This window comes from Aythya fuligula, chromosome 7 (genome assembly GCF_009819795.1).
Source record: "Aythya fuligula isolate bAytFul2 chromosome 7, bAytFul2.pri, whole genome shotgun sequence".
NCBI classification, from domain to species: Eukaryota; Metazoa; Chordata; class Aves; order Anseriformes; family Anatidae; genus Aythya; species Aythya fuligula.
In genome coordinates this window covers 30,711,878-30,856,056 of record NC_045565.1, presented here as the reverse complement: position 1 = coordinate 30,856,056, position 144,179 = coordinate 30,711,878, and the positions used below count along the sequence as shown (strand labels likewise).

General features: G+C 41.9%; 2 protein-coding genes across 2 annotated transcripts; one reads left to right on the top strand and one right to left on the bottom strand.

Moving 5' to 3' along the window:
- Positions 1–56,453: 56,453 nt before the first annotated feature.
- PDZD8 (PDZ domain containing 8) lies at positions 56,454–113,494 on the top strand. Its single transcript, XM_032190962.1, has 5 exons — positions 56,454–57,425; positions 75,751–75,873; positions 81,900–82,002; positions 106,887–107,049; positions 108,890–113,494. The coding sequence occupies exons 1-5, from the start codon at positions 56,518–56,520 to the stop codon at positions 111,088–111,090; spliced, it is 3,498 nt and encodes a 1,165-aa protein (XP_032046853.1). The 5' UTR covers positions 56,454–56,517; the 3' UTR covers positions 111,091–113,494.
- A 1,849-nt stretch (positions 113,495–115,343) lies between these two features.
- Positions 115,344–140,378, bottom strand: SLC18A2 (solute carrier family 18 member A2). The gene is made up of 15 exons (XM_032191790.1): positions 140,258–140,378; positions 138,251–138,602; positions 131,964–132,022; positions 130,775–130,858; positions 128,145–128,237; positions 127,563–127,652; positions 127,412–127,455; positions 127,272–127,332; positions 123,576–123,671; positions 121,189–121,267; positions 120,892–120,943; positions 120,383–120,446; positions 119,848–119,967; positions 119,056–119,189; positions 115,344–116,904 (listed from the first exon to the last, which is right to left on the bottom strand). Exons 1-15 carry the CDS (start codon positions 140,376–140,378, stop codon positions 116,794–116,796), a joined length of 1,560 nt encoding a protein of 519 aa, XP_032047681.1. The 3' UTR covers positions 115,344–116,793.
- Positions 140,379–144,179: the final 3,801 nt, after the last annotated feature.

Below are 144,179 nucleotides of genomic sequence, written 5' to 3'. Positions count from 1 at the left end.
GTTAACTTAAGGCCATTGATTCTTGGCCTAAGTTTCTGAAAAACATTTTGGAGTGCAGTAGATATGGTAATGCAGAGAGAAAAAGTAGGTTTATAAGAGCATCGGTCATTTTACCAACCGTGCCTAGAATTTCCTGGACGTTAAAAATGTTCAGCAGAATTCCCGGTGTCAGACTGTATTAAAATACTGTCCTCAAAAAGGAACATTCCGAATTTCCATGATCCTTGCCAGTTTCCAATGATTTGACGTTTATTTGAGCTATTGTGCAAAGTTTTCTGTTGAGTCAGATCATTCAGGGCTAGCTGCTGGGACCACAGAGTGTCAGCAGGACATAATTCATCTGCAGCTAATGGCAGCACAGTTTATTGGATAGGTAATGCTTCTACTTGCAGAGAGATGCCACTGGGAAACTCTTTTTATTATTATTATTATTCATTTTTGTTGTCAGAAAAGGCATTAAGCATTCTGTTTCCCCTTTGGTCACCTGTTGGATTTCTTTAGGAGGAGAAATGACTCTGGTATCTTTGTAGGGTGAGAAGAGGGAGGGAGAAGAAATATATTGATTTACATTATGCCCATGGCATCCAGTTCTCTGTATCATCTTTGTTGCTTTGTGTCTTTGTTGGATGATTTGATTTTATCTTTCTGATTCCTACGAGTACACATACACCTGCTCAACCTCTGCATTTTCAGTCTACTCTTGGGGGAATTTCCTCAAGTGCTTGTACCAAGCTCTTTTATAAGTGAATAAATACCCACAAAGATTATGCCTCACTGTTGCAGCATGAGCTACAGTTGAACAAAACTTCCCTGGCTGCACAGTGAGCCCAGGTCTTTGAGCCTACATATGCTTTTTGTGAAAAAGCTTGCCTGTAAAGGTAAGCAAGATTTTTTTAATATATATATTTTTAAACTGTTCTCAAAAGTAAGTCTGCATGGAGCTCTAATTAGCTTTTACCTCCATAGATGGAACATCTTGGCTTGAAGATAGAATTTGGGTTGACTTAATTGCTTAGATCTTAAGCCATGCAAGGCAAAGACCCTGTGCGCTGCGTGCCTGTGTAGTACCTCGCAGTGCTGGAACCAGCCTGACGTTCCTCAGCAAGACCTCAATGCAAATAATGAATGCAGCTACATAAGAGGACATTGAGTGACTCATTCTAAACCACAAGATGTTTGGACTGCAAATAAAGAAAGATATGTGGGATATAATCTGCTGCTGAGTTTTAACACAATTCCTGTTAACTTTGAGCCACGCACGGACAGAACAATAGCAGGCTATAGATTTTGTTTCCGTCCTCAACATTTTACTGAGTGCTGCGAGACTAAAACGTTTTGAAGGTTATATCCAATGTCCTGCAGAACGAATGACAAATGTCAACTCTTACACTCCTGCAAGATCTGAGCAGGAATAAGACAACTCTATAGACTGAGGCAAGTTTATTATTACAAATACCTTATTAAATCTAAATGGTAATGGCATTCCAATTAGCTCATTGTTAGGAATCTTTCATGTTTGACTTTCATTTAGACTGATTACGGGAATAATGCAGACCCTGTATAAGTAATTGGCACAAAATAAAAGCATTTGAGCTGCAAAAACCCTCCTAGAGGCTGCGCTCTTTTAAAAAAATATATAAATAAAAGCTTCCTATCTTTCCCAGCTCATGAGCTCTCTCTGTTCACCATAATAATGAGACAACCCATTGAGTCTCCTGTGGGCCTGGTGGTATCGCAGTCCCCTTTTTACCTTCCCCTCTCTTCTCAGCAGCTGTAGGGGGGCTCCTTCCCTTTTCCTCTCCACCCTCCCATTCCCTCTCCCGTCGCCGCAAGCCTCGGCACTGTTCCATTGATCCTGCCCAGACGTGGGTTCTTTCACACCCAGATCACAGGCTGGCCTCATCGCCCACACCATCCTCCTCCTTCTTCTCCTCCTCCTCCTCTTCCTTCTCCCAGCAGCCATGCCAGCCTCTCCAGCGATCAGAGAGCAGCAGGGAATGTGCCTTTCGGTGTACTGGCTGCCTGCTGCTTGCAGAGAGAGGTGTTTTGTTGTGCAGCAGGGCCTCCATCAGTCTGAGGGAGGCTGGTGGGTGACTCTTTGCAGTGGGTCCTGCTTACTTCCCTCAGAGACAAGGGTGTCAGGATGCTGCTATGCCAAGATTTTGCTTTACAAGACAACCCAGGCCCTGGAGGTTCTTCTTCCTTCCCCAGCAGGGATGAGACCCAGAGCAGGGCACCCACCCAGCCATGGAGAGCTCAGGGCACATAGCGCCTGCAGGACCCAGCTCTCGACGGGGCACAGGCTGAGAAGGAAACATCATGTTGTGAAAGAAGCTGGTTTCGGGGAAAGGCATCCCAAACCACCGCCTGGAGCCCCAGCTCATTAGGCTAAGGGAAAGAGCAGCACGAGATATTTGGTGAGAAGGGAGAAGGCCGCAAGCATTCATCTCTGCCAGACTTCCCTTCCTCCGTCTCTGACTAATCTGGTGCCAGCTCCGTCCCGTTCTGGGCACAGAGGCTGCAGTAAAATGTGCACTGTAGGAACATTTTCCTGCTCTGGATGCCTGCCTTGGTCGCACCCTGCTCTGCACCGGGGCCAGACACAAGCCTACACACACCTCGTGGCCCGTCCCACACCGTGGTGGGGGCAGGAGACCCAGCAGGTGGGCTGGGGGTCTGGCCGCGCTCCAGCCCCTTCCCCACGATGGGATCGAGCCGGGAGCAGGGCTCTGGATCCCAGCTTGCTGGCAGGGCCGACACAGCATGTGTTAACCGTATGACGGCGCGCCAGGAAAGGTCTCTCTGGTGTGGGAAGGGGAAGGGCCAGCAGTTCCTATTTGGGAACTATTTGGCTTCTGCAGGGCTCTGGCTCTGTAGGGTGAGCTAGAAGCTGTGTGTAAGCAGCAGCAGGGTTTTGGGAAAAGCTGGGGAAGTAGATAGCAACAGCAGGCAACTGTTGAATAACACAGAGAGGCTGTGAAATCCTCATCCTTGGAGGATCTCAAGGCTCAGACAAACAAAGCCCTGAGCAGCCCAGGCTGAATTCAGTGCTGACCCTGCTTGGAGCGGGAGCTCAGAGTAGAGATCTCTGGAGGTCCCTTTCAAACCGAATGGTTCTGTGATTGTGTGACGGAACGTGGGCTGGGAACGCCTATTTTGCTGTTTCAATTTGGTGAAAGCATCTTCTATTTCTGACAGCATTGGGCACAGAATCTCTCCCATCACCAGAGGAGCAGTGTTCAGAGAAACCCATCTGTGCTGGGGGCCTTGTCTTTGGGGTGCCAGTGCTCCCCACACTCCCTGGACAGCCAGACTGCGACCCTGTAGATGAGCATGGTAATCCTTTGCAACAGATCTTCTTCAGTGCTTCTGCAGGGTGAGGGACTACCAGCCTGCAGGCAGTGTGTCTTCCTTCCTTCATCTTCCCTCTTGAGAACCGGTGATGCTCCTGATGACATCAGGGGAAAGATTTCCATGGATTTCCATAGGTGGGTCAGGACTTCCAAGTTTTTCTGGGCAGTGATGCTTAGTGGACCATCTCTACAAATATCGGTAGTGTTTTATTCAGTAACATTTGATGTATCATAACCTGGCATCACAGTCTTGTTAGGAATTAGGTGCCTGGGTTTTTTGTGTGTGTGTGCAAATAATGAAATAACTGGCTCAAAAAGCTGCAACAGGTGAAATGACAAGTTATGGGCACATGCCTAACTAAGGCACATAGTGAAGCATGTGCTTAATTACTTTTCTGGACTGAATATGAGTACTTTCCTGAACTGAAATGGAAAATTGCTCCGGAGTTGAAATATATAAACAGACCTGCACAAGAGAAGTCTGTATTGTGTGAATGAGAAATATTCCCATGGTTGGCTAAGTTTTAAATTAACTCTGATTTTTTATGGGACTCTTTGAACCAGAAACCACTACAGAACTTTTAATACTAAGCTGGCAGTAATTTAGGCACGGCCGTATTGTCAGGCGTATTTATCCTGCCTTTGTATTTGTAACTGGTTTGTATTTACTTGTCACATTAAAATAACCAAGAATTCACTTTTGTATGTTTGAGCCATTCCGATGAGGTATGTGCAGATAAGAGCCTTGCTATCTGTCTGCAGTAATAAAGATGAAAAATCTGCTGACATCCCAAACAAGCTGTAAACTAGGGCATTTAGCAATGTTCATTTTAATGCTTAAAACCTCTATATTGTCATTGTAAATTAGGAACCTCAGGTGAAATCTTGGATGTGTTGAAGTCATCTGCAACAGTGGATCCAAGGTAACTAGCTTAATAGCTACAAAAGTCTTATGAATAACCCTATTTCCACTTCTGCCTGTAAGGTTAACCAGAAAGGAAATTATGCAGAGTAAATTTTCTCTGTTTAAAACCCATAAGCCTTACAAATTATATTTACATTTAATTAAAAAGTAGACACATTTGCTTTTTTTTCTGCACTGTTTTTTTTTTTTTTTTTTTTTTTTTTTTTTCCAGATTCTGCACTTGTTCAGAATTTCTCTATGAGATGTTTAATGATAATCTTTTTATAAATGTTAAGATGTTTAGATAGGGTTGCCTTTAACCCAGAGTCTTGAATTGTAAGTTTAATAAGTTTTCAAACATATTATTAAGAAGTGTGGACAAGGAAAAAAAAAAAAAAAAAAAAAAAAAGGAGCAAGAACAAAGAATCAAGGTGCATTGCTAGTATTCAGGAGTGATATGTTCAGGGAGAGATGAATTCCGTCTGTAGCCCTTGAAATGTAGCTTTCTTGTCTGCTTCAGAATTAAATCATCTCCTTATCTCAGCTGTATATCCATACTGTAGTCTTTATCTCAGCATATAGGCTCTGTCAACATCCTAAAAGTTATAGCCAGAAGGATTAGTGATTTTGGTATCTGGATTTTGATGTGTCTGTTCAGAGAGAGCCTAATTTGGGTTATGATTTTTTTGTTTATTCTGTGCTTTTTGTTAAGAAGTGTATTTAATTGTGAGAAAAATAGCTGGAGACTGCAGAACATTAAATTTCCAAAGCCAACATGAATCCTAAGCACCGGTCGGCTACCAAGAAAACTCTGTCCTCTGCTTATACCAGTATTGACCCACAGCCTCTGAGGAAGCTGGATACATGAAACAAGTATGGAGATGAGGGACAGAATCTTGTTCAACGGTGAAAGCAGACCACAAGGACACTGCTGTCCCTAAGATCTGCATTGCTAAATTATCACCATCTGAACCTAATTAAGCACTTGGGGGATCGAGGTAATAAAGCATTGAAGCCATAAATGTATTGCTCATAGCAAGCAAGTTCAAATGAGAAGGATGAGATAATCAGGCCAGGGGGAGGTGAAAGAGGGAATTCTGATGATTATAGTTATTTGGAAATCCATGGAGGGAGGATCCCTATGGCTGAGAAACATTTCCACACCTAGAATTTGTGGAGGATGAGGTTTTGGTGGTGACTAGCACTTTGATGTCTTTTCCTTTCCCCGCCTTTATCTAAGCTTCTCTTTAGCCTCAACCAGCAGCTTGCTCCTAGGTGAGGTTAATTCCTAGATGCTGTGGGGAGCTATCAGCCAACTTATTAAAACCCTGTTTAATTAGTAATGATATTGCATTTTCACAAAGGAGGCATGTACACAAAGGGCTGAATTTACGAATTACAGTAACAGAGGATAATCTACAGAGAGACAACAACAAGAGATATTAATGCAGTGCCCAGACTTGCCCATGGATTGTGCTTAAAGCCGTCCAAGTGATGAGTGTGTATGTGGGATATTTGACTAAAGGCTCACATAGCACAAAACAAAATAAAGCAAATAGAAAAAGGGAGAGAGAAGAGAAGAGGACGGAAAAAGGAAGAGTTTCCCGAGGCACTGTGTCACTATGTCAGTTCAGAAATCAATAATCTTCCACTGGAGAGGCACTGGCTCTGGGCAAAATGAGCCAGGAGGCTTCCCCGTGCATGGTGTGCTGCAATAGCAACTCTGATGGTGCTTTGGAAAACCCTAATTAGCTGAGCACTAAGAAAAGTGTTTTCTCTTGCTCCAGTGGCCCTCTTTGTCTTTATATTTGGTGTAGAGAACACAAGCAGTACCAATCTTTCCTTGCAGGAATCACAGCAAGGTCAGAAATTTGGGGAGAAGATTTGACCTTAGCAGGGTAAGTTAGGGTGGCTCTAATTGCTTGTAAACTAGGCACAGCTACTGCTTAACCAGGAAAAACAACATATTTTATGAGAAGTATCTTAACAAAATAGGTCTTCAACAATAAAATATCCCTATGAGTATTTCTCAGGTTTCTGCCATTTTCTCAGTAAATGTCCTACCAAAATTTACACTTTTTCTGCTCTTCTTTAGAGTGTGAAGGTCCGTCTGTGTTTTCCACTGCAAGTTATGAAACAAGCACTTTCCTTCTCCTGGAGATGGTGATTTTGTCTAAGCTCTCCTAAAGGGAGTGAGCCACAAGGCTATCTGTAGGCATGCAGCTCTACCAGCTCACGAGGAATTCAGCAGGGCACGTGCTGAAGACGAGGCACATGCTCGATGGTGTGTCAGTCCCAGCGTGATGGAGAGCTTCCCGTGGGATCACACCAGAGCTAATGTTAGTGGTGAGTAAGTGCAACTGGATGAATCACAGCTTGTAAGGAAGATGTAGATCCTCAAAAGTACCTGACTCCATCGGTCCTAGGTCCTTGAAGCAGTATAGGCATGTAACGGCCATCAATTGCAGGGGGTCTGCAATAATTGCAGGGGGTCACTGTAACATGCCCCCCTGTGGATCTGAGAGCTGAGCAGAGGCCTTGGACTCCAACCTCTACAACAACAACAACAAAAATAATAAAATGGGTGACTTTAGGATAGCCCAGAAGAGAGGAACGAGGGTCAGTATGGGATCACCACGTGCAAATAACACTGCTGAGCACCAGGCTTGCCAAGGTATATGGCTCACTGAAGTCAGTGAAAGGATCCTTCACGATTCCAGTAGATCAGCCCCGGAGCTTTACTTTCCAGCTGAGCAGGCTGGAGCTCTGCCTGCCTCCTGCCTCCTCCCCAGGGCGAGCAGCCCAGAGACAGCAAGGCAAGTTCGGCTTTTGATTTAAACAAGGTTTGGCCAGGGCCCAGGCTGGCCCGGTGCGAGCCTCTGATGGGATCAATAGTCATAAGTGACTTAGCCTGTGTCAGAGTGCAAATGACATCTCCGGCTGCCACGTGCAAATCCTGCAACAGTAAAGACGTCATTAGATACTCCACATCTGAGGCAGACCACTCCTGCCAAGCCCCGGCCCCACAGAACTTGGCATGACTTATAAAGATTAATCTATTAGTATATATTATAGTTACCATTTAATATTATTCTCCAAATTGTCAGCAGGGGAGTTGAGACTGTGGGTAACCTGCAGGCCAATGAAATTTCAGGAGGAGCAAACTTCTGAACTTCTGGAGCTGTTTCTCTTCCCTTGCTTTCCACGGAGTATTCCTGGCTGGCTGAGCGATGCGTGGAGCTAGGGTGACAGCCTGTGGCAAAACAGAAGAATTTCAATATCTGAAGCTGTTTGATTTCCACTCTCTTTTGATCTTTTCTCTGTTTCCTGCTTGTCAGGCCAGACAAAGGTGGTGAAGTTTGGGTTGCTACCATCAATTCGGGTTTGGAGGATGGCAAGTTGCCATCCTTTATTCCAATTGTTTCTGTCCACTCCTCTTTATCACAGGTCTTTTCAGATGCTGCAGTAAATAACAGCCCGTTTGACAAAAGGGTGCAGTTCCTGGCTGCATAACATGAAGGACATAATCTCGTGCACATCTTTACAAGTGTCTGTCTGGTGGGTTTGCTGCTTGGCTCCAAAGGAGAAGGGCAAGGAAGCAGCCCAAACCTCGGTTCTGCATTTTTCCATATTTCTGTCCTATTCCTCCTTCCATGACATGGGCACTATTACAACCACCTCATGCTGGGGTCTCCTTTGACAGAGCAAAAATCCTCTAACTCAGGGGCAAGGCAGCAGCCTCTGCATTCCCAATAACACATTAAGCATTTTTTCACTCCCAGAAATGTTTATTTTGGGTCAGGGTTTTCTTCTGCTGCTGTTTTTTCCTCTTGAGCAAGAGAGTTTTTTTAAAAAAAATCGATATTCTTTCTATGCTCTGCCTGAATTAATCAAATAAATTTTCTTTAAAGTGACACTAAATGAGTTACAGATGGTTTTGGCCTTTTACAGGTTGCAGAAATCACCCATTACAGTTCTTTTAATTTATCAGTGAGGGAAAATAAAATGGCCTCTTGCTCCCTTTGCAATAATAATCAGAAACAGTCTATTTGGAGTTTAATTTACCCCAAATACGTATTGATAGTTGCAAAGAGGAATATGTGACCTCTTTGGGAGTCACCAGCGGATGGAAGGTGGATAGCTTTTATAAAACCACCTTTAATAAAAAAGAGTGTTATATTGAGTATGTTTGGTGGTGTATTTAAGCATATGGTTTCCATATCAGGAGCTAAGATGGCAAACACATGCTTTACCTTCTGACTAACCTTTCTTACGCTCGTCATTTCTTGCAAAAAGAAAGTTGCGAGGGATTTTTATTTTTTTATTTATTATTTATTTTACAACGCTGACAATATGGAAGAGCTGAAGAAACTTCTCAAGGAATGCAAAGCTCGTGACATGTCTGCTTTTTTTTTTTTTTTTTTTTTTTTTTTTTTTTTTTTTTTTTCCCCGCTTGCACAGAGAGGAGGAGATGAAATTTGTCTGTGGGCTTCGCCCGACTCCTCCACACTCCCGGTGGGACCCAAGGGAAGGGGACGAGGCACAGCGGAGATGGGATCCCGGGGGATCCCAGCGCAGATCCCCATGACTGGATCCACTCCTGCGGCTCCCAGCGCTGTGACCCCCGCCCGTGGGGCAGGGGCAGGGGCTGCCTCGCTCCACCAGTGATAAATCTAGCGGTCCCCTCGCTTTTTCGTCACTTGCCTAATCCTGTGCCCTTCTTTTCATGTGCGGTAATTGCTACCAGCTGCTCCCGCAGCCCGAGCCGTGCGGAGTTTGCAAACGCAGAACAATGGCAACAGCTGTTTCATTTCGCCTAGGGCCAGCGCTTCCTGTTCAGTCTACATCTGCCCTGCTGTGTCCAATTTATGTTCCGGGTGTTTTCCCCCTGACCCCGCTCCGGGCCGAGGAGGGGCGTGGGGGGCCCGCTGCCCCGGCCCCAGCACAGCCCTGCCGGCTGCCCCGCACGCCCAGCTGGGGAGATGGCCTGCCTCCGCTAACCCAAGTCATAACGAGTGGCAAGGGACAGAAAGAGGCATAATAAATATATAAATAAAGGAAAAAACTCATGGGAAGGTGAGCGAGTGCATCCCTTGCAGAAAGGAGAGCTGCTCCATGGTGGGATCCCACAAGGGCCTGGAGCCAGGAGCCATCCTGGATAGGCTCATTTCGGGCTCTGGAGTTGACCAGGATGAGAGCCAGAGTATGCAGGATCCTTGTGCTTCACCTTTTGGCACGAATTCTTCCTCTCCCTCCCCAGTTTTATTTCTTTATTTATTTTCCCTGAGAAAGCTGCTGCATTCTTTCCCGAGTTAATTGTATCTCACTGGGTTGGATAAGGCGTATCTCATTAGAGGGGGAGAGATTTACCGTGAACTTTAAGCTGCCTTCTCCATGCTACAGAAAAGAGATCCCTAATCAGCACAGTATATATTTTTCTATAATTGCTCTCTGGCATTCCCCCTCTTTCCTTGCTAATTAAAGTGAAAGAAAACTGTGGTGAAATGTTCCAGTGTGTTTTTATAGGAGAAGAAATGCTAAAACCCCATTTTGTTTATAAATACAGAGTATTTAATGGTGCAGAGAATCAGCTGTTTTCACAGGCACGCTGCTGAAATTTATCACTATTTTTCTTTCTAGAGCACGGCTGCACTCGGGGACCAGCTTCGTGGGGGAGCAGAGGAAAGGTTGCTCCCTCCTGCACTGCACAGCAGCCCCGACCCGAGGTATTTCAGATTGAAATACTCGGCACCACGTAGTGAAATATTGCTATTTTTTCTTTCAGGACTACCCTCTACTGAGAACTAACTAAATAAAAAGTGAGCAAAGTGCAAACAGTAGTGGGGGTCTGCAGCTACTGTTATTATTCTGTGTTTTCTGGAGCTCGTATGATGATTCCTCCTTGTTGGAAGGGTTCATCTCCCCCTCCCTTCACGTTTGTGTTTTGGAGCCTGAATATGTGATGCACACATATGGCAGTGGCCCTGGCCACGCTTCTCCCCATCACCTGCAGCCTGTGTCCCCTACACGAGCTCCTGCAGATGGAGCCCAGAGTAGGGGAGAAAAGAAGAAACCTGCAATGTTGCAGGGTCAAGATTTCATCCCAGGTCTCCTGGGACGAGTACTGGATTTTTTTATAAAGCTGGGAGTTGGGGGGTGTAAAGGAGCAACAGTATTATCCTCTGTTTGGTACTTAGGAAACTCTGAGTTTTTAGAAACTGCACTAATTGTCAGAGGCAAGAAAAATACTGAAAATACTTGCAGATGTGAATGAGTCTAAAAACAGAACAAAAATAAAGTCTTGGATATACGATTTATTTTTAACTTTTAAGATTATTTAAGGTAGACTCTGGCTTTTAAGTAGCCAGTTCAAGGTTTCTAGAGCTAACACCACGGCAGCTGTTACAGCAGTGGGATTTACCATTCTCCCCTACACTCTGTAGCAACATTTTACAAAGGTATAAAGGCATCTGAAGGACTTTAAGAGCAATCACTCCATTAGAAGGGGCTGAATGTATTCACAGAGTGCCACACACCTCCAGAAAGGCAGCGTGTGCTTGTTCCTAGCAGTTGAGGATAGCTTGCTGAGAGGCTGCCAGCATTTTCTTCTTATGGGAGATGACATTATATACCCTTAGTGAGTGCCTGTGTGTATCCATATGTATTGTGAATGTGTACATTATGCTGTTCTTCCTATTTATCTGAGGAAGGCTAGGTGGCACTAAACAGTTCCTGCTGCATCAGCTCTCTTTTTCCATCTTCTCTTTATGTGAATTTATTTGGGACAAGGGCATGCCCTCTGCTACTGGGGACAAGAAACCTCCCAAGTCCTAACAGAGCCACATGGAGAGGGAACAGGACAAGGAAGGCACAGATCTGTCTCACGGCTGCTGGGCCTCTGGCCTTGGTATTTTGGGCATCAAGAGGGTGACACTGGGTGATATTGGTCGCCATTCACCCATTTCCCAACCCCACCAGTAATTCCCAGCTCCAGGTGGTGATGATACTGGTCTTGTGCTCCCTGTAACCCCCAGCCATTGCAGTAGAAGACTGGGCAGATGTGTTAATTAAAGAACATTGCCATCATGATGAACAAAGGTGTCCCACGCAATGAGACGCAGTCACAGACACTCTGCAGGTCTTCTGAGACTGGGAATTATTCCTACAGTTTTGGGAACTCTGCCCATACAATGTGCATGTCCCTCTCACCGGGGAAACACACCCTGTTCTTGCAGTGTGAGCATGTTGTGTTTTTTACTTAATAATACCTCTCTGCAAGCTTTCATGATTTGTTCTCAAGGTGGTGCTAAAAAGTTCCAGGTCCTGGCCTTTGCCACAAGGCTGCCACCCTTCTTTCCCTTCCAAGACGGCTGGTGAATCTGAAATAGCAGCTGCTGTATTTATTTTCCTATGAGCAGGTTATTTTTAGGGGAGACGTGGCCATAGCATCGGTACCTGTTCGCTGGATGGAATCTCCTGCATCACGATGATAATACTTGAAATTTTTCAAGTCAAGTGGGATTTACTTTAAAACACTGGCCACACAAAAAAATATAGATGAAAATGTGCTGGTTTCGCTAAGCAAAATGAATTTTAATGCACATTTCATGAGGCGCTGATCTGAGAGTTACCTGCAGGGTGTAACCTACTGTTTCATGGCACTGTACTCACGGGACACACAGAGCTGGCTGCCTGCAGCACGAACAGCTCCCTCCCACCCCGAGGGTGATGGCACCCAGCCGGGGAGCACCCCTGTCCCACACCACGCCACCCGGGCCCATCACACTGCGCCTCTGCTGACTCCAGATCCCAGCGCTGCGCGCGGTGCAAGGCGCAGGAGGGGATTCAAAGGCGCTGGTCACACAATGGAGGCAGAGTAACTAGCTGCTGACAGATTTATGGGTTTTAGCCCAATTAAAGTGCTGTTTATTGCTTTTAGAAGGGGCCTGTTTGTTTCTAATTTTAGAAGTAGGTTTGGGAAGCGAGTAGCTCGGCTGTGAGTTGTGAGTGTGGGACCTGAGATTTTCCACTTGGGCTGATGTTGTTATCGATTAGTAAGCATCACTAATAAGTATTTAGCCCAGTATTTAGCTCATTCCACCATGGCAGGGCAGAAATGCAGAGCACCACCTGAGTAGCAGCAACACTTTTGCTGTGAATGGTCTGGGCTTTGCTTCTTTCACTCTGAATGGCATCCTGCCAGTGCTCCCCTCACTGCCAGGGCTCGGCAGCAGCATCCCCCTGTGCCGGGACATGGATGCCTCAGGGAAGCCCTGGAGATGTTTGCAGAGGGGATACACCAGGCCGGGAGCAGCATCTGTGGATTTACTGCTCGCAGTGGGTGTAGCACCTGCATCTGCTGATTTCGGTGTGTGCTTGAACCTGTTGCTCCTTAAAGAGCTCTCCTCATTCCCCCCGCACAGCATCTCTTCTGATCTCTCAAGTTTGGGGATTTCATGCATTCATGTTGAAGAGAATAATAAGCGGTGTGAATGAACATTCACATCTCTGGCCAGATGTGATGGGAACCTTGGGCGAATTGCCAGAAAGAAGTGGAGAAATACCAAATTCTGCTTTTGAAAATAGAGCTGGAATTCAGAATCCCTATGGCCTGTCCCTAAATTTGTGCACTTTTTCTGTGCAGCAACGGGGAAGTCACTTCGATGTCAGCTCCCAACCATCCAGAAAAGCTGGATTATAAAGCTGTTGTAAAACTCGGGTACTTGTTTGTGCAGTGCTCTGGGAGCCTGCAGTGAAAGGCAGCGGAGAGCTGCGCGGCTCCCTGTGGTTTGTAAAACATGCACCAAGCACCATTTACCAAAGGCAATGACAGTGGATTTTAAACAGGGCTCGACCCAAACACAGGATCCTCATGTTTCCAGGTCCCGGAGAGATTTAAGTTCTGAACTTGCATCCAAGCCCGGCGTCTCTGCAGAAGGCAGAAGGAAAACCACACACCAGCATGCCAGCCTTGGGAGCAGGAGGACTCGGGTGCTCGGCGCCATCCCCTGCCTGCTTGGGTTTGATCTCCTGCTGCAACTGGGGCATCCCATAAAAGCTCTTCTTGAATGGAGGCAACTGCCAGAGCCCAGTAAGCCTTACCTTTCCTTCCTCCGCCCTGAGTCATCTGCAATAATCCTCCAGCTTCTGGCTGAAGGCACAAAAAATAAAATACAATAAAAAAGATAAAAGGGAGCATGAATCAACTTCTGTGGTAGCTGAGGCTTCAAATATGCCCGAAGATCACTTAGATTGCATACTGCTTGGGCCGTATGCCATCCTTTTATTGCTTATCCATGTACAGGAGAGTTTGCTGACATTCTGTTAAAATATATATATTTCTTTTGGCCAAATTCAGAAATCGTTTAGAAGAAAGCAAAAAGATTTGAGCTAAAACTGATTTCCCCCCCAAACTGTTTTTTTTTTTTTTTTTTTTTTTTTTTTCTAAAAGACATAGAAGAAAGCAGGTATTTTTTGAGTTCAATAAAAACAATATACTTCTGCTGAAAAACACTTTCAAGGCTGTTTGTTTTGTTTTGTTTTGTTTTTTTCCTGTAGCTAATTTTTTGGCTATGTCTAACATACGGAAGCTCCTTAGTAATGTATCTGCTGTAAATGGGATTATTTCTGAAAAACAGAAGAATGTTAGGATGCCAAGAGGGGAAAACATAATCTCACCTTTTTCTTTTATCCTAGCAAATAGCTTCAGCGAGCTAACAGTCAAGGAGGTTAAAATATTAATGGATCCTGCACAGACCACACCAGATGGAAAAGATCTGAGCTGGGCAAAAAGCTCCTTGTTGAAAGTTTTTGTGCTGTTAAGCAAAACCTTTTCGGAAGGGTAGAGCACCAGGCACAGGAGCATCTTGCCATTTGGACACATTTTTGCCATACTTCAAAGGGAAAGTTGTGAATTATTACTTGCGGCGTCAGTGATGCTTGTTCCTTCTAGCGCTCTGAAAACCTTCCTTCTCTGATGAGGTTTGGTCCCGCGGGCCACTCTTAGGAAAAAGTCTCAAATTGTGCTGTTCTGCTGAGCTTGGAGGGGGGCAGTGCTGCAGCAAGGGGAGGACTGGGAATGTGTGGGAAGGGAAACGCCCCAGTGGTTTTGGTTTGGCAGCTGTATCCCACTGCTGCCCCATGCTTCCCAAGGAACTTGGAAAGGCCTAACAGCATGGAGCTGCAGAGCATCAGCTGGGCTTTTGGTAGAGACAAAGGCAGCAGGGGCTTTGCCCTGGCTGCCACAATGGGCAGGAGGCAGGAGAGGCACCTACAGGGGTTTCACAGGTTTGTAGGTGCTGACTGTCAGACTTAGGAATCCTTCAGCATCATCAAGCCAACTGCACTACTTGAGGGAATGTTTGTTCTCATATAACTGGATGCATATTAACACTCAAATTTCTTCCTAAGTAACCATCTATACTATACATGTATGATGGAAATAAATATGTGGAAGGAGCTTTCAAGCCAGCATGTGGGCTTTCTACTGACATACTCTGCAGCCCTGGGTGGATTTCCGACTTCCAAGTACCTCTTGCTCCCTCTCTGATGAGTTGCTGCTTGTATGGCCCTGCAAAAAGACTGGGGAGAAAGACACTGGGAGACAGCAGTGACATTTGGTAGGTAAAGGGAGAATATTTTCAGATCATTGGATGCCAACAGCCCACTGGCAATAGGGCATTTGGGAGAATCCACTCTTCTGGGCATGTCACAAATATGTTAAAAAAGGAAGAAAAAAAAAAAAAAAAAAGTGCTATGTTCACAATCTAATGACAGGGTGTGTTGTGTTTCCCAGACACATCCCTGACATGGGCTAAGATTTCAAAACTGATTCCCGCTGTAATGCCCAGGGGGCAGAAGTGAACCCAGAGGATGCTAACACACCAAACTGTTGGGGTAAAGGTGTTTTATGTAAAACCTGGGCTCCTTTGGATGCTTATAAATGGTGAGACTGGCAACATGAGTTCCAGCTCACAGAAGTCATCTGGATTCATGGCTGATAGACTGAGCTTTGCTGGACCTACTCTCAGTATGGCACAAATCCTACTAATAGGTATTTGTGGGTATGACTGTGGGTACAGAGTTGTCCCTGTAAAAAGAAAAATCTGGATTAAAATCTAGTTCTCTTTCCTCAAACACTTGGGAATGTTGCTCGTAAGTGGTGCAGGGCTCCAAGGGCTCACAGCAGCGCCACGCCGAGCTGGAGCCGCGGTCAGCCTTCCGAGCGGTGTGGAAACCGAAGGCTTTTGTGCATGTGGAAAAAGCCTGTTGTTTGTGGGCAAGGCCAAGGCCTGGCAAAATGGGAGGTATGCTGTCTGTAGCCAGGCTCGGCGGAGATTAATGAAATCTGATTAAAAAGGCTCACAAAAACAAAATGATTCCATCCCTTTCCTTTGTGCCCAGCTGCTCTCCACCTTCCCCAGCACGTTTAATTGCCCCTTTCCTAGGCAGGAAAGAAGCACGGCTCTGTGCATCATGGCCTGGTGGATGTTCCCGGCACTGCCACATGAAATGAAAGCTCTATTTTTTGGGGCTTTTTTCTTTCTTTCTTCCTTTTTTTTTTTTTTTCTATCTGTTTGAATATTAAATGCCAGGAAGATTGGTAAAGATTTCAGAAAAACAAATCGACATTTGGCCTAGTAAAATATTGCACACAGTTTTTCCTTTCTGCTTTGACTTGGCAGAAGGTTGTGTGAAAGCTCAGAGGAGAAATATTCAATTTTTTCCTTGAGGGAGACAGGAAACTATTAACAAACAGTGCCGGAGCACAATATCCTGATATGCCCTTTAAAATTAGCTCATAAAAGCACAAAAATGCGAGATGTGTACATTAAGATTAAATTCAGAAATCACGAATGTTCTGGTAGGAACTGCTCTGTTTTAAATGAGGTATCTTGTCAGCTCTCACAATTTCTTCATGATGCACACAATGTTTTTCTTAACACTCCAGCTGCTGAAAGCATGTGTAAGAACGTCTCAGATTTTTGTAATTAAAGCAAAATCTTTTTTTGAGTAAAATATCCTTAAAATATGACAGAAATGGTCATAGCTCCCCAGCAAGTTCCCAGATCCCAGAAAAGTGAGAGGAGCAGCTCCTGATGCCTTATGGGGCAATCAGATTGATCTGCCCAAGCTCCCAGTGCCCCCACTCAATTTTGGGACCCGCTGCAGCTCCCCACCTGGTGTGTGATGGCTGCTGTGTGTGTCAGGGTGCTGTGGGCAGCTCCCAAAACAGGAGGGATGGGTCTCGCTACGAGTGGTCCCTGCCTGTTTTAAAGCCAGGCTCGTGCAGGAGCTGCAAGCTGCATTTTATCAGTCCAGTAGCGGGGAGGGTCAAAACCTCCCGTGCTGCAACTCCGTCACGACGGCTCTCGGCACAATCCTGCGGCAAAGTGGGGGAAAGATAATAAAATTCAATTTACTATCGAAATAAAAGACAGAAGGCGCAGCGGTTTGGTTCGCTGAAACCAGCCGCTTCTCAGCTTACTGGAAGTCATTGTTGTGCTGCCAGTTTGCCATGGAGCAGATGGACCAGATGCCATTTGGGGGCTTTGGCTGGGGGAGCTGGCAGCTCCTTCCCTACAGGCTCCAGAGACGACATTAACTGGTGCAGCAGCCTGGGAGATGGTGGAGTGCTTGAAGACAAAAATGTCGATAATTTTAATCTGTAGGACTGGAAAGGGTGGACAGATTTGGGGAGGTTCAGGGCTCTTTGACTTGGGTCTGTGGGAGGCAGGTTTAGAGGAGTCAGAAAGGAACAGGGGTAGAAATGATGGAAACAATGAGTTAAAAGCCCTGTGGCTGTAGAGGAACCGAGCTTCTCTGCCCAGAAAAAGCACAGGGAATTACTGTGTGATGGGTAGGATGAGGAAGGTCCCTCTCCTCTGCCCCGTTAGGAACGAGCAAGGAGAAGGGACCTGCTGTGAGGTGAGATCTGACTCAATCAGAGCCCAAGAAGAAGCCAGGACTGAGGAGGAAACATCCTGAATGGGGTCCTAAGACAACCTCCGGGGCCCACTCCAGGGCTGGGGCTGTCAGAGCGAGTCCTGGCGCCCACCAGGCTCCATGCGGAATCATCCACCGCGCCGCGCTGCTCCGACATTAAAAATAGGGCAGAGGCAGGGGTGTCGGGAGAAAAACATCTCTAAGTGCTGTCTGCAGCGAGTGCGTGCACAAACCGCTACTGGGAGGCAGCGGCTGTCGGCCTGGCAGAGGCTGGGCCGGATTTTCAGCTGGTGTAAATCAGGAGGGCTCCGTTATTAGCGCTGCACTGGCTCACAGCAGCTGAGGCTCTAGCCGAGTCACTGAAGTGGTAAATAGTGCTGACAGCAAGTTGTGGCTTCGACAACCTTAAATGAACTCCATTAAGTGCTCGCTTCTGAAGAGAATGTTGTTGAAACCTGGAAATGAGGCTTTCAAAGGTTTAACATATTTGTCTGTTGTAGAGGGTTTGTTTTGAAACCAGATGCAGCGAGAGAGGCAGCGCTGCTGCACATGGCAGGAGGGGCGGCGTGCGAAGGACAGATCCTGCTCCCCATCCTGCTGGAAAGGGAAGGAAGCGACCTCTGCAGAGCCAATGTCATCACATCAGCGCCGGCAAGAGCTGAGGTAGGGCAGGCGGGCGCAGTTTCTCCCAGCGAATTGAAGACGATGACAAGCTAAAAACCTATCTGAATAATTGAAAAATGTTGGTGCGGCTGCATTCTTGGAAATAAAACTGGCACACGGTCTGCAGAAATCGCAAAGTGGTGGGAACAATTGATCATGACAGGGTTGGGTGAAGAAACAAAACCGTTCCCTTGAGGGTTTGAGCAACTCGCAGGCAGTTTTAAGAAGCCAGTGGGCAGGGGCAGAAGCAGGCAGCACAAATTGGAGCAGCACCACTGTGACTGTGTTGGCCCCCTGGGCCAGGCTGGAGACATGGGGCTGGCCACTCCGACGGGCTCCAGGACATGGTGCAGGACAGCGAGAGCTTATCCAGGGGGACAAACGTACTACCAGATCACAGGTGGTAATGAATACAAGCCTCAGGTTAGATTTGGCAAGAGGGCTCTCTCGTGCATTGATTTTTCAGGTTCTTGGTCAGACACCCTGTTGGCTGTGGCTGTGGACACCTGTGGCTGTGACAAAGCAGACTCAGGTTGGATGCAGTGACTGGATCTTTAACCTTGACCACCTGCACTGTGAAGGTACTGGCAATTTTTTGTGTTAACATCCCTCAGGATGAGAGATTATGGCATTGAGTTGGCCCAGGAGGGCTCAGAGGCCCCAACAGTTCCCTCCTGCATGTACCCAGGGATGATGGAGAATGAGAAGTCGTGCATCACCGGGGCTCCTGCCCTCTTGTCAGGTCGGGGCTCTCCTGTCTATAAGACCAGGCTCCTCCTGGCACACCTCTGGGATGATCGCTTCCTCATAGAGAGCATGGGACCAGAACTCAGCTGTGATGTCCTCCCTCCTTCAACGACAGCATCCTTGGCACCATGCTGAAAAGTTTCTGGCAGAGCGGCAGGAGCCCTTCCTGAGTGCAGAAGATAATTCGGTGCTCTTTGTGAGCTGGGGGTCTGGAGGGACAGCAGGGACATAAGGACACAGCTTTCCTGCCCCCAGTTAGGATGCTCACATGCATCCTAACGTGGAGCTGGGGTTTCCAGCCCTGCTTCCAGCCCAGGGAACAGTCTGGACATCCACCTCTGGGGAGGCAGATGGAGCTGCAGAGGTGCTGGCCAGACAGCAAGAGCCCAGCAATGCCATTCTGCCTAGTGCAGGAAAGGAAACACATCTTTATTGTGGGCCAATAACTGCAGCCTCAGGATTTCCACCGGAGGAAGCCTCCTTGTAGGTGAGCCTAGCAAGAGGCTGCAGGTGACCACATGGGCTGGAAGGAGACAAAGAGCAAAGGCAAAAGTGGACGGGCTCGTGGAAGGCTACAGGAGGAGGATGTTTCAAACCACCTGCTGGCCTCAGAGTGCTCTGGGAGGTGCAAAGCAAGGAGGAAATAATTTTAATTCAAAGCATGTGCTAAAACACAGCTGAGATCAACTAGTTTTCAGGTGGATCTACCTGGGAAAAGAAAAGAAGCTGGGAAGCCTAACTGATCCACAGTACTAGGATTGTTCCTTGCATAGACCTTCATCTTCTTAAAAATAAACAATGGCAGAAAGAAACGTATGAGAAAACATTTTTTGCAAGTCGGATAACAGAAAATTTATTGGCTTCCGATGCTCTACTTGAGTCTAATGCTGGTTCATTCAGTGCCACAGCCTTTGAGAAAGGAACTGACAAAGAAGCTGGCTGCCTAGAATCGCAATAGCTTAGATGGACATGTTCCACCATCACATTAAGGCTCCTCACTAGCCCACATTCAATTCCTTGGCCAGATCCAGCAGAGGACAGAGGCATCTGCGAGAAGAATTTCAATAGAATTCCAGAGAATTACAATGGAATTACACAACAGCTCAGAAAATAAAATTTGTTAGTTATTATGGTTTGTATTTCTGTGGGTTCCAAATAAACAATCTCAGTGTAAATATTCCAAAAGCCATTGGAGTCTGTTCTCAAAAATAAATAAATAAATAAATAAATAAATAAAAATAAAAAATAAATAAAGGAGGCAGATATAAAGCTCTACTCAGTGCACTGTTTATGCAACAAGCATTCAAAAATGGGTGCCATCCAGACACGCCAGTACCACATTGTTCCTACCTTAGAGAGGTTAGGCGCTGAAGACCTAAGCTAGAGAAAACTCAAACTATAGGTGAGAGAGAAGAGCAGGTGACAGACAAGGTTTTGTTTAGCCTGCAGTATCTGAGGGACAGGGACAGTCTTTTTGCTCTGTTTATGCCATCCACAGCACAATTGAGGCCCTAGGGCTTTTAGGCTTGACTGCAGTACAAATTATAAACACCAATAACACAATAAGGTCTCAGATATTTTAAGGTTGGTTGTCCGGAGCAAACTATCATGCATTCATCATGTGGCAATGTTAACACATGCTCTCTATGCCTAAAATTAGGAGTTGTTTTTTTTTTTTTTTTTCAGTGAGTTCTGAAAGCTATTCCGAAAAAGCTATTTGTTTTTCAACTGAAGTGTGCAATCTGCTCATCCACAATGGCATGTTGATGATCCCTGTGTTATATTGATATTGTTTTGTAGGCTGCAGGCATGTTTATTGCTGGGGCATCATAAATGTGTTTCTTTTTTAATTTTTTCTCTTTTTTATTTTTCTTCTGCTGTTTTATGCTGTATAAGGACAGAAACATTTCTTTGATTATGAAAGCCTGTTTTTGTTTTTTTTTTTCCAGATTTCTTGTTGACATGAATAGTCTTTGTCTTTTGTTTTCCCACATTGCTGGAGGATGGTAGCAAAAACATTAATGGATTTGGACCAGCAACATCACTCAGAGTCTGGGAAAGGAGGAAGAATGTCTCATCCTTCACTGATGAAGCCTAATACTAACTCACTAGCCCATCCATGGCACCAATATTACTGCCAGCAGATGCAGAGTTTCCAGAGGCAAATGAGCCACTAAAGGGTACAAAGTCTTTCCCAATATGGTTTAACACTTGAGCAACACAGACCAAAAAGAAATCAACTCATGCATATTGCCATATCAGATTAGAACAAAGGACATGAATTCTTCAGTGAATAAGAAACCAGAAGGAAGATCATGGCAGTCAGATAAGAAGTTGGAAGTGTTGTGAGCCTTCAAATAAAGAGGTTAAGCATACAATTAAAACCACAAAGCAAAATATCTGTTGTAAGCTGCATGGATAATCAATATTGGAAGGTGATGCCTTTTAATCAGGGGGTCTTTTAAACAACTTGAGGGGAGGCAAGGTTGGAGGGGATAAGTATTTAATTGCAAGAGCAACTTTGCTATTTGGGAAGTTGTAATCCATGTCTGGTAGCAAGCTCCCCCAAAAAATGTAGGTTGCAGTGAGGATGGTGTTAAGCAACAACGTTCACAGCGCTTAGATTGCCAGCGAGATAAAAGGCCCTATTTATTAAAGATAATTCTTCTGGATTAATCTCTTTTCTGTTCTCAAAGCACAATGAGGACATTGAAGTGCCCTATCCAGATGATTCTCTCCAGACCTATGATACAGCAATTGTGAATGAAAGCTCCCTGACCACAACCTCTGGACAAAACCAACACTACCCTAGAGCTAGCAAGCTGGAAAGGCAGCTATTTCCCAGAACCTCAATAGTTCCCCCCAAAAAAGCATCTGAGCAAACTGTTCTTTTACATTAAATTGTCCTCAGCCAAAGTGAAGCGGGTTATTGTCTTACTAGAATACGTGTTGTTTTGTTTTTTTTTTTTTTTTAAACTTAAGAGCTTTTGACAACTCTGAATTGCCTCCCGCAGCCCCAGCGCATCCTCTGCAGCCCATGGGATGCCGGGTGACCCATTAGGCTGCAGCTTTCCTTCACTCTCCGACTTCTCCTGCATGCTGCTGGATCCCAGTTCCAATTGGCATGTGGTGGTTCTCTGTTGATGAATGAGCGCCATGGAGCAGATGGGATGGAAACAGAGCTGTTCTTGCCATTCAGTCAGCTCCTAATGAGCAGTGCTTTGGCACCAATGTGCTGAGACGTGCCCACTTCTTAAGAGCTGGTTTTTCATTTACGTGACCCCATGTGACAGCTCCCTCTCATGAGATTTCCTCGAACTTGATTTATGAAATCTGACTTCCAGCTGTACGCTACTTGGGGCACAGACCAGTGTGATGCTCCTTGTGAGGTTCGCAGCTTGCAGTACACAGCAGACACAACAACGGTTTTAAAAAGTCAGCCAGCGGCCCCAAAAAGATTTGTCAAAGCTAGGGGAGGGAGGGCCATCTTTTGCAGGAGAGGGGAAGTTAAGAAACGCGGGAGCTGTGCTGTAGGAAAATCTTCAGCTGAACTGTTTTCTTCCTTATACGATTGCCTATGCTGAGCCTATTGAAGGAAATCTTTGGGAAAATACCTAAGAGGATTTTTCCTTTCAGATTAAGTGATTTCTAGATGATTTTACCCATAGCACATCAGCAGGGGGGTGAGTTCAGCTGCACTTTGCCTACACCAGAGAAAGAGAGGCTCACTCTTCTGAAAGTCATCTGCTAAATTAATGAAGACAAGAATGTACATTAAGCTGAACCTATTTAGCTTATTAAAGGCTCCTCTCTCAGATCATTTCCTTCTGTGTGTGTCTCTACATCGCGGGCTCTTCTGTTTGTAATTTCCAAAGTTTAAAAAAAAAGAAAAAAGAGAGAGAGAGATTGTATCTTTTTAAGGGGTTACCCTCAGCTTTCAGCAGTCAGAAACTGTACTTACAGTAGTCAGCCTAAAATCCCATAGGAAGATAAAAGACCTTGCCGTGTGCAGTTAATGCAATAATAACGACTGTCACTCTGCTCCTCAAACGTAATATGAGGTGAGTGTCATGATTAACAAGGTGGTAAGAACCTAAATAGGACATCAACTTACATTTTGTTGTGCTGGATGTATTACTGGGATCTTTGTGCTCCAAAGCTTTGGCTAGGATCATTCTTACTCTCCCGAGGAAAATAAAATGTTTTGTCAATGCCAGTTCCTTTGACTCCCATTGTTTTCACTGGCTTTGGGAACAGACCCTTATTTTTGCTTTATTTTTTCATTCTTTTTTTCATCCTTATATCTAATGAATAGGCTGATGCACGAACTCAGCAAAGAAATACTGAAAGGAAACTGCAATGAAGGAAAACAAGGAAGATACAAAAAAATGCAGGGAAGCTATTTTTCTAGGACAAAGTGGAAAAAAATCCTAAAAGACTATGAATTTTGTCCTCATGGCTTGACCACTCCTTCACTATTTTAATTGTGAAATAGGTTTAATGAATCTGAAGATAGCCCAGTAATTTAACCCCTTCCAAAAGTTTCTAATGACTTGATGAAGAAGTACAACAGTCTTTTGCATTCCTCCATCACCTGCTGTACATTTGTTGAGCAGCTTTACAAATGAGCTACACTAAACTCTCCAGCCCTATAAGTTATAATTTGTGGAGAACAGCCTTCGTCGGCAGGAGTTGGACCATGTGTAGCATGGAAAGGGAGATGGAGTCATCCTGAGCAGTTGCACATTTTACCCAGGAAGCAAGGGACCCATCCTGACCCTTCTCCCAGCTCCATGCCTACAGCAGTCCACAGGAGGAGTGGGGAACCAGGATTTGGGGTCTCGTTGCAGAGCCCAGACCCGCAGCTGCGGAGGAAGGACCCTGCCTGCTCTGGATGTCTTCCGGAGCACTTTGCGTTTAGGGACCTTGCTTTTATAACTTTTTACTTATTTTTCCTTTCTTTTATTTTTTTTTCCTAGCTATGCTTCTGTCAAATACCAGTTTCCACATGAAGTTTTGCCCCAAACTGAGTGAAAGCGCTAAGATAACCTATTTGTAATAAAATACTTTCCCTTTGCTTTAGCAAACTTAGCGCTTCCCTGTGAAAACAAACTCTTTAGTTATTCAGGTGTGACTAGTCACCGTATTAAATCACTATACTACCTCCTCAGCGTAATAATGCATTTATTTAAAATTTCATTTCAGAATCTCTCTTCTTTTGCTGACATTTAATTTTGCACAGGAGTAACACTATCATAAAAGAGCCCAGGTGCAAAAATATTACGATTTTAGTAATGATGTACTGTCCATTACTACTAAAAACTAGAAAAACTATCAATGTTGCACAAAATTGACTGGAATTACAAATCTTAAACATTTAAGAGGACTCATTTAAGAGTCATGTTGCAGTATAAATGCCTGTGTACCTCTCTTACACTTGGCCATTTGGTGATATACTTTTATAAGTAAGACTGTAAGCTTTGGCACAGGTAAATATTTCTTAATATTTCTGCCCCCAAAATTGCAAACAGAGAGTTTTTTCAGTAGAGGAGAGTTTGAGGAAGAGAAGGGGCAGGTATGAGTTGCATGTTTCGTGAATGCCATTTTTACAGGTTTGTATCTATGGTTTTCAGATGATGTTTTGGCCTCCCAAATGAAGCTCAGGCTCCTCTAACGGGAGCAATTATAACTGTAGTAGCTTTCACTTCTGTCTTAATTTAGTATAGTAGTGGCTCTTTATAATGGAAATTGAAGGATCTTGACTGTAACCCAAACCTACATCGAGACATACTGGAACTAATCTCTCCAACCTTTGTTGGTGTAGTTTACCAACTAGGTAACTTGTATTGTAGCTTACCAGCTAGGCACCATCTTTCCTCATGGAGAAACACAATCTCCTGGGAATAGGACTATGAGAAATCCCAATTAATATCCATGTACTTCCGATACAGGCACCTAAACCACGCATACCAGTATGCACGGCTGCTTCTCTCTTCATAGGCCAGAACAGCAACTTAACGGTTTTACTTAGGTAAAACATCCAGCTTGCACATGAGTAGTGTTTGCTTAGAAGTATCCACCAAATGACTTTGACATATTTGGATCAGACCTTACAAGGGCATATGCAACTGGAAATAGAGTTTGATGAGAAATTTTTAATTAAGTCCTTTTATTTGGAGAAATGTCTCTATATTGGTTTGCCGAAACTCAATCTTTTTTTGCTAGCATAAGGGGACAATACATTCTAACAGTGACTGGGAGAGTTTTTTCAGTCCAGGATGAGATTTTTTATCAAAATGAAGAAAAGATCCCAACCCCAAAATAACCTTGTGATGACACCCTTGAGATAGGCGAGAGCTGGTCATAACAGGCAGACACTGAGCTCATGAGGTGATGGTCCTGCTCTTAATCGGGTTGTTTATGCAAAACTTCAGGGAGCCATGGCTTCATTCTAGCACAAACCAGACCATTTTTACAATAGAAGTTTTTATAGAGTAGAAATTATTAATTCCCTTTCGTCACTCTTAAAGAGTATTTCAGACAGCAGACAAAAGTCTTCAGTAAATATCAGTTGACTTGGCTTTTTGGCAGTCTTTCAATGGCCAATATTGTCTTTGCTATGCTAACAAGAGTCAGTTCACCCAGTTTTGACGCCGTGAGATTTAGCTTAACTCTCCTATTTATTGTTTGGGCCACTATAGTTGTCTCAGAGCCCTAGCAGGAGTGCTACAGCATGCAAAAACAAATGGAAGGACAGCCTCTCTTCTGAAGAGCTTGTGAAGGCTGATGTTTGCTCTTGGAGCTGACCTGCAGTAAGGCTGCAATGGCAGCACTGTGCTATGCAGTGCAACTGGAGCTCCATTCTTCAGGCAGAGATGCTTGAGGTGAGGAGGATCTGCTCTGTTTTTTCTTTCTTTCATAATTTGTCCAGTAATTTGTGAAATTCTCCAGAGCTATTGCAACTTTTCAACTCCATAGTCCTTGAGTTTCTTCTATTTGTTTCTTTTCTGCTGGCCTTTTGGCACATCTGGATCTCTGAGCTTTCTTTTTATGTGATTATTGCCCTTATTTTTATTCCCTGCTTTCTCTCAGAAAGTTTCTGCACATTGTTATCTGCAACTCCAATCTCTGCTTGTTTGCTGTTCTTTTTCCTGAGCTGCAAGTGGTTTGCATGGTGGTTTCTCCCGTCATGTTTTTATCAGGCATCCTCCAGTAACAATCCTGCATTCGTCCTTTTTTGCCCAAGGTTCTGTTTACCTTCTCTATCTGCTCTGGTTCTCATGTATTGGGGCTGTTAGATTTCTCATAATTGCAAGGTTTGGGTATTTTTTAAGGGTTGGGTTTTTATCTAACTAAGATGTAGGTTTCTCTTTTCTTCATGCATTGGACTGTTCACTTTTAAAACTTTCTTTTAATCAAATGAAGGGAATTAAAAATGAGGAGGGAAAGCCCAAGAATTTAAATTCCAGTCTTTTTTCTACCACAAGGAACCAAGAATTCTTTCTATTTAAGACAGTCACAGATTTTATCATTGTGACTGGTTTCCATTAACTTTGTAAGTAGAAAGACATTTAGTAAAGTTGAAAGCTGTCTCTTATGTGATGACAGACTTTGCCTGTTTTAATATTTTTACTGGTTAACTACCAAATCCCGAGTCTACCACTGTCTACAGCCAACATTTAGTGCTCACTACTCCTCTGGCAAGAAACGTGACTTAGAAATATATCTTCCATACAAAGCTTTTGAAAACTTCTAGTATTTTGTGTTATAAAAACAACAGTTTCATCATGTGAGAGGAGTCACTACAGCAAGGCCTCCTCAAGAGAAAGAAACAGCAGAAAAAAGGGTGCAAAGGGTCAGGCAGGGAGTGTGCTCTGTAGTCAGCTGCCTTGTCTACACACAAGAGAGTCTCATAAGTACTCATGCATACAATTAAAGAAGAATGAACTGGTTATATAGATTTAGAAACTGAGAGCTTTTCTGTTACAAAAGTTCTTCTCTCGTGTCCTCCTACAACACTTCTCCTCTCCATATCTGAGCTTCTGAAAGGCTCCAACATTACAGGCCACAAAAAGTCACAGTGGGGCCCATAAATCAAGCTCTACAAGATTCCCATCAAAAAAAAAAAAAAGTATCTTGGGAGGAGAACCTCATTCTATTCTTCCAAAGAAACAGATGCAGTGTCCTGTGGGACAGGGAGGACCATATTCAGCCTCAGCACTATCCAGAGACACATAGCCTTGAGTCACCAATGGCAGGCTCCCAGCCTCCTTCTTTCCTGGCCTCATGACCACAGGGCAGATGATGTCCTCCCACATCCTTCCCTTGCCTTGCACCTCAAACCCCTTCTCAAGACATGCTGAAGGCAGCCTGAAGGCCAGCAATTTGCAGGTAGGAGCTAAATTCATCCTCAGGCTACTGTCCAACATCTCGAGTGACCTTGACCCTCTGGGCTGAGGCTGCCCGTGGCTGACTGGTAGGGATGGCATTAGGGGCAGACTGGAGCAAGACCTCTACACGTGGCATCTCCTCCAAGCCAGGACTGAGGGGACTTGGTCACACCAAATGTTATCTAACCCCTCCTGCTCTGCAGAACCGCACTTTTGGCTTTTAATCCTTGGTGTTTGGTTTTATTCTATGCAACTGTTGCTAATTTCATTCTTAGTTTATTATTGGAGAAAGCCTTCCCTATTTAATTATTAGAAACAGAGAATCCATAATATATTCAAAGCTGTGAAAACTTAATCCTGGTTAATTTTTTACTCTCTGAGAAAAGTCGTTATGACTGATCTATTCTTTCAATCAAGTACACCCATTTAATTTATTTTTAACATTCCTTTCATTATGTTATGAGCTTCTTAAGGATAATGAAATAATTGCTTGTCTCTTTGATTGATCTTTGTTTTGAAAGGAAACTTTAATAGTGTTATTTCTACAGCAGGCTTACGGTATAATACAATTAAAGGAAAACATGACATTAAAACACATTAAAGCACATGTTCCAATAATTAGACCTACAATTCTAGTCATCTAGAGGACTGTGCAGGGAGGAGTTACTGTTAAAATTTATGAGGGAAGAATTCATATTTTGCTCAATAAAGGAAATAAAAATATATTACTAATGACATTTATTAATAGCTGTAGCAATATGTGAAGAAGCTCCTTACCCAGACTGCTCTGGAAAGCCATCCACATGCTACAGAGAATCCTAAATTCTAACATTTTATTTTATTAACACTAAAGCGTGCCAATAATATGGTAACTTGGGACCTAACTTCACCCTGTGTGAAAGATTTTGAGGTTCTTCATTTGGGAAATGTATGTTCATCCTGGATCTTCCTTTGCTGAAGACCCCCCACCACCTATTCTGGTGCTGCTGTTGCCCCCTAGCAAGCAGCACTTGACTCCCTGGTTCCCTGGCAGCAGGACCAGAGCCTGCTCACACAGCAGGGCATTTTCAGCACTACCTGAGCATACGTGGAAATTGAAAGTAGGCAGATTGTGCAGACTCCCAGGAAAATTTGGGATGGGTTCCTGCCCTTCCAGACCATTTGTTTCCAAGGTATCAGGCTAAGTGACGCATAGGCACAGGGCGTAAGGAGCCACCTGTGATGGTTTGCTGGTTGCCAAATGGCATCTCCCAGTTATACCTCTCCTACTTTGTTTAGCAGTGCTATGGATCCTCTTCTGGCATAGCTTTAGTGGACTTACTGTCACTTAAATCTTTCTGACCAGATTTGATTTAAGTCTGATTCACTGGGAAGAAAAATAGCCACATATTTATTGACTGTTAATCTACATGTTCAGCCAGCATACATGGGTGGTTGTGTTAACTGAACTCATGTGTTAAGAAAAAAAATATACTATCTATGGATACATAGATAATGTTATCTATGGTTACAGGACACAACTCACACCCCTCACAAGGAGATTTCAAAAACAACTGTATGGAGGAACAAATCTGCTCTATTTTTATTCTTTTCCACATTAGCATGTCCCATGTCCCTCATCAGCCTTCCAGAAGTGGATTAGCAAATGGAATAAACAATTAGTTGTATATATTAAATAGAATTGATGCCAGGCTTTGTGACTCTGTTTGGGACTCTTACTGTATGGATGAATGTATCAAAACCAATGCTGATTACCTAAGAGCTGCCAGGTTGCCTGGAGTTTAGAACCAAGTTCTTGTTTAGAAGAATAACTAAGTATCTTTAAAATCACTTATCTTTTAATAATGCTTAATGCTCATCTCTTGCTCTTAGAAGTGAATTGTATTTGCATTCTTGGTAAACTGGATGCTTCTGTACTGTAGGAATAATCACAGTTTAAAGCTTTTATTCAGCTAAGAAATGGAAAGAATCCTTGGAGCAAAGCATCACTAGCATATCAATGGAAAGTAGCATAGAGCAGTGCTTTGACAAGCTCCAGGCTCTCAGAAGTAAGAATTCTAGATTACACAACTCTGTGATATCACACGGCAAAGGAAAGTTCAAAGACTTTGATATAATTGGGTATCTCTGAAGCGTGGATGTGCATCATGCAAATTAGAAGGGGGAGAGAGGGGAAAGATAGAAAGAAAACAACAGAGTTCTTGAACCTGCCTGCACGTGTTGTCAGCTTGAAATACAGCTGTGTTCCTGTGCTGGTGACTAGACCATAAATGAGATAGTGTGGGTCAGCCATACTAGACTGTACCAGCAGGCACCTCATTGTCCTACAAAGAACTAAAACAGGCTTTTTTGGTCAGAAAAGCCTTTCATCCTTAGACAATGACATCACAAAGCCTTTTAGGACATGGACATAAGGGCAAGGAGGAAGCATTGGGATCAAGTATTTTCTAAGATGTACTTTCTCTCCTATCTTCTCTGACCTGATTTCTAGGTGACAAGTCTGATATCCCAGATAATCAAAATATTCAGGGATTTTTTTTTTTTTTTTTTTTTTTTTTATTTTGTCCTGATGCAGTTGCATTCAATTTAAAAATTTGGGATTTGGAAGAGAAGGGCAGAAATTTTTCAGTTCTTTAAATCCTAGACCCAGTAATCTTTTCTTTATTTAAGACCAGTGAGATCACTTGGAGACAGTTTGGCTGGACTTGTGCTGGACAGACAGCCTGCCCTCTGACTCAGAGGAAGGGAGAAGCAGGTCCGGGCACCCTGGGGTGCTCTGTGTGGAAGGGAAGGCACTGCAGTGGCTCTTCCCAAATGCTGAATTTGTTTCCTATGGAGCCAAGCTGGGTCACCCTAGCTGCTACATGGCAGAATCCTTCATTTTTCATTTTGTGTGATCCCAGCATCTTCATGCTGTGCATGGCCCAATCCTCAGACAAGGTACAATGATGTTGTAATTCTTTGGATGTTGTAATTTTATTATTATTATTATTATTTTATAGGAGATGAGGAATCACTAATGATAAGATTTTTTTAGCATCCACCCACGCAGGGCGCTAACAGCAGGAAACCACACCAGCAGTTATGCAGTGCCTTGTGGTGTGGTTTGGCAACTGAAGAGGGAAAGTGAAGAACGTAAGTGAACAGAGATCTAGGTAATGCTCTGGACTGTCCCAAACTGGAATCATGGGTTTAATATTTCTGTTCTTGAGAAGTTGTGCTGCTGGTGAAGCTGGCCAGCATTACAACTGCAGTGTGGTTGGGATCTTCTACTCTTATCAAAGAGGCCTCCAGGTTGCGGGTACAGCTAATGAGAAGCTCGGGCCTGGGCCTATCTGGACTCCTGAGCTCATGCTGGACAAGGATATTGTCCTTGCTTTTGAGGATGCTTATCAGTCTGCATTAGTAAACACAGATGATGGCAATTAAGCCTTTGGGAGAATCTTGGCACATTGGAACTGACCGCTTTTCTGATTGAAAACTGAGATAGGAGGAGAAACCTTTATTCTGTGGCTGAACAAAACATCTTGAATCTGTTTGTCTGTGTATGAAAAAAAAAAATAATTAAACCTCTACGGAATGGATTCCTCAAGGATGATAAACTCTCAGCTGGCTTTAGAACCCTGTACAAAGAAATATGGGTTACCCTGGTGAACTTTTTTACTCAAGATAAATTTGAGGGGCAAGGGCACAGGGCACATGTAATGGGATGCCATCACAAGTTGAGGCCATGACTTTTCTATGCACAGAGCTGGCACTGAGCCACTCAGGTTTATTTTACCCACTTGAGTGTTTTTCACTTTGTGTTGCAAATAAAGCCAATAAATATTATCCCTCTCTTGTTTTTATTTGGTGTCCCAGAGGCCACAGCCCAATCCCTGCCATAATGCGTGAGGATCCTGGCTCAGAGGCAGGTAAGTCTCAGAGCTTCAGTTTAAGGAGCATGAGTAGGAAAAAAACAGAAATGAAAGACTGGTTTCTCTGGGAGTGGGACAGGGGATGGTTAGCCCAATCTTGTCTCCGAAACAGGTGATGGCTGAATGTATAAATGGTCTGGTTTAATTTGCCAGAACCGACAAGCCACAGGTCAAACCAAGCCTCCTGCCCAGCTCAGTGCCCCGTCCAGGTCCCTGGAGCTTGGGAGCTGAGGAAGGACCCACAGCTCCATGAGACAAGAAGCTGCTCAAACCTCAGGCTGCTTCACTGATTCATACTTTCTCTCTTATCCCACCATTCCCTACACAGCAAGATGCTGATGATGGTTATCTCCCAGAGGCAGGATTCACATCCCTTTCCCCAGAGAGATCTGAACCTGCATCTCCCACATCTTGGCTGAGTGCCTTAAATATTTGGTAAAGGATCTGGATATCCTCCTCAGTGTTGTAAACCTAGGCCAAAAATAGTTTCCAGCTGCAACTATATGACTAATTTGACCTGAGACTACTTTTCAGGGGCAAATATTTCATTCACAGAAGAAAAATAATTGCCCTCCCTGTGAAGAAGATAGAAGGGAAGAGGCTGTGCTGCTACAGGAAATGAGCCACGGAATCTTGTAGACAAGGTTAGGACTCCACACTAATACACACAACCTTTTCTTAAGCTGCAGTTTGAAAAATCTTGAGTACTCCTCTTGTATATATGCCTCTTGCCATATCATCACTTACATGTTGGTTTCCAGGATATCTCAAAGTCACTAGCAAGTTCTCAAAAAAAATAATGTGAGGTAATGATGAAATACATTTTATAGGTATAGCCCCAGAGAGACAGTGCAGGTAGATGCCTCAAATGCACAATATCTTTCCAGAAAAAAAAAAAAAAAAAAAAAAAAAAAAAAAAAAAAAGAACACTCAAATTATTTGACTTCCTACTCCTGTGTATCACAACTACAATTTCTGTGGGGAAATGAGAGTGGAACTTGAGCTACCAGGTCAGTATACCTTATACCAGTTTCTCAGTGTGGTTCTGTTACATTAGTGTATTAGTAGCTTCATAATATTAGTAAGAAGTTTGCAAAACACTTTGTTCTGTGTAACTTCGCTGAGTACAAGTGCTGGTTCTAGGTTTTATAAAGCATTTAAAATTAGGCTAATAGGATCATATTTAGACTTACAAATAAATAATTCAATTTTCACATGTGCTATGTTCAGCAGCTTCTCATAGCACATGCAGTTGCAGCCGCAGGGCCAACATGTTCAAAAATCAGGATACTTACCCAGGGACTTGAACGCAGTCTTGAGAGGAGGATTTGCAAAAGCAGCTAGGTGCCCTGTCTCTATTGAGAAAAGATTTAGGAGTTTCACGAGCATAACTTTTAGGTGTCCATTAGGAAAATCTCAGCTTTGCTGTAAATGCCTGTGGATTCCTTAGATTTCATTCATTTGGCAGCCAGGCACCTAGTCCTGTTGTATGATCCTAAAGAAATTTGCAGAGTTCTGTATAACTTATGTAGCCTTTCTTTGGAAAATAAATAAATCATTCAAATGGAAATACTCAAATAACCGGGCACATGTCCAGATACAGTATGCCTAGCTTAGTGGCAAAAACGTTACGGCACACATCCTGTATTGTCGAGGACACTGAATGTTTTGGCTGCCCTAATAGAAAAACAATAATTCAATCATGTATTATGAAGGAATTTCCTGGAGAAGTTTGGCCTCACTCAATCATCCTATTAGATTTTTTCTTAATGTGGAAGAACAGCACATTAAATTCATTACATACATTAGACCAGCTACATTTATTTCCAGATGGGTTTCCATAAAGTGGTTGAAATGCCTAAAAAAAGACATTTTGAAGATGCCTTTATGAGTAACTCATATAGCATAATAACGGCACTGCAGCCTTACACCACTGTATGCTCAATAATTCTTTCTCACAGTGGAAGGACGCATTTAACACAACTAGCTGTGAGTAAATCAATAATTGCAAACCCACAGGGCTGGGATCATTGTTTTATTTTGCTGGCAGCAGCCCATAGGGCTCAGATACTATGCAAAAGCAAGAGAGGATGTGCGAGGAGCTAGTTATGCTAATACACACTCTTTCCCCTTCCTTCTCTCCTCTCTGCAATAACTGCCTTAACTTTACACGTGTTGATGTGTCCTCAGCAGTTCCAAATTAATTACACCTGTCGGCTCTGGCACATTAAATAAATACCCAATTAAACATCACATTTAAACCTCCTTTCCTTAAAGGTTATTATGAGCAGAATCCTGCCTGTCCTATACTGCATGACCTTCTCCCAGCAGCAAACCCATAACTGTCAACATGTTCTTGGCATTTACAGGGTATGTTTTAATATCTCAGGGTCTTTTAGGTGCTCCCACCTCACAGTCACCATCACCTCATGAACCAGCTGTGTGTCCTGCTGCCTCTCTCTGGCTTGGAGATGCCCAGATGTGGCTGGCTAGCCAAAGGACCACTACTGGTACCTTTGTGCTGGGGGTCCAGGCCGGAAGAAGCGTATTTTGTGTGCCTGCAGGTAGTCATCTACCAAAGCAGCAGGTTATTAACATGCACCCACCCTTCCTTCCTCACCCAATGTGTTCAGGCCCAAGCCCACCCTGCAGCCCATCCCATGTCACCCGTGTCCGTCCAGGGATGCTTGCACCCACCGAGCACTGCAACACACAAGTCTCACAGGGGAGCTTCTCCATAACAGAATCAGGATCACCTCTGCTCCTCACTCATCACCTGCATTTCTACCACCCCCACACCCAGGAATTTTCTAGTAGCAATAGTCCATGTGGTTTTGCAGTTCTGTTCCTTTTCATTCAAATCAGATCCAGGCAAAGGTAATCATCTTGGTGGCAACCTCCCTCCTACTTGATGCTGCTCTGAAGAGCCCAGGAAGGTTTTTGAGCAATGCTAACATAACTGTGCTCATGCCAAACACTGTTCCCAGCTGTACAATCAGCACTGTGACAAGTTAGCAATAACACAGCAATGCTTAGGGAGCATCTCCCTGGAAAGTTCCTGATTATTGATTTGTTTGCACTGCCAAGTTGTACTGCTTTAACCCTCTCTCCCCAGGGAAAGCAGAACTGCTTCTTTAGAGTGCAGATAGCTTATCAGGGGAGGATGGAATATGCTGTGTGGTGTCCAGCACCTGCTCTGGTAGCAACATTGCACACTGCAGATGTGCAGTGATGGGATGACCTATTATTTCAGTAATAATAATAATAACAAGATCAGCCCTGAACTGATATTGTATAAAATTGCATGTTGACTAGGCTTCAAAAAGACTGATTACTGTAGTAGCACTGGAAATTTAGCTAAAGCACTTTTGTTTGTTTGTTTGTTTATGCATTTGCATACACACAGTGCCAGACCCGAAACAGAGCAGGACACGGCTTTGATCTTGAAATATCATGGAGCAGTGGCGTATCACATTTAGCTAAACTGAGGTGGGTGCTGTGTGGTGCTAGTCCACCTCCACTCCTTTTCTGCCAGGAGAACCAGAAACGTGAAGTTTCATAGCAGAAGGCTCGACTGATGTGGATACAGCGAGGCATTAATTACACAGCTCCCATTCACATACCAAGTGACTGCAAGCTGTCGTTTCAACTGTACTCAGTGCTGGGAAAGGCTTACTATTCTTGGATCTGCCACAAAAAACATTTCAAGTTGTTACAAAGCCTGTCTGAAAAGAGGCAGAAGGCTCCAGTATTTCAGCAGTGCCAGTGCAAACAGCTTCTTAATCACCTACCCTGGAGCTTCTCCTAATGGCACCCCTGGACTTGCTCTGCACTCCAGAACACATCTGCTCTTGCATTTTTCAAAAAGAAATTTGAATCTACATCACAACATCTACAATTTGTGCATGTGTAAATATTCCTGCTTTGCATTCCTGTGTGTAATACAGGTATCACTTCCCTAAGCCTACAAGATTCCTAATTTACTGGTGTGTATGTATGCCTCCTGCACGCCTAGAAATGCCATCTAGGAGATATGTGTGCCAATGTTTTTCAGGAAGGCATCCGAATTGGGCAATATCTGGAAGATGAGCCAGGATCCGTGATGTATGCCCGCTAAGCACCATGTGCCATATTCCCTCCAGGACAGCAACTGGGGCAGACAGGCTGTTCCCCGGCTGTCCTGCAGCTCTCCCGAACACCCACAGCTTTTCAGGAAGGTCCCCTGGGTGTCCCTTTGCACTCTGCTTGTAGAATTTACTGGTAATATAATTTACATCGTGTTTGGACTGCCTCTGGAGGCTTAGAAAATGTTAAAAATGTAAATATTTGTAAAAAGGCTGGGTTGCCTGATGTATTGGGACATCATGAGGTGCCTGCAGTGAGGTCTCTTTGGTCAATCTGAAGCTTTTTCCCTCTTAATTTCTGCCAGGTTTGCCACAGTCCCAAGGGGGTAAAGTCCTCATCTATCAGTTCCAAATTGCTAGAACCGTAAGGCTGAGAACATCGTGGTTACTGAAAGCTCGGGACTATAAATGGAGGGTCTATTTATAATACACTGCTGTTCGGTCTCCTGCTGTGCTTAATCCAGTGTCCCCGCTCTTAAAGCCGTAGGTCCTTTGTTCTGCGCTGATGGAAACAGTTTTGTACAATTTCAGATGTCCCACCGGGACCCTTCATTGTAGTTGCTACATTAATCTTTCTTTCCTCTGAACTCACAATGTCCCTGGTTCTAGGTCCATGCTTGTAGCCATACTCCGTCTGTAAATTTGTAAGTTCCTCATTTTCCTCATCTTTCTGAAGTCAGAACCCTCCCTTCCTCACCATTTATGATATTAAAAGTGAAAATGAGGGATTAAAGACAAGATTCCAAGTGGATATTCCCTTATGAAGTTTTCTGTATAGCAGTTAACTTAAATGTTTATAAAAAGCAGAGAAATCCTGATGAAAAAGAAAAAAAAAGGAAAATCATTACTACTTACCCTGTCAAAACTCGGTAATAAATTGTTGCTCTTGCTACAGGGAAACTCAGTACATTTTTCTACCTTGAACATTTTCCAACCTTATTTTTCTCCATAACTAATAATACATTGCTGGAGAGCATAGACTTTCTGAATAAAGCTCCACAGACATACTGAGATTATAGACTGCATTCTGATTTCCCCTATGTTAAAGAAATACAGTATCATGCCAATTACTTCAGGGGGAATGACTCCAGATTTATACCACTGTATCTGAGATCATAATTTGACTCCTTGTGAGTAATTGAGGTCATGTGTCTTCCTTTTCAACTTCACCACTGTAATGCCTACGCCTCATGCTGGAGGGTGAGTAGCTTGAACCATCCCAGATGACTGAGTCATGAACATTTTTTCTAGATGAATACATGAGAGTTTATATGAGAGCAAGTAATTGCTCCTCATATGTGCCTGGGATATTATTTCATTAAGCAAACTACTCCCTGTTCATGCAGAAGCCCTAAAGATCAAGCAGCTGCTGGTGCCAAATTAAGTTTTCCTTGGGGTTAGAGCACAAAGTCAAAACTCTTGGGTCCTTTTTCATTAACTTTCTCAATTTGTGACTTTGGACAACCTCCCTAGGATCTCTGTGCATCAGTTACCGATCTATAAAGTGGAGGTAAACATTCCTTTATGGGGGAAAGGAGATGTGAAAGTTAAGTGTATAGGGCCAAATTCTGTCCTCTTACTCATACCGAAACAGTTCCTTACTCTGTGCTCCTTAATGGCTTGGCTCCGTGACATCGCCGAGGGAAGCCGGACTTGGGGTAAGTTTGTGTGTTTACCCCTGGCTCTCCGAGTTGGTAAAACACTCAAATTCTCCGATGAAAGCTGCCCTATAAATACAAAATGTTCCTGTGACTCAGGTTCCCTCTTTGTTTGGTTACAGATCCAACATCTCACTTATGAGGCAGGTTGTTATTGCAGGGTTCTTTCCTACCTCCTAACACTTACCTAAAAAGATATCACTTCTTCTACTCTCACACTGAGGGCACAGCAATCTAAACTTTCCTTTCAACACGAAGGAAATCGTTAAAGCCAACCTCAATGCCTCTCCCCAACAGGGGACTGCTGTCTTCCTACACCACATCTCAAAGAAAGCCTACTAAATGTCTTTACTTTTGATTTTCTTTCTGGGGAAGGACCTTACAACCAAGACTGAAGACAGTTCTCAAAAGCTACAAGCATCACAAGATAGTGCAGACAGAAGTTCCCCTCCCCGTGGAAAGGGATTTAATATGCCTGAAGAGGGGATCTAAGACTGCAGTTTGGGACTTTTGCACCATGTCTCTTAAGTAGCACTCTGTGGCATAAAATCACTGTACTGAGGGGAAGCAGGGCACTATCAGTTATATTTATACCAGCAAATTTGAGAATATATTATTCCCTTTAAACGCGTAAATGGCTATATAACCTACCAGGCTATAGAGGTCTGTTTTGATAAGTTTGCTCCCTACAGTAGTAACTTACCCACCCTATATATAACACATAAGCTACAGTAATCAAGGCTAGGGATAGAAAACTCTTTTCTACCTCCCACAGCTGCCCAGGTAGCAGGTTGTATTAGCAGCAGAGGTGATCAAACCAAGCAGCACTAAGCCCCAGCAGACACAGAGCCAGCCCCCTGGGCACACACATACAGCGGACACTTCTTACCTCGCCTTCATGCACACGCCTCGGGGTCCAGAGCCACCAAACCCAGATGTGTTCCAGAGACCTATTAGTGCGCACACTAAAGAGCATATTTATGACACCACAAAAATCTAAGTGTGGTCTCTGCAAGTGGGAGGAGAAACTGCTCGCTCCAAAAGCTTTTGGCCACAGGATTTCCCTATCTTGCCAGCCTCCCTGCGTCCCCCTGAAGCTGTGGGTTCAGTGGGAAGGCCTCCGATAATCATCTGGCATCCCTTACACTGCTCATAATGAGAGCTGGTGGGGACTCCTTGCATAGTTTTGTTTCAGGTTTCCACAGGACAAAGCAACACTTCCAGTAAAGGAAGGAGTGCGTGCAGTCAGTGTTAAGGTGTTCAGGGTTATTCTGCCAGGCTGAATGTAAGGAGCGGGGAAGGAAGGACCCTGCCAGTGTCTCTGGGAAAGCTCCAGCCAGCTACTGCCCACCTTGCTTTTTTGTTAGGAAAATTTGTCTTTATTAGTCTAATATATGGTGTGATTTTGAAGTGAGGCTGATGAAAATGAGATTTAAACTTGATATTAAGTCTCCTTTTTCAGACTGATGAATGGCTTTCTGGCACTGTGCTGCTTTACAGAGTGGTCACCTTTTCCCCTAGCTCGAGCAAAAGCCAGACTGAGCCTCTGAGAAATCGAATGATCTTTGTCCCAAAGTTTACATCTTCAGCTGAAAATGAGGGATCAGATTCACTGCCTCGGGCTGGGTAGCTCCTTACCCCGTGAGTAATCCCAGTGAAACCAACGGGACTGCTGGTGGGCCTGAAGGATGTGTTGGCACAGTGTTAGGGTTGCTGGCTTTGGTTCCCAACATCCACTCACAGTGTTTACTTCTGTGTTAAAAACTTTCTAACACCTACAGTCACTGAAATGTCATGGGGCTAAGGTGTGGGCCAGATAAAGAAATACAGAGTCTGGAACGATGGAGCAAAATTCTGGCCAAAATAGCGTTTTGTCTTCTGGTTGATTTTTTTTTTTTCTTCTTGTGCTTCTTCCTTCCTCCAGCAACGTTCCCAGTCATACTGGCAAAGTGAGCAATGCTTCACTGGTTTCAAAAAGAAAGTAGCTTTTCCGCTAGCAGAGGAAAAGGACAGATCCCATATGTATGGTCTTGCTGCTTTTTTTTTTTCTTCTTTTTTTCCTGTGCAAAGGCAGCCGATTAACTGAAGTACCTGCCCTGTGTATCCCCTCTGCTGTTACAGGTAGGTCCTTCCTTCATTTCCCATGACATTAATCTAGCTCTGCATGTAATGTCATTTCCCCGCGGCATTAATATTGCTCCACATGTAAGGAAATAGGAGGCGAAAAGGAGCTGTGCAGAAGACCTCCTCATGTTATCCTTTAGCTTTCGCTAAAACTGGCTGGAAATTTCGGAGAGAAAAAAAAAATAAAAAAAATCCACTGGCAACCTGCCAGGCTGATTAAATCAAAATGAACCTCCCAGCAGAAATCAGACAAGTTTCTCAGGTTTCCGATGAGCTCAGTGGGCTGGTAGGCTGCTGCAGAGCCTGGTGACTGGGAGAGCCTCAGCTCAGTCCCGTTAGATCCACGGCTCCGTTAGATAACTGGGAGTTAGCCGCTGCTATCTTTGTCTGGGTATGTCATAAGTCATTCATCAAGCTGAGGGAACCCGTCGCCAGACCAGTCTCCTGGGTTGGGTGAGGACACTGAGGCCATGCTCTGCTCCTCTAGAGCCTGTTGTGGAGCTCAACAACCCCCGAGCTCAGCAGTCCTGAGCTGCTGAAAATAACTGAGCTGCCCTGAACGACAGCCCACCCCAAGCTGGGTCGCAACAGGAAGATACACACTCTGAAAATTACTCACAACACTTCAAGGAGTCAAGGAGGAGTTCAAAGGCGATGATTTTGGGTTGCCTGTAGTAACTTAATTCCATCCTGAGCATAAAATCAATTCTCCATCCCTCTAACCAACTGGTCCTGTTCTTCTCTCTCCTCCCAGGCTGTCTTCATGGCTTCCCATGTAGGACCTGCTTCCAAGCCCGTCTGGTCCCAGGTTCTCCCCTCCCCATAAAAACCCAGTCTCACCCAAATCCTCACGCCAGTTCTTCTCTTCTTGCCCCAGTTCCTGTCCCCTGTGTTCACATTTACTCACCTCTCCTTGTTTGCCTAACCAGAGGCCAGCGGGGCAGAGATGATGGCAAGCCCAAGAAAGACAGGGTCTTTATTCCAGTTTTGGTGAGTGGTGTGGTCCCAGACCACAGCACCTAGGAGCAGCAACGAAACCACAAGTCTGCACCCCAGTTCCCCATCACCAGAGCATCTGAGGCTGGCATACAAATGGCTTGGGGACCCCTGCTTGCCTAAGGGGGATACATCTTAGAAGAGTCCAGTTGTTAATTTTTATAAGTCTGTACTGAGTATATGTGATTTCTCTTTCAATTTTCTTTCTTGAAAATAGATTAATAGTTTCTCCCCTCTTTTTTTTTCCAGCTTGAGGCAGAAATCTAACAGAAATTTTCAGCTTGAATGATGAAAGTTTCGCGAAGCTGTACAGAATGGGAAATAGCTTCTTCTTCTGGGAAGTGCTGAGTGACCCTGAAGTGGGCTGGGACTCTCAGGCGGCGCAGGGTGGTCTGGCAGAGCCTTCAGCAAGGTGCTGCACTGGTCGGGCAGGTAGGTGATGCCAGAGCACTGCATTTAATGTGTAAATGTGTAGGATCTGGCCTGCTATCTCAGGGAAGCAAGGCTGGTTCCCAATTCCATGATGTTTTCTATATAATATTTCTGGGAGCTCCTTCTCTTTCCCTTTCTTGCTGTCAAACACCAGTCTCATCCAAATCTTGATGTCTTCTCTTTTCCCCCCTGGTGCCGCATTTCATCTGCTCATCCCTTCTTCTCTGTGGGGATGCCAGCAGAGCAGAGCAGATCAAGAATATCACAGAGAAAGATCTTTTCATCTCTGTTACCTCCTTCGTCGCAAGCCTTCAGAGGCAGACCTGCCTCACACTCGATGTCTACGCAAGTGTCCTGTGCAGTGAAACTGATCTAGAGAGAACTGAGCTTTAATGACTTGGCAGCTGCTTTCTTTTTACCACTTTTTAAAATTTATAGCACACAGGATCAATCTTTTATCCCCAAGAAAAGAAGCAGATTAATAGAAAAAGAGAGGTGGTTGGCTGGTCCTTAGCAGCAGCTCCTGGCAAACAGAGGAGGTTCATAGCACCCACGTCGGGGGTCCCCCAGCACATCAGCCCTGATGTGCTCCTGCTCCACGCTGGCCTTGCTGTTTCCACGCTGATCTTGACGTGGTGTGATCACTCAGAAAGTTTCTTCCCCTCCCTCCCAAGGTTTCTTCCCCTGTGAGAAGCTGTCTGGCACCCCAAGGAAACCCTCCTGCAAGTGTACTCCTCTGCGTTTGTAGGCAAGGTGACAGACACGCGGTGCTGGCTTGGGAGAATGAGCTAATGAGTTCTCATAAACAATATTAATAAGTGAAATAGTATTTCATTTTCTCCAAATTAGAAAGGCTTTTGTTTTGCTCTCATAAAACTCTGCTGGTCCTCTGAAATGGATCAGTAGTGACATCCAGTGGCCGTGAACTGAGACAGCTGTAATAATTTGGGGTTGTAATAGAGTCATCTGGATTTACTGCCAGTTAGAAGCATCGTAAAAGTGTTCTGTATGAAAGAAAAAAACAAACAAAACAAACAAACAAACAAACAAAAACATTCTGTCTACAGTTTTCATAAGTACTGCTGTCCAGGGAGTGAAGAAAAACAACATATTCACGCAAAGCAACAACTTCTTTGCTTTGGGGCCCTGGTTCTGCTCTGGCCCCCCTAATCAAGTAATCATTTGGGCTGGCCTTTGCAAGTAGCTTTATGCACTCTACAAGGTATTGTGAAGTAAAGATCTTATGGAAGAATTTGGATTGCCTATGCAGGTTGCCAACTTGCTGTTATCAATTTTCTCAAAGGGCTTTGTGACCCTTACATGGTTCCTACTTATCTGTTTGGCTTCTGATGATGCTGGCTGAACCAAGGGGCTATCTTCAGTATACAGAGCTTTGCAGGTGTCAAAGTTTGTGTATGAAGGGGTAAGAGAACTGCTGATAATGCTTTGGGGGTGTTTGTTTGTTTGAGGAAAATGGGCATGAAATCCATTTCCCCAATGCATACACTGATTAAAATGTCAACAGCATTATCAGGGCTTTAGATACAGACATGAGATCTAGGCAGTCTGAGTGCAACTTGGCAGTCTGAAATTATGAGTGATTTTTGTCTTTTCTTATCATGTTATCATGGTGTTCCAACATGCAATTTGCTAAATACAGCAGAGCACATACTTCAAGCGTCCCTGACCTTGAGCAAGCATACCCAGGAGCACTTTGTTGGACGGGAGCCACACTGCTTCACTTCTCGCTGATACAGGGCTTCGGAGCAACTCAGATGCTGGTGGAGAGTATGCACCAGGCCACCGACTCGTGAATCAGCTGTTTCGTCTGACTGAGGGAATTTGGGGAACGGCTTGCTTCCCTTTCTCAGTACGGTAGAGAAATACCTGCCAGCCCAGTGTGCAGCCAGGAGAACAGCACATCAGCAGCCGTCCACAGAACACTTTTCACGGCCTAACTGTGAAATGGGAAATTCTCAACTCTCCCTAAAGAGACAATACGCCTTTCTTAACCAAAGTGCTGACGCTGTGACTCTATAGAGTAAATCCTCAGGAAAATGCTGTTTCTCACTTGCAATTTAAGAAGTTAAATTTACAGACCCTCCGACAGCCCTCTGCCTTGCACTGGATTCTAATCTGAAGTGACTGCTGCGGTTCAGCTCAGGGCTCAGACAGATAATCGAGTTACTGTTGGTTAAAGAGTCACTGTGTGTTCGCCGGGGCTGGAGGCTCAACCACATGCATACTTCCAGACCCTCACAAGCATACGGCAAAAATGCATTATCTTAAATCTTTTTTGCTGACATTTCAATGAACACATTTTTCCTCAAATATGTGACAGGCCAAGAGCATCTGGCTCTGCTGATGCTTAGTGAGTAACTCATTACACTGCAGGAACTCACTTATTTTTGAGCCCTGAGCTTTGTTAATGCTCTTGCCTGTGTTATGGTGCTGGAGCACTTGATTTGCACTTGAGCTGGGGTATTAGATTGAGGTGCTTGAGCAACAAAGTTTGCAGAGATCCAAACCTTTAATCCATAGCTATGGGAAACGTTGGGGTAAAAGCCTTGCTCATTACTCATTGCTTTCATTCAGACTGTGCATGTTTTGAGGAGCGTATGGAGTCTACAGACTTACAGACTGAAACTAAAAAGCAGAGGCAAGTGTGCCAGCCTTTCAGATCCTGCTGATACTTTATCTGAGAGAGCAACCTAATAAAACATCCTCCTTGTCTGTCTGGTATGGGTACTTAGGACATTTTGATGGCTGACACGTCAAGCACGTAACCTTTAGTTTTGTGATTGTAGGGATGGCTCTCATTTCTCCCCTTCTCCCATTTCCTGTAATGCATGTTTACTTACTTAGTAATGCTCAGTCCTCTTTGGGGATTAGAAGATGTTAAGGCAACAAATAAGACACAGATGGCAGCAAGCTCATATTTAATAGCAAGGCACTGAATGCTTATAATTACTTTTACTAAGCTATTACTTAGTCATATGGTAGATCATTGATATTATTTTCTAAAACAGATAGGTATCTTCAGAAAATCAGACTCTGGTCCTTTTAGAAAATAAAAAATCCTGATTAATCAAAAATACTGTATCAAAGGAACTTCCAATACTGCAGTAATAAAATTACCATCTCTCTCCTAATGTGCTGAACAGAACAAGAAGTTCATCATTATCTAGAAGTCTGATTCCTGCTAAGGAATGACAAAGTTATTAAACAGTGACTGTCTCCACAAATACTGTGAGCTACTGTGTGAGCCATTACCTGGGTACCATGACACAACGGGGTTTGAAACATCCTTTGAGCAGGACAGAGTTAACAAACTGCCCCTAACAGATGTCAGATCTGTCCATAACATCTGAGAAAAATATTAGACTGCAAGGGAGGAGTTAAAAGTGGACAGCTTTGTGTAATTGGTCTCAGATTGGGTGACAGAACAGGTTGGTTGAAAGGAAGGAAGAAGGAAAAAGTGAGCAAGACTGGTGTCTGGCAAAGTATGAGTGTAAATATAGCAGGAGCTAATTGTCCTGTCATGAAGAAAGTAATAGGATTAAACTTGACTGAATATAGAGCAAATAGTGAGATTTGCTTTCCTGGAGAGTTTGAGATCTTGCACGTTTGGCAGCTCACTAAAAAATGAAACCTGGAGAGACATGGTTGGATTATTATCATTGTCGTCATCATCATCTTAAATCTTTCAGATCTCTGGCAGGGATAGCCCTTACGTGACCCACCTACAGAAGAGGTGTGGAGGGTGGACACTGACTTAAACAAAAAAAGGCAGTGGCATGGTCATGTAGTGTTGTGTAGTCTTGGAGTGTGACACATTTCTTCTTGGGTACCTTGGTCTTTCTCCAAGCCTTGAGGTTGTTGGCTCTGTGGGGAGGGATCAATACACAATACAGCTACCTGCTGCCGGAGATAGATACAAGGCATATAGGTTCCTCACTACTTGTGGAACATGGAACTATTTTATTTTATTTTATTTTATTTTATTTTATTTTGTACAGCCAACTGTTGGCTATCTCTGTCTCTCTCTCTTTTTTTTTTTCTTTTTTTCTTCTTTTTTTTTTTTGATTCCTGTAGCCAGAAACAAAGGTGGAACTTTGAGCTTCCTAGGTCTTGTTGGAGAAAAATACCCAAAGAAAAAATAAGAGAAATATAAAGGGATTGATAAGGTACAAAATCATGTATTAACTTATGCTAAAATACTTTGTGCATCTGTCCAGAAAAGTCTCAGCTATTGAGACAACTGGGCAACAGGATGCTTGCTTTGTGGTGGTGTCACACTGCCACTGGAACTGAGGGAACTCAGCTGAGTGGTGGGAAATGTACTCATGCTCTTCAAAAAAATGTTACAAAATGTAGATTTTTCTCCCTGGTGAGAGATGCAGTTGCATCATTACACAGAGATGAAAAAAAAAAAAAAAAAAGGCATCTGATGCTGCATGGTTTTATGCATGGGGTCAAGCTTTCTTGTGCTGATTCTGGCTCAGCAGGGGTTCTAACTGGGACAAAAAGAGGGAAGATGCCAAAAGTCCCCTTCATTGTAATAATTGTTTGAGTTTGCCTATACAACCACAAAGCTTCCCTGTTAATATCAATACGAGGGCTCCCTCTATTCTTACCTACATGAAAACATATTTTCTTGTGACCATCCTGTAAGTGCTATTTCATCCACTCAGTTCTGCTTGTGTACAGTATCACTTTAGCAGGAGCTCATTTGGATGTGTCCAGCAAATTCTTGTAAGTTAATAATTGGCATTTTTATTGCATTTACAAATAACAGACTCTGGTTATCCAGTTCTCATCCAGCTACTTTATCACAGCACACAAGAACATACACTCTGTCTGTCAGACCAGCTCGAGACTCGATTAATTTCCTTAGATGAGCTAATGAGCAAACAGGTGCCAGCTAGAACAGGATGAACCAAGGCAATGCCAAAAAAAGTCAGTCTTGTTCCCAGACAAAAATAAGAAAAAAAAATGCATGAAATTCATTGAGCGTGAAATCTTAATATGATAGGAATCAGCTATTGCAAATTTTCACTATTCATCAGGGTTTCTGGACTAGTGGAGCACTCAGTACATCGGTGGTATTGCTGAAACCACTGCCAGTCGGGTCCCATGTGTAAGCAGTGGGCTATGGAAAGGAGATGTGCTTGCGTGAAGATAAGCACTCCTCAGAAAAGCTGTGAAGCTGACCTCTTAAAAGGCAGCAAGACTCATTTTTACATTGTTTACCAAAACCCAGCATTCCTAAATGCTTCTCTACTAGAAAATGGTGCTTCGTATTGTCGGTAAATGGGATAATAAGGAAGTGTGAAAGATGAGTCACCAAGCCACAGAGAGAGAAAATGCAGTGTGAGCAACCGCAGCACCCTCACTTGGCCCTGTGGTCCTTCGATAGAGCAGCTTCCTGCAGCAGCGCTCTGCAGCCAGGGCTGAATTCAGCTCACTGCTCTGGGCGAAGGTGAAGATTTATTCTAGTCCCAGAGGTGCCCACACAACCTTCATTAACAAGTTATCTAAACAACTTGCAATTTTAGTAAGCGCATTTATCAGGTTCAGGGCTTAAAGAGCTAAGCCCCATCTTCTCAAGGGACTCAGCCAACAACCTTCCCACTCAAGATGGGAAGCATAGGGGCCCTGGCATGGTTGTCTAATGGGACTGTCCTTTCTCTCCACGTTTGATATCCAAATATTTACAATACTGTAGCTAAATGTTGGGATGGGGCAGGTTCATGGCAAAACCACCCTGAAAACAGGATAAGTTGAGCCCAGGTGCAGAGTAACACAAGAACAAAATGCCAAGCCAGAACGATGAGCAGGAGGGAAGACAGGGCTGTGCCGCTGAATTCTGACCGAAAGATGATACTGCAGACAATGCTTGTGCCAAAATGAAACGACAACAATAACAATAACACACACAAAAACAAAATGCAACAACTGTGATACTACCAATACGGCTACTAAAAGTTGAAAGTGGGAGAAACCGAAGGGGAAAATCAGTGGTGTGTGGCCGTGTAGCAATAACTTTTCAAAAACTTCCTTTATTGCTTCTGTGACCTCCTCTTTTACCTAAATTTGACCCCATGCAAACACTTAAAGGCATCTATCATCAGGTGAACTGTCTCTGTCAGTGAATGCACCTTTCCAATAAAAGATGCTAAAAGCAAAGTTGCTGTAGGAAGAGTCGTGCTGATGAGAGTAGCTGCAAGAGGAAAAGAAGAACTTGGCCTCATGGTAAAAAAAATACTTTCACTGTTCTGTGTGAGTTTCACAATTAACTTGGCGTATACTTTGAAAATGTCCTTGACAGTGCCCCTTTAACCAGCGAGAAGCAGGCACGCTCATGTTACAGCACCAGGCAGGCTGAGCAACTGGTGGGGAGGAAGCGTTAATGCCCAGAAATCTCCTGTGTAAAATCAAACACAATTACCTTGACTATGAACCTATGGAGTAACAGCCTTTATCTAGCTGCTCTTTGGCATGAGTCCTGAACAGACCTTGCAGTAGGTCCCGAATCTTGAGTTACTTCCCCCCTGACACACACACACACACACACTTTGTTAGTAGCTGTACCCATTACATTTTACATTCAGCATTTACACAGCTGCTGATGGCTGCCCTTTTCCTAGAGATACAGACAGCTCGGCCAAATTGCCATCGACAGGCTCTGTCCCAGGCTTTCCCAGTAAAACAGCCAAAGGTCTAAGAGAAAGGAGGAAGACAGTCCTGAAGGAGAACTTCCTAGATGACTGCCATCCAGAACACAGCAGTGATCAGATGGAGAAATCTGCGCTCCCTTCCTCATAGAAGGGAAAGAGGAACTCCCCAAATGTAAGGCTTTGATACCAGCTCTCCCACCCCAGGCAGTTCTGTAGCACCAGGACTCACCTCTTTGCATATCTGTAAAAGAAGAGATTTAGCATGGGGCAAAGCTCACTCATTTCACTTGCCCTGGCCTTCACTGAGATACTGTTCGTGACAAGATCTGCTGTCAAAACCCTAGTCCTTTTTTTCCTGCCATCTTTCTTACCATATCATTTAAATGTATTTATCTGTGGTTGTCTCTTCCTCTGCTTTTGACATCCTTTGCACCCACGCTCCACCAGAGAACAAGCAGGGGTGTGTGTGTGTGTATTAGCAGAGTGGGCAAAGGATGAATGCATTCTCATGCTCCCTGCGTTGTGCTCCCTCCAAATCAGATCATTTCTGCAGGGTGCAAGCAGTATTGCCAGACTGTACTTTAAGCATTTAAGCTAATGAAAGAAAGATTAGCATCTCAGAAATCTATTAACAAACTCAGGTGGTTTTTGTTGTTGTTGTTGTTTTTAAACCAGTATATTATGTTGATATATTATTAATGAAATCCAAGTCTTGTGCAGTATACGCCTGCGTTACTCCTACATCACTCCTGTGCACTGCAGTGTATAAATTATTCCTATTACTGGCCCTTGCCGATTGTCTTTCGAGAAGGTAGCAATGGAAAGGAAGAGGTTTCTGCTTCTTGCAGAAATGAAGCAACCATGCTGATCATGGGGCTGAGCTTAGCCTGCTCTCTACCTGTGTTAGCTCTCTTAAATCTGCATTCCCCCTGAAAACTGCTTTGACTTCTGCAGGGCTAAGAAACCAGGGAAAGTGACAGGACTACTCTTAGATAACAAAGGAAAATGCCAGGTGTGAGGAGGTCTGGAAGTCCCTGCCAGCCTTAACTCTGTCTTTACACTGGATTCAGTGGGGGGATGAAGCTCTTGGGAAACGATTCAGAAGGACAAGCATGCAAGAAAAAAAAAAAAAAAAAAAAAAAAAAAAAAAAAAAAAGCTTTATTTCTGAGAAAAAAAATGTTATCTCCTTTCCTGCTCCTCCTACAGAAGCAGCCATTTGAGCCATGATCATTGAGATAAAGCCATTTTTTGTCGTTCCTCCTCCCTTCACCAAGCTCTGCTTTTGCAGCAGCTCCTCTGCTGCAGCGTCCGTGCTCATGGGCAGTGGGAGCTTGAGGAGGTGCCTTCCAGTTCCCTCCTTCTCCTCACCACTTTACCTGCTCTCTCTGCCACCCCAGACCTGCTCCTGAGCACAGTGTGCCTGGACAGCCTCTGGTTTTCTACCCATTTTCCATTGATTGTGTGCAATTCATTTGGGGCCACACTCTGCTCAGGTTTTCCTCGTTAATTCCATCCTATTCCCTTATCCTTTACTCCTCCCGAGAGAAGAGGAAGTTCTCACAGGTTAATTTTCCGGACCAGCTGCATGTCAATAAATAATTATGCAATATTTAGTGGATATTTATTTAGAGCAAAGGAAAAAAGCCTGCAGTAATCTATGGCAAAACAAAACAGGGATCATCTTTTCATGCCTCAACAATGGAGTTCTGATGGGTGACTAGCTCATAGCAGCATTTGCAATGGAAGCAGCTAATATTTGTATTAAAAAAAAAAAAAAAAAGAACGTGAGACTAAGGTAGAACATTTTAAAATAACTGTTCTTAATGTTGCTACGGAGACCTCTATTATAGCCATTGTACGTGATGTGCAATGATTATATTCCACATAGGTAACATTCCTTGCTCAGACTAGTAGAAGCTGATGATTCTCCCACGCATACAAGGCAGTATGTAGAACCACGCAGGTCGTGGCAGAGTTTACTTCGGTTTTCAGCTCTTAAAAAAAATGAAATGTGCTGTTTTAGTACTCTATTAACAATTTCTCACCCTTGAAGATATCCTTTGTTTAACACATTCTGCCTTTTCTAAAGCAAACATGCTTAGGATTCTAGTAATTGGGATGATAAACATAGCAACCCTATCATAAAAATAGAGGCTATAATTGATATGGTTGGCAGGGCATGCATCTAGAGCTCTGTGTTAAAGCTGAGTAGTTTCAACAAGTTACCTTTGAATTAAAAATATATTGACTACTTCAAAGATTTTATTTGTCTTTGAGCCCAGTTGATTAGGCCACAGTGCTAAACACAGAAAATGTATTGCTTGTGTTCTTGCAGGAACATGGACTGCTTTTTGAAAATACTGCTGAGAAAATGCTGATGATCAAAAGCTGTTAAGTCAAAATCTGGGAAAAAATAGTTTAATAGTTTTCATTTCTGTATTCTAAGCTTTACCCAGTCCAATAAAAATAACAGTAGATGGAAATGCAGCCCTCATAGAACTTGTTTCACTTCTATATGACAGTTTTCATCTTCCTGACTTTTTTTTTTTTTCTTTTTTTTTTTTTTTTTAATATTGACTTGGATTAAATAACCTTGTATGGATGACAAATTTTTGCAGAAATTATTCAGGAAGCCAAGCTTCTTTAGGGCTTATTTCATAGAAGTTTTAAATTTCATATTGAAAATATTTACTTCAGTTTTTCCATTTGTTAGACCGACAGCTCAATAAGTAAATTCAAATAGAAGTGTATAATGCTGCATTTCAGGCAGCTGTGGTTTTACAGCCAAGCTTGTAAAATCATTGGAATAACTGAAAAGTTGTAGGTTGGTAGTGGGAGGAATTTATAAATAATTTGCTGGGATACTGAGGACAGCAGACAAGTTCCTCGCTTCTTTCAGCCTTCAGACCAGGATTCTGCTTTCTCAGTCAGTCCATTCTTCTAAACATCAGTGAGTGCCCAGAAAAAGAAAAAAAAAAAGCAACAATGCAAGTTGAACAAAATGAAAACTGTATGAATATACATGAGCTTTGCCTTCTGGCTTACTGAAGCTACAACTCTGCCCCAAAATGGGAAAAATATTCTTCAGTTAAAAATTATTTTTTTGTTTTTCCCTGTCAGTAGTTTGGAAATGAACATGAAAAACATGGATTTAAATCACACCTCTGCCAGAGGTTATCTACTATTTTTACTGATCATCCAAACATTGGAAGAAAAAAAAAAATCCCAAACTAATATTTTTCTTAATTATTTTTGACACTTTCCTTGGCTATGCAGTTCATTCAGCCTGTTCCTCTGAAGTCTTAAACACAACCTCAGTGTACAAGGGTAAGACTAGACAATATAGCTTTCCAAGTGGCAAAATGTTTGTGAAGCTACAGATTGCTTCTGTCCTAAATGACACTTTTCAGGGTGAAACATGAGGTAATGTTTATAGGTGCATTCATATTTGGCTTGAGTTTGCCTTGCTTTAAACAGATTCTGAGCAGAAGCAGTGCAGACATTAGTATGAAACCAGACTATTAAATAAACTGTAACAGGATGAAGACAGGAATGGTAGCATTATGCCTTCTCAGCAGAAATGTGTTACTAATGGTACTTACATAGATTTCAGTAATACAGCTATTTGTCTTACATAGCTGAGCAGAGTAATTTATGTTATTACAAATATCTAGCTGGGGCTGCCTGGACTGCAGTTAGGTTTGCAACTATTATTGTCATTAAAACTAGTCTTCAGGCCATATCCTTAAGACAAGCTATTTGAGTTTGTGCAAAAAAATATTTTGTGATAAAACTAACCTGCTTAAAGGTTGGTCACGTGAGTCATGCTCTCTCTTTTCATTCTTTGAGTCTAGAAAAATCAATAGAGGCACAGGAAGCCTGTTGTAAAAAACTGTTCCCAGGGAAGAGCAGAAATGAGACTACGTGAATTAATGTTTCTGCTTACCTTTCTCTAGCTTGCTGCCAATACAAAGGGAAAAAAAAAAAAAGCCAACCTACTGCTCAGTGCTCAAACAGCCTTGAGTTTGCATGAGGAAATGTAATGAAATGGCCATCTTCCAGCTCTGCTGTGGGAACTGAAGAAACTGTTTCTTTGCTTAGTGCTTGTCAGACTCATCTCTAAAATAGGTATTTTTCTCCCCGAGAAGTTATTTACATCAAGATGCCTGGTCCAAGTCGACTTTCTGTAACAAGTTCTTTCCAACTTAAATGTTTAAGTTGGGTGGAGGGGAGTGCAAACAGGAGAGAAAATTAAAGGATCCTTCAGGTGTTTGAGAGGTTCTGCTCCACCAACACCTCCCTGTGTGTTTAGATGGACAACTTTTATGTGCAGTGAGGCTGCCCATGCTGCAGGCACTGAGAGGGCTGGGGAGTTGCAGACTGCCAGCAGAAAGGCATGGCTGCAGCCCCAGTTACACAGCACACCTTCTCCATACGGAAAGCAGATGAGCTGACTGGTAATTTCCTTTTTCCCTTTTCAGTGCAATGAATCTCAGAGGTGATCAGAGAGGCAAAGGTAAATAACAGATAAATCCCAGACACTTCTTCCAAGAAACCTCACAGATCTAGGCTAAATTTTCTGAGATGCTCCCTCTGGCTTGGAGAAGTGGTGCAGATTGCCTCACAGTTCTGTACTATTCCCTTGTCTTTTCTTTCCAGGACACACCAGCACACGCAGGTGCTGGTGAGTAGTGACTGAAACCCAAGACCTGCTGCAGCACAGCACTGGTGTGGGCCATAGTCAGTGAAATGGGATGGCCGACTATTTGTATGAGGAAGCACTGCCTGGAGTCCAGGACACAGAACTGCTCAGAAGGTCAGGGCACCGGGCAGTTCTTCCCCTGGTCATGGCAGTAAGGGCTAATAACAGCCTCAGCCCTGCTCTGAGATGGCAGACGCATAGACATGTGCTTGGTCCTGAGCTCACAACAGGACCAATAGCCTTTGGCAGCAGGGCAGCTTTGGCAGTGGTATGGTTCAGCCAGGTTTACCTGGAGGCTGGCAGGACACATTAAGCGGCCTGCTCCAGCCTGCTGCCCCTGAGCATAACCAGCCACCCGCAGACACTTAGTGAAGGGCAAATGAAGCACAAAGCCTCACAGAAACCCTTGTCTCAAACATTGTGATTAAGCGTACATTAAGTGTTTCAACATTGAGCCCTTCCACAAAGTCAAAACTGCTTTTTAATGCAGTTTGTTGGGGCCCATATATCAGACAGAGGCCGATTTGGACTAATCCAGGAAGGGAGCCACGTATTAAAAAAAAAGCCAACCTCTGAGGTTGTGGAACATCTAAAATATATTGATCATGGTGTAATTACACTTGAAATGTATTAGGGGAAGTAGCTAAAACAATCTCCACTCTGAGAAAGATGATGTGGGAGCATGCAAGAGGGCTTCGGGGAGGCTGACTGGAATTCTTATGAGGGATGGCGAAGCTGTTTCAGAAAATGTAAAGAAAAGTTACCTGAGTGAGCATTAAATGACAGATGTGGTAATGACTATCTCAAACTTCCACTTTCTAAAGATTTAGCTACCATTTACATGACTATCAGAAGTCAGTGAAGCAGATGCAGCAAGAAGCAGCATACATGTGACAAATCTCACTTGCGTGTTTGAATTAAAAAGCAGTTCCTCAACTTAAGATGTAATGACAGGCTGGAAATAAAGGAATTCTTCAGTATGCCTTGGATACTGGTAATATAAAAAGACTGAATTTGTTACATTTACATTTAAAATGGCTTTTTTTTTTTTTTTTTTTTTTTTTTTTTTTAATCTCGGATAAGTTATCTCAGACCTGCAGTTCATAAGTGGAGGATCTTGTTCCATGACATAATAAAAGCCAGGGTCTGGTGAGATAGTAGCAGAAACCCTAATTAAGAGACAGGATACCTACCCTAAGCTTGAACACGAGCCTCTTGAAATAAGTATCCAAAGCACCTTTACATCCAAAATGTTAAGCTCTTGATTAAACAAGCATAAAGTACTTTTGATGATAATTAAAGATGAGCTTCAGTCAAAATACTGGCTTTGTGTTTGGGCTGAACTAAACCTTGGAATCAAACTCTCACTATCTTTTTGTTTTGACATGTTGTGATCCAAACTGTTTGGGCCCTTAAGCCATTACTAGTAACCAGCTAACCAGCTCAAGTACTTTACTTGTTGCATGTAAGATTGCAAAGCTGTTTCTTATTAACACTGAAAATGGAGGTTTAGGCATCTCAGATAGGGAGGGCCTATCCCAAAAACAGCATTTAAAATCCATCCAAATCCCCAAAACATCAGCCTACTTCACTTTTCTGAATTCACTCTGAGTCAGTTCTAGGACAGAAATAAAGTCCCTTAAAATTCTCAGTCACCACCCTTAAAAATTACTAAAAGTTGGTAAAGTGGGGAATGGAGGAACTGAGCTCTTGATGGTGCACTATGCTTGAGGGATTTAGAAATGAATGCTGAGCCAGAGGAGACCATCCTCTGTGCAGAGAATGGGCTCAGAAGGGACACAACAGATGAGTTTCTCCAGGTAAGTTGAACAGAAGACTTCCAGGGGATGACCAGTTGGAGGTGGGGTGAGCCCCTTCTGCCAACACTGGGAGCAGATTCATATTGCAACCTGCCTCCTCAAAAGGCAGAATTAAAACTGACGGGAAAAAAAAATAAATTAGATGGCATCAAAAGAAATCTCACATGCTCTAAAGCTTCAGTTTTTAATGAGGTTCACTCCAATAAAATGTAGGATCACCTGATAAGTAGATGACCTTGTGCATAGAGAGTTCAGAACTAGAACTGCAGGCAGTCCTGATCACAGTATTCCTTTTTTTTTTTTTTTTTTTTTTTTTTTTAATTTTACAGAACTCCAAAACAGGACCAGACCAGCTGCTCTCTAGTATTCTGTCTGAAATGGTAGAAGCCTGAGGACAGTTAAGAGGAAACGACACACCACAGTAGTCTGTCACCAGTGCAACTTCCAGCAATCTTTGTATTTAATAGCCCTCAGTGGATTTTTTTCCTCATGAATTTACCTAATCACTTTCTAAATCCTGTTTCATGCAGTACCATGAGAATGATAATCTAATTTTGGCCTCTAAGACATGTATTACAAAAACAATAGGAGGCCCAGGAAAGAATGAAATAATTTTGCCAAAAGATATTACAAAAAAAGGCAACAACTAAAGCACACTGATGAAGAAAATTACTAAAACCACTCATTACAAAATAACCCAGCATTTCCTTATTTGAAAAAGAATCTGTTATTTAGACTATGCTGCAGTTTTGAAAAATCCCAACCTGTAATCATTTTGCTAAGCTTGTGACAAGGGCATTTCTCTCTTCAGTGCCACAGTGTGCCACATTTTAAAGAGTGCTTTTTCCACTGGTCATACTATATAGGATTAACAGAATAATTCTTCTAGATTTCGCTTCATCCATAGATTCTTGGATCAGTCACTAATGAGATGAATATTGACAAATATTCCCAGGGTGCCACTACTCTTTAAGCACTACTCATGCTTAAACATGAGAAATACAGTTTCTGTGAATTTACACTTCCTTTTCTCTACTAGATTACCTATTTCTATATATTTTGCAATCCTTGTTCACTATCCCTGTTGCAATCTCTTGTAAAGTGTCAAATTTTTTTTTAAAGTTCTATACTTACGGGTTTATTGTTCTAAAATCTGATTTACAAAATACAATAATATACCTGGACTTTTCCTGAGTATTTTTCTTGCATAGATATGGATGAAATATCCTTTTTAATAAATTCTCCCCTAGTATGTTTTTTTAATTAAAAATCATATATACATAGTCAAACTTTTGCATGGCAATCCTATTAATTTACAGCTGTGCAAAGAGCAAGCAGGTGGGTATATTCTATACAGTTGTACAAAGCTCTGTGTAACCATGGTGGAAATTGGCCAGATTGCACACACCTTTCTATTTATCCAGACCTGCAGAAAATGCAAACAGTAACTTCTAAACTAAAGCCAAAGTCAAATATGCCTAGAGGTCATTTCTGGATGCTATGAAGGTGAACCTTTTTTTTTCCCTTTTACCTGACAATTTTATTTACTGTCTTGACTTACTTCAGTCCTACTTAATGTTTTATAAAATTTGTGCATGCCCTTCTTGTACTTGTGTTAACATTACTAATTTCCCTTCATTCTTTCATTGTCACTGAAAATGCTGAAACACATGCAATTCTAGCTTTGTAAAGCGTCTCCAAGATTACATGGCTCCTATTGAAAAACTTCCTAGGAGACAAGAAAAGCGATTACTGAGCTGAACATTTCAGACTCTTAAGCCGCCATCAGGTGCACGAAATGCGCCAGATTTTCTGTTCTGCTTATTTAACAGGGGAAGATACTCAATTGAGACATCTGCAACACTTTTTTTTTTTTTTCCCCTTTTTTCCTGGTGTTCTTCCCGACACAAAACCAAGGCTGCTATTGCCTTCCTGAAGGTATTATTCCTTATCTGAAAAGTCATTTAGTTGCAAATCCCAAAGCTTTTCTTTCTTGCTGCATATGCCCGTATTAGCCATGGCAGAGGCCCGCAACAGAGCAGCTCAAATTTTGTACTAATGACCTCTCTGGTATTTCTATAGAAATGCCCTGTTAAACACCCAGGCATTTCAACTTTCAGTCACAAGACCTATAAAAAATTCATACTCTGAATCTCCAGTTTCAAACCGCAGCCCTGCCTCATTAAGAGCTTTTCAATCCTCTCACCCCACACACTCACAAAGGGGGGGGGGGGGTGTTTTTATCTCCCCAGCGTTTAGATTTCACATTTTCTTCTCCTCGTTTGCATTTTTTTAAGCATCTCCCGAGGCTGGCAAAGAATCAGCGTGACCCTGGATTTCCTGGTATTAAAATATAGTTAATAGGAGCTTCTTTAGAGGTAGGTGACTAAATAAAAACAGGCAGAGAAAAAAACACAAGAACTGAATCCCACAAGCTTTATTATTAAGTAACTTTTGTGCACATCGCGGACACCTTGCAGATATCAGAAAACCTGCAGGCTGCAAGCACCCAAAATCACCCAAAATGACCCCAAAGCGCCGCGGGGCTGCCCCCGCACATCCTCCAGCAGCTCCCACTGCGCCTTTCAACGCGTTCCAGCGCATGAGACCAACAGGTGGGGCTCAATTTTTGAAGCACATTTGCGCTTTCCAACAAAAACTCGACTACGGAGCGTGGCAGTAGCGCAGAGCACCCCGCGGTTCCCCGTCGCCTCACGACCCCCCCGGCCGCCATTTCGGGCACCCCCACCCCATCTCCCCCTTAAACCCCCCCCCTTTACAACCCCGCGTTCGCGCATGCGCGTTCCGCCCTGTGACGCCGCAGCGCCCGGCGCCGTGACGCGCCCGGCGGGGCCTCCCGCTCTCCTCCAATGGGGCGGCGCGGAGAGCCCGCGGGGCCCCGCCCCCTACCGCCGCCGCCACCGCCGCCACCGGGGCCGGGGCCGCCGCCGCCTCAGCAGCAGCAGCGCAGGGCGCGGAGAGTGAGGGGGGGGGGGACCCGGATGAGGAGGCGGCGGCGGCGCCCGGTGGCGGTGTCGGCGGTGCCGGGCTGAGGGCCGGGATGCTGCCGGTGTACGCCATCGTGCTGTCGGCGCTGGCCGGCGCCTTCCTGACGCTGCTGCTGCAGCTCCTGCTCCTCTACGGCAGGAAGCCCGAGCCGCCCCCCGGGCCCAACGGGGAAGGCGAAGGCCTGGTGTACGCCCGCGTGGCGGCGGGGCACGGCCTGAGGGAGTACCTGCAGGGCGCGGAGCCCCCCCCCGCCGGCTCGGCGGCAACGGACGCGGCCCCGCTGCCGGTTGCGGCCGCCTCAGCGCCGCCCGCTGCGGGCCCCGAGCCGCCGCCTCCTCCTCCGCCTTCTCAGCAGCAGCAGCAGCAGGCGGCGGAGCCCCCTCCGGAGCCGTCGTCCCGCGAGGAGACGTGCCACTTCCTCAATGCCATCTTCCTCTTCCTCTTCAGGGAGCTGCGGGACACGGCCCTGGTGAGGAACTGGGTGACGAAGAAGATCAAGGTGGAGTTCGAGGAGCTGCTGCAGGCCAAGGTGACGGGGAAGGTGCTGGAGGGGCTGAGCCTGCGGGACGTCTCGCTGGGCAGCGTGCTGCCCGTCTTCAAGGCCGTCAAGCTCCTGCGGCCCGTGGTGTGCAACGAGGAGGGCTGCCCCGAGGAGCTGGGCTTCGAGGTGGACCTGGAGTACAACGGCGGCTTCCACCTGGCCATCGACGCCGACCTGGTCTTCGGCAAGTCGGCCTACCTCTTCGTCAAGATCTCCCGGGTGATGGGGAAGCTGAAGCTGGTCTTCACGCGCCTCCCCTTCACGCACTGGTACTTCTCGTTCATGGATGACCCCGTGATACTCTTCGAGGTGAAGTCGCAGTTCGAAGGGAGGCCCATGCCGCAGCTCACGTCCATCATCGTGAACCAGTTCAAGAAAGTGATCAAGCGCAAGCATACCTTGCCCAGTTATAAAATCAGGTAAGAAGGGGCCTGCATCCGGAACATTACTCTTGGAGAAATGTGTTAAAATTGTTGTCATGTGCTTAATAGGCCAAAAGAGGCTTCTCTTGGTATTCTTGCAGTTGGGGCACGTGCACTTCATTGATATCAAATGCTTTCCATGAAGATAAGTATGGGTTTCTGTTTATAGCGAGTGAAATAACCTCCCTTTGCACAGTGAGGTTGTGATATGCCCCAAAATGCGTATAACTGAGTGATGGAAATAGTGGGTTTCAGGAATTCTTGGGTCCTGTCAGGTGTCCGACAACAGGACCAGGATCCTTCTGTTTGGAAGAGGTAAAAGGATGGCCTTGTGAAACAGCACGTGGGTTGGGGGTATCCTTTTGTCACTGGTGAGCCCCCAAGGCAAGGCTTGTGACTTATGCTTATCAAGAGAGAGAAGGATTTTGTTCCTTCACATAAGGCAGGAATAACTTCCCTTCGTAGGGAATATTTTTGGAATCACGTGATAGGTGGTGACCTCCTCCTTTCCGGTTTGCTTAATTTCTTCAATAGCTTTGGGAAAATCTTGAAGTTGATAAGAGATGTGTTTCTACTATTGTGTTAAAGCTTTGGTGGGCTTCTTTTTTTTCTTTTTTCTTTGGAAGCTATCATGTTTTCTAAAGGTACGTGTAGCAGCACAGGCTGTGTAATATTTCACATCTAATGCGATGTTCAGTGATGTTTCTGTAGCAGAAGTTGCAAATGGCATCTTCTTTTCTTCATTCCACCTTGATTTTTTGATCTAAAAAGATACTGAATGTGTTACCTCTGCTAAGGTACAATGTTCCCCTTCTCTCATGTGTCTTAGGTTACCACGTTTCCTTTCTCTCTGGTTTATTCTTTGTAGTATTTGTCATGTGTTAATTCAGGATTTTCGTTTTGTTTACCACATTCTTTTCCAATAAGCCTTTTCTCTGAAATTCCTCAGACATGAGTAACTGAAAATGCCTACTTGAATTTTGAAGTGTAATTAGCAGTGACATAATTTTTGAAGCCTTTTCAGCTGGTTCTTCTGCAATCTAATTTAGAAGAGCTCTTGTGAAAATGGATGTGTAAAATATCCAGGACTTGGAAAGCCCTGAAAGGGCAGTAAGTAGTTTCTTAAAGTAATGTGGTGGTCCCTCCAGAGACTGAAGAACTGAATTACTCTCTGAAAGGCCTTGGGCAGCAGTGAAACTGTCAAGAGCAAGTTTGCTCCCATTCATTTACTGCTTTGGGAAGGGACTGGAGCTGCTTACTGTGGAAAAGAGCTGGAAGGAGAGGCTGGGATAGTACAGTCACCCTGGCAAGTGAGCATTCTTGGCATACCTAGAAGGACCAAGTAGAACAGATGAGCAGTGCACTCTCTAGGCAAGTTTCTGGCCTGTTTGTGGAAGCAGTGATGGTGTGCTTGTCCCCTTTGGGAGCAGGAGAAAGAGGTTTTCATTTTTCCCCTGGGAGATGCACCTGGACAGTAGTGCTCTCTCTTTGTTTGGGGTGAGAGTACTGAATTTTCCATGGATTTCTCAAACGTTCTGCACCATTAGGCCACTGGCATGTTAAAAAGAGACAGGAAGGGGCAAAAAAGGAAAGAAGCAGAGCTCAGTGACTGGGCCAGAAATGAGTAGAAGTGTATGAGGGCAGAAGGTAACTGACACTGAAGACAGTACGGGAAGCATAAATTCTTGTAGAGCTGAGATGAGTTAAAGAAAACATTTTAAAATAACAGTTAAGCTGTCAGGAGCTGGGAATTTCAGAATGCTTGAGAAGAAAACGGTATCAGTTGTTTTTCACCCTGGGTAGCAGGCTTGTTGTGCAGGGTGGCAGGTGTTCAGCTAAGCAGTGTCTAACCTTGTCTTTGGTGCTTTTGACCTTTACATTTTACACCGTGTTGTGAACGTGTAATTCTGGCCCACTGTGTTGTAAACGGGGAAGGCAGCAGGCTGAGCTCAGTGCCTGTTAATGAAATTACCTTAAGTAAGGCAGATTGGGTCATCGGTGCCCGAACTGCTTAGAACTTTGCCTTTGACATTTTCTAGTTGGACTGCTGACCTCTTCGTGGGGACCTTTAGGCTCCTTATCCATGAACCCTTTGGCTGGCTGCAGGTGCCCAAGGATCTGTGGGGATATTCTCTGGCAGCACACCTCGGAGGAGTTGATTTAGCCAGATCCCTGGCAGCGGGGGTTAGGAACAGCCCAGCAGTGACAGTGCACCCTTACCTGATGGTGTGGCTGAGGAGTTACGGCTTCTGTGGTGTGGAGAACTGATTTGGAAAGTTCCCTGGTGATAAGATAGAAAACTTTGCATTTTAATAGATTTTTTTTAAAGAATGGATTGATTTGGGGTTATGGTAGTCCAAGGCCATGTAATGTATTCCTTAGCAGAGAACGTGTAGGAAGAAGTCAGGACAGTTTCACAATGGCTTAATAACCTGGTGTCTTACTTAAAACATAACAATTCCTCATGTACAGGGAATGTGCTTCTCCTCTCCCCATTTCTTTCTTTCCCGTGGCCCATACATCTCATGTTTAAGTGCTTAGTAAGTGTTGGTTCCATGTGTAGTTCAAAACCTCTTGCTCAAGTAACTCTGTAAATAAATCTTTGAATAGCAGTAATTACAACCTTGTAAACAAAAGCACTTGGAGAGCAGGGAGTTCTCTTTCCAGCTGGTTAAAGGGATTTGTTACCCAGCTAGTTTCCAGATTGAAGTCCATAAAGGAGTTTTAGCTTTATGTAGTTGATGGTAACATTTAAAATAAATGGATTTTGTTGTCTTCTGTATTAGGTAACTTTCAGAGGGTTGTTGGTAATGAATGGTGTAAGAGGAGAACTGTCAGTAGTTGAGTTTTGAACATCCTGTAACTAAGTTGGAGTTAAACAGATCCCTCCTCCTCTTACATTAGTGAATTGTGAAATATCGTATTAGAGAACGCATACGTGTGTTTTGTCTTTGCACATAGACTGTGTCCTTAGACAAGCTGCTACAGACACATTTTCCCAGATGGGTGCCAAATTTTAGGCAGCAAAACAGTGATGAGTAAGATCGTCATCCTCTGTACCATTGCTGAGAGAGACTTATGCATCCTCTGTAACTGGTTGGAATGGGGAAGAAGAAAGCTGGCATTCCTGATGCTCTCTGAGCCCCATAAGGGAGGCAGTGTAAGCTGGTGAGTGCGTTCTGAAACTCACCTAGCATTCTTTGTAGCAGTTCCTCCACAAAAGCAATTGTCTGCTAATTGACAAAGGCGGGATGCACTTTGTCCAAACAAAGAAGTAGTAATTTGTGTTTTATTCTAATGGTGTGTAATCAGTTTTCTTTGGCTCTTGAAGAGACATTTCTAGCTGGTAAACACTCATTTTGAAGCAATTGCCAGTCAGTGGCAGAGCAGCTATCTCATACAGTAGAAGCTGGCTATATTTCTGGAAGCAAGGCTGTTGGCAAAACTCAGTGAATAGTAGCTATTTCTTTTTTTTATCATTGTTGATGAAGTGTTGTGCAATTCAGCTGAAGTTGCAGGGATTGCTGCTGTTCTATAGCGAACTTTGATCTCCGTGCATTTATTGCTTCGTTACAGAAGAGAAAAAAGCATGCATTTCTGAAACCACTCCGTCAGAGAAGCCTCTCATTCAAACATGGGAAAGGTTTAAACTGACATGCTCGTTGTTTCTTCCAACATACGTGAGTGCTGGTGTGCTCTTGAGAAATTAAATGCTGTCTCGTGCCAAAATCTCTGCTGCTGGCACCCTCAGGATCCAGGCTGAGTCAGCCGTGCCCACCCACACGGCTTGACCTGATGCTGGATTTCTCATGTAGGTTTCTTTTGGTAGAGCACGATGCTGATTGTCAGCACACAGCGGAGTTTATCCTGCAGACTGAATCCAAGCTTTGGTTCTTTATAGTGTGCACTCAGTTCTTCAAAAGTAGTACCGTAGGCATTTTTTGTGTTGGTTTGAACTTTCTATAACTTTCACATGGCACAAAGTGGTTAATACTAGGCTGAAGTTACAAGCATTGCTGTAGCATGTTTAATTCATAGAGATAAGTAGCAAGGGCTGTTTCAAGTGTCAATCTTTTTGCCTGTCTTTGCTGCTGTAGGTATCACAGGTTCATCCCTCAGTTCTCTAACGAGCTACACCTTGCTCATTAATCTGCTTATTGGTTCCAACCTTGATATTCCCCCTGCTAATGCCAGGTACGCTAATTACACTGTTCTCCAGCCTATTCTGAAGTCAGCTGTAGTTTGGTTGTTTTGAACAGGTTCTGATACCTTGGTGTAGATTTCAGCGAGCTTTGATTTTTTTATTTTTTGGTGTGCACTCTGTAGATAACCAAAATACACTTTCCATAATGAAGACCCAAAGCCCTTCCTGTGCACACAAAGGGGAAGGAAGAAGTACTTGCAATCTCACCTCCCTCCAAAACTTCATTTCCCAGTATTTCCCCAGCAGCAAGAGCAAAACTCTGATAGCTGCTGTTTTTTCCCCCCTAAGTTTAAGGTCTTGCAAGTTCACCCATTGAGGTTCAGAACAGCTTAGGTACTGCCAAAGCAGCAAGGGAGGGAGTTCTGGATATTTTAAGTACACTTGGTTTCTCAGTTCATTACAGTAACAAAAAAATAAAATAAAATTCAGTACAGATATTAGCCTGTTCTTTATTTTAATGTATGTTATCAGGCTGCAGTCACTTTGTTTTTGTTAGCAGCAATCTTTGATGGATTACTTTAACGTTTTTATATCAGTTTATATATTAATTAGATAAACTCCTGAATTCCCTTCCAGCATGAATTGCCCTTTGAACTGATCATTTGCAATATAGTGAGCTACGTTAAATCATTTTATGCTTTATTTGGAAGGTGGAGCTGTATTGAATTTCACTGGGAAGAACTATTAGAGAAGCCTATTTTCATTTGCTGTTACAGAATGCAATTAGGGGGTTACACAGCAGTTTCTTATTTTTGGCAAAACCTAAGCTGGGAGGTAATGTAAGTAGCTAATGATTATGAAGTGTTTCTTATAATAGAAATGACTTCATAATTTGGTAACAGGTATTGGAAAAAGTATAAAATTAAAAAAATCTATGTAATTCATATGATGAGGTTAATGCAACCAGAAATACTTACAGAGATTGGGACTGTGAGCACTGCTGACTTCAAAAATCAGCCGTCAGTAGAGATACCTGTTTTCTTTTCCTCTCCTGAGAAGGAAGAGGACGTGGAGTCTCTCTACCTGGGCGGATTGTGACCATAGCTGTGATGTGACCCTCTTGAAGCAGCTACATCTGTGAAACACACCAATGTGAAGTTCATTCCTATTGTTGCTAGAAGGAAAAATTAGACTTTTTTTTCTTTTTACACCCTACCTCTGCCCATTCTAGGTGGAAAAATCTTTTAGTCTATAGAAAGAGGAAAAAAAAAAATGGTTTCAGGTCCTTTTTTACTCTGCAGAAACGGATGGTACAGAAGCGCTGTGGGTTTTCAGGTTGTTCCAGAGGTGATGCTCTGAGTGATGCCAGCACAGAGACTCGTTTTGCTGCTGGCAGAGCAGCGGTAATGGCAATCAGTGGATCTGTCTGGAGACAGCAGCTTCACGCTTGGAAGATTATCTTTGTAGTGCAAGGACAAGTAATATTTTTTTATTCATACAGGATTTAGATAAGTGGATTTGTGGGCAACCTGACAGATAGTAAACAAAACCAAGCCCTGGAACGTTAAATATTGTGATTTCTTCAAGGGTGCTGTGTGACTAAAAGGGAGCTTTTTATAGTGCACAGCTTTTCTGCCTTAATTTTGGGAGTGGTCCACCTCAGCCATTGTGTTTAGAGGGTCACCAAATTCTTCAGATTAAATCAAAGTCGTCTTTATGTAGATACCGCACCCTAAAACACTGGTTCCAGGGGATTTGAAACCTTTTACTCCAACTCCAATGATTTGTGTTCTTTAACGCAGAAAAGCTCTAATTCTGAGAGAATGCTGATTTGAAACGTTTTCGTTATAAAGAGTAATTTAATGAATGACTAGTTACAGCTACATATTGGACATTTCCTGGAATACAGTCAGTGCTCTTTCCTGTTTAAATGCGAGCCCTTTCCTATGACTAGTCAACAAATGTTATGTTTTCATACCCGCAAGGACTAGGAGTTAATGTGGCACTGATTTGGGATGGACTGGGCAAGAAACTGGGGACCAAAGATATAGCTGGGGACAAAGAAAACAAACAACTCATTGGAGGGATGAAGAAATACAAGAATTAATTTCAGCATTTGCATTTGGTGCAGGTGGTAATCCAATAAGCATCAGGGTTAATTGTCCTGACAGGAAAGTAAATCTCCATCAAATTCTTTTAATTGAAACTTGAAAACTGGCTCTGGTTTCTTCTCAGGCTGGCCACGAGGGAACCTTGCTTTGCCGTGAGGGTGGGCACAGTGTTTGCACAGCGGGCTCCCTGCAGGGCTCGGTGCCCGATGCTCCCTGCTCAGGAGGCTTTTGGGAACCCCTGAGCTCTTGGCTAGTCCCAAAGTGGCCGGGCAATTGGACCAGATGGTTGCTGCAGGTCCCTTCCAACTGAACTGTGCTACGTCCTAAAAACAGTTTATAAAAGATTATCTGTGCGATGGTGATAGAAAAATTGTCTTGTGTGCTTTACACATTTCCATTTTGTATTTTTAAATGCTTTGTTTTAATTTTGCAATGAACTTTTTTCATGTGAGTGTGACTGAAGGCTCAGAAAATTAAATGCATTTGACACTTAATGGTAGAAAGATACTTCATATTTCTGTTCCCTGTATTTCTTCTCACTTCTGTTGTTCTGAACACTGCTCTTGAGCACTGAAGCTGACCTGGCTGCTCAGTGAGAGCAAATGCTTTGCTTTGTATTCAGTTGTCATTTAGAGTTACCTTGTCATAATTTTTCATCTTTTTTCCTCAGTGAAATATGAAATAAACAGTCATCCTTTCTTATCTTTAGAAAGATAATTTATTTCAAAGTAAATATGGGGCACACGGGAGCTCTTCACGTTCCCAAACTGTGGGCATCCAACCAAAGCCTGCCTTTGGGTCCGGGCCCCCTGCGGGCGGCAGGCAGGGCGCGTGTTAAAGCGTGGGGCTGGGCTGTGACCCTGGGAGCTGGGGGCAGGTGTGCGATGTGGGGAGCACTGGGGGTGTGCTGGAACCGAGCATGGGCTCTGCCTAAAAGGAGGTAAAATCTGTGCCCCTGTGCCTTGAAGTGATCGGTAGAAACGGGCAGCTAACAGTTCGCAGCAGCTCGTTTGGTGTGGAAATGTAAGACTGTGTTACAGGACCAATTCTGTACAAAGAACATAAAATATTGCTGACAAAAAGGTGAAATACTGGGTCTGAAAGCTTGCAGGTAAGGAGCAGGGCTTCAGTAGGCAGCGGGTACCCGTGCGGTGCTCCAGCCGCTGCCGAGCTCGGTCCCCAGCTGGGGGTTCCCCCTCTGGAGCCCGTCCTGGTCCTGTCATGCTGGGGGCTCCGACGGGAAACTGCTCGCTCTGCATTCCTGCCGAGACTGCCTCAAGTCCCCCAAAGTGCCTCTGTGTTTACAGTTCGTGTTCACACTTGTTTGATTTTAAACTATTCCAGTATTTGATTAGTCTTGATATCATAAGAGGCTTTACATTTGGAAGCGCTGGTAGGACTAATAAGCTTCATTGGCTGAAATGAGTATGAAGGGGAAAATGTCACGTACCTCTCTGATTTGTTAATTTAATGATAATTTGTGCCACCCTGGTCTGCTAAAATCAATTAATTGCTGTAATACAAACACTCAAACTGTGCTTTTGTCCAGAAGAAAGCAATGAGCCGGTATTAATGATAGGTGAGGGCAGGTAGCTTTTTCAGCAGGTTTCATTCTGGATGGTACAGGAATATCAGCGTTTTGTGCCTAACAGCGGGCAGGTTCTCATTTTGGAAGTCTGTGGGTGCCAGTTTGCAAGAAGGGCATCCGTGGGTGGTTGTTTTATAAACATTGCTCAGACCAACAGGGACACGCTAAGCTCAACTTAAAATTTAGAAATTTCTTCAATTGAGCAGTTTCTGCTGCAATCACTGAGTTTCTGGCTAAAGCAGAGGATTTGCTGCCGGGATGTTGTTTTTCATTCATACGGGAAGAAGGTCCACAAATGCCTTGGAAATTTTTCCAGTTGTAATTTACCTTTACCAGGTAGCAAATCACAGTTATTTCACAAGCCAAGCAGATCTGGGCTAAAACGCAGACTTTACTTCAAGATACTCGATGGTCCCAGCCAGGAAATCTGGTCCTGTAGTGAGAAAAGGAGCAGTGAGGGCTGGAGCTGACAGATATGTGCGCGTTGCAAAGCAAGCTGTAGCTTTTGTGAGATGGCAGAAAGGCTTTTCAGTGCTGGAGAACTGCTTTGTCTTGTTCGGTTTTATTTTATTTTTTTTTTTTTTCCTGCAGCTGTTGTAATCTATTTTAGCCTTAAAAGTGCATGGGAACAGCTTACCTTTGTAGCTTCTTAATTCCACTGCTGGACTTGCAGCTCTGCTGGATTTCAGCTGGACGGTCTGCGGGGAGCCCTGTGCGCAACCCGTTCCTTTAAAGCTGTTCTGTGTAATGCCAAAGAGAGGAATCCCAGTACAGCAGTGTGCTTTTCATGTTTTTGAAGACATATCAGATGTCATAAAAAAAAGAATCTGTATTACAGAGATCAGCTGATGATAGAGTTCATCAGATTGCTGCGCTCAAAGGCAGTAATTAATTGCCGGATACGACTAGCAGAAAATCAAATTTGGACAGTCATTCAGGAAAACTTTTTTTAGAAGTTTTGCGTTGCTTGAAATGTAAAAACTTGCAAGGGCAATTTGGGATTAAGTTAAAAACAAACCTTAAAAATGATTCTGATGTAAATTAAGGGAACACACTCAGGCTGGGCAGAGAGTGAGCAAGGAAAAAGGGTCCAGGGGCTGTGCCCGAAGCTGTTTCTTGATCCTAAATCCTATGTAGGTTACATCTGGCTGTTCACGTGCCTTCTGTTTTCTGGGTCTTGTAGGTTTTTCTTGTTTGTTTGTTGGGTTTTTGCTGTTTTAAAATATTGGACAGAATTAAGAAATAATCCGTGGATATCTAATAAAGAATAAGCCATAATATGACTTTCTTAACCTAGTGTTAATGCTAAACTTAATGAATTTTCCCGTGTCAGCTTTAAACAGCAACATAGTTATGAAACATGCCTGTTCAGAAGAGAATATTTACAAATATTACGGCCTGCTTTTACAGTGCCATTAGGTACCAGCTGCTTTCTGTAACCAGTGCCTCATACATAAAATGCTTTGAACAGCACCGCAACCTCTGCAAATTGCCCTGTCAAATACACTTTTACATGGGATTTCAAAAGTAAGTCACGGTGTGCTAAGAGCATGAGCATCACTTGTGTAGTAAATGCCTTAAAACATTATTCCTGTGTGCCTGAGCTGGAACAGGACGAGGGGGAGCTGACGGTCGTGGTCGTGCAGCGACACAGCAGAAAGCTTCGCAGAAGTGTCTGAGCTGCTGCTGCGAGCGATCTGCCTTGGCGAACAATTCCTAAGCAATGAAACGGGGGAAATGAAGCCATCTAGTTCTGAAAACTTCATAACAACTCGGCTTTCTGGTGGTGATTCTGTTCTGAATAAGCCTGCATCCTTCTGGCACTGGGGTAGAATAAACAAAACAAAACTCCGGGTGTTGCCAAGCGAAGAGCCCAGCGGATTACAAGGGGAGGTGGGGTGGGAACAGCAGTGTTAGTCAGCAGTATTGTTTTAAAACAATACCGCAAAAACTCGGATTGTTGTGTTCTTCTGAAAGGAGGACAAATTAGAGAAAATAGCCAAATTCATTATGGGGATGGTGGGAGAGGATTAGGGTAATTGGAGCAGCTGCTGCTTTCAAACGCCCTCGCCAGTCACAGCTCACTTGCCGTCGGTGGTGCGGGACCCATAAAATGCAGGAATCGTGCCCGATAATTCTGCACCCTTCTATGTGCTTGTCCCCAGGCCCTGTCCGTGCAGGGTGGCCGCATCATTTGGTCTTATTTACTCACAGCACGGGCCCCTTAGTGCCGTGCCACGTCCATGCCCATCACTGCAGTGGGGTGGCTGAGCTCTTGGTGCCGTGGTCCTTGGTGGCTGCTGCTGCCCGTATGGGGCTTCATGGGAGAGCCCTCAGTCAGCCCAGCTTTGGGGGGGTTGCTGTGGGTTCTGAGCCAGGCTGGCTCCAGGGCTTTGCAGGACTTTAAGGGCAGGAGCTGGGCCATCTTTTGTGTGCCCAGGGGTGGCCAGGGTGCTGTAAGATGGGGAGAAGCTTCGGTAGTTGGTGCCTTGTCAAAGCTAAGTGGAGGAGCGGGGATGAGCCTGTGCAGGCTCTGGTGTTTGGAGGCAGAACAGGCAGAAATGGTTCTCCACGTCTGGGTTACGCCTGTCAGAGGCCCTCTTCAGGCGTAAAAGTCAGAGGTGATTTTGTGGCCCCTCAGGAAGCTGTCTGGGAAGGTGTCAGTGATCAGTGTGTCCATGGAGCTAGTGCTTGGCGTAGAGAAATAAAACTCTGGAGTTCGGAGGGCAAGCTGTGTGCTGAGCTGGGATTTCACGGGAACACCAGCACCGCTCCCCTCTGACCAGGGCTGCGGAGAGGCTTGAGGCCTCCTTACAGAGAACATGCTGTAGAAGTAGGGAGGTTCTGCTAGCAGTGCTTGCTGCAACCGACCCAACCCCACTGGCTGAAGGTGTAGAGCGTTGGGTTTGGGTCCCTTTGTGTCCTGCCAGTGTTAGTGCCGTTCTTCTTGAACGCCTCCGAGCTGCCTGTTGGGGTGGGTGCTGACCCACACCTGCCTGGCTTCAGCTCTCCGTGAGGAACGCATCTGCCCGGTTAGACAGGGAGGTTGTGTCCTGTCCTGCCTCAGCCTGAGAATTTCCATCTTTCTCTTAGTTTGAACCAGCAATCGGCTTCAGTGAGAACACATGTAGCTTAAAACAAAACCAAAAGAAACGCAACTCAGGGAGATGAAAGAGTCGTTTGCTGCATTTCATAGCTAAGTTCTCTCGGTGTACGTAGAATTTGGAACTTGGGAAACTGTTCCTGAAATGCAAAGAATCTCTGTGTGGTCAAATTGATGTTGCTTGTGCTAAGAAAGTAGTGTTGATAAACCTGATTTAAGATTTCTTTTTGCCTTCGGCTATTTCAGTACAGACGGCAAAGGCGAGACTTCCTTTGCCGTATTTACAATTGCTTCTCTCATAAAAGCAGGACAAGAAATGTACCACTTTTTTTCCTCCCTGAGATTGCTACTTGAATATTTACTTTTTTATTAGCCATTGTGAAGTAGGTCTTAAAGCTGTGAGCGCTCATTCTGAGCCACTGATGGGAGGTACTCGGAGGTACTGGTAGCGCTGCACGGAGGAGATGGCCGTCGAAATCTGGAAATGTGTGAAACATCTTGGAAGGAAAAACAAAATTAAATCCCTGCATTTCTGAGGTCTTGATTTAAAAAGTGACTGCTCGTATATTGAGAGCTTATGTGTGTAAGCCTCTTACAAGTCTGTGGCAGAATATCCTGTAGCAGTGGGTGGAGTGCTAGGAGTGACTTGCAGCCTTGCCTACAGTTTCTGGGAAAATAAACCTACTCGTACTGCGCTGAGTTCTGTGGGTCAGATTTTCCTGGGTGGGAGTAAAACTAAAATTAGCAGACATCTATATTGAATAGGAGTGTGCTTTGAGGTCCTGAAGTCCCCTGAATTCTGACACTCGTGCAGCGTCGTTCTTTGTGAAATCAGTGGAAGCTGCAGAAGTACTTTGTGCAAAATCTGCAGTGGTGGGGCTTAAATAACACAGCAAAACACCCAACACGCCACTCGTTATTGCTTTCAAAGTAAGGATGAGTTCCACTTCTACATTTCAATGTGAAGAATGATATAAGCTATTTGCAGTACAATATTTAACATTAGCAAGCCTAACTGTAAGCTGATAAGTACTTTAAAAATGTCATTAGTGTGGTCATGCCCTTTTAGAAGTAGGTTGTAAGATTTTAGAATTTTAGTGGATACACACAGGGGAAGAATTGAGGGGTTTTATGAATTAAAATCTCATCTGGTGTCAATCACTTTCTGAATGTATACTTCATGAACTCATGACTTGTATTTCTGTAAATCGGATAAAAAGGCTGTCTTTTAGAGACAGCTGTCTCTAAAAATAACTCCAGTATTTTTGAGTTTTATTTTGTAATTTAACAAGCCTTCTGTTTATTCAAAAAAAAAAAAAAAGACACACACACAACCTGCTGAATAACTTTATTTTTTCCAAAATATTTTGGATATTAAAATTTTCAAATATAGCAGCATTTACAAAAGCAAATTAATGGTTTACTAAACAGTTTCACTTCAGATTTTGATTTATTTTATTTACTGTGGCAAACAGGTTTTGCAGACTTGCAACGTATACAAACTAGTTCTTGCTAACGATAGCCACATTCTTAGCTAGTGGGCTCCTCTGAAGTTTAGGGTCTCTTTTTGCCTTGTTTATTAAGATTGAAACATTCAGGTAATGTGTCATGACATAAATCTGTGACTTGATTAAAAATTCATAAACCTGTTGATGTTTAATCTTGTTTTATGGCAGCAAAGTAGCGCTGAGATCCATAAAATACACATGATTAATGTGGGCTTGAACAGATACCCCGTGATTTTATAGACCACTATTTTAGATATCAGGCTTCCGTAATGAAACCAGAGAATAATTTATATTTTTCCTAGAAATGGCTTCTCACTGCTGAGCTGAAGCTCTGCTTACAAAATCCTAGCCTTGCATTTAGAAGTGGAGTTGTCTGTGCTGCTGCTCAGTGAATTAGGAAATGGGCTGCTGAGTTAGAGTTTTTGAAGTTTGTTAGTCTGTATTTAACCTTATTTTGTGTGTGTGTGTGCGCGCTGTGATTCTGGACGTTTTTAATAGATGCAATGAACAGAAACACAGAACCCCTTGGTGATCTTTGGCCAAATAACTCGATTTTTTTTTTCCTCCCCTGTTTTTAATAGATTTCCTCATGCAACTAAAAATACTGCAGTTAAGTAGGAGCCGTGGAAGCAATCGATTTACCCAAGAGGTTATTAATGGCATTATAGAGGAGGCCCTTCTGAAAGCAAAGCAGTGACTTACAGCCTTGTCCCGTCTAGGTGAGCCGTTGCACATTCCTGCCTCCCCCACGGAGCTGGCGGCTGGAAGGAAGGAAGGAAGGGGCTGTGGCAGCTCTGCAAGCCCCCCAAGCGAGGGGGAGCAAATTGGGTTTGGTTTTCAGATGCAGTTTTGATCTCAGCTTTGTGAGTGATGGGATAGGAGCGAAGGAGCCCCTGAAAGTGGCTCCGAAACACGGCATGAGCCCAGCGGAGGAGCTTTTGTGCGGAGGAGACGCACGGGCTGCAGGCAGGGTCTGGAAGCATTTTGCTGGGCTTTGTGTGTGGAGGAGCTAAGTATTATGCTATTTGAAGTGTATCTTGAATCCTGTACGTTAATCGAGTGGCTTTATCGTAATTATCTTTCAGAATCGTTATCTGACCTAATTCTTCATGTGAAATTACTTTTTTTTTTTTTCCTCTTTGTGCCTTGTGATATTTTTCAAAACACTTTTGCTACTCAACAGCTTCTTTTAACTATTATTTTTACTTTTTTTAATGCTAAAAATTCACATGACGTTGATTGCTGTATATTCCTATTTGTATTAAATTATAATGATGCTCTGTAACCTTTCCTTAATCGTGCTATTTGAGTTTTAGACTTCTGAACAAATAAGATCAATTTATGGAGGAAGATGGGTAATCTAAAAACAAACTGAAGAAGCACTATAAGCATCTAACATAAGGCATTTTAAAACACTTTTTTTTTAAAGCAGGATTTTGAGGCAAGAACTTGGTGTTTGCTTTGTAGTGTAACTCCAAAGTGACTTTTTTTTTTTTTCCTAGGGAAAAGGCGAAGAGTTTACAAAACCTTAACTACAGTGTACAGACAGTAAACTCTACTTTAGTTCCAGTATTGTTTGGTATCATTTCACAGGCTAGGAATTGAAAAGGAGGTTTCCAGTTATATGGATGGAGTTGGTGTAATCCTGCTTTGCAGCCTGAGGATGTGTGACACGAGCATGAATTTTTGCCATTTGACCTTACAGAGTAAGGAGAGGCAGCAGCAGACCCCTTGTGAAAGGCATCTAAGGTGCATGCAGCAGAAACGTGCCTTGGGGACCCTGGTACCAAGTCAGCGGGGTTCAGACACAAGCTGTATTTCTTTAAGCAGTTTTTGGTCACATTTTCTCAACCATTGCGCTACCAGCAGAGACTCTGAGATTCCCCCAGCCCGTTGTCAAGTCCTAAAACCCTTCCCCAGGCTGCAGCAGCCAGTGGCCCCATTGCAGAGCACTTCTCACAGGCTTGTTCTCCGCTGATTGAGGTCCTCGGTTCCACGTAACCAACTTTTTGCTTACGGCTTAAAGTTAAGACAGGGAGAACACTGGAGTAGTGTTCGAAGATACAGACAGCCAAATAGAAGCCACATTTTTCCTTGTTCAGAGTTTGCCTATGAGAGCTGTGAATTCGGGGGAGCAGCCTGCTGGGGCTGATCTCACCCAGGGTGCCGGGACAGCTGCAGAGACCAGCCATGATTCCTCCGTGCCTGCAGTTCACACTTTGGCTTTTTGTAGGCTTGCTGAGGTTCCCTGCTAGGCTGCACACACACATTTTCATTTTTAGTTCGTGTGATGGATTTCTCTAATGCAAATTTATTGGTGGACTCTTGCTCCTTGGAGATGGACTAAATTTAAGTGTATTTGCTACCTCTTAAAGCTATTACAGAAGTTACGAGGTTATTTATGCAAAATAACTAATAAAATGAGCACTGCCTTTTAATGACGAACCCGGGATGATAGGAAATAGTCATTTCTCCTTTTCATAGGAGTGTGTGGGTCATGAAGATACCGTGGCTCTAAAGGGAACAGATGCTGCAGGGCTTGGGAGCAGAATTCTTCTCTTGCCTGCCTCGCTGAATTGTTACAGCCAGCATTAGCTAAAAGCCTTCTCCTGATGCATCAGTGCAACGAAAGATAGCTTCACATTCATATTAACAGTGTGTTTTGTTGTCTTTGGTGGAAATGCTCATTTCATAAAACCTGACAACCCATTTTGGTGGCAACGTGGCTGTTCGTAGGCAGGAGAGTTCCCGGTTGCAGGTAGAGGCGATGGGGCCACCCTCTTGCTGGTCAGCTACTGTGGCAGCCGGGAAGCGCCTGTGGCTGTTGGACACTGCTTTAAGAGGTAAAATGGCTTATAGGATTTGCTTACCATGGGGGAGAAGAAGGGAGAACCTGGGATACCTGCTGGGTTACGTGCAGGGATTGCAGGCTGCCTGCGTGTGGCCCTGCAGTACAGCCCGGAGTTAACCGCGTGCTGCCGACGTCGTGGGCTCCGTGTCCTGCTGCCAAGCTGCCTTGAACAGCCTCGTGCTGCCTTCCAGGAGCGGGAGGCTTCAGAGCAGCAGTTGCATAAATAACCCCATATCCCAGGTAAAATGTAGGGTTAAGGTTTGGTGCTAATGCCAGTGGAAATACGTAAAGTATTGGGACTCAAAACTGATTTGGCAAATCAGTTTTATTGGTAAGAACGTGAATGTAGACCCGTGCTGTAATGAGAACTTCTGTTGAGACGGCTTTTTAACTCTGTATTTTTATGAAATTTTATTAGTTAAGTGCCACACAACACAAAGTTTAGCATATACTCTTAAGTGTTTTACGTGTTATTGTAGGTAACTGCAGTGACACTTCAGATTTCCTGTCTTTAATTCATTGGTGCAGTAATCAAAAAAATAAAATCTCAATTTTGATTTCTACATTGAAAATAATAATGAACATTTTCTTAGAGTAAGTCATTTATTTCTAGATTGATTTTTTTTCGTTATTCCATACTGTAGCAAAAGATTGCAGCGTGCAGTGTATTTAACATCTTGTTCTGAAGTTACTTTAGAGACCACATCTTTGGTTTGACTAAATATTATAGTTGGTTATTTTGCTTTTTTTCTTGCTATTATTTGTAGTGCTGTAAATAGATTTGTCTAGGCGTTGTTGTTAAATAGCCTACAGACTTCTTATAATAACAGGAAGATTTTATCAATACCAAAAACTCAAATCCTTGCATTTGCTGCAATTCAGGAAGGTGGTGGTGATCTACTGGACCCTTTCTTCCTCTCTTCATCCCTCCCAGAGCTCTTGTGTCAGCAGCTCACTGAGGGGCCTGCTGGTGGTTGCTGGTTGTTGGAGGTTCCCAAGGCAAACAAACTGTCCATGGAAGATATTCTGGAGGCGGTGTACAGATAGCTGCTGCTGCTACTAATTGGAAAGTTGGGTGGTTTTTTGTTTGTTTGTTTGTTGCATTCTTGCCTCTGCTCATGGAAATTAAATTCTTACTGTGCTGAAAATTAGAAAACCTACAAGTAATTACTAACCCAAAACTTGCGTTATTTTGCAGTGTAATTGCCTAACTGATGCTTTTTTGCTGAACAGAGCAGAAGCTCTGTTGGAGGGGAAAAACCAGCCCTAGCAGAGGGAGGGAGTGCTGTCGCTTGTGCTGCACGTGAGAGCTCCGCGGCAGGTTTGTGCCCAGCTCGGGGCAGGGGTGTTAGGGTCCCAAAGCAGCAGGGCTTCTTCCCAGTTTGTAGAGTGAAAATAGCACTGCTGCTATTTCCCCCCATCTTGTATTTGTTCCTATTCCTTTCTTTGCAGTTCTTGAATTATTAAAGATCATAAGTAACATATCAAACTAGATGGTGTCTGCGCATGAGGGGTATTTGGGGTTGGTGGCTTATGGTACGAGCGTACCGTAAGTCTGAACTGTGGCCCGTGTGATTTAATTACTTCATATTTTTAATACACAAAATAATTGTATATAATATTTAAAGCTGAGTGTTTTGACTTGTCTGACTTCCTCCAGTCTTTTTTTTTCTGGAGGAGTTAATGAGGGAGAAACTTGGAACAAAATTAAAGTTAGAAGTGGAATTGGGTTTCAGTAAAATAACTGGAGAGTTAAGATGTACTTATTCACAAGGAGAATAAAAGAAGTGTCTTTTGCATGGCTTTGTCTGAGGCTGATGCTAGCACAAAAATGAGGTCCCTCGAAGCAGAGCATCGGGCTCCCTCCTGAAGAGTGTGTCGACAGTTAAAGGGCGCTCCGTTATTTATTTGGGTTTCTGAAACTCCTCAATCCCGGTCCATGTGACTGTTTCCTGAACATATTGTGATCTCCGAATGTGACAAGCAGATGCTTCTGATGGTTAAGCAAACAGTTTTTATGAAAGACTTCTTTGTTATGAAATGGCAGAGACGTCCTGCAGGCAGTGGTGCTCATCTTCTGCTGTTTGTTCGTCTTCCGAACAGCAAGAGCTGCTGGAAGGCCGGCGGTGACGAGGGAAAACCGGGCACTGGAAAGTGGTAGGAAACAAGCAATGAGTAAAAATGGAAAGCAGAGAGCCCCTGCGAGTGCTTTCTCAAACACTTCATGTAAATAGCAGTGCCGTTCCCATAACATATTCCCATTTCCAAGGTCGGGGCCCTTGCTGCTGGAATCGCAGGGGCAGCGTGTGCGTGAGAGGGGCTGGGGCTGCAGCTGTGCGGCCTCTCCCCCTCCTGCTCCCCCTGCATCGCGGCCGTGTCCAGCCCTGAAACGGGGCCGTTCAGAACTGAAAGCTGGATTTATGAGTCTGGGTATTCTTATCAGAAAGAGCTCGTTGTGTGGTGAGATAACGGGTGTAAAACACTCAGTGTTTCGAACATGAACTGCTTTCCCTGAGCCACATGCAGCGATGGGAGAAATAAAAATTCAAGGAAAACTACTTAGTATCTGTATTTTAATTTTAATTCCAGAAGATAAAGGAAAAAAAAAGGCAATTAAATTTCTTTATTTTATTTTATTTTTTTTTTTTGCAAAATAAGAGACTAAACTAAACTAAAAGTGTACGGCAACTAAAGTGTACGGGTTTTTAGGTTGCATCAGTCCTTGTAAGTACAGCAGTGTTGTGACAATTTAGGTTTTAGGGTCTTAGTATTTCTTCACCTTAAACTTGTTTAAGTATTTCCTACAAAAAGGTCTTGTAATAAGATACTCCAATCTTCTCCGTTCAGAAAGTGTTATTAACTTTATTAACTTCTGCTTGTTCCTTTTGAGCAATAAACGTGCGGAAATGGCAGTTTTTCTCTCTTGGAGCATTAAAGATTCTTTCTAATCTCGTACTATTTTTAAGGTGTGGTAGTCCAATTTGTGTAATTTGAATTCTCTTCTGTATTTTTTTCAGGTTCAAGCCATTTTTTCCATTTCAAGTATCACCACCTGATGAATATGAAGATCGGGACCTCTGTATACAGGATTTTCTGCTGATTGAAGGTCGACTACAAGTCACGTTAATTGAATGTACAAGGTACCTTTTCTGTTTTTTTGCTCATTCTTTATTAAGCAAGTACACACATGTTCCTTAATTCGTAGTAATTATAGCTGTAAGCTTGTGCTGATTCAAGAAGTGGCATCGTTGTTGTGATGGAGCTTTAATCAAGAAATATATTTTTAAAGTAGAAATGAACACATGAAAGCTGTAGCAAGTTTGAGGCAATTCTACAGTGTGTGTGTATGAACAGGGATTTCCTTTTATTTTGGATTTTGTCTGTTTAAAAGCTAATGTGCCTCTTGTTTTTGTTTTTATTTGTTTGGCACTCCAAATTATGAATCTCTTTCAGGACAGTATAAAAGTTGTAATTATCCTATTGTATTGTGTTGCAAGCACAGGGAAGTAATTGTTTCACTGTTTTACTTAGATCGATCCAAATAAGTTTTATGAGGCATTATTTGTCTTTGTTTTGAACAAAATAATGGGAAGAAAGAAAATGTACCTCCTTCGTTTATTGAAGAGAAAATTATTCTCTTTAAAACTGGACAAAGGTATGCAGACATGGTTTGGTTTTGTGGTTTTTGTTTGGTTTTGTCAGACCTTTTAGTTCTTGGTTTATGGTAGATCTTATCTTCATGGTGCTTAGGCTTTGATCTAGCCTTGTGCCATTCTGCTCTTTATGAACAAAACCTCTGGTTTACAATGCATTTTTTTTTTTTTTTTTAACTAGCTTTTTCATTAGTTGTATTACCAAGTAAGCTCCTTTTTGCTTTTTTTTTTTTTTTTTTCTTTTCTTGTAGCCTTGTACAACCATGTTGGAACTTTATTTGCTGTGATGATGTCTTTTATTGGTGCTATTCACCATTTGCAACAAGCTTATTTCTAGATGATGATCTTCTGCTTATGCTTCTTGTTTGGTCTTTCTTGATTGTGTTGGTCATGAGTGATTTTTATTTTTATTTTTTTTAATTTTGGGGGGCAGTAAAATTGCTGCTTACCTTTTTTTCTAGCATTGTGATCAGCCTCCTATGAACACACCAATAATGTTGTTGGTGCATTCCTTGGTTGTTAAGAGCATTTATTCTTCATCCCCTCTTAATAAAGGAGCTCAAAATCTCTCTATAGACAGTCTCCAATTTCAATCCAATAGTGTGTTTGCTTTTATTATAATAGGGCCCAAAATAACTCTTTAAGTTACATGCAGTTGTTTTTGGTTTGGAAAGTCACTTTAAAATACCGTGTCTTTCCTGCATCTGACATACTGTGTGCAGCGTTGCCAACGTAACAGCACTGTTTTGTTTCTTTCCGTTACCTTCTAGAAGCCAGATTGCTCAGTTTGACATCATCAGCTGACCTCTCAGTATTTTCAGCTGTCACAGATGCTTATCAGATGGCAGAGAGAGGATGCAGTTGCTGGCTTGTCAGGCCTTTTGAGCTTCAGGTCTGATTTAATCTATTTTATGCAGCGTGGAATTTCTAGATGCACTTTTGAAAGCGGTATGAACAGACACATCTCGATCTACATGGCTGACTTTGGTCCTACAGTAATTCCTCAGATCTTCCAAGTTGTCCCATCCTTTTTTTGAACTTGAACAACCACAACTGCTGTCTCCAAAATACCCCTCTAAATGAATATTCTTGCTTGCTTTGCACCTGAAGACATTTGTGAGGTAGAAGCTGAAAGGCACAGAGAGGACTTTGGAAGTAGAGAAAGAAATACACAATATGCACAAAAGTAGCAATGTCACAATTTCCCTTTTCATAACTACTGCGTGTGAAGGCTGTCCGGGGCTGTTGGCAAGGTTTCTTTTTGCAATACCACTCCATATGCTGACATGCAGAGAGTTTTTCACCAACATCTGCTGCTGGGACCTCTGCAGACCTGTTACAGTCCCTGCTGGTGTGCTGGGACTTCGCCCTGAGCCTTCCAGTGAGTGCTGTGACCTGATACTGACTGAGCATTGCTTCATTTCCCCAGACGTCTTAGTTTTTCACCCAAAGGTGCTTTGAGGTCACTGAACCTCAAGAGCCTCTTCCATCACAGGCAGTTTGTGTGAGTGAATTCACAGCAGAATGGTCGGCATCCCCTAATGAGAGCCGTCATCCGGAGGGGGGCACCTGAAGTTTTCTTCCTTGGCAATCTTTCCAATTCCAGAAGTGAAAAATCACCTTGATTTCTGTATATTTTTCAGTTTTGCTCAATGCCTGAGGATTTTACATTCTGTCTCAATATGGTAGCAATGGCAGAGCTGAGTGATTTAAGCTTTGCTTTGGTCCTTGCGTGGAGTAGTAGCGTTCAGTTCCTGTTTTCTGTTCTAAGCAATTAAGTCTTGAACGACAGAGGAGAAATTGTAGTGATGAAGCATCTTGCAAACTCTTTGTATGTTAGAAATGTCTAACTTAATTTCATTTTGTTCTTCACATATCCAAATGCATACTTCCTGCACTTTTTCTAATCACCCCCCAAGTTTCCTTGTTACTTGTTTGAAAGAAAATTTTCGTGTATTTTTTACACGAAATTATTGAAAGAATGGAAACTTCACTGATGTAGATAACATTTTATAATTTTTGTCTGACCTATTGAAAGCATGTTTTTATGATTGTAATACCTTCACAGAATACTTTCATTGCAAAAATGTATCTGTAGGTGAAAACGTTGTACAACGTGACAGTTTCTTCTACAAAAGAGAAAGGAAAAACTGAAGTTAGACTAACAACTGCATCCTTGCCTTAATTTTTTTAGGGTGAGAAAAGAACAAAGCAACACGCTGTTAAATCTCCCCATATGACTTTTTAAGGGTACTCTGCGAAGAAAGTCTTAAATCCTGTCAACTCTTACTATATTAAGCAGAATATTCTTCTAAAACTGTGCCACAATGTGGGCTTTTAAAATGAACATTTGTTTTAATAACCTTTGTGGACAAGGAGACTTTTCCGAAGACAGTCGTTTTGTAAAACACTGCAGTGTGTACCCGAGCCCGATGTGTTAGGTTTGGAGTTTTATGTTTATTTTTTTTCCCTTTTGCCCTCAAGTGGACTTCGTGCAGCAGTGTGTGGATGTTGAATCTGCTTTTGGCATTCTTAAAATTCAGGAAATATTCTGCTTATTTTGACTCCAAAACTGTTTGCAAATAAAAGGGTCACAGTTGAAATTAAAAAAGTTTAAAAAAAAAAAAAAGTTGTAAAGGAAATACATTGAGCTTGCTTTTATGTACCTGGTAATAAATAAGATGTTAGTATAGATCGGTGTGTACTTTGCACGTATCGACTTCTTGTTAGATTTGCATAACAACCCTTTTGTATCACCCCACAAAAAGCAGCCAGCTTGATAGCCCATCTAGTCATCCTCCTCTCTTGGGGACTGTAGAGACAGGCCAAAGTCCTGGGCATTGATCAGCCCTAAGAGCTGAGACTGCCCCCGCCTCGGCCTCCTTCTGCTGCCTGCCCTCTGTCAGGGGGCCTCCTATAACATTTGGGGTCTGTATGGTGCTGGGACAGCCCCGAGCTGCTGCTGTTCCGGCTGCTCTGCTGAATCGCTCGGCTCTGCCTTGTGCTTGCCCGAGGGTATCCTGTCTGGAGGTAGGGAAGAAGTAGAAATCATCCTTCTTATATACCTATTTTAATTACTCAGGCAGTAGCTTAATCATTTTTTCTTACTGGTGTAATTTTTGCTTGGGCTATAAACTTTGTTTCAGGGCATCTTTCATACACTGTTTGTTACTGGCTTATAAATGTTACATCTGTGGAGTGCACAGTAATCTGCATTTCAATATGCAGTTGTTTGGGGTGTGCTGTGATGCGATTGTAATCAGTCTTTATCTGCAGCTGCATTGGAGAATCCAGCTCTTCTGTTTGCGTGCTATCAGAGATATTATTCAAACAAAAACTTCCTTAGTGGCATAGAAGCGAAAATTTCCCCTTTGTCTTCCTGAAACTGGAAATTGTATTCCAAACTCCAGCACGAAGTGTCCGTGGACCAGGACTGCTCTTTAAGCGTGCATTTTTGCTGTCCTGCGATACGGTTCTTCAAGTAGGGTGTGGGTAGCGTAATGTCACATGAAATCTCATTGTTTCCTATGCACCTTTTATGTTATGGTTGTAGTTGAAAATCACTTTTTTTTTTTTTTTTTTCCCAGTTGTGATGTACCTCCTGTCCTTGTTCTTGTATGTTACTTGTCACCAGTACAAGACAGATAAATAGCTGCTGCGCTGATATTTTAGAGGAATTAGGGGTTTAGAAACAGGCAAGGACTCCTGGAAGATACACTGTTGAGAGTTTTGTGTGTCTGTCTTTATCTTTTGAACTGCATTAACCAACTGGATCTTTGATCAGCTTCGTTATTGTTCCCCCCAACCCCCTGACCCACCGTGCTTCCCTCCTTTGCAAAGCTGGAGAGGAAACTCGTGCGGTCCTGTCGGGTGAAATGCAATGTGTGCAAGCAATGACCAACTGTGGAAAAACTTTACTGAACTAGTTGGTGGCGATGAGTTGCAGTTGACACAGAAGAAAAAGTGCATTATTCAAAAGCAACTACGAAAAGCAGAATAGGAGAGCCATGGAAGGTTGCTGAGGATAGTTTAAAAATGAGCAAAGAGGGTATGAGCTGGTCAGTTTTAGGTAACCCTGAACAAATTTAGTCTTGCTCAGACAAAATACCCGATCGGTTGGTTCTGAGGCTGGATTTCTACTTACTGTAATCAAATCAATAGCGTCTAGACAAACGAGTGCTGAAGGTCAAGCTGGAAGTGCCGCTGACAGCTGCTCTTTGCAGGGTTTCAGTAGAGAAGGGATGGGGCAGCACGCAGACTGGACACCTGAGGCTGGCAGCACAGCATGCAGCCACAAGGCTGGCACCTGGAACAGCAAACACAGCAAAATGCTGGGCACCAACCCAGGGGTAGATGTAGAACTGAGTAACTGTAAGGATCTTTGCAGTTAAATTATTTGTAGAGAGACACACAGAAGGAACACTTCTTCCATTCCCCGTGCTTTAATGCAAGCTAGAAAACTGTTGTAGAATTAGGTGTTTCCTTGGGATTGGTGTAATTTTACCAATTCCAGTTGCTGAAGAAAGTTGTTTTCAATTGCTTTTACTTAATTTTCAAAGTATATTTAATATATAATGGTATAGGTATCTCCATATCTAGAAATCTACACGCTTTTTAATCATAAATACTTAACCGAGAAACATTCATTAAGAACATCAAAATGAACAGAGAAATTGCTGTGATTTGATTACAATTTTTGTCTCCATCTGAAGAGTTGGGTAATAAATTGCAGCCATAAATAAGCTAGTTTGGATGAAAGCTTAGACTTACTTATTTTGAAGTTTTCTATATGCATTTGACAAGGATCGTTTCTAATGGCTCTCTTGGAAGAGCACAATTTATCGGATGTTTTTATTCCCAAATATTTATCTGCTTCTAAGTACTGAGAGAGAAACTGTGTACAACTTCACTGCTTCCCACACACCCCCTCTTATAGCATTGTTACCTAACTGAAAAGCTTTGTAGCCTTCTGGAATAGAATAAGATGCCTGAAGAACCACTTCTGTTTGTTAGGAAATAGTGTGCTGCTGACTGTGTATCTGTGACTTTGCTACTACAGTAACACTCTCTCTCCAACCACGGAAAGCTGTTGGTATGTTGTGAAGTTTAGGACTAGAGCTAAAGAGTCTTGCGTCTGTAACTGCTTTATTTTTTTTAAGCTATTTTATATAAAAATAGTAATCTGCCAATTGAACACTTAAAAAAACAAACAAAAAAAAAAAACACACAAAAAAAACAACAAACACCCCTTCCTCCCTCTAAAACCCTGTCCCTAAAGCCCTAGCTAACATTTTAAAACAATTTTAGATACATGTAAAATACTTCCACTAGAGGGTGGCAGTGCCTTGCATTTTGTGAAAGGCTGTGCTTTTGGAATCACTTAAGTATGCACTTCTATGTCTGTACACATTGAAAATAGTAATGGGGTGTACAAAGGAAGAACACGGAGTTTAATACGATACTTAGGATGCATACTAGTATTACAATTCTTACTGTACGCTTTTCTGTTTCAGGTTGCTTATATTTGGATCCTATGAAAGAGAAACAAATGTCCATTGCACAATGGAGCTGAGCAGTAATGTTTGGGAAGAAAAATCAAGGAGTTCCATTAAAACGGTAAAAAAAGGTTTAAGCTTTACATATTGCAGTATGTTTTATGTTCTTAGCACATTGTCTAGAAAGAATGTATCTTTTGAACGACAAAATGGGTGATTTAGCAGGAAGAAAACCCTAAAAATATAATGGACCAGTTACTATTTTTTAATTCATTGTCAGATCAGCATGGATGGATCATGTTCAGTTGTCACAACTGTGCTTGAAAATGTACTTGATTGGAGCATATTGATTATCAGCTGTACCAATGCATTAAAAAAATCAGTGTAAAATAGGTATTTTGCAGTTCTGTTACATTTGAGTGAGGCAATGAGAAACAGTGAATGAAACAATGAAAACAGTGAAGGAGATTTATCTGTCTTTCACTGGGCCTATTCGCTTCTGACACAGGCATTGAAGATGTATGTGGTCAGAGGGTTAGGTTAGACTGATTTCCTCCTTTTTCTATATTTTTGACAAAAGGCAGAGGGAATTGCTGTAGGTCTCTTTTGAGCATATGAATCCTCCCATGTCTGCTGCAGAAAAATGCTTTTACAAGTGTCTGCAAATATAGAAAGTGGCAGTATTAGTGGTATTGTATGTTAATCTTTTATTATCATACTTGATAATGTGAGTTCAGCAGCACAGAGCCTACAAATTGCATTTCTCTTCTTTTTTTTTCCTTGGAGGATGAGTTGCCTTTTTTTCCCTGTCAAACAAGAGGTGCAATATATGAAAGAGCCTTTAAATTTCACATTAGTGATATTGTGGTAGTCATCAAATGGAATTGGGCTTATGCTGAGCAGTAAGTACTGTGCCTATTGAAAACAAGAGAAGCTTTAAAAAGACTTTATCTTAACAACTGGCTTCATACAAAGAAATCACCACAACGAAAATCAATGTCCTGCATTTTACCCTCTGCTGTCTGAGTGCAACTAGCTTAAGCCCTGTGCCTTCCCTGCATCAGACTGGAGTTCTGGAGACCGGCAGCGTTGTCTGGATGGAGCAGCCAGATGCCATTCAGCACCTCCTTCAGTTTCTGCAGTTAAATTCCATTTTGTGGTGTTTTAAAAACTCCTGGTGACAACTGCTATGGTATTTGTTTTGAGTATAGAGTGTAGTAGACAAAAATACTGTTTTGGGTATATTACACAGGAAGTATTTTCTGTGTACTGTGTCTTGCCTAAAAGGATGTGTGTCTGAGCAGCAAAGAGAGCTGCCTCTTGTTGTTGCAGCTGCTGTATTCTCAGTCGAGTGAAAAACTTGATGGGTGGAAAGGATGCACTCTTGCTTCCTCAGCCCTCTCGAGCACTCGGTTGCAATTAGCTTTCTGAGCACAGCATGGGGAGGCAGGCGGGGGAAGGCACGAGCAGGGAGTCAGGAGCTGGTGCGCAGGCAGAGAAACTTCCAAGAGCTTTCTTGGAGCCTGGGTCAGCAGCCGAACGTTGTAGGAACCAGTGGTGGCTCGGGACTGTGTTTTCTGGAGTTGTCTGTCTTGGTCTTCTCCAGTCAGGGCTGTTTGGTTGAGCTAGGCACGTCGGCTCCCTGAGCTGACTCTTTGTGTGATAGCTGCAGTGCTAGCCAAAAGAGGAGGAAAGGTGTGTAGGGAAAGAAGAGAGGGGTGGTGGCAGCTTAAACTAGTGTCAGCTGCAAAGCATCGCACCGCCAGAGGTGTTAGGAAGCGTAATGGGTTGCAGCGGTCCTGAGAGGATTTACTGAGTTCAGTTAACCCTAGAAGTTGCAAGATTTCATTGAGTCAGTAGGCGAGGTAGAGGTTTGGGTTAATTTGTTTTCAGATATTTTTGTTTAGTCTGTTTTATGGAGCTGATAATTTTGTTTAACTTCCGGTTTGCTTTATTCTACCTCTAAAGATTTAATTCTATTTGTATGATTGCATAAAGATGATACAGGAGCAATTCAGCCCTAATTCTGGCCAGTTCATAGTTTTAACCCATTCCTAACAAATATTTCAAAATTTTCAAGAAACAGGCAATATTGTCAGTGTTTAGAAAACCATTTCAGGGTTTGCACCCAGTTCTGATACTAATTTATTTCTCTGAATGACCCCTTTGTGGGGACAGTCAGTGTGTGAAACTGTGAACACACTCTCAGGGTTGGTGCTCTGATAGTTACGGTGGCAGTGCGCTGATTTAACATAGTACTCTGGACAAACTGATTTGTCTTAATTTATAGGTTATATTGAGCAGCAGTATCAGGATGTGTCCTGTTGCTCTTTTGCTGGCAGATGGTGTGTTCCTGACAGCAGATGGCAGTAGGGCTAAACTGATGGCAGGCAGAAAGGCATGGGTCCTGTTTAAAATTATATATATATAAATCCTCAGGCTGAGATTCAGCTCATCTTCTGTTTGAGCACCTAAAATGAAACGGCAGGCTTTCAGAATTTTGGCTTTTGGTAATATGGCTTGCAATGTGCAGAAGTTTAAGTATCTGTGTTCCAGTTCTTCATTGCTCAGTCGCTGTCTGCCAGAGAGCACAGGCTCCTGATCTGCGTTGCTCACCCTCTAGCTCTGCTGCCAGTGTGAGGAACTCACTGGGTTCAACCGCCCTGAGCTTCAGGTGACTGAACTTTAAGTTCCTGATTTTGGAAGTCTCGATGTGGTTGAATACAGCGCCTGTAAGTTAGCACCTTGCAAAACTGCGTTGCTTTTCAGCTTCAGTTCACCAGATGTAGGGAAATCACAGAAGTCTCTTTTCCTTAGGAAATAACTTTAAATATGCAAGTTAAGTCACAAAATATCAGGAGATCTTGCTGGGAGGCAAGAGAATTTGCCAAGCCCCGCAGTTAAATGAGAAATGTTGCTAACGTACTTAAGATTGGAACTTACTTATTTTTCTGAGTAATTGCAACTGTATGAATATCTTGGTAATATTAAATCCTTCTTTTATTGCCCTTGTGTGCAATAATTATTGGAGATGAAGTTGTTGGAATGAATAATAGGTTCAGAAGCTATGGAGAAGAAATAATAGACTAAGTTGAAGTGAGAAATAGTTAAATAGGTTCTGGTTGAAAAGTGTCTGTAATTTGTAATGGTGTCATACAGGCACCATTCATCATCATTCAGAATTCGTCACCTGAGTGATTGCACTCAACAATGTTCCTGAAGAAAATTCTCATAACTTTCTGCACTTATTAGCATTTCTATTTTTTTTACTACGTTAGTAATAGTGATAGAAGATTAGACAGGCTTAATACTTAGTAATGAATTTGGCGAGACTTTAATCTGATCCCATTATTTATGGAATATTAGTAGATGTCAAAATTGTTTTTTGAAAAAAGGTGCTGTGTTATTGAGCACGTCTAGACTATTTCTGAAGAGTCTGTTCTAATACAAAGGTGTTTCTAGAGAGATGATTTGGCACATTCCCATGTGACATAAGTAAACATTCATAAATACCCTAATTAGTAGTGTGTGCTGCTGGAATTAACGTTAATCACTGCATTGCTATGTAAAATTTATTTATGAACAGGATGTAGTAATTAGACAGCAGTTAGCAACATTGGATTAGTAGACAGGTATTTCATAGCTAAAAAATTTAGGTATATCTTTATCTAAATACTGGGCAGTGTGTGCATATATGAAAAATTTGTGCTCTTCATTGGGTGTAAGAATGTAGAGTAATGGGAGAAAGGTTTTCAGTTATGAAACAAAATGCTCTGTGATTTCTCTTGTCTATCTTTTTCTGCCTTTTTTTTCCCACAACAAATTCAGGAGCACAAGATAATTACTTCTGATTTCGAAATAATCATGTCACATACTCTGAGGAAATTTGAGGGAAAACCTTTAAATTCTGGTTTCAATGATGTTGCTCCTTGAGGTAATGCTGTAGGAATGGCAGCACTTCCATATCCTTAAAGGCAATAAGGGTTTTGGGGAATCTGTTTTGAGGGCTCTTTTTGTTGTTGTTACTTGGGCTTTGCTTGTTTTGGAAATCTCTTCTGTAAATGCAAACATGGGCAATGCAGGAACTTCATTTCATATTCTGCAAATTAAATATTTCTGTCTAAAATGCTGCATCTGATAGCCCATAGGACTGTGCTTTTGCAGCAGTTCTCAGAAGCACACAAATAACCTCTGAAGCAGCATAATATACAGAATTGAAGAATTCAGATGTGTCCCATTACACTTTAGGAATTCCACTTGCACTTTTCTCTCATTCACTCTGAATATTCAGAGGCTGATACTGGAATGGTTGGAGGGGAAGACCACTGACATCTACCTCTCAGTATTACCCCAAAACTGTGTGTGTGTACACATATAGGCTATGATCTTCTCTGTTTTGGGGGGGTTATTTTGACAGCTATGGACTTTTACAGGTAAATTTAATGGTGACTTTGAAATTGCTATAGGCAGGCTTTTTTAATAAAAACATTCTGATAAAAACAAAGGGATATTTCTCAGCCTTTCATAAAACCAAATTTCCTTTGTCAGGGATTAAGGGAACCTTACAGGTGTTCCAGTAGAGTGACATACGAATGTAAAATGAGAAATAATGTAGATCAAATCCAGCACCTTCTGAAATGAGTTGCCTGAAGATACTAAACAATAATGTCAAATTTTGAAGCAACTGTGAAACGTTAATTTGTAAATACATGGAGTTAAATGCCTCACAGTTGGCATTTCAGTCTGCTTATTTAACAGTCTGCCATTTCAATGTTTAATCCTATCAAAAGAAAGGAGGAGGATTAAAGCAAGCGAAGCTTTTTCAAAATGTCACTTTTTATGAAAATTCATGATCTTGTAAAATTTGATAATATTTGTAAATACAATGGGGAATAGTTCTGAGATTTGTGCCTTACATAATATTCTGTAATCCGTCTTTCAAATAAACTTGAAGGCCATCAGGATTTTTTCTGGCTCATCCTAAACATTTAAGCTTTTTTGACTGGAGGCTTAAGAAAGCTGCTCGGTTATTTAATGAGACCTTCTGGGGAAGCACACTGCAGTGCTTTGCTTTGCAGAGACGTGGATATGAACGTTAAAACAAAAGCAAGCCAAAAAAATCTTTCTCTTTTCTTGGTACGTGTATGTTCAAGTAGTTTAGAATAAGGTGTCATCAGCGTAGTCGCAGCCTGACCTAATATATAAAATATATTATTGCTTGCTTGTAAAAATCAATCATAAGATATCATATCCTGTGTTCTTGGGCATGCATACCCTCACGTGTGGTTACGGTGGTTAAGAAGCAGAGCTCTCCACACTCCGCTGCCTCTGGTAGCAGCCAGCGTGAAATGCATCAAGTACATCCAAGTCAGTAATATTCCTTACATGTGCTTTTCTCCCCCGTGTCCAGGCTCAAAGTCAGAGGGGTTGGAGTTCTGCAGAAGTTCATATTGCTTGCAATGAACCCAGCTTTCTGGGTTTCAAATGTAAAATGCCAGGTAAAAAGATTAATGAATAAAATAACGAGAGAGAAGAATCTGTTAGGAGCAGGGCTTAATGCTTGCTGGTGGTTGTGCTTCCCTGGCTCCCAACTCTTCAATTCTTAGGTGAATTCATCTCTGCGAACTGACTGTTCTTGAGCAAAATGTCTATTAGAAGCTAAGCTTTGTCTTCTATTCTGTTAGTGCTGTTTCCTGAACTGATAAGCAACATTAATTTGAGTGGTGTATTTTTGCTTTGAAGCTTGTTCACATAGTAAGAAACCTGTAGTACATACTTGTTAACTTTTAGTTGAGTTACTTCCATATTCGAATGGTACCTAGTTTGAATAGAAACTGCAGATTGTCTTATAAGATTGTCTTATCATACTAATTAATTGCAACTTCACATTTAAAACATAAAACTATTAAGTCAATGCAACTTGATCTCTTTTCCTTAAAAATGCTAGTAACCTCTAAATCAGTGCCTTATTTTAGCGTATTACCGTGCTGACTTTTTTGTATTCTTCTCATCTGTTCCAAATATTAGATGCAGGAAAGAGTTCTAAGCACTTCTCACAGCAGCTGTGTTTCTCATTTGCGAAGAAATTGATTTACCGTGATAGCTGATCTTGCTAAATAAATAGATGTCTGATGCATGAAAGCTAACCTTGTTTGTATAAACGGTATGGCCCATTGTACGAGAGATAACAGGGCTTTATTGACCAGAGTAAACAAAATGGTTTCTGGGCAGTTCAGTGCGTTTCTGGAAGGATTTTCTAAACTCTGTTGTTCTGCCCTGTTGCGAAGCTCGGCAGCCAGGCAGGCGGCTCGGTCTGGTGGCTGTTGCATGGGGGGTGGCAAGCTCAGGCCCCTCTTCTCTTTGAAGTGGTTATCAGTGAACCATCCCTCCGAGTTCTGCTTCCTGAAGGTCGTCATTTCCAAAGGTAGGTGTTTGGTTTGGGGGTGTGCTTGACAGTGTTATTTTGGGTGTGCAGCTTCCAAACTGTTTAAAACTAGAAGCCTGAGATACATTTTCAGAAACCTAGCTTGGTTTTTGTTTTGTTTTAGTTTTTCCTTTTAAATCAGACCTTATACTTCCATGTCCGTCATGAAGCATCCTTTGTCATTTTAGTATATTCAGACTCGATTGTTTTCCCATGAAGCACATGAAGAAAAAGAAACTAAACTTTCTCAACTTTGAATGGAATTATTGTATGGAGTTTCTTTTACCAGTTGGCAGACTGGCCAAGTGTCTCCTATCCAAGGCATAAACTGAGAGCAGCAAAGTGGAAACTTTTAAAATCTATTGAAAACTTTAATTTGTTTGAAGTTCGTGTAAAGCATTTTTTGTTTCCTGGGATTCTTGGAAACAATTCATAGCATCCGATCTTGTCATAGAGTCAAGTCTAGTTCGGAGAGCCTCTAAATTAGAATAGCAATCTGACTAACCTGATTACCCGACAATAAAAATCTAAGTAGTAGTCATATGGTAAGGTTAGAATCAACGTGTTTGTTTTTAGCCTTTTCGTATGATGGGAGATCTGAAGGGGTAAGAAGATTTTCATCTTATCCAAGCAAGCAATTGCCAAAACTTCTTCAAATAGCAGTGTGCAATTAGTTCTTAGTTTTGTTTCAGTGCATTCAAGGTAGTTGCTTAAACACAGATACTCACAACAACCTTTGGAAAAATAACTTCTCATTGCTTGTTTAAACTTTGTGTTCCTTTTGGGTCTTCTTGTTTACTTTTTAGATATATTTTCTTGGAGAACCATTATAAAAGTTAACCTTTTCTTAACACACGATGTTTAAGGAACAGGGAGAGTCTGTATATGCAAATTAATGTCTAAGAGGAGTTAACTAATTTGGGTAAAATCCTATTAGAAATCAGTTGTATTTAGCTTTTGTGTCTTATTTATTTATTTATTTAACCCAAGTTTGCTGAAGGAGTTTGGAGACTTAATGGATTTTTTTGACTCCTGCTAAGTCAGTAATAGCAGTGTATAACATCGGCAGACTTCATGAAGTAAAGGAAGCCTGTTGCAGGTTGGCCTCCTGGAAAGGTTCTACTTCTCATTTTATAGGACGAAAAAAAACACAACATACCTAGACAGGAGAAATATCAGGTCTTCAGCGACTCAGAAGAGCAATTCATTTTGGCAGAATGAAACAGTGAGACATAAGGGCATGTGCTTGGCAGCTGAACTGGGCCATCAGAAGCTGAGATGTTTTTGAGGACACAAAATTGCAGTACAGGGAGCAGATGGAGATAGCTGAGAGGTAGGTGGATTGATAGTCGCTAAAATGATGCTCTGCACCAAGGAAGCAGATTCTTCAGCACCAAGAACAGACCTGGGAGGGGTGTATGAAATGAGAGGCTTCCAAACAGGGTGGCTGGTACAGGTTGCGACGTAGCTGGAAAGGTTCTGCTGTTGGTAAGTTACCTGTCCCTCCTGTAACAGGAGTTTGCTCACTATTGTTGCCATAGTCAGCAGGAGCTGCTCTGGCTCATGGTACCTGGCATAAGCTTGTACTCTTTTTACACATCTCCTTTGGCCTGCAACATGTTACACACTTAGGAGCTTGGTTTGCACTTAAAGTTGCTAAGTGGAGCTGTTGGCATTAAGTGGTGAGATGCACAAGTCTCTTTTGTGGTTCTCTGTATGATTCAGGCTGCTTACCTGGTGCTGGCCCTATGCATCTGTCTGGATTTCAACAGTGACCCTTCTGTTCTGGTGAGGTTTTGAGAGATGGCATTAAAGCATTCAAGGAAACTCGATATGCAGGCTGTATTAATGTATACTAAAGTTTTCATTAGTAGAGGAAATCTCAGTACTTAGGTCTGATTCTCATTGCTATTTTAATTGGTTTAAACACAAAAATTACATTATCTTAAGCATAATCAGGCTAAATATCAGGAATAAAATTGGAAATGAAGGTTTCTGAAAATATCCTTAATTAATATTAAATATATAATACAATAATTTTATTAAATATTTCACTAAAGAGCCTGCTGTTCTTTAATGTAGGTATTTGACGTCCTTCAACAGGAGGAAAATGAATTTTCATACAGCACAGACAGTTGCTATCTAGTGGTCTTAAATTTTGTGGTAAAAGCGTCAAAATACGAGCCTATAAAATACTGAGTGACTGCAAAGAAAGCCTTTCATTTTGTGGGAGGAATTCCTTCTCCTGAGTATAGTCTTATGTCACGCTGCTGTTTTTTGAAGTCAAATGAGTTAAGTAGCTCAAATTTTTGGATTGAGAGTAAGTACAGTGTTGTTACGTGGGTAGTGTCTTACCTTACTAGAGTGCAGCAGTTATTTAACTGAACGATACCTCAAAATGACTACTCAATTATTTTTTTTCCTTCCTTTCCCCTTCTTTAACCACAAGCTGAAGCAGAAATTAGATGCTTATCTCTAGTGTTATAAATCTCTTGCAGGTCTAGTAGGGTGGAGCTCAGCATCTAGGGGCAACACTGGTAAAGAAAATGGTGGTTGGACTATTTATGTTTTGTCATTGTTTTTGCTGCCTAGAATACTGTGGTTATTTTCTGTCTGTGGAATAGCAGGAGAGAAATTTGAAAAATTCTGATAATTACTGGTACAGGATGAGCAATTTTTCTTGCTTTTTCTTAAGGGCTGCTATTTTAAAATGCTTCCAGTAATTTTAAAATAAAGAGAAAAAAAAAAAAAGCATAAACCAACCTTTTGTAATGCAAGTGTGGTAGGTGATCTCCAAATGCTCTATAACGATGCCATGTAGAAATGGGAAAGTAATATGGGTGGGCAGCATAGCAATTGCCCTGCAAAAGCCTTAGGGATCAAAAATGCAATTGCAAATTCCCATCCCAGAAATGGCTGAAAGGTCATTCCGGTGTATGAAGGTTAAATAGAGTAGACTGATGCTTTGCAAAGGACACCTGCTTATCGGAAGTAATCAGAAGTGAGTCATGGTTAAAATACGGAGCATTTCCCTTAATGCAGTCTGTTAAAAGGCTGCCTCCATTAAATTTTATTTAAGATAAATAGACTCTTTGAACTACGAACGTCTTTACAAATATTTTAACCAAAAGTCAGTATCTTCAGATCTTTACTAATGTCATCTGTTTCCATTTTTAGGTGCTTAGCTTGGAACAAATACAATGTCTGCGCAGCCTCAGATCCATTTCATGTTAATTGAAGCTATATATTTTCCCTAGCTGAAGGAAGAAAATAAACCCAAAAACCTCCTAGAAATCTGAGGCTGGATATCCAGAAAGATTAGTTTATATTTTTTGTTTTTAATTATAAAAACAGTCATACAGTTTTTCATCTCTGAACATATAAACATATGCACACTTTAATATGTATAAGGTATGTGTGCATATAAACATGCATGCACTAAATCTGTAGATGTGTCTATGTGTATATATAAAATCAAAACCATCAGTTGTCCTTCAGTTAAATTTAAATGGGAGTCTCATGGGGAGCAAATTGCCCATGCATTAAAAAATGTAGATACTTACAACAAATGACTTCTGAGAAGTTGGGCTTGGCTTATCTGGAGCTCATTTATACTTACAGCCCTAACCTTATAGAAAAGTCACGAAAATGCAAAGATGGTTATCAGAACGATTGCAGAACTGTTCCTAGGTAGCTGAGTCATACAGCTGGGGCAGTATAGCAAGAATAGCCTGAAAAACAGCTCGTAAGCTAAGAAGACTTAGATGGCAGTATGAACTGCATAGGATGTAAGCTTAGGAATAGTGTTCACACCGTCATAACATGACCAAACACCTGATCTGAACAAGCAAGTGTAGGCATATGTTTAAATAACTGTTAAAGTGCAGATTCCATCTTGGGTTTTGGCTGGTTTGTTGCTGCTATGTCTCTTGTCTCTAGAATGAGCTGAAAAAACAACAGTTTTCTTGTTTTTTTTTTTCCACTGTCTTGCATGTGGCACAGAGATCTACCTGTAAAAGTTTATCAAGCTCTTTTCTTCTTTTTTTCTTTTATGAGGAGCCCAGTAAAGAAGGACCTGAGCTGCACTGGAGGCATGGGCAAAGCTTCATCCTGCGGGGTGGCAGTGAGCTTTGCTGAACCAAACCAGTTCTCTGAGCAGCACTTGGAGATGTAATGCCTGTTAATAATTAAGAGAAAGCAGGCACAGTAGTAAGGGAGAGCAAATAATGCCTGTTGGTGCAGGAGACCAGGTGTGATGATGAATAACAGCATCAGTTCAGCTGCATAAACAGAGCAGAGGGCATCTAACGAGGGTACCACCAACAAAGCCATGGAAGTAATCAGGTCATGGGAGTACGGTAGCTGTAAATATTTGGCTAGTGTGGGATCTTTGCCTAATTAATGTGTGTTATCTGTAGGCTATAGAAACTACAAGGGAACTTGTAATTATACTATCAAAACCATTAAACAGCAGCAATACCGACTTCAGCAGAAAACAGCAAGAAAATTGGCTAGATTTCAAGCAGTTAATCGTATATATAATTCCAAACACGATTTAAATATACCTGAACAAGGTGTCTGGTTACTAGACTAGACCCAGAGTAATTTGGAGTGGAAGAGACCGCAGGAGGTAACCTGGTCCATCCAGGTCTAACCAGGTTAACCCAGATCAGCACTAGGCTGGACCAGGCTCTCAGGCCCCTCTCAGAACATGGCAGGCAGTTGCTCAAGCAGTGCTTCTCTTCATTTTTTTTCTTTTTTAGAGCTCTCACAGAATGGTACTCGACAGACCATGCTGTTACACGCAGAGGGAAAGCAGCAGAGTTAGCTGAATTCATTTACAATAGTTCAGACTAAATCACTCCTTTTACTTAAGACAAACCTAGGTGTATTTCTGTGCTGATGGACTCAAAGTAAGGTTTTTGTGTTGAAGGCAGTCCAGACAGGAGTCAGGTCTAGCCTAAAAACAGAGAAAGTAGTAAATATGCAGTATGTTTGTTTCTTTTATTACATTTCTGCAGCCTGGCTCCAATAGGTGTTTAACCTAAGCATGGGAACATCTGTCATGGATTTTTATTACTTGCAAGCAATATTTGAACAAAGAATACTTTTTCAACAAAGTTTTTTTTTGTTTTGTTTTGTTTTTGTTTTTTTTGCCAGGTTCGATAAATATTTTTATTTCCACTGCAGCTTTTGAAACTGTAGCTATTGGAGGAAAATCTGAAATAATCTGATTTTCAAAAAATACGTTGGTAATAACTAGGAATGAAGTGTTGGCTGCTGCTGTGAGCAAGGATACTCTGATTCCTGTCAGCTGATGTGTAGAAGTGCCATTAGGAGCCACAGTTTTGGTTGCATATGATTGGGGTAATCGATGATTGTAATTAGTTCCTGAACTTTAAAAATAGCTATCAGGGGGAAGTAATTTTGCAAAAGGTCACTAAAGCAGTATTCTCTCATGTCTAATAATTGGAATGAAAGGAAACCAGATTTACCAGAAAGTAAAGAATGTGTTTCTAGCAAAGATCACACAATTTACTTTCACAGATATTAGTTTAATTTCTGGTTTTGTTTGGACAGCTGGAACCAGAAAGCTGTACAGGCACTGGTGATGTGCCCTGGACAGAATACGCTCTTGCAAGTTCAAAAAATAATTCGATGGAGCAAAGAGACTTTTTAGTATCGCAGAACCTGCAACTCACTGTGCAGCTCTTCTGATGTTAAAATAAGTATTTTCAAGCTGCAATGGAAGGGAAGCAAGAGAAGTTGCAGTGGCTGCAAGAAGACCTGCTTAAGGGAAGATACTGTGTGGCTCTTAACTAGTGTACGCATAATTTTTAATTGGTTATTGTTAGTGTTGCAATTTTTTGACATCAAACAGTGTCAGAACAGTATATTTAGCCAGGCTGCTTACGGTAATTATGTCAGTTCAGTGAGCAGTCCAGAGGCAGAGGTTTGATACGTATTTACTTCAGTGACTCATTTTCATATTCATACAGGTATCTCATCTTTTATGTTTATCCCTATAAGTAGCACTGATTTCTAAAATCTCTGTGTTTTAACTTGTATTTGGAAGAGGAGGGGAAAAAAAGTGTAAGTATTTAACCAAGTGTGGATGTAAACCAAGGAGGCAGTCCAGTTGGCTCTAGTCCCTCCATTAGCCCAGTGTAACACGTAGAGCTTTACTATTTGTATTCCTAAAAACCACATCTCCCCCAAAAGCAGCGATGAGCCCAGGCAGCTCTGGTTCTGCGCAGGGTTGGCTCAGGCTCCTGGGGACGAGGGCAGTGGGAGCAGCCCAGTGCCCCCAGGAGGGCAGCCCCACTTCTAGGAGGGTCCTGCAGTAACAGGGACGAGTGGTGCTGCTGAATGGGGCTTGGCCCTTCCCGATCACCTTCTGGGAAGGGTGTGTTTAGCCAGTTGTTCACATCAGGGCTGCGTTCGTCCCGGAGAACTTAGAGCATTGTCAGTGTTGTCGAGAAAGGCATTTACCAAAACCATGCGTTCTTCGTTGAAACAAAAACATTTACTTTCTGTGTAATAACGTTACAGCTTTTTCAGTAATTATAAGCAAAGTATTACTTGATTTCATCATGGTACACGTATGCAAAATCTGTATGAACAGAAGTCATGATCCTTACATGCTGTTTTTAATTTCGGCTTGCTTTTTATGCAGAATATTGTTTCCAGTTCAACTCAGAAGTGTGTACTTGCCTGAAAAAAAATAAATCAATGATGCTTCTGCTGAAGAGATCTAAGTTACAATCCATGATGGTATTTGGGTGACATAGCAATGTAAAACTCCTTCAGTTTTAATTATCTTCTGGGACTCGTGTTCCAACGGTATTAAAGTGTGTAAGCCAAAGGCTCTTTTGGGGAGCCTTGAGAGTTCATCAAGGGGGGAAAGCTGTGCATAATGAAAACATGTGGTTAGTCATTAGGATTTTCCTCTGGCCCTGAACCCTAACAGACTTTGGGGGGTCTGGGGGGAAACCACCTCGCTGACAATTCTTCTTTCTCTCTCCAAATTGTTCTTCTGTCTCACAGAGACAATTCTTTATACACCTTTCTCCAGCAGACTCTATTGTAATATTTGCATGAAAATGATTACCGAAGAGTAATGTTGCACATGAGTAGACAGCTATAAATCTAAGTCTAAGCTCTATGGGGTTTCTGGTAGTTCATGTAAATATTTCTAATAGTCAGAGATCTTCACTGGGGAAATGATGAGTGCTTTGCTGAGGTACCTCATGCATTGGCTTGCAGGCAACAGTTCTGCAATCCAGGCTAGTTATTTTCTCTCCCCATCTTCCTTTCCTTCCACTCTATATATGTGGGGTTTCCGGACTTCTCCACCCTAAACTATGACTAAATATAATTTCCCAGGTACTTTTTTCGTAGGCTTCCTAGTGTGCTTCAGAGATTGAGAACTTTCTTGAGTTAATGCATGTCTTCTTCTCTTGAAATAGAGTGGTAAGTTAAGTGATTGTATTAAAACTGGGAAGCAAGTTAATCATCAAATTTGTAGTTTTGCATCCTCTAGTTATACTGTAAGATATTTCATTTCTTTTACTTTTTCTCAATTTTATTACCTTCAGCTATTTCCTCATCCATCACATTGCGTATTTGTTTTTCTACAAAGTTCTAATTTCTTTAGTCTGTAGGTTTTCAAGTTCTGTTTTTATTATCAACATTTTAAACTTAGCTTTTTTATTATAAAAAATGCACCTTCTTATGGATTCACTGTAAAATACGTGTGTGTATATATATGTGTGTGTGTTTATATATATAACTCATGCCCAGACTAAACTTTTGGATATTTTACTAGCTCTATGCTCAGTGCACAGTACATCCACTTTATTCACAACTTTTTACATATTACTTTTCCACTATTTTAAAATAAAAGTATCAAACAAGAAACAGACTGAACATTTAGTACTGGATGTGCCGTTCATGACCAGTGACTCTTTTTGAGGCTGCTGCTCCTCAGGGATTTTTAGAGAGCTCTCAAAATGCACAGCAGCCCTCGGGGAGCTGCAGCCTTTGGCTGCTAAGGGCTCCCTGCCTGCATTTGCTTCTGTGTGCATCCCGTGCTGCTGTCGTGGCTGAGCTGTTGGGCATCAGACCATCGGTGATGGTCAACAAGTATAGTACTGTGGGCTGGTATCGAGCAGTCAAATTATAGTGCACAGAATGGTCTCATCAGCTTCTTTGATGTAATCTTCAGTATCTCTTTTGTTTGATAAACCTCATGGAAATTATTAAATCTGAATTATTCATACCAAAGTCAAGAAATAACAAAAAGACATCATGGTTTCAAATTCCATCCCTGTAATATTTCGAGAAATAAATATGCATCACCTCAAACTTAAAAGAAAAAAATAAGATCTTCTTAAGGATAGCGTCTATCATGCACATGCACTTTACAGTCTTCTCTCCCCCTTGTTAAAAATGATTTTTTGAAAATATATTTATTTCTCTGGCACTGTAAGGTATTGACTAATTCTTTTCTCATTTTTTAAATCAAATAAGGAGTGAGCTGTAAATTCTTTCAGTGAGGTAATTTGTCATGGTCCCAAACAAGCTCTGTTTCTGACGGCAGAGGAGAGAAGGGGAAATGGAAGTAGGAAGAAAATGCATTATGAAATCCGCTGGGTATTTTTCTTATACACTTCACTAGCTATCAATAAGATCTGTTGTTAATTTAAAAATAATAGAGCATAAAACCAGAGTCTGTGAAGTTACTGGGAGTGCTGAAGTAAAAGGAGGCATCTTTAAGCTTGACATAATTTCCTATTCATTCTTTCACTTACCTTCCCGCAGGGAGACATGGAGTTGGTATATATCACTTCTCTAAGCCAGAGAACACTTCAGAAACCCATCAGAAGGGATGAACTGTTACCTCCGTTGTAGATAACGTCCTGCTCCCCTTGAAATTAATTTTTTCTTTGACTCCCGGTAAGCTATTTCTGGAGGAGTGTTTTTCTTCTAGCAGTAGTGCATATTTCAGTGCTAGTTGGGGTCTGCAATGCTTTGATGGAGAATTCACCTGCTCTGCTACCTCCAGAAATGCATGGGAGCTGGGGAAGTTAAGGGAGAGATTCCTGTTGTGTTGTGCCCGAGCCTTAACATGGTTCAGTTCTCACATGTTTAACAGAAATCTCTGTGACATAGGAAAATAGGGTTTTTATTACTTTTCATAGTGTTTTGTTGATTTGGCTTTTTTGTTGTCTTGGACATGTAGTAAAGCTTTTTCATATCCTAGAAGGGGAGGCTAGTCGGGTCTTTGTCTAAGTAGCTACACCTCTTCTGTTTGCTTGCCACTCGGCCATTTAACTATAGGGAACATTTCTGTTATCCAAGTAAATGACCGCTTTGATTACACGGAGAGAAAGTTGCAACATGAAAAATTCAGACCCTCAGGTCTTCCTGAAGCACTTGCAGGAGTTTGGATCCAAAGTTTGAGAGTGTATTGATTCTAATTTGCAGATAGTGTTCACTTTCTAAACCCTTCTCCTGCTCCGTTCAGTCTTCTGCTGTATCGGGAAGTGATTTCTGTGTGCATATGGGGGAGAATTCTACAATATTTTTTCAAGTGCAAAGCAAACAGAGGTGGGTATTGATTTCTTTTGCAAAGTGACTTGTCACTATCTGGCTTGGTGTAAAGACCTTTTCAGCTCATAGCAGTGGCAATTTTTGTAAGCGATGAATGGTAACGGTATAAAAATCTGGCTTCTAGGTGTGCTGTTGTCTCGGTGCAGCTAATGAGATGTGACAGTGAGCTCCTGTTCCACTGCCTGGCACTGACTCGTGCCCTATAACCATAAACAAATTGATTTGACGTGTGTTCAACGAAAAAAACAGAAATAGATGTATGGTCCTGGAAATCTTTACTGTTTATATAGTTATGTGTTCATACTGCAGCGTTATGTCCAGAACTTAATTGGAAACAAGTCTGTGTGGTTTGGATTATGTTCTACATAGAGAAAGATTATTATATACCAAAACCTTGGCCTTCTGGCAGTAATTATTAAGAATAGGCTAGATACAGATCCCCAGCTCCTCTGGTCCTGGCACTGCAGAATTTCAGCAGTAAGCTCATCTTCTGGCTTTCCCAGAAAAAGGGGGGACGGCGGTGATAGATACAACAGGATCTTTGTTTTGATCCAGATGGATCATCTGTTTAATCGCTAGAGTTGTTACAGTGATGAATCATTTTATTGCATCTGCCTTTTTTCCTTTGGGTTCAGCTAGATCTGTGGTAAGTAGGAGTAAGTAGGATTTTTTTAGGGCTTGCATTTCTATGTCATGGCCAGCTAGCCGTTCATTAATATTGACAAGAAATAGAACAGTTGTGACAAAGATTGTGTGCGTATGCAGTGCAGGAATCACAAACCCCGTTCCTTAAGTCCTGCGATAAAGTAAATTGTCTGATTAGATTGGTCCTGGGTGGCTGCTGCTTAGGCTATGCTATTGCTAAGGGCATAATTTGCATTGCCAGAAACTGCAAGGGTTTGCTTGTAAGAGTGTTTTTACATATATTTTGCAGACCATTGGGTAAGTAACTGTAAATACGCGATTTTTAATAACACTGCTTGATTCCTTGCCTGCAGCACAAAGGCTCATCTAACAGTCCCTTTGCCTTTGATGGCAGCAGTGGGGAGCCTGGGTGGCAGGGACGAGCAGAGCTGCAGCTGCTTCCTTGGCCTGTCCTGGGACTGTCCTGGCTCCTGCCACTGCCCCAGCAGCTCTCAGCTCTTCCTGGGAGTGGTCTCAGCAGCGGTTCTGCTCCCATCTCAGATCTGTAGGTTTTGCTGTAGATCCCCAGGTGAGAATTATTTGCAAAGTTCCTGCTCTCTTCAGAAGACGCGCTGTACTCCAGATGCGGCTTTCTGACATTGGCGTTGCTGCAAAGAAAATGCTTCTGCTCCAGAATAAAGTAAACCTATAAATAATGCACTTTATCTCAATGTTTTGTCCTTCAGAAATGAAATTTTAAAGCCCTTTAAAACTTAACTTTTGAGCCCTCCAGTGGAAGCTAAGAGTTCGATTTGTATTCATTAGAAAGTAGTATTGTGGATTTTATTTCCATGGAAACTCACATCAGTGATGCTTTTTGATGACAATGGATAATAACTTTTCATATTTCTAGTTTCGAAGGCAATATGCTTGTCAGTAATCAGATTGCTGCTGCTGGGTGAGATCGTCACGCAGTTTCTTTGTGTGAAGAGGAAGACTTCAGAGTGCCTATTAATGCCATTAGAAAGACCTTTAAATTGATATTCTAATAATTTGATTTCATGAATATCAATAAAAATTGTTCTCTAACTATTAATTAGTTCTGATATTAACATAATTACTAGCTGGTTTAGAAGTTTGCTTTCAATACATACACTTGAAAGTTGTTTTTTGTTTTTTTTTTTCCATCTCAAGCGATAAACAAAACCCCAGATTGACCTTTCTCTGCCACGCGCATATTCAAAATGCACAAATGCTCTTGTGTTCTCATTAATCTCCTGTATCTGTAATTTGCATCGCAACAATTTATAACAAATTTATACAAAGGAAACCATTAGCAAGGTAAACTTCCCTTTGGGTCTGCATTGCACATAGAGCAAGTTGATTTCTAACACTGGATTTTTAATACCCAGCTTCAATGAGCTTATTTCAGTATTTGTTACTAGGCTACCTGAGCGTTTCACTAAACGTTCGTGTAGTAACTGAGTCATGCTTAAGCAATATTGGAGGAGGCCTTTTTTCTATCGAAGACATGAGTGGTGATAGAAGATTTGAAAAAAAAATCAATCTTTTCCCATTTTTCAGGGCCAAAGGAAATCATCACGGTTGGGTTTAATAAAGACTAAAGATGTCAGTGAGCAGGAGCACTTAAAGAAGAGCTACGTTGGTGTTTGTACTAAATTGCTCTCCAAAGAAGAGCTATGGATAAAACTGAAGGTGTTCATTTTATTTGCCTCTGACACTTTGAAGTTAAATGCCAGGTTTGAGCTGCCTTGTTTGTCTTTACCTCCTCCATTCAGCTCATGTAATTACTGTTTAGTGAGAATGCCTCGGCAATACATGATAATTGCTAAACAGTTTGCTTTTTGCATGTCACATAACCTGTTTCCCTGTACAATTGGAAAGTACAGGGGGTTTTGGTATTAGTTCAGTAAAAGAGGAGCCGCAATGCGTCAGAAGTACTGAGGAGAAATGATGTGTGGTTCCTTATTTTGTTCAGTATCTAGATTTTGTTCTGTATCTCACTGATATCAAATGTTTTCGTCGGGGAGACGTGCAGATGTTGACTACCATGAATTGTCAGAGATTTCAGGCAAATAGCGTGTGATGGAAAAGTTAGACATGTGCATAGCATTTGTAGAATTTGTGGCCTTAATGAATTATTGCTTTAAATATAAGCTTGGTCCAATATGTAACTCATTTCAGAATGAGATTGCCATCATATTTTATAATTTAGATTTTTGTTTTCCAAAAGGGATTACGTAGAAAAGAAAATGATGAGGCCCGCCAGCTTGCTATCTAACAGGACTTTCTCCAAAATAAAAGAAATTTATCCATAAAGAAGCTTCTTCCTTAAAAGAAAAAAATGTGTAAACTTTATTAGTTTGACATAATTGTGTGTCCACCTGCACAGACCATGGTTCCCATAGCCAGAAGAACGATCAGTGCAGGGTTTAACACCCGACTTCTTTCACTGCTGTTATTGTTACAGGAATTCTGTCCCTGATACTCCATGAAAAACGAAGCTGTCTACTATCACAGGCCACGAGGTTGTGATTCCACTGCTCATAACCCTGATTGTTTTTCTGACACAGTTGTACATTTATAATGTCATTTGATGGTTTAAATAGAAAGTGTGTGCCACGCTTTCAAAAATAAATTAGTGAAATCATATTTAGTTGGGGTGGTTGATTATACATCATTTGATATTGATATATTTGATATAATTGATATACATCAATTCAGAGGAAATTCTGTTTCTCTAAAACTGCTTCCAGTATGAATGACTTCTCTGAAACTTTTGTTTTTCAGACTGTTTTAAGTTGGTCAGAACATTTTCACTTCAGAAGTATTGATGGAAAATTCTCTGACCTCTTTGTATTTCCTGAGACTTACATAGTGAGTCAAACTTAGCCATTCATTCAGGCAGGTAGTTGGTAACTGTTTTTTTTTCCACTGATACTCTTCTTGACAGCTTAGAGAAAATTCTGTGTTATTCTTAAGGAAATTTGAAATGCTTAAGAGGAGATAAGCAGAGGAAAACAGTAAAAGCCTTAGATGCGCACTGTCAAAGCTATTGAAGGTAGGTCCCTACTTCTGTACAGCACTGTGATATCGATACACCTGAGGCCAGTACCAACTTCCCTGTACTAAATCTAAACACAGCCTTAATGTCAAAGTCAGAGTGGGCTAATTCATCTTGGTCTCTGTCATCCATCATCATGGATTCCTTGGTCAAGGGCTACATCAGACAATTTGTGGTTAGATTGAAATCCTCTCAGAACATTCAGATTTTTTTTTTCTTTTTTTCTTCTTTTTTGAGTCTGGTGTTTCTGAGGAGTGTCTCAAGAGATGGATGATCCTTGCTTCCTTTTGCTGTCTCATCTAGCCCATATAAATAAGCTAGCAATCAATTCACTGTGTAGGTCATATATAATGACTGCATTCAATAATAGTGTTGAAAAAGCAAGAATGTTAAAGTCCATATTTTAAAGATTATATGCCAAAAACCTTTTTTTAATAATATAAGTATCTAAGTCTTCTGAATAGAAGTAACTGCTTCCTAGTTTTTGTTCTTTAATGTTATTTTTTGACATGAAATATTCCTTCCTTTCCTCTCAATGTGCAGGGTTGTCTGGGAGAATGTAATAGTTCATGGGCACATTCATAGGCATTTAATCTCTACTTTTTCTCCAAAACGTTAGACCATTCTTCCACGAATACACGAGATCCGCTGTAGTCACTCAAATGGGTTGGAAAAAAATTAAGTTTTTTATCTACAATACAGCACAGAAAATATGTCAGTTTGACTTACATAGCATGTTATATACCACTGATAGTCAATAAAAAGTATTTGTAAAAGTCTTGTTTTTTATTTGATGTAAAATAGTGAAATAAGATTTCTTGCACATGCTTAGGTGATTGAGCTTTTCTTGGCGTTTATTTGAAAGAATTCTCGTTGTGAAGGACATTCTTTATTGGCACCTTAGAAATTCTGAATGGAAGTGTTATATCTAATGTTAACTTGGAAGTGTTACATCTAATGTTAACTTACTGTAGTCCCATAACAATAATATATTGATGGTATTTTTACCTCTGTATTTAAAAATAAATTCATAGGTACAGTTTTAGAAGCAAATAATGAATGAGGTGGCATCACACTTGTGTCTGTAAGTCTGTAGGCAGTTGCCTATGAGAGAGATGTTTATCATTCCTTCGCATTTGCAAATTATTTCACACTGATAATTTAATGAAGCATTTGGAGATGAAGTTTTCATCCTATATCAACATTAATCTAAATATTCAGTCACTTAAATGGCACTAGCAAGCTATAAACTTCTGAATCCTTACTGCGTAGCTGTGAAGTTCGGTATCAGTATGCTTAAAACAGGTCGAAGAAATTAATTTTCTCTGACATCCAACATCTGCTAGGCTTTCAGAATGAAGAGACTGAGGTAGGGTAAGGCTGTGAGATGCATCATGATTTTCTCCCGCATTGTATTTCCACAGCATATTTCCACTATTGAACGGAAAGTATTGGAGGAGCTGTGCTCCACAGTGGCTCATGCACTGGTGCATATAAATGAACTAAAGCCTTTATTGGGAGATCAATGCTTATATACTTCTTTCTGTGAAAGTCTGGCACTCACAGCCATGCATCAAAATGTTTTATTAATTTTAAAGTGAATGGAAATCTTGTCCTCTTTTTTTTTTTTTTTTTAACCTGAATAATAAAACCCTAAGGAAATTACTTCCTCCCCCTTGGCCCCAAGTTAGTCATTATTGTTCTGTAGCATCTTAATTTCATCACAGATAGCCTGGGGGTGCATACTTAAAAAAAAAAATTTTTTTTAAATTAATTAATTAAAAAGAAATTTAAGTTTTCCAAATTCTATGACAATTGAGCTCTAGCTCTTTCAATATAAATTACTCTCTGTCTTTTACTAACAAATGTATTATCTGCTTTATCTTGAAACTTAGTGAAATTACTGTCGTGGGAGGCTTGCAGGAACTAGTAAAACAGAGCTATTAAATCAAAATAATTGGATTTTAATATGATGTAGTTAATTGGTTAAAGCGCCTGCTTCTCCGAAGCATATCTGCTAATTTTTCTCCCTTGCACCCAATGTCCTTGATAACAGTTGTCCTTTCGTTAGCAGCAATTCTCTCCTGACCCCTCCATCATTTACCTGCTTTCCTCCTCCTGATGCTTCAGGTTCCAGGCGATCTTGGGCTCTTCACGTATCGTACACTCTGCTTGAGGGAGGGTCAGAAAGGCAGAAGGTAGCCGTGCTGGATGCACAAAGATGCTGTTGGGGGCTTTTGTGAGATTACTGGTTGGGGCAGAAAGCTTGAAACGGCATTCAGCCGCGCTGCGGCTAGCTGGAGATACCAGAAAAAGAGAAAGCTACTCATCTGGTTTGGGTTGATAAATAAAACCAGTTTACTCTGTGAGAAAGCTTGTGGCTGTGCCAAAGTTAATAAAACGTTGAGATGAACTTTGCTTGTTACGTTCAAAGGCCCTCTCTTTCCCAAAACAGCTTTCTGTCAGACACCAGTGTAATGCTGCGGGGCTCCTCGCCACGGGTGATTCGTGCGCCGTGTCCCTGCATGGAAGCCAAATGTGCAGAGATACCTAAATGCCTTTGGTCCCAGCTGTCCCTAGTTCCTTTTATGTGGTCTGGCCCTGGGGGAGGAGGGAAGGGTGAAATGCTGGAAATCACCTCTGAGGTTTCTCCTTTCTTGCAGTAGGGAATGTCTCCATTGCTAAGCCATGCTGCTGTCTAGAGTCCTTGGATTCAAAGGAAGCTTAAGAGGATCAGGGTCTATACTGACAGATGTTGTTTTGGTAACTTTTCCCCTTTTGCCATCCAATTGCACCCTTTTCCCTCATATTTTGCTCATCGTGCAGCTTGCCGTGATTTGTCAGAGGTCACTGCTGCCTTGTTTCAGGTGCTGGGCATTGCGAGACCAGCTTGTGTTTTCTGTGTGAGTTTCCTTCTCAACCAGGGCTTGTTACTTTCTGAAGAACAGGCCTTCAGAAAGGCTGTCATTGCTTCTTTGTGTTGCTCTGGGAAGGACGAGCAAATCTGGACGACCAACTGGAAAATCTGGACGACCAACTGGAAAGGAAAGTAGATTTTCGTGCAGTACCTCCTGTTTGTGTTTGCTTGTTGGCCACCGTAACATTAAACTTAGAGCAACATTTCTTCTGCAGGGATGCCAAACCAACAGGGTCTCTTTCTTTTGACTTGAAAATGTCATGTCTTATTAACTCATAAGGTTTCGGGATAAGCTATATACCATCAAAACAGATGTATACATAAAGGAGCATAATTAAATTACAAAAATAACTTAGTATTAAGGGGAGAATTATCCTACTTTTTTCTCTACTACTCTGTCTACAGATCCATTTCTTTCCTAAAATTCTTTCTTAAAACTCTCACTAAATAGCTTTGTACTTCAGTGGTCTCATGAAAAGTGGAGTAAAAAGTGCTTAACAGTATCAAATTAGCACTTGTAGTAATAGTAATTGAAGACTTTTATTTAAGACGTTTCTCTTTTCTTCCATATGTATTTCTAATAATCTTTCTGTTTTTTGTTTGTTTTTTTTTAAATCTTAAAAGCTTTGTAGCAGTGTAGTGATGTGTTGTATATCTGAGTTTCTTTTAGATGGGAACGACCTGAAACAAGAAAAAAGAGCAGGTTGCTTCTGTAAGGAATATATTTGTTTGCATTGTAGAAGAACCTTGACTCTTGGAACTGCAATTAAGCTTATTTTAGATCTTGTTGTTCTTGCATACTTTACTGGGCACTCACAATAGTTGAACAGTTTGAGAGAAAATATCTTTAAGTGACTCTGGGAAACGTAGAAAATAAGTGGTACAGCTTAGAAAGTTAATGCAAGTCTGCTGCTTTAAACTCAATTCTTAAGCATACTGTTAATTAGGATAGCATTTTCACTTTGTAAAGAAGTGATCGACAACAAAAAAAAAAATATATTAAAAAGTGCTGATGTTAGGATTATAGCAAAGGAATGAGCGCTGTATGGTCAAAGAGAGAGCTGCGTGTTGAAGTTAAGTAATTCCTTTCACCTATGAGAAGCCATTGTACCAAACTAAGCAAACGAACACATCCGCAGAAGAGGAGGATCATCTCCAGACAGTTCAAACACAGACAATGGAACAGCAGCAAAGTAAATGCAGAAGGATGGAGGAGCGCACTGTCTACTTAAGCTCAGTAAATTGAAGCCAAATAGAAAATTTCCTATGGAGGTTTTCTACAAACAGTATCTGTCTCTCTGTTCTTGGGAATGAAAAAGCAAATTAAATTTCTCTCCATGGAGCTGAGACACAGCCTGTGAGTTTCTCTGTCAAACAGACAGAATATGCTTCAGCAGAATGATAGCAGTCATTTGAAACAATCCAGAAGAAATGTCCTTTAAGAAAAAAATACCAAAGATCTTAGACATTGAGATATATGAATAAATGGTCACTACCTTGATGTATTCTTTAATTGGGATCTCTTATGACTTAGAAATCTGTGAATGAGTGGACAGGGTGAGACTCTGCTATGGAAATTGTACCTCAGACGTTATTTTAAAAACAAAATACTTGAGATTACAACTAAAATTTATCTTGTATTTATCCTGTTAAGGAAGGTAAACGTGAGGACATGGTTCCTGGTCTTACAAGAAACTTCTTAGGCTATTAAGTGTTTTACTCTGTCTTAATAAATGTGAATAATGCCACATAGATTTGTCCTATGTTGTTGTAACGTGTAAGGCTACAAGGTTTTTCACTCCAAATACTTGTTGTATAGTCTACTGAAGAGATACTGATAGTAACAGGTTTTGTAATGTAGCTGTGGGATATTAAAACTGAAATCTGGATCGATGGTTCAGCACTCCTTTTAACAAACCTTCTTCGCAATACAGTGGATCGTGAGGCTGTGTCTTGCTGTAGCTTTCTTGTGACTGGGGCTTCTTGCAAAGATGAGCCATGTATTGCCATTCTTGGCAATTTGTGTTTGCATGGGTTAACTCATTATGTAAAAAAAGAAACAGATCTACATGCAGCATGTGTATTTTGCTGACAATTCCTTTACTGCTTTCTAGTTTGGGGCTCTTCAGAACTGGTTCCATGTTTCTCCAAAGGTATAAACTATGTTGACAGATAGTGAATCCAGTATGTGATAACGTGCTCAGTGAATTCAGTGGATGTCCTAATGCTTTTTTCATAATACCAGGTGTATAATTTTAGTAAAACAAGAGCATTAGTAGCCATGAATCTTTACAGTCAGCTTAATCAGTATGCTCTAACTTTTTATTTCCTTCTCTCTAGGCAGAGCTGGTGAAAGGGAATCTGCAAAGTGTTGGACTCACACTGCGCCTTGTGCAGTCCAAGGAAGAAGATGCAGGACATGTTGTTATTGAAACGGTTACGCCAAATTCACCTGCAGCAGCTGCTGATCTACAGAGGGGAGACAGACTTCTAGCAATTGGCAGTGAGTAATATGTCAGCTTTCAAAATCACGTCTTGTAATCAGGAAGGACGTTTCTGCATAGAGTTCAATTAGACTGCTGTTCTCAACAGTTACGCATATGCCTGGCTCTTGTAATAAATTCATTTGTATATTTATGACCACTTAAGGTTGTCATTCACTTGATCAGTTTTCTTGTATATTTATTCTTTGCTAGGTTTATTTACTCTTTGCCAACATAAAGGTGAATAAACATTTGAATGTAAATACATTTTGACCATTCAAATAGTGATGCTATAAGGTTCCCTACTTGGTTTTTGCTAGCAATGTTATAAAATGTGCTTGGCTTACAAAGAAAACAGCAACATTTTGTTTGCATCACAGACCTGCATTCTCTTAATTGAATCTCAAGATACTAAATAGAGCATGGAGCAAATAGTATATATGCCTTTTGATTACCAAAGTAATTGTCTGAAATAACAAAATGACCCAAGATGATCTGTTGACTATTCAATAGTATCTATACTTTTGGTACCAAACTTCATCAGCTTTGATATGTAGGAGTTTTTCTACTCTGAAGTTCTCACAATGAAAGACTTTGGCCAAGTTGTAAATGAGAGAGTTAAGTACTGCATTGCGGAAAAAACAAACAACTCTTGATGTTGTTTTTTGTGGGGGCAGCAGTTATGGGAATTAATAAATGGTTTGATGTAGGCTTATAAAGACAAAAAAGTGGGAATACCATTGTATATTAATATGTGTCTTAGAAGTAAGTGTAGGTAGCACTGATAAAACTGAATGCGAACTAAAATCACTAGGGGAAAATGGCAATAAAATTTTTTAAGGTTATATTATAAATATAGTTGTAGAGAGATCATCTCCATAATGTCATTAGTAGAGAATAGAATTCAGCAAGAGTTGTGTATTTAGGAGGTATGTATATAGCATCCCTGTTATACCTGCATGTGGTATCCATGTATGTGATACATGTGTATTTATAAACACACACACTTCTCCAAACATTAACTATACAACCAGGATTTAAAATTTTATTCTAAATTTGGTTTTGCTAAGTCATTAACATACTATAGAAGAGTTAGTATGATAAAAATACTGTGAAAATAGAACTTTACACATTTTGGTATACAAGGACTACTTAATGTGACTGTGCTAGCATGGAGTTAAGATCCAATGGCTTAAAAGGATTTCAAGTTGCTTTGGACATGTAATTGGTTACCTAAGAAAAAGGGAAAAGTCACTTTTATATGACCCTCTTCATTTGAACTGCGTGCTTACTGAGATGCTTTAGCTTGCACCTAACTTGTTAAATCTAACTCTTAGTGTAGGCTGAAGATACTGCCAAAGGGGTCTGAAAGTCTGTGATGAAGAAGATGGTTCAATTTATCTTCACTGTTCAGCCACATTGAGAATGTAGCATCATGCCTGCATTTTGCAAACATAGCAGACCCTTCAGCTTTATTAGCCTAACTCTGCTTTAATTATAGCCACATTTTAAGATACCCATCTCTTTTGAGACCTTTGTTAATGCTTACATCTGAAAAATCCAACTGTAAAGTAAGCAAAAGTTAGCATGTAAATCAACATTACTCTTCAAAGTGTTAATAACAAACAGAAAACTGGACTTTGTCTGTTAGCATCATTACCAGCTCCTGAGGTAATATATTTGTGTGAGTAAAATGGAAGGATTTCAGTCCAGCTCTTCTGTCATAATTGCTTGACTTCCTCTGTTAGTGGTAATAATACTATTGCTCATGGCTAAAGATCTCAATGTATGTGTTGACTATCTTTGGTCGTTTAGATTACTAACATATTTTCAAATCTGACATTTTTATCTTTTTTATAGGTGTTAAAATCACATCAACTGTCCAAGTGTTGAAGCTTATTAGACAGGCTGGGGACAGAGTTTTAGTCTTTTATGAAAGGCCTGTTGGGTATAATCAGCATGGTTCAGCACTACAGGATGGATTTGGACAGTTGGAAGACTCTGCTTTCTTGACACAGCAAGATGATGACCCAGCTAGCTTATCAGCTGATGTTGATAACAGAGACTTTGATTCAGAATTCGAAGACTTAGCATGCGAATCACCTGAACAAAAAGAAGATATGCCAACAACTCCAAGTCCAAAACGTTCAGTAGTAATACTTGCTTCTAAACCTCTTGGAACTATATCTCCGATTCTGAATCGAAAACTGCATTTAGGAAGTTATCAGGCAACATCAAAAACTCAGCAAAAAGATGGAACTAAAGTGGCAACACCCAAAACAGCTGAGAGTTCAGATACATCACAACAATCAGGTAAACAATCACAAGGATCCAGTACTAAGCCTCCTGTACCACCTAGGCCACAAAGTAAGCCTAATTTGCCTACTAGTGAAACTCAAAATCAGTTAGAAACTGGAGGTTTATCTTCTGAAAAACCAGAGAGGCCACCTCCACCTGCCAGTAATGGAGATAAATGTACAGAGAAAGTAGTAAAGAATAATGATCAAACAGAAGACCCAACGGTATCAAAAGTAGCAACGGTACCAAAACAAGATCCATCAAAAGATGGAATTTCAGAAAATGCACGTAGTAACAAAGATAGTGGAGATGATCATCAGACTTGGGAGTCACCAGAAATTCCATATCGAATCCGGCAAGGCCGATGGCCAAAGACAAGAACATCCTGCTGTGTATTTGAAGTAGAAGAATACCATAAGTACCTTAATGTTGCACTGTGGTGCAGGGACCCTTTCAAAGCCGGTGGTTTTATCTGTTTAGGCTATGCAAGCATAAAACTTGAAGAAATTGCTTTAGATTGTATAGCTACGTCATCAATGGAATATGTTAGAACATTTAAATTGGATGCTCCCGCACCTAAAGCAGCGGTCACTAGAACAGCATTGAGGAATTTGACAACCCATAAGGGATTCAATGAAAAATTTTGTTATGGTGATTTAACATTACACTTCAAATATTTAAAAGAAGGTGAAGTAGATGATTCAAACTTTCTGGTGGAGAAAGAAAAGGAATGTCATTTTGAAGAAGAAGTTCCTGTACTTCCAAAAGAGGATCCTTATTTGGGACAAATTGTTGTTAATGAGAACAAGCATAACTTTCAAGATACTCAGTTTCAGAATCCAACGTGGTGCGATTACTGCAAAAAGAAAGTATGGACTAAAGCAGCTTCACAGTGCATGCTCTGTGCTTACGTTTGCCATAAAAAATGTCAAGAAAAATGTCTGACTGAGACTCCCTTTTGTGTAGGAGCTGAAAAGCGACTTGATCGAACTGCAGGAGCTTGTAAAACAGAAGGACAGGAAGCTTCACAAGCCGCGTCCTCTCGTGTTGATTCAGAATCTAAATCTGTTAACAGAACTACAGGTTTGACCAGACATATCATCAACACAAGTACCCGTTTGTTAAACCTTCGTCAAGTCCCCAAAGCTGCTCGCCTTTCAGAGCAAGGAACAGAGGCTGTAGAGCCGTCGCCAAAGCACACACCAAACACTTCTGATAACGAAAGTAGTGATACCGAAATTAGTGGTCCAAGTAGTCCTTCAAAACGTGCATCAGGTACTGGGATAAAGCTGGTTAGAAAGGAGGGCGGTCTAGATGACAGTGTCTTCATTGCAGTTAAAGAAATCGGACGTGATCTCTACAGAAGTTTACCCACAGAGGAGCGTTTTCAGAAACTAGAATTTATGTTGGATAAGTTGCAGAATGAAATAGACCAGGAGCTGGAAAATAATAATTCACTTGTTAAAGAAGAAAAAGATGCAAATGATACAAGGAAAAAAGCATTGATTGCTGCTGCGCTGGCTAAATCAGGAGAAAGACTGCAAGCCCTTACGCTGCTCATGATCCACTACAGAGCAGGCATTGAGGATATAGAGTCTTTGGAGAGCATGTCGTCAGACCGGCAGTCCAGAAAAGTGACTAAAGATTCAGAGGAAGCCAGTATAGCAGAAGAAGTGGATAACGAAGATGTCAGTCTGACAGAGGCTCCAACATTCAACATCGTATCAGAAGAAGCAGAAGAACCACCTCAATCAGTAGACTGATACTTAAACGTTTAGCCTTTGAAGGACTGGACTAAAGAAATACTTTGCACTTAATTACAAACACACAAATCAAATTAAAACACTGGTATAAGACACCTGCTTCTCCACAGTTATTTGCCTGTGTAAGAGTACAGCTGATAATGGTTCTCCAGCTATAGCACCGACATTTTGTTAAACTGGCTGGTTAAAGCTACATTTTGGGGTTTATATTGGAAATTTATTTTTAATAACTTATTTTTATTTTTTTCTAATTATGTAACCTTACCATTTCACATTAATGTGTGTGGTATCCCTAATATATTACTTGTTCCCCTTCCTGCCCCCCTTTCGTTTCTTTTGAGCTAATGTTCTCAACAGGAAACTGTCAGGATTCTTGAAATGTTTAGTTTCCATCGTATGATGAAAAAAAATAAGCTTGTTGCATGCCTAAGCTGATGACTGACACAGAAATCACTGAGGGACCAGGCTTCAAAACTTTGATCACAGTTACTGTATGTCTCCTAGGTAGTTGTGTTATCTCTTTGCCAAACATATCATGACAGCAAACAAAACATCTTTTTGTGTCTGTTAATAATACTCAGTAAAGTTATTGAATATCAGGTCATTTGTTTTCCATCCTTTTGTTAAATGCAAAAACTGTTCATAGTTGTTAGCATAGTTCGTAACAATGCCATGCTAGAAAAAGCCTCCTTACAACTTTGGAATACTGTAGCCTGATGGAATTATATTAGATATTGAAGTACACACTGGTAATAATTGAACTGAGAGTATTTTGGAGATAAAAGAAGCTGGTTGCCTTCTGGAACAAAATTGTCTTTAAGTATTGCTGTATTATCTGATAAGCTGATAAAGGAAAAAATGTTCTTCACAAGAGTTGGAGGTTTCATCACATTCTATGAAAAAGCGTGTAATGACAGTTTAAGTAATTTCAAAAGTTTTAATATTCTGCTGCAGATTTTATCATTTCAGAAAGCTTAAGGTACAAAGTAAGAGTTGACAACACACCTAAACATTGTCTCTCAGCGTTTTTGAGTAACCACAGAGGCAAATTGCATTCAGCTTCTCAGACAGAAGAGGCAGTCTGAACAGACGATCACCTTTTTCAGAAAAAATGTCGTATAGTGTATATAACATGTTTTCTTTTTGAGTCAAAATAAGTGAGTCCAGTAGTCAAGAGGAAGAATTACAGCCAGCAGCTTTTGAAAAGAACTATCTGGTCTTGTGCATTGTGTAAATTGCAGATCTTAGCATTATCTGGCTACGGCCATTGTTCTTATTTATTTCTTGTAAACATGACTTTAAGTTTCACTCTCTGTATAGAAATGCCATATAAAATATCATCTTTATTTTAGGTACTGCTTTAGGTCATTATCACTGGTATCACTGATAGTAGGAAGATGCCTTTGTGGAAATGGAGTTGAATCTAAGATGGTGAAATAAATAATTTAAATTTTCAGGCAGTTTGTATTGTAGCTCTCCATTAAATTTGCTTCTCAGTTTATTTCGTGGTGGGCAAAATTAAGAAGCAACGGTTTTCACAGATGGAAAAGCATACTTGTACTTCTAAATGAAAAAAATTACTTCCACTCATGCAACTACTTGCACTTTTTGTGAGTTCTGGGCAGTTGATAATTATTTAGCTGATGTATGGAAAACACTATCCATGCTAAAATAGGCATGTGTCACACTTCTGAAATTAAGCTTCAGCAAATAATCGCACAAAATTAGCTTCCCTTATCGACTAAAAGTTATTTAACCTATACCTGCTTGAGATGCGTATTAAGACTTTCCCACTCCATTTTCTCAGTGGCTTACCATTGGTGGCGATCTGCATTAAATCTCCATCAGTGTTTGCTCTTATGGACTACTATAGAAATTTTCAAATATATCCAAGTACATCATTTAAACCCTGGTACACATGAAGGAGCTGTGAAAACAATGCAAATACCGATTTCAAAAATGCATTCGAGGTTTCAAATTTACTTGTGTAATACAGTGGGTAAGAAAAGCTGGATATAGTTTTCCTTGTATAGTACTGCTAATGATGATTGTAAGAGATAAATTAAACGTAGTGCAATATTTTTAAATATACTGAATGGGAAAAGGGCAAAATAGTTGTATTTTAGTGATAAGAAGGAAAATAAATTCCTATCTGGCATTAATTACAATACATGGTGAATCTTGAGGGGAAGAGTGTAATACATTCCTGATGTAACCCTTGCTTCATGCTTGATTGTACATAGCTGAAAATAAAGAATACCACAGAAAACAAGAATATCTTGACTTAATGATATCTGAATAGGTGGCAGCTACACACACTTGCAGAAACTCTGCCTAATATGATTTTGTTGGCTATTATTTTATCATGAGAACAAGCTTTAATAAAATAGTTTTGCTAAATTATCATCTTCTTTGCATTGTCTCAGTATTTTTTAACCATTTGTATCACACCAGTGTGTCATCTAAAGCCACTACTTGAAAATATCTTTGGGAGAAGAAGACACATTTTGCATTAAATAAAATTACTGAGTGCCAGATTAATTGAACTTTCATGCATTCTTTGTATTTGAATATGTTTGTTTTTGTTCTACACAATTTAATAATAATCATAAATTCAAAATGGTGATTGCAGTTGATTCATTGTGTAGTTAGCATTAAAAAATGCCAAATATATATTTTTTGAGACCTCTAACCTCTATACAAATAATGTTCAGTTATCAGCACTATGAACTATCAGTGGAGTTGCTGTGTGTGGGGAAATGAGATGAGGAGGTTATCCAAAAAATGACTTGCAGAATTTTTTCTGCAAGGAAGAAAAAATTCCTTCCCTCAGAAAATGCTAATGGATAACTAAAGAGGTCTCTGCTGTTCACTTGCTCATTTTTTGTTTAATCAGTTTTTCATCCTTTATTTCTTTTTACTGAAATTTGAAATAAATCACGTGTGGAAGTTTACACCTTCAAGGTAGGACTGAGGACTGAGTAGTGGGAGGAAAAAATACACAGAACATGGGAGAAAACATGGGAGAACCCAAATTATTCCAGGACAGAAAGTATTCTGTGCTGCTTAGATTACTACTCGATTACTATCTGATAAAATCCACTTATTTCTCCATGCTGCAGAAAATCCCAAAGGTAGAATGACTGTTCAATGTCTGTGTGGGGTAAAAAGTAGAGCACAGACAGCCCCACACATGGCCCTGACATTTTGTCTTCATGTGCAGGGACAGATACAGAGCAAAGCACTGCCCCAGCCCTGTTTGCAGCACAGGAATTCAATCAGTTCATCCATCCCTGGGGCTCCTCATCCTCACCTGCTGCCGCAGATAAATGTGAGGTGTTCTTAGCTTTGATTTGTTCAGAAGTACCAATCCAATACATGAAGTAAGCCAGTCTATGCTCTTTTTGGTATGTAACTGCTATGTTTTTCATTAAGTTCCAATGTTTGTGAATTTAAGTGACCATTAGATAACCAGCTGGAGAATAACTGACCTTGCCCTGTGCTTACTCTGAATTCCAGCATCTTTAGTTGGGTTAACAATTTGATGTTCTGTGAACTAAAATACCATTTCTTAGGGCAAAATTTTGGGTATCCAAATGCTCTATGACAGCAAAATGAGAGTCTAATGTAAATATTCATTGACATGCACAAGTGTTATTTAGTGGCAGTGAAATACTTGGCAAGCTGCAGATTCTTGGTTTATGCTCTGTTAATGCCTCTCTTCAACCACTTCTCAGCTTTGAAGAAAGGTTCTCCCTCTGTTACACATTCACAAGAACGCAGTAGAAAATACACTGGTATAAAACCTCTAAGTGGGTTTTCAACTCAGCCACGGACCGTATTGCTTGGCCTTTCACATCATTCAAGCGTCTTCGGATGTTTTCTCAGAATATTCCCTCTTGAACACTCTTCTGGCGGGCTCTCCAAGTGTGTGTATCCTGGTAATGCACAGTTTGTCCTTACCTATTTCACAGAAGTTACAGCTCAGATCAGCCGTCACGCAATAGGCAGCATTTGGAAGCTATTGTGGTTGTGTAAAGAAGTTGCACGTATTTGTGACCTAGAGTGAAAATGTTTGTCCTCTAACACAACAAAGGGACTAGAAACAAGGAGTGCTTTCCCAGGAGCTGGATTTTTTTTTTTATAGTATACAGATCACAATGTATAGAGCAAATTATGAGGGGGAAGAGGTTAATTTTTTTTTTCTTTTATTACAATAGATCATGAAATTATTTTAGATACCTTTATTTTAATGTGGTCTGAATGCATAATTTTTGACAAAGCATTATTTGAAGTTTGATCCACTATTTTTTCATATTTTCTGACCATAGTATATACACTTTACAAAACTATATGTAAACATAGTATCTATAGCTGCAGTACATAAAACATCTGCAATTACATGAAAGAAGGCACATAAAGATTTTAATTTTACAAATAAAAAGATACGCCACAGTTGATAAGAACATTGTGAATTGTTTTAAATGCTTTCTTTCAAAGTCATATTTTTCTCATTGCATACAGAGACCACGTAATCCAGTGCTGTGTTCCTCTGTTAGACCATCTCCCCAGATGTTAAGAGAAATTGGTGACAAACAGGATATTTTTCATTATCTTTGGGAAAGTTGATATTTTTATTTCATTTTTTTTTGGAAAAAAATATGCTGAATTTCTAAATGTGTATGCAAATGCATGTCAAGTATTTTTGTGAACTGCTTAAGTTACTAGCTTACTTTCAGTACATGCTGAATCTAAATACTTTGATACTGCAGTTTTTTCTAGTCAGTCACTTAGGATGCATCTAAAATAAAATTGAGATATTAAAAATAAGATCCAAAAGATAGAAATATAAACAAGTATCTTGATGTGGTTCTTATTCCCTTTCAGGGAAAGGAACTACATACATTCAAACATACTTGTTTACCAAGTACTCTTTGTGTCTTTGGGCACTTCATCTTGCACAACTCCTTAGCTGATTAAAACTTCATTACATTGTACTAATAGCAATATACTCATCTGTTCAAAATATATATATATTTTTTCAAAGCATTCCATGAGTGGTCAGGTACAGCTCATTTTTCAAATCGCAAAGTAGTCGTGCCTTTTATTTTAATAATACGTGATCCAAAATTGATTTAAAAAAAAACGTCATAGCGATGTCTACACTCTTAATTCCAACCTTCAGCACCTGTGTGTGGATGTACTTACAAGGGTACAATTTAAAAGACGGGAAATTGGATAGGTTTTCTTTGAGCTTTGCAAGGGTTTTGTGTTTGGTTGGTTTTAATCAATAGAATAAATCAGAGAAGTTATATTCAAGAGATCGGTTCGTTCTTAATGACTCCAAACAGAATGTGAATCATTGTAGGTCAGTGAGTTGACTTGAAAAAATCAAATAGTTTAAATTCACGTTTATACAGATTTACGCTACACATTTGATCAAAAATATACTGTGTAATATTCAATGAAATTAAATACACAAAATAAAGGTAGACACTATACAAATCCTCTATAAAAGCTTTTTTCCCTCCTTATAAGGCAGTTAGCAGTCTGCTTTATAACCATGGGAGATGAATAATATACCTTTGGTTTTTTGACCATTTCACTATTAAATCTACAGTACATCTAAAACATTTCTGGATGAGATGTTTCACATGAAACACTGCATTGTGTACACCAAAATATAATATATGGCTTTTACTGTTACTCATCGCTTTCATACTCCTCTTCTTCGTCACCTATCGGGTAGGCCTGGATGTTGTTCTGGGTGTACATTTTTGTTTTAACGGGGCAGTTGTGATCCATGAGTATTGCCTACAAGAGAAGAGAGCGTGAACATTACCACATCCAGCTAATGCACAGCTGCGGCCTGCACACAGCTCGACCGCAGCCATCCACAGATTTCAGGATTCACTGGATTTCTGTGAAAGCAGAACCAATCTGATTTCTATCAGAGTGTTTGTAGGTCAATACCCTACCGCATACTCCTCAAGATACCACCACTGGTAAATGGGGTCACCATCATTAGAAGCGAGAGGGGCGGGCCAGAGGCCTGCTGCCTCAGCTGCTGAGGCCGGGGACAGCCACCACATTTCCCCACCATTTCACCCTTCTGGATCAATTTTTCCTAGGACAACCCAGCTCTATACTCAGAGCAGTTGTGTAGCGTTTCATGTTGTAGGGATTTAGTTTAGCTGTTAATTAATTACCCAAAGAGTAAAACACAGGAAACCCTGGCCATGACAGGCTCCCTGCTGCTATCACGGCAGCCAGCACTGCACCTCATGTAGCTGTAAACCACACACAATTTAAGGCTGTAGTGATGAACAACGTGCAGGAGCACAGGCTGACAGCCTGATACTGGCCCTTAGCCTACAAAAGGCAGCAAACTGAGCTTGTTTTTCTCACTTCAGGATGCATGCAGCTCAGCTGGATGGCACCACGTGAGATTAAAGCCAGCCCCAAGCACTCCTGGAGCCACAGTGTGCTTTGCCTCATCCTGGGACTCCCTCTGCTCTTTAATCTTTCCTATCCCACGCTCTCATTTTACAAAGCCCTCTGGACTGCCAAGCACAAGCAGCAGCTGAGTGCGGTGCTTTAGCAAGCAGCTCAGTGCAGGGGGATGAGGGGAGCTCAGAGAGGGACAGAAGGCTCTGTTTGTGCATGAACGCTTCAGTACAGATTTCAGATTTCAGCCTTGGAGGTGGCTCAAATGAGCTGGAGGCACAAACCAACTGAAAAGTAAACTTTCTGTCCCGATTTGTACCAAGAATGCTGTTTTATCAGGTGGAAATACCCGGTAACAGATGCAGTAATTTAAAAATCTTTAGGTCCAGCATGGTTCATTGAATTTATGACCTCTGCCTCCTCTCTGCAAAACAGTTGAACTGGTATCTGTGGCTGTCCTTGATCCTTGATGGCAATAACCATTACATTTCCAAATTTCAAGCAATAGTACCAAAACCTTATGCCTGTGAATCATCTTTTCTCATGGCTGTGCAGACAACCACCACATGCTCTTACATTGCTTCACCCGCAAGCCTACCCCTGCCTTTTCAAAGGACTTTCCGCCAAGCACCTGCACATGGCAGTGCCTCCTGCTCAGCTGTGGGAAGCTGACAATAAACTTCATCTCTGTGCAAACAACAGTAGCTCTTTTGGTTTCTGTTCTTTCTGTTCCATAACCTTAGTGTTTAAAAAAAATAAATAAAAAGTCATTGCAGTGTGCAAAGGTCATACTGAGGGATTAGCTGGAATCTCTGGGATTCTGCAGTACAAATATGGGTGACACCGAAGGTCTCTGTCCTCATATACATTACATTTCAGCAAGATCCATTTTTCCAGCTTCTCTTTTATGAATACCAGTACAAACCATGCACAGCTCATGCACTAGGTTCTGTCGTTGCCTTTCAGAGCTTTGTTACTGCATAGTAAGACAATGGCCATGCAAAATTACATTTTCTTTCCTTAAACAACTTGCCACTGTATTTTGGGTGCAAGCCAACCTTGTTCAGCATGAGCAAGGACAGAGTGCTGGGGCCTGGACTTACACATGGTGAGTGGTGTTGCAGCAAAGCATTGTGCTTGTACTCGGGACTTTCCCTGCCCAGGGAAAATCTTCCTACTAAATGCACTGCCATGCAACTCCTTCTGGAGCATGCTGCCAGGCAGAGGAAACCCTGTCAACACAGCACAAGGTACCCTCCGGGAGTAACAGGACTTCAGAACCAGATCAGTATAACAGGGACAGCAAACCTTGGAACAGCAGCACGGGGGACATGTAACTAAAAAATTTCCTTTATACATATCGGGCAGAAAATGAGGTGGGGGTTATAACAAAGGTGATGCAAGACAGTGAAATAAACTGTACTGGTCCCGTTTTTGGAAAGTTAGAGGCAAAGATGTAGAAATAAGTTATCATTCATTTCACTGAAAGAAAAAAAGCAAAGAAGATGTCACGCTTACCATTTTCTCTTCTTTGGCAGGTGGACTTCGAAGGAAAAAGCACAATGGAGCAAAGAGGATATCCACGATCCCTATAATTGTCATGAGCCATGGAAATCCAATTGCCTTTGCAATGGCACCACCAGCAGAGGGACCTTTTATAAATAAAACCCTTTTCCTGAATACCATAAAATTTGCAGCATTCACTTTCACTTTGAACAGTAATTTTACATGCAAAACTCCCACTTTACAAACAGATTTAGGGAATACAAGCATACATAGGTAATGAAAACAGAAACCTTCTCTGGCTCCAGACCCTGCATTCACTGCAGAAATCAGAGATGTGCTGAGGGTCTGTGGTGTGTCTGTACCAGACACTCAAGGGAAAGGGGACAATGGGGGAGTTAATGGGGGAGTTATTTCCCTCCCAGACACATAGGAGCACAGCCACGCTGGCAGTCCCAGGTGTTGCAAGGTCTTTTTCCTAGGGATATCCTATCTCTGATCAGTGCTTTCCTGCCTCAAGCCTCTTAACAGCTATTCAGACATGCATAGCACCATGGCAGAGGAGGGGAACTGATGACAAACAGCTCCCTGCATTCTTTCCCTCTGCTTCTGGCTTCCTGAAAAAAAAAAAAAAAAAAAAAAAAAAAAGCAAGAAAAAAAAAAAAAAGCAAGGGAAAAAAAAAAAAAAAAAAAAAAAACAACCCCAGCTCAAAAAGCCTGCAAATGCCACGGGGATTCATGCCTAGCAGCACAGCACATTTCTCTTTACTGTCAAGTGCATTTTAGGCAGGAAGATGGAAGACTTACCTATCGCAAAGCCCATGCAAAAGGCAACATCAGCTATGGCATACACGCTGCCATACACTGACACATGGCGCAGATCCACAAGGTAGCCCATGATGGGCATCATGGAGGAGTCCACCATTCCTGGTCATGAAGAAGGGGAACAGAGTTCAGAAAAAATGTCCTTTTTTTTAAATTTTATTTAACATCTCAGCCAACTATATGCTACAATGGTATGCAACAGCAACTAAAAGGGTGATTATTCTTAAATATGCAAAAGTTTGTGTTAAAAGAGCCTGTATTGTGTCTGAGGTAGCATATGGATGAATATAGATGTGCACATGGTACTTGCTGAAGGATAAGAGAGACACAAGCTTAGAGCACATCAGCTCCAGCACTGCCCTGTGGTCCTCCTGGCTCTACCTGCCAGTCCAGGCCACAGCTCAGACCTCACTACTGTCAAGCCAGGATAGCAACAAAGCTTGTTTGCTGTGTAACTTCACACAAAACCATTTTTACATAAACAACAGACTGAAAAAGTCATTGTGATTTTTCTCACCGATGGCAAATCCAACTCCAAAATTGGGTGCTATGAGCCCATAAATGTTCTTAGCAAATGGCACCTATGAACGAAATTTCAGGTAGTTAATTAGGTTGCACTAACGAGATTAGTTTTCTTTTTCTAAGAGAAATTCCCAGAGTAGTTAGAGCATGCTTTCTACAGCTGTGCAGCTGGCGTTTGACACATCTTCTGGCCTACTGCAGCAGACAGCTGTGCCACTGCACCACTGACACCCTCTCTCTCACGAGCAAGAGTAAGCTGCTGAGTGACAGCAGCTTACAGAATGATCCCACCCCCCCCTTCTTTGGGAGCCACACTTCCTTCAAAATAATTGAACCACTGAGATTTTGAAGTGCTCAGATAGGGGATCTGGAACCCATTAGCTACACATTGTTTAATAACATATCTGTAAGGCAGAAGCTCCAGTGAAATCTCATGATAAAGCACATGTTCAAAGATGAACACGGGAATATTTAGGTGGTGTGACAGATACATCTTCTACTTACACATAAAATGCTTACTCCCACGATTAGCATCCCGAGTAAAGCGCAGAGCCACCTACCAAAGAAGAAACATCAGTCAGACTTCAGTGCCTGCAAGGTATTCAAGGTGATTTAGGATGGTTCAAAGCCATGTCTGAAGTGCAGAGGAGCACAACCAAAGGAGCAACGTGTTCCAAAAATGATTTTCCTACTACAAAGAAAATTTTAATAACTTCCACCATCAACAAACTGCCCTGAGAAACACTGCAAATGATACAAGAACACACTGGAAGATTATTAATATTTTTAAATTAAGCATACCTTCCCATTTTGTGCGCAAGTATCCCAAAAAGATTAGTCCCGATAAGATAAGAGATACTAGCTGGAAGAAAAGCAACGCCTGAAAAATATGAATGAGATGATTTATCAGCAACGACTTCAGCGAGGTGTTAGAAGAAACTAATAAATTCCAGACGATGCAATTTTGGTCTGAACACATCTAATGGAGTCTTTGTGCATAGCCCAGAGAATCAAATATCCGGTTTCTTACATCCTTTTCCTGAAATCTCAGGACATCATCTATGAAATGCAGGAGCAATATGACGCCTTTGAACAGAGCTTTCCAGCATCAGCTGCAAGGCCTGGCATGGGAGAGGAGATGCAAAGAGGAAAAAAATAAAAATAAAAAAAAATTCGAACTGCAGTAAACTTTGGGGTAGTTCAAGAAAGATCATTTTTCCCCTTCACGCTTATTTCTGGGTTGCATGGCTGGCATATGGAGCATGTGTTGGGTACCCCGTGGCCAGGCGCCCCTGTACTACAGGTGGGCTTGTAATGCCATGATGCCCGATCACCACTGCCAGCCAGGAGGTGGCCTTGTACGAAAGATTTCTGTGAGACAGGGGCACAGGTGGTGGCTCAGTGTTGTAGGGTTGATGTCTCTTGGAACTAAGTAAGGCACTGCATCTTTCTGGTGTTCCTGTTCAATTTTGCATCTTCCCGAGTAAATCTGGGAAACCTGACAAAAGTGGGAGAGTCTGGCAACTTAACACATGCCGCAGCAAGCCTTCCATTTGGTCATTTTTAAATCAGATAATTCAGATTTAGAGAGCGGCCATGACATTATGGTACACAATCAAACAATTTCCTCTAAGTGTATGTGCTCCTCATCTCTCACCAAGGCAACACAGATTTTCTCATTTCCTGCTTATCCATCCTCCTTCCTTTATCTCTCTGATATTCATAAGAAAAATCGAGAGGTAATTTTTAGCACAGCAATATCCTGTGATTAAAATCCTTGTGGGTCACAATGGCAATGCTGCCGAAACCTTTTCACCTGTGCAACCGCAGCTACTTCAGTATGGCTTGGAGCAGACTTTTTATATGAAATGGCCATTTACAGCAGAGCTCGAAAACTAAGAAAAATACTGCAAAAGCTTGGTCAATAAGGCTTGCATGTTGGTGTGGTACAGTCGCAGTGGTAAGCTGTGCTTCTACTGAAGCAGAACGGTGATTTTCTAAATAAGCTTTATGCAAAGTAACATTAATTGATCAAAGTCAGAGCCCTTTGTACCTTCTTCTGATCACTCTTCAAACAACTGGATCTCAAAACTGCATAAGATAATCATTTGCTTAAAACCCTGCAGTTCAGATATAATTTAAGAGGCTTAAAAACTTTAATTAATGCTGTCAAATCAGACAAAGTGTAATGGACTCAATTACTTATATCATTAAGGGGTAAAATTAGTCTTAATTTAAAATGGATATTTTCCTTCTAGGAACCTCTGTTCAAATAGGAGATTTGTAAATCTCATTTCTGTTACACCAGTATACTCTAGTGGGGGAGGCAGATAAGCCATCTTTGTTTTTCTTTGTGAGGCTTAAAATATCTAGGTCTGTGTGTTAATTTTGCTATGTAATGGGCTAGCAATCATTACCACTTTCAACAGTACAGTAATACATTAAGGACTGCCACCTATGGCCACCCAAGATCTGAGTTTGCATTCATTTGAAATAATGTTTGTGTTTTCTCTGCGTTGTAGGGACACCTGTATTAGTACTCTCTAGGGATATTAGTCTGATGAAAATTATTTTCAACAAGGATTTTTCTTTTGCTTTCAAATGCCATTCATTGATACTAGAAAATGTTCCTAGTGCCCTGTTTCTCTCTGGTGGCTACATTCTAAGAGAAGTCCATGCTTTTCCTACCATTGCCATCTGCAGCCCTGGAAGCAGTCCATGCTAATGTGTGCATGTTGGATGCAGCATACACTGCATCCAACACAGATTTCCTGCTCCCAGCAGTTCACACTAGGCACTGAGGAGGGATTCCCTCTGGGAAAAACCCTAAACCAAATGATTTTTGAAAATTTTTGTCAATTGATTCTTTGAGAGTCTAATCTTTGTGCTTTTCTAGAGTGCCACAAAGGCTTTACAACATATATTTACAAACAGAACCTGAAATGTGCTCATGTCTAGAGTGCTGGGCCAGGAATTGAGTCGTGTTGTGCCCTGTTCAGTGATAAGTCTCCAATGCAGCAGCATTGCTGTAAGGGATGAAAAAAAAAGAAAAAAGAAAAAAAAAAGAAAAAAGAAAAAAAAAAAAAGACTACCTTTAAAGTATCTAAGGAGAGCATTATTAACAGGACCAGAACAGAGACATCCCTCAAACAAAATATAGCAGACCCAAGTAATGTTCTGTACTTTACCAAGTTGCCATTTTTTGGAACACATGGTCTCCATCATCCAGATGGGTAAAGCTGGTTCAAGCATAGCGATAGCCATGTTTGCAAAGCAGATTGAACCTTGGAGAAAGAAGGGGGGGGGGGGGGGGGGGGGGGGAAAGTAAAAAATTATTTATCACAGAATCACACAGAATTTCTAGGTTGGAAGAGACCTCAAGATCATCGAGTCCAACCTCTAACCTAACGCTAGCAGTTCCCACTAAACCATATCCCTAAGCTCTATGAACAAAAACCTGTGCAAAGAATCAATGCTTTTATTAAAAAAAAAAAAAAAAAAAAAAAAAAAGTGCTTTTTAAAGACCTATTTGTCATGTATCAAATGCTGATTAATGTTAAATAGAACAGAGTGTAAAGTCACTGAAGACTAACTTTCTGTATGTTTCAATTCTCCCAGAAATTCTGCAATAAATGTTAAGCTATTTTCATAATGTGAAGGGGGGCAGCAAAGTCTACAGCGAGCCTGATGACATTTAGAGAGTTCGTGATGTCTGACCGTGTACAAACGACAAGCTAAATCCACCCTCCTTTGGTCTTTATCTCCAGTCTCCTGGGGCAAAACCTGAACCTGTTGTGTAAGAGGCATGGCTCCAACCCGTTGTGAATGAGGAAGATGAGCCGTGGAGGTTGGGATCCTAAAAATACCACCTGACAGCCAGAGGGATGCCTACCCCCTGCAAGAGGGAGCTTTGTGTACAGGCCCCGCAGCCGGCAGCCACTAAGCCATGCCACAAAGCATCAGCTTGGCTGAGCTTGCCCACCCATATGAATTTCAAATGCTTCCAAATCTCTTTTGAATCTCTGGACCTTTGGTCATTTACACGCAAAGAACAGAAGTGCTGACTCAATCCTGCCTGCCGGCTGCTCTCTGCCCGCGTAGGGTTTTGCTTCCTGCTCCACTGCCCGCAGATTGAGCTCTGGTGGTGGGGTCCAGGCCCTCTGCCCTCTCTCAGGAGTGGGCTGCAGCCTTAGTGTGGGGATTGCTAGACCCCACAGTGCTTTTTTTTGAGTTGGGAGGCCTTCCCCACTTCATCCAAAGGGCCTGAAGCAGCCACAGGGTAACAGAACCTGTCCCTGCTGCCAGCCCCTCACAGAAGTGACAAAGGTACCTGGACCTTTCGGATGTACTGCAAGACAAAGGTGAGAGCCTGAGCTGGTACTCTGCAAACTCAGGGCACAGTTTAATAAACACCATGCTACCTCAGTAAAACTTCCCCAAAACAAGGTAATTTTTTTCCTCTGCTTTATCTGGAGCTGAGCTCTCTTTAGAGGTGTGTATCTCAGGAGCAGAAATCCTACATTGTTTCTTGCTTAAAATAGATTAAATGTCCTGCATTGGCCAGAAGATGTGAAATTGCAGCCTTCCAGCTGGATCCCACCTCCAGGGCTGGGAACCCCCTAGCTTTTTGACAGAGCACCGTGGAGATCACCGGTATTTCTCTGTGAAAAACCCAGTACCCAGCAAAAAGCTGCCATGAGTTTTCTCAAGAGCCCACGTGCTAGTGACAATAACCGTCTCAGATCTGCTTTTTGGATCTGGTAACTCAAACTAGCCCATCTCTCAGCCCAACCTGGGTGACCACAGCACCTCACTGCAGCATCGCTGCAGGGCTCAGGACATCAGTGTGGCACTGAGTGAAGCCAAGTCCCCTCTGTCACCAGCCCAGGGGCAGCAGGTGCTGCCGAGGGAAGAGCTGGGCTAGGATGATGGGGCTGTGTGCTTCAGTTTGGGACAGCTGGTGCTGAAGAGTGACGTGGTGCCACAGGTAGGGGAATCGGTCAGGAAGCTCTTGTGCTTTGGAAATGCAAACAATTATGACTCAAGGGTATGACGCACACTTAGGAGATTGAATTTATGCCACAAAATTCGTGTACCTAAATTGAGAGTGCAAAAAGCACTTAAACTGGTAGTCCATTTGCAGCACCCCTTAAATTTCCCTGTTTTTTACTTGTGGTTAGCAATTAACCCACTAGAGAATTAATCCCATGCCTTGAATTTTGTCATTGTTTAACAATTTTTTAAAATTTAATTTTAAAATTAAAATTAATTTTAAAGAGTTGTTAAATGAATGCTTAGAAGGCATTCAGAACTTCTGTCCTCCCTGAGCAGTGCAAATCCATGAGACTTTCAACCTTCCCAAATCGCTGTATCTGAACAAAACCCTCACTGGGGTGAGGAACAGCAAATGACACTTTCAAAACTCTTTTTGCTGCATAAAACAACAGCTTCAGAACTGAAGCAATGAACATTTAAGGCTGAGGGGGCTGAGGTTAGAGAACATGGGCATCATCCATTCTGCCAAGCACTGGGCAGTCTCTCTCCTGGGATGCAGGGACAGTGGATACTGAACCAAACTCATGTGCAACCCACGGGAGGGACCCTCGGCAGGAACTTTCATCTTTCCTGGACACCGATGCCTGGTGGGAGGTGGACAAGTCACCACATGCAGTTGGAGAGAGCAGGAGGGAAGGGAGCAGAGAGGGTCTCTGTGCTTCTGTCCCTCCGTACAGCCATACAGTCTTCCTTCCTGGGATAAAAGGTGAGATCCATGGGTCTTGCTACCTTTTCTCTTACGTGGTTAAGACTAAACTTGGCATGAGCAGCTCAGGCAAGCAAAGTATCCCTTGAAATAAACACCCCGACATATTTTGTGGTTTAAAACAAGCTCTATCAGATTATACCCTGACAGGGATTGCACTATTCCCAAGACATCTACTTGTAGGAGAGATGAACCTCACCTTGCAGCACCTGCTCTTAACCACTGTAAGAGGCCAGCTACTGGATCAGATGAAAAGTGGATTTGAGCTCTTAAGAAAGTTCCCATCTGTGCAGCTCGTTTCCCTCACATATTCTTGTCCAATAGCAAAGTCTTTAAATGCTCCAAGAATGTTTTAAGCAAAAGTCTCTGTATAACTTCAGTCACAGCTTGACCAAGTGTCCTGTCACAGAGCTAAGGTAGTGATAATGCCCTGAGATCACCAAGACCCGAGCACCCCAAAAATGCTTGTAGGCATTGCTTTGTCAGACAAGCAGGTTAGGATTAAGGGACAAAGCAGTAAAAATCATGATCTGCTTCCAGGTATTTTACAGACATTTAAAAGGGTCAGGCTTAATTACAGCCCTCTTTAGAGCAAACCAACAAAACATGACGCAAGAGGCAAACTTCCCTCAAGGCACAAACAGTACATGTAATACCAAATGCCACTCACCATCTGACCCAGACCTTTTCTGAAACACAACCCATGCTCTAGAGACCCTCACTCCCTCCTCAGATGGAAGCAAACTTCTGAGTTATTTTTTCTGACTGCCCAGGATGTGCTGGTGGTTCCTTCCTCCACATCTCTGCCCTATTCACTTGTCTCATGGGCATTTTCATGGCCACATCTCAGCACAGTGCGCAATTCCTTGTTTTAGCAAGGATCCACAGCTCATTAGTGCCCTCTCAGCTAGGCAGACACCTACGTTTCCAGCTTCCAGCCTACTGTGTTTCTACTGGTACCTCCATCCAGAGTTACTGATGGATTACTTTGTTCTTTGTGCTTCATGTAAATGAAAACAGCAAATGACATTATTGCTAGGCCAGACTAGCTCGAGGCTTTCCAGGATGGCAGGAATAATGCCAAGAGTTGATTTAAATAAAAAAATAAAAAAGGATCTGGTACCTGCTGCAATGATGATATATGGGTCCTTCAAAAGTGTCAGTAACGGTGTCCCCTTCTGACTCTAGGAAACAAATGAAAAATTGGGATTAGGAAAGGCAAAGCATCAGGTGTTGCCTAGAGTGCTTTACTGCAATACTCACTTCTGCCTGTGCTCTGGACGGTTGCAGAACAAATAATTGAACAGCTGTGGAAAGAAATCAATACTGTAAGGTTTCTTCAAGAAGGGGTCGAGACACAGGCACACGAAATGGGTGTGCTACATGGCAATACTGATTCTCCATGTGCACTGACCTCCGTCTAGCAAAGCCAGCGCTGCCAGCACAAGGAACGGCGAGCTCTTCCCCACAAACTCATACATGACGCTTCCAAAAGGTGGGCCCACTGAGGGGGAGGAATGAAGGAAAAGCTGTGAAACCGCGTTTCTGACCCCAAACAAATGTCCTCTGCAAGAGTTTGGGCACCCTGCGTTGGCATGCAGGGACCACATAGTTTAATTTAAAACAAAACAAAACAAAAAAAGACAAATGAACAACAGCAACAAAAACAACAACAAAACAACAACAACAAAAAAAAGATGAATAAAACCAACAGAAAAGCTCATTGATCTCTGTGATTATGAAAACCATATTCTTCACACCCCAAAACACTCTTCCATTTAAACAAAACCCAAGCACCTCAGAGATTATCATCTGATGTATATCAGCATAAGAAATACGTTTCTGCGTAAGAAACGATTCTTAACATGCACTGTGCATCTAATCTGGAGATGGCACAGTAACATTGCACCCAAGGAGATCCTGCTGCTGTTTTCACAGACCACAAGGAGGTGCTTTAGGCAGTTTGTGATGGTGGCAGAGCCCCAATCTCACTGACCTAATACTCCCATAGCAAGTCCTCCCAGTGCGATCCCCATTGCGTTGCCTCTCTCTTCATCGTCTGTGTATACACTGGCAAGCATACCCATCCCTAAAATACAAACAGAATAGAACAAAGGAAAAAATTAGGCAGCTGTGTCCCACAATGTATTAGATAGAGGTGACAGCAGGTATCTGTATATAAGTATATACCTACACGCATATACATGTATATCTATATTTATACACATATATAGGTGCACATACATATATATGTGTGTGTTTAAGTCCCCTCCACGTGCAATTTGCCTTGAAGCAGAAGGGAGTTTGGCACACATAAATGGTCTCAATGCCATGTTCTATTACACCCTATTACTCAGGTAGTTTAATGATGCCCTGATTTGCTGGATTCTCTGTCCCTGCCTTTGTCACACAGTGTTTAGAAGCTGCTTTTCAGCCAGTTGAAACAAAGCCCTCGACGAGTATTCTCCATCTTCTATTTGTGCTCTGGATGCTTGACACGAAGGTTGGTGATGGCCGACAGCTACAACCCCGGTCACTGCAGGCTGTGCTCTGAGTATAAAGTATCATGCCCAGCTGATTGCTTTCAAAATGAGTATTTCAAGTTCAGCACCCAAAATTAAAGGACGCTTTTGACCTTTATCTTCATGTTCCCCATTTCTGCATTCGATGATGAGCCATCATTTCACAAAATGAAACATGAAGCCTCTTTCATTTGCTTTTGTGGAGCACTCAGACACAGTAGTGGTAAATGCTACAGAAGAGTCCTCATAGAAATTATTAATTCTGTTTTCAAATCAAGGACTCAGTATATAAGGTCCCCAGCTAGACAGCGAGCCAGAAAGAGAACACACAGCCCTGCATGACTGATCACTATGTAAATACGGACCATCATGTGCACTGAAAGTTAAGGTAACAGAGGTCCTGTGTGGATGAACACACTTACTGAAAGTCGTGGCAGACTTCAAACTGGTTGAAAAGCAACTTAGAGAACAATATCAGAATTCACAGCAAATTTACAGAGATTACTTGCACAGCCGCAGGGGGGATACTACACCCACTACTACGGTACTGCAGCTCTGAGGGCAAGTCATGGCTGAGCATGAGCATGCAGGTATTGCAAGTGAGGTGGACTGTTGGACTCATGAAGTGACTGTTTCCCTCCCATTGGCACTTGTCTGGGGTCTGAGCTTCTTCTGAGGGCTGGGTCTGGCCTTGGTGCAGTGCAAGAAGAGCTGGGGGAGTCCAGACTACTCGAAAAAGAGCAATGGGCATGAGCAAAGGTCAAGTGACCATCAGCAAGGGACAGCTGCAGGTCTTTGGATTTAAAGCTAGAGAGGGGAAACTGATGTGCGATGTGATGTGGTCTTGATATTAAAAAAAAAAAAAAAAAAGCCACAAAGATAAAGAAAAGAAACTGTAGAAACTGTTCGTCATGTTCTCTCAACTATGAGAACCAGAAATGGATATGAATGACAGGAAGGAGGCTTTAGATGAGAGATCAGAAAAGGACTTCCTAACAGTAAATGTAGTTAAGCACAAAGCTCAATGCTGAGGGCATTTCTGCAGGCTTTTGAGAGCACATCTGTCAAGTACGCATGAGGAATTACAGATCCTGCCTTCAGGAAAGGGGTGGACAAGGGAGACTCTTGGCCTTTTCTGCTCTGTTTTGTAGGCTGTCTGGGGAAAAATACGTGCTCATCAAAGAACCCTATCTCAAGGTACACCCCTGAACTGGGACTGAGATAAAGCTGAACAAAAATTTTGATCCTGGCATGTCTTAACTTTGGAAAGCTTGACTTGTAAGCTTAATTAGTCTGGGGGCTGAGGATCTCCATTGGATATCTCCACCTGCCGCAAGGCTGCAGCACAATCCCTGCAGTGGGGATCTGAGTGGAATCCAACTCTCAAATGTTTGTTATGTTCGTATGAGAAGTACATGAGCCCTGTTTATTGACCAGTCCCATTTGGGAGAGGGGATTTTTCCTGAGGAAGCCAAGAGACATGCTCTGGACACAAAGCTCTATTCACCTCCCGTTTCAAGGCAAATTTATATTCCTGCTGCCATCATGAACAAAATATAATTTCTCTAGACTCAGTCTCAGAGATCATTGAATAATTCGGAGTGAAAATCCATACTCCATTTCACTTGTTCATTTAAAAATAAAAATAAAAATCTTATATTGGATATCTAGCACAGGCAATCTGAGTCCAAACTGGCAGGCAGAATAACAAGCCACAGGAAACAGCATTTTATAACAGAAATTTCAGAAACAGGCAGCGGTACTATCCCTATGATAATAAGTACCAACATAAGTTCATGGTGACCTTTAAAAGGGCTAAAAATGAATTTAAAATCTTGAAGGCACACATGCAGAAACCCCAGGGAGAGAGCACATCATCTAGTGCTCTACCTTCCTGCAGCCCACATATCAAGTTATTCTGAAAAGATACTTGCTTGTGAGCTACTGCATAGGAAAGAGGCAGAAAAAAAATAATGAAATGGATTTAATTGAATAATTTTGTGTTAATTATTGAAACCACAGACAAAATACAATTAAGAAATGACTGTTACTGAAAAAGACAGAATTGGTGATCTGTATTTTACTCTATCATATGCTCTCTTACCTGCCACTGAAGAACAAGAGGAGCCCACTCCTTGGAGGGACCTTGCAATAAACAGTAATGTGTAGCTTCCTGAGAAGGCAAACACTATGGAAAAGACAGAGGTAAATTTTTAAAATTAGGTTAACTCTAACTAGGTTAAAAAGTTAGATTTCTTTAAATGATCACAAAAAGAAAAAAAAAAAAAAAAAAAACAACAAACACCTTTCTGCAATTCAGTCAGGTGTTTACAGTGACTTGTGCCACTTTCAATGCTAACAGCATTATTCTCTCTTATTGCATTTGGATGTGTCAGTGTTGAATTGTTCTTAGGTGTCTGAGCCTTCTGGTAACACAGAATGCAAGCGCCCAAGCAGTTTTAACTAATTACTTGGGATTTGATTACATCCTGCTCTGATTCAGCTGCACACGGAGGCGTATTAAGACCTTTCTTTCCAGCCTTGTTCCCCCCATGGCTGCACTTTGGGCTGCCCAGGCTGAAGCTCCAGGCATTCACAAAGATAGGATTTAACACATGCACAGGCTCACACCAGCATTTCTTCCAGTAAGTGAACGGGTGGAGAGGACTTACAGAGGTGTTCCCAGCTCTGCACTGGATGCTGTGTGGCACAGCTGACCATGAATTAGACTTACTACTGTTATAACCACACTAAGTAACATTTGTTCCAAAAATCTGGAGTTGTCAGAGACTCTACCAACAGATAATCTTATCCATCATTTCAGTCCCCTTGCTGTCAGAAATATTTTCCTAATATTTAATTTAAATTTTCTTTAATACTTTCTTAAGGTTGCTATTCCATTTCTTACATGTAGTGGATATGGAAAACTCTTAATTCCCTTCAATTTTTTGTCATAAACTCTGATAAATCTTACACCTGCCTTCTGAAGCAACCCCAGTTTTTTAATCATTCCCCACAGGCTTCTAACAATGCTTGATGTTCTCCTTTGTCCTCTTTCCATCTGGGCCACATCTTTAAGTGCCATGCAAAACTGAACATAGACCAGAAGCTAAGGCCTTATTAACACCATTTAGGGTGGGCAAATTATCTCAGCTGACTTGCAGGCTATGCTCCTGTTTGCACTCCTCTGCATCAATTCCTCTACATCAACAAGAATTCCTAAGGATCATTATTATAGATCATTTATTTAAAAGTTGCATCTGAACAATACTAAGTAAGAAGTGGCCACTTACTGATCGTTGACACAAACATGATGCAGAAGCCAGCAAACAATGGAATCTGGTAGCCTATTCTGGAAAAAAAAATAAAATAAAATCACATTTGCAGGATTGTTTCACTGATATTTTGAGTTACATTTAATTGCATGAGGTTTTGGGTTTTTGTTGTTGTTGTTGTTGTTTTGTTTGTTTGTTTGGTTGGTTGGTTGGTTGTTTTTTTATGCACATGCACAAAAGATGCAAAAACCCAACCTGTGGTTTCTTTGCAGGTTTTGAAGTATTTATAGTGGACAACATGATCAAATTGTTCCATGTTACAAATGCCTTCTCATTTGGTGCAGCACACTTTTCATCTGAAATCCCTGGAAGAAGTCCTTCCTTCATTAGAATTTGATTGTCCTGTTCTCGTTCCACCATAATTGTTCTCAGTAAAACCCCTCTGGTTCTCTATGGGGCTGCCAAGAATATGAGAATGGAAGATTCATCTAAGCATGCTGAGCTTTGAAATATTCCAGTAATGTTTCAAGAATCGTCTGTTTCCACCCTCATGAGACAATGACTGAAATGAGACATGGTCAAACCAATGGATTTTTTTTCTGGGAAAATTTGTCATCAGCTTCACTGGGAGTTCTGCTTCAACTACAAGTACTGAAAGTGTCCCAAAGTGTCTGAGAGTAATATTTTTTGCTTTTCCACAGTGTTAGGATTAAGTATGGAGCTGATCAAAGCTTTCTTCATCAAAACTCAAAAGTACAAAAACATCAGAAATAGCCTGGAGGTATGCCCGGCTGCTATGAGCATTTTCAAATTTCCAGGAAATAAATTATTTTCTGTCTGGAAAGCAAATGCATTTTTAGGCAGCTAAATTTGAAATTTCAACAAAGACCTCACAATATGCTGCTTTTCATGTCATTAAAACTCTGCCTTGGAATCAAAAGTACTACCCAGGTAGCTCTGCAGACAGTCTGTGTGGTCACCGTATCTTATTCACAGCTTCCTTTTCCCTAAAATTCTGTATCTCAAATGTATTTGCAAAGACATTTTTTTAATGGCCAAATTCTTCAACAGTGAAGATATTCAAAGGAATAGTAATTGACTTTAATTCCCAGTGACTTGACAGTACTGGGCTTTTATATTGGGGGTACTAGTTTAAGTAGGTCAATCAAATAATGGAAGAGTCTACAATGGCCCTTCTTATTTTTGGTAATAGTAGTCTTAAGACAGGTAAAACAACATAATTTTTCTGAGCTTTGTTTATTTGTCAGTGTAATTTTTATACAAGTAAGGACCACAGATAATAGTAAAGTCTTTGAAGCACAAGGCTGTTCATTATTGGTGTCTAACATTTGTTGGAGTTTTGAGAATGGAAGAAATCTAGCATGCACTTTTTCACAAGCCTTAGAAATTTCTAATGAAGAGCACGGAGAAGAATTTTGCCATTAAAAATATGACAAAAACATAGTGCACTGAGTTTTCTACTTGAAATCTGCAAGTAGGTGCTACAAAAATGCAGCAGAGGAAACGTTACTCTTGTGTTTACTTAACTGGACTGGTTAACAGCAAACAGCAACCTCAATTCCTCTTCTTCTGTGGGCTTACGATAATCACTTTAATCTCTCAAAACCTTGATACCTGACCATTAAAAGAATACTACTATACTTTTTTTTTTTTTTTTTTTTTTTTTTTTGTCTGTTTAATTTAAAGAGGATGATTTTTCTAGGCTTGTCTCTTCTATCATTGTGTGTACATGGTAAGTATTATACAGAGGGACACTAATCTCCACTGATGTCTCTGCGTATGCAAGGACATAAAAAAGAATCACCTCCTATTGCCATCCCCTTGCCTGCCCTTCCCAGTGGGCTCACGTAGAAAAGGCCACAGTGAGTTTGATCACAATTGCTTTGATTTTGATTTTTTGAATTACAGAAAGCACTGATATAAATACAGATAAATAACCCCTGCATGCACTGTTGGTGAGTGATATTATCTGGCTCTGTGGTACTGTGAATGCAGAAGTTGAATGTGCATTCCTTTTCCCATTGGAATTGGGGGTTTTGTCTGTGAAAGCCATCCCAGAGGTGTCTAGGATGGACACTGTGGGAGGAGAAGTCTGATTGCAGTAAAGAAATCAAGTAATTCTTTGATTTGCCACGGGGACCATGAGACAGCAATTCACAGCTCCTACAAGTACACTGCATTAAGACTCAGTTTGCTTTGGTCTTAGCTTTTGCAGTCATGCATATTATTCCTCCTTTATCTTGGACAAACAGAGTCACACCAAGGTGTGAAGCACCACATAGCAGAGAGTCATGGAGGCAGAACTCATTCTTGCTCTCACCCTGCAGCAGACCATGACGCCTTATTGCACATGCTGAGGTCTGACACATGCCTTTCCCACCCAGAGAATCATCTCAGAACCAGGCTCTGTGTGGGCAGAGCTAGTCCTTTCACCCAAAATCTATATTGCTCGTGGTCCACCATATAAAGCGATGTGAAGGTAGAGCCAGGAGAGGACGTGCATTTGTGCTGAGCTAAGCAAGTATTTATAGTCCTCTGAAATGGTCAAAGTTGCCTGGAACTCCCCCCACAGTTTAGAGATGATGTGCTACCGTGCACAGGGTTGCTGAGCCCTTGGAAGTCATGGTTGTTCTTGCTCTGAGGCCATTCTTATCCACATCCAGCTGACAACTAGAAGTGTAGATTGTCTTTTCCTGCACAATCTTAGCAAACCCTGCCTCCTCCTAAAATAGCAGTGCTAATTACTTGGCAGTTGTGCCACCACAAATGTCTAATCTGCAGCTGCAGTTCTGGGCTGTCCAACAGACATGAGAAAGCACAGACTGGGAGTTTTTACTGATCGGAAAAATTACAATATATAACAAATGATCACAAAAAGGGGAGGCACTACCTGTAACAGCCAGCTGTTCAGAGACTCTGTCCCCAGTCCTGGGCTGTTCCTGTTCTTGCCATGTGAAACCTGTGCATATGCAGTTTCTAATTTGAATGGAGCACAACATGCTGTGCTCCATCACAGTTATCTCTACGTTTTTCCTGTCTTGTCTCTTCCTTTTTCTTGCTATCACACCTTAACAAGTCATTTTCTTGGGCACTCCTCACAAAACACTACAAGAGAAGCAGAAGCAACCAGAGGGTCCAGCATGTTTCAGGGAGGCTACATATAGCTGAAAGTGCTTCCTACAAGTGTTTCCAACTCCCAAAAAAAGCCAGTCATCAGTTGAAGGAGGGAGAGGAAAGGCTGTCAGTGACAGAGAAAGCCTGAGTTACCCCATTTCAGGGTCATGCTGACCCCAGACTGCAGAACTGTTTGGAAGTGGATTACACTCACTAATAATGTTACACTGCAATGAGACGACCAATTGATGGGTCCTGTGCAGCAGTAAAATAAAGGTTACACTGACCAGGTTAGCAGCTGTGGATGATTAGAGCCTAATTGCCTATCCATTACAGGATTGCAATCTACTGACTTTAACCCTGTTACAGTACAGCTACAGCAATACCAACATGAGCACCGCTCGCTCAGCCTGCCCTGGCTGGCATTTTGGCCATCTTCAGCCCCAGTGGAGATGTATGACAAGAGGAATATTTTCCTCCAGGTCATGACCCAGTGAACCTCTGAACATGTAGGAAGGAAGAGAAGAAGGCTCAGGGGCAGTGATGGCAGTTTGTTTTCTGGGATTTTCACTAGAACTTAGCACAAAGGGAAATGGTGGTGTTCCATCAGCTGACAGCTCACAATGATGGGTTTGGGTCTTCTTTGGTGTTCTTTGAAAGGAGATGGGCTTTAAATAAGACACCTTTTAGCATAGCTTGCTTCTTGAAACTAATTTTGAAATTTATTTTTAAAATTTTTCAGCTCCAGAAGTTATAGAAAAAGTGGGAAAAAAAAAAAAAAAAGCCTACAAGGTTTTCGGAAGACCTAAACTCAGTAATTACTGGCACAGCCTTGTGGCACAGACTTGCCACTTATTGGCAATATGAGTGGAACAGTCTGTTGCATCCTATACAATCTCAAGCACTTAAAGACATTGTGTCTTTAAGACAAGTAACTCCATGCTTGTTTAACAATCTGAGCTGTGATACTTTGCTGAAATTTTGCAGAAGCAGTAACAGCAATAATAATTATCATTAAACAGCTTATCAGTGGTAGAGTCATTATAATGATGACTCAAACGTCTTCTGTTTCATTTATAATAATCATTTTTCACACTTCCTTTTAACTGCACATATACATTGTTCTTAGGAAATATCAATTTTAGTTGCGTTTGTTCTTTTTTTGTTTTGTTTTGTTTTGTTTTGCCAGTGGCTTCTACAGTTAATTGATAAATATGTGAACTGATATTTCCCACTAAACATTTCTCAGAAGAAAGGCAGACACTGCTCCGAGACACAAACAGTGCATGAAAGAAAACCAGCAATCCTTAAATCTAATTTAGGGCCACTTGGCCATGAAGACACTCATTTCTGCCTGGATGGGAGGACGGCGTGCCACACGGGGCCATGTGTTCTCCTTGATTGTCCTTTTCCCACTCGTTGGGAAACCACTGGTAACATGTGGTGCCTTACTTCTTTTTCCCTGGTTTGACAGTTTGTGGAAATGATGATAAGAACAGCAGAATAAGGAGAAAAGTAAGATAGGAGATAAGGCAATGATACAGACAATTATTGGTAAAACCTAGAATAGCTAAAGAACTGTTATGGAAATATGATTTGACTTCATGCTGCTTTGCCTGTGGATGTGCCTAACAAAGCAATATAGGAAATCTGGGTAACAAAAATCTGTTTTCCTCCTTAAATTGCAACAATATTTGTGTAAAAATGATTTTGTAAGGGCAAACTTTCAGAGCAGTGATACACGGGAGGAGATAAGGTGAAATAAAACAGAAATGAAGCTGTCTATCTAATGTAAAACTTTTGTGTCTATATCAGTTCCACAGATTTAATACAGGTTTTGAATTCATAACATTGGGGGTCCAACCACTGCTCATCCCTCCACTGGAAACTCCTCTGTCAGACTGAAATTAAACAGTGTGTATATGAGCTGTAAAATCCAAGAAAGGTGCTTTTAGTTCAAAACCTGAAATATCCAGCCTTAAAGAGTATCAGTTAGTTTGGTTATTGACACCTGTGGTAAGCACTGACTGCCTAAACAGAAGTGTTTTACAAGACAGGAAACAGAAAAATTTCCTCTGCTTATAATTTTCTGAAAGGAAAATGTTTTCTTTGTAAAAATAGATTAATAAGAAATATGAGAGTTGGTGACCTAAGTACAATTTGGAGCTTATTTCCTACAGAGATTGATCTCACACTCCGTTTAGAAGGGCTGCAGCTTGTTCTGTGGGGAACAATTACACAGAACACTAACAATAAAATCAAATTAATTATTAACACCAAAAATTTAAATGATATTATAAATACTTTTTAATTTCTGCGTAAACGTAATTAGTGCTTGAATTTGGTTTTGTTTGTTTATTTGTTTGCTGTTGTTGTAAGCGATTTATTTTGGTGCATGCATCTCCTATGCTGCTCAGGAGGATTTTTTGTAATGTCCTACCCAAACACATTCTGCTCAATACATCAAACGTACACATGGACTCAGAGAGGACAATTTGACAGTCAGAGCAGATCATGCACAGATGTAAATCTGAGCTGTTGAACTCAGAGATGAACGTGGCACCAGCAGGGTTTGTCAGACCTGCTCCCTTTCTGTGGAAGCCCATGAGAACCTCCCACTTGGCCTTACCTCGGGACATTCAGAATTGCTGTGCACTAAAGCACACCAAGAGCTGCAGGTCTGCAAGAGCTGGGGAGAGATCTGAGCACTGCCTACACCTTCAACATCATTTTTGCCTAATACAGGTGTAATAGATGTGTCACCAAGTCACAGAGCTTGATCCTTGTAACTACTGAGCCGTAGCATCTTTTAGCCCTGTAGCCGTAGCCCTGTAGCTGTAGCATCTTTTAGCCATAGCATCTTAGCCCTGTGTAACTGTATTGAAGAAATTTCAACACCACCTCAGTAAAAGTTTCTATAAAAGCCTGAGGACTCAGGAGCTGGAGAAAAAGAGAAGTGTACAACACTGTCAAGTGGCTTGTGTGCTTACTGATTTATTTCGGAAAGGATGCGGTCATTCAGAAGATGTGTTCATCAAATGTGTTTCGCTAAGATACTCTTCCAGATAAAGTGAGAAGGCCAGGAAAACAGGGCCACAACAGAGACAGAAGTACTTTGAAATCCCTACCCAGACTAAACCATGAACACAAATCCTAACTGCATAACATACCTGTTTGTCAGTGGCCCTATGAAGGGGTTAGTGATCAGCTGCACGGTTGCCTTTGAAGCAAACAACAGCCCAACTTGAACATTTTCGTTCAGCAGGTCCTTGTCCTCCTTAGGGCAATCAGATGGAGGAGCAGTCACGTTCACTGTCATTTGTTCTGTCGGGGTGTGGGGCAGCTCTCTGGGGCCTGGCTGAGCAGACGCATTCCCAGTAACCATCGTCAAGTTGTCATAGTAGGAGAAGATACTCTGAAAATTGTCCATCGTTGCTGAAACTACGTTAGGCTTAGTAGTCTGGACTTCTGATGCATTTTTCTCATGTTTGATGCTGTAAAGGTAACTGGGAATTATTGGCACTGGAAAAACAAATAGAAAATATTAGCATCTTACCGTAAGGTTACGTACAAATGGAATCACCAAATTTTCTTGTTTGCTTTGTCATTGATTGGGAAGTACAAGGCTTCCTTACTGATAACATCAGTAAGGATTTTAAAAGACTGAAACACAGAACTTAAATAGTACAATTTAAAACATGGTTCTTTTACATTAGTCTTTATTTTTTTGCCAGTTTTTGTAATTATAATTTTTTCTATACAGAGATAACTCAGAAAGAAAAATATGAGAAGTATCAAAACCCATGTCTGAACAGACTGTTGCACATGACTGCATAAATCCCTTTATTAGATTGTGAAAACGTGAATAATGAGAAAAGCACTGAAACTAGCATTAAGCCAAAATAGTAAAAAGTAATAAAACATGTTAACAAAACAAGCCACAAAAAATGAGTAATCAGAATTGATGTATTGCTGTTTACATATTTCACTATTTCTTTAAAATTTACATTGAAAACAGCACCTAGAAGGGACGTGCTTTATAAGCTTTAGTTCATAGCTGCAATTTAATTGTATTAACGTGTATCTCAGAAACTAGCATATCCACGTTGGTTGGAACAGATGTAAGATTCATTCTACTGGGAAGCATCAGTGACAGAACCAGCAGAGTCGCCTGGCCTCCCTTCTGACACAGCCCCATCTTTCAGTGAGTCTGCAGACCAAAATACTTTTAAGGGCTTCTAGCACACATCTTATAGAAAAAATAGGGAAACATTAACAACTTTATAAGAAAGGATGTTCATTTAAAAAATACAAAACTGACTTGGTAAAAGTATTCATGGAGTTTTTGTTAAAGGCATCAGCTTTAAGCTGAACCCCCCCCGGGAGCTGAGGCTGGCAGGGCAGCACTGCACAGGGTGGGCTCCACGCTCCATGAGCAGTGTGTGGGCACAAGCCAGGAGTTTCTCTGATCCCTTGGACAAAATAGATATGAAAAGGAGCCTTTTGACATGGGGACTTAAAGAACTACCAGCAAAAAATGTTCCAGGACTTGATTTGAGTTAATTCCTAACTCATGACACCGTGCCACTTGAAGCTAGTAAAAGTCGCACCTTCAACTTTGATCAAAACTCTGATTATTTTATTAAACCATCTCCTAGAAGCACTTTTCTTAAAACCCATGTAGATAGTTTTCTTATTAATCTACCATTTGACGAGCAGCGTGGGGGGGAGGAGAACTATCGCAAGGAAACAGGCATCTCCAGCGTTATCTAGCCTGGTGTTTCAGTTGCATGACCGCAGGAGGAAAAAAGATGATGAGCTAAAAATATCAGTGTCGTCATTCTGAGGAGTTTTAGTGGCTTTCAGTGGGAAAATAAATAAATTATGAAGGTGGTTTTATGCAATTCCTTATCCTGCAAGTGACAGAGAAACAAAGTGAGACTTTGCTGGTTGTGCCGGTGCCCGCAGTACCTGGGGCACCCAACGTGTTTGAAAACCTTTAGTTTGCGAGCATCACTCGCGCACCCAAGCAGCACATCTGTCACCGGCGATTACTGCTGGCATAAATCGGGGGGGAGAGAAACCAACGAAAAACACAGCCACGAACCAGAAACCGACCCACCCCCGAGCCACCGACGGCGAAGCGCGCAGCCCCACCGCCAGACCCGGTCGCCTACCGACCACGGTGAGCAGCATGTTGTCCAGGAGCAGGGCGATGAAGACGATGAGGAGGATGAGCCTCCGGGAGCTCCGGCCCTCCCGCAGCCAGCGGATGATGCTGGCCTCGCCCCGGGCCATGCCGCCCGGCCCCGCCGCCGCCGCCGCCGCCGCTGCCTCTGCCGCTGGCCGCGGCCTCGCGGAGGCCCCCGGGGGCCGCCCCGGGCCAGGGGCTGAGGCCGGAGCCCCCTCCTCGCCCTGCCCCGGCCCGCCCCGGCTCGCAGGACCCCGGCCAGCAGCCCGCTGCCAGCCGGCTGGGCAGGAGGAGGAGGAGGAGGAGGAGGGGTTGGAGGAAGGAGGAGGAGGAGGGAGGAGGGCGACGACGACGAAGAGGAGGAGGAGGAGGAGGAGGAGGCGGGGCACAGAGACCCTCTGGGTGTCCCTTCCCAACCTGAGCGATCCGCAGCGCTCAGCCGCCCTGCCCGGAGCGCCGGGCTCCGTGCCCAGCCCGCTCCCCTTGAGCCTTTCCCCAGCACCACGGGCTGGCAGGGGAGGCTGCTGGGCAAAGATTCACGGCGGCTTAGAAGTCAGCTTTCAGCCGCTGCCCAGCCTGGGGGCTGCTCTCTGCTTCACCCTCTTCCCGGTGCTTCGCCCCCGGTAAAGAGCACCGAAGTCGGGATGAGCCTTGCGATGAGTTGAACAGCTCCAGAAGCAAACGGCAGGCTGAAGGCGGTGACAACACCGCTGTGCAAACAGTTCTTCTTCAGCGGTGTTCCCTGTATTCATGTAGTTTCACCCCGAGCCCCTGCAGCACGATGCCATTAGGACGCGGGTTGCCTGTGGCGTGGTGCTCAGACTCAGCCTGGTGCTCCTGCAGCAGCACTCGCTTCGTGCCATAAACAAACTGCCTGTGCTGGTTTGTTCATTTGAGAATTAATTTATTAGTTAATGAAAGCCATTTACTCTGTGAAGTCTTGGCAAAGTAGCAGCTGAAGAAAAACCAACGTGGTCTAAACTGATCTCAGGTCCCAATCCATCGCTGGCAGAGGTCTAGCAGGCTTTAGGAATGGGGTGAATTCAGTGCAGTGTGCTGTTTACTACACACATTTTTTCCTAAAAACAGTGAAAAGAGGCAGAGGATGTGCTAATAGCACCTGTTTTGTTTGCATGCAGGTTGTTCTGTTTTCATTTGACATATCCACTAAGCATTATGTTCGTATGGGAACAATTTTACCTGTGCACAACAAATGCCCCCAGTGGGTATTGCTAAACTCTTGATTCACAAACGAGGGTTCATATCCTGAAGGCACTTGCACCATAAATCACATCACTGAGCTGAGGACTGCGGAGGAATGCAGGAGGAGGCAGGGAACACTGCCCGGGTCAGCAACAGGAGCCAGGTCAGCATGGGAAAATAAATTTCACCTTTCAATGAAATGTTCATAGCAATTTCCTATCAGGAAATCATGGGTTTGGGCATTTTGTAAGCACAGCAGTTTGGAGGAGAGTTATCTGATAGCAGTGCTGCTGTTACTGTCATCTGTCAGAAAGCAGATGTGGACAAAGATGCTTTTCCAGCCGTCTGTGAGGAGGGATGCAGTTGCAGAAGCCTCTTGCTCCTTTCTCTGTATCACCCACATGTCAGGGGGAGAACATCCCCTTCCCCCCCCCAAGTCTGTCTTCCAGAATTTCTCTCCTTCCTCTGCCTGTCCCTGCCATGCTGACATTCATGCTGGCAGCATCTGGCCACTTTGCTTGAAGTCACTCCTCTCTCCTACTCTCCTAGCTTCTCTTACCCTCAGCCAATTGACTTTTAGACAACTAATGCCAAAATACGTGTGCATAAGCATGCCTGAGCTATTAGCATGGACAAGCATAGAGCATTTGAGTGTACTTATTTGCATGCGGAGATGCCCACTGGTGCACAGACACTATTGCTTTATTAATCTAGCTGATTAAATCATGTTTACCTCTAGGAAGCAAGCAGGTCAGGAAGACACAAGGTTTGCTGCTGTGCAGGTATAGAGTGTATTCCATTCCTTCACCACTATTTATTTATCCCTAGTCAGGGAACTTTTTGTCTACCAAAGAACACGTAAAAGAGGAGTAGGAGCATAGTGAAATTGAACATTATGTTTGGAAAGCTGCTTATGACTTGGTTTCCCTATTGAACTCCCCGTAAACAAAATATAAAATGAAATACAAATTTCATGCTTTGAAAAAAGATGTTCAAATTTATTTTTTTTAAAGTATCTGCCTTTTTTTTTTTTTTTCCTTAGTTGTCCTTTGAAGTATACATGTGCCTGTTATACCCAGATTATAATATTATAACTTTATTAGTTTTTGATAAATAACATCTATAAGCTCAAAACTAACTTCCAAAATCACATATTTATACGGGAATCCAAATTTTGAGAACTTAGCATTTGTTCATATGGATGCTCCCCTCTGAGGGAGGCACCCCTAGCACTTTAGGACATAGGCTAAAGGCACTGAGCATCATACAGTTGGTGACCCAAATATCGTTTAACATAGTCTTGATGCTTAGACTTTGGCCAGCTGACTGGTAGGCTCTCCTCAATCACCTCTATGGTGCATAACCAAATGAGCTATTCAGACAAATAAAATAGCCAAGAACACACAGGCAGCAATACTACAAATGATCATGAGTCTGGGAGAGATGCTGCAGAAAAACTACGACTTGGCAGCCAAAATTCTGATCTCCGCTAAGAAGTTTCCCTGTGGCAAGATGTCCCCTGTGCACAGCTGGATGCTGTCACAGCACACGACACAACATTGTTACAAGCACCAGGGAGAAGTGCCATTTTGCTGGTTTGCCTCCAGGTTCCTTCAGTGCTGAACTTAAATAAATAAATAAATAAATAGAAACCACCAACAAACAAAAAAATAAAACCATGCGAGAGTTCTCACCATCCAGGCTGAGAAACACAATACTTTGCTGGCTCCTGTGGGAAAAATAATTCCCTTCAAAGCTGTCTTTTTTTTTTTTTTTTAAGATTTACTTTTATTTCCACAGCTTGCAGTTTAACTTGCAATAATTCATAATTATCTCAGCTTTCTGTATGAATTAATAATTTACAGTTATTGCTAGTGGGGAAAAATCCCGCTATAAATAATTCTTATTATTTAAGTTGGAAGACATACCTGGCAGCTTACTAATAACAAGTAATATACTTAGTCAGCTTTTTCAACCTTTGTAGCTCTTTCAAGACTTTTCTTCTTTGTGCCCAAGAGTCATGCTACTAATTACTATGTAGTAAGGCAGTGTGGTAGTTAGATTCACTGAGTAATGCATCTCATTTTCCCCAGGAGTTGAAGATATACATTGTGTTTTAATCTGCTGCCATATAACCCACAGCGAGTATATGTGTGAATGTATTTATGTGTGTATATAAATAAACATGATTGCCCTTTGTGGCATGTAGTGCTTTGAGGAGAAAGAGAAAAAAAAAAAGTAGAATTTTGCTTTTAAAAGGGTCATTTGTTTATTATTCCATTATGCTAAACTACAGCCTGCCTGGATTTAGCTGAATAACTGTGTGTGATACCCAGGTTTAAGACTATGAGGGGCTCATCCAAAGAGCTAGAATGGCTCAGGGTAGATAGATGGGAGGCAGGGGAAGAAGAGAGATTGTGCAGTTTGGGGATTTCCTCTAAAAAGGAATGGGTTAAAAACAATTTATTTAATTACCATAAGGGTCTGAAATTTGTAGAGAGTTTCAGAACTAGGACATTTTATTCTGCAGCACAACATCACTCCTTCAAAAATAACATTTTGAACTATTTGCTCTTCACATTAGGAAAAAAAACATTCATCTCTTCCAGTTCTGGGGAAAGTGGCTGAGCCGAGAATCTCCACTCCATTCCTGCTCCATGTCCACAGCCACCCCTGAGGAAAGCACACAATCTGCAGTACCCAGG

Bases quoted from the DNA above. Each gene is read 5' to 3' on its own strand.
- PDZD8 (XM_032190962.1), top strand. From the start codon at position 56,518: ATGCTGCCGGTGTACGCCATCGTGCTGTCGGCGCTGGCCGGCGCCTTC. The intron at 75,874-81,899 runs GTACCTTTTCTG...TTTCTGTTTCAG, and splicing joins ACGTTAATTGAATGTACAAG to GTTGCTTATATTTGGATCCT. The intron at 82,003-106,886 runs GTAAAAAAAGGT...CCTTCTCTCTAG, and splicing joins CAAGGAGTTCCATTAAAACG to GCAGAGCTGGTGAAAGGGAA.
- SLC18A2 (XM_032191790.1), bottom strand. From the start codon at position 140,378: ATGGCCCGGGGCGAGGCCAGCATCATCCGCTGGCTGCGGGAGGGCCGG. The intron at 123,672-127,271 runs GTACCAGATCCT...TCTTTCTCCAAG, and splicing joins ATATATCATCATTGCAGCAG to GTTCAATCTGCTTTGCAAAC. The intron at 120,944-121,188 runs GTATGCTTAATT...CTTCTTTGGTAG, and splicing joins CTTGCGCACAAAATGGGAAG to GTGGCTCTGCGCTTTACTCG.